Source organism: Chenopodium album, chromosome 27 (assembly GCF_948465745.1).
Source record: "Chenopodium album chromosome 27, dcCheAlbu1.1, whole genome shotgun sequence".
Taxonomy (NCBI): domain Eukaryota; kingdom Viridiplantae; phylum Streptophyta; class Magnoliopsida; order Caryophyllales; family Amaranthaceae; genus Chenopodium; species Chenopodium album.
This window is the reverse complement of record NC_137860.1, coordinates 5,025,458-5,168,926: the sequence shown is the minus strand read 5'-3', so window position 1 is coordinate 5,168,926 and position 143,469 is coordinate 5,025,458. Positions and strand designations below refer to the sequence as shown.

At 35.0% G+C, this 143,469-nt stretch overlaps 13 protein-coding genes and 1 pseudogene across 18 annotated transcripts; 8 read left to right on the top strand and 6 right to left on the bottom strand.

Annotated features, from left to right (window-relative positions):
• Positions 1-7,302: 7,302 nt before the first annotated feature.
• On the bottom strand, positions 7,303-18,400 carry LOC145619383 (protein ENHANCED DISEASE RESISTANCE 2-like). 2 transcript variants are annotated; one of them, XM_081674064.1, is made up of 21 exons: positions 17,955-18,400; positions 17,373-17,447; positions 17,206-17,259; positions 17,053-17,118; positions 16,896-16,957; positions 16,362-16,492; positions 16,230-16,276; positions 16,056-16,156; positions 15,419-15,514; positions 15,253-15,317; positions 15,075-15,146; positions 13,903-14,049; positions 13,522-13,811; positions 12,847-12,910; positions 12,550-12,725; positions 11,602-11,703; positions 11,437-11,487; positions 11,187-11,327; positions 8,548-8,643; positions 8,012-8,113; positions 7,303-7,747 (listed from the first exon to the last, which is right to left on the bottom strand). In XM_081674064.1, the coding sequence occupies exons 1-21, from the start codon at positions 18,108-18,110 to the stop codon at positions 7,658-7,660; spliced, it is 2,184 nt and encodes a 727-aa protein (XP_081530190.1). In that variant the 5' UTR covers positions 18,111-18,400; the 3' UTR covers positions 7,303-7,657. The 2 variants fall into 2 exon arrangements, with proteins under 2 accessions (XP_081530190.1, XP_081530191.1); XM_081674065.1 differs by having other exon boundaries at positions 7,305-7,747; positions 12,847-12,907.
• A 9,765-nt stretch (positions 18,401-28,165) lies between these two features.
• LOC145619592 (uncharacterized) lies at positions 28,166-32,310 on the top strand. The gene is made up of 3 exons (XM_081674305.1): positions 28,166-29,292; positions 30,145-30,815; positions 31,017-32,310. Exons 1-3 carry the CDS (start codon positions 28,166-28,168, stop codon positions 32,033-32,035), a joined length of 2,817 nt encoding a protein of 938 aa, XP_081530431.1. The 3' UTR covers positions 32,036-32,310.
• A 189-nt stretch (positions 32,311-32,499) lies between these two features.
• LOC145619203 (F-box/FBD/LRR-repeat protein At1g13780-like) lies at positions 32,500-37,154 on the bottom strand. Of its 2 annotated transcripts, XM_081673843.1 has the most exons (5): positions 36,921-37,154; positions 34,630-34,800; positions 33,578-34,418; positions 33,285-33,437; positions 32,500-33,050 (listed from the first exon to the last, which is right to left on the bottom strand). In XM_081673843.1, exons 2-3 carry the CDS (start codon positions 34,699-34,701, stop codon positions 33,600-33,602), a joined length of 891 nt encoding a protein of 296 aa, XP_081529969.1. In that variant the 5' UTR covers positions 34,702-34,800; positions 36,921-37,154; the 3' UTR covers positions 32,500-33,050; positions 33,285-33,437; positions 33,578-33,599. The 2 variants fall into 2 exon arrangements, with proteins under 2 accessions (XP_081529969.1, XP_081529970.1); XM_081673844.1 differs by lacking the exon at positions 36,921-37,154 and having other exon boundaries at positions 34,630-35,484.
• An 8,658-nt stretch (positions 37,155-45,812) lies between these two features.
• LOC145621203 (uncharacterized) lies at positions 45,813-53,667 on the top strand. Of its 3 annotated transcripts, none has more exons than XM_081675941.1 (5): positions 45,813-46,088; positions 48,338-48,376; positions 48,799-48,840; positions 48,945-49,019; positions 53,626-53,667. In XM_081675941.1, exons 1-4 carry the CDS (start codon positions 45,843-45,845, stop codon positions 48,966-48,968), a joined length of 351 nt encoding a protein of 116 aa, XP_081532067.1. In that variant the 5' UTR covers positions 45,813-45,842; the 3' UTR covers positions 48,969-49,019; positions 53,626-53,667. The 3 variants fall into 3 exon arrangements, with proteins under 3 accessions (XP_081532067.1, XP_081532066.1, XP_081532068.1); XM_081675940.1 differs by lacking the exon at positions 53,626-53,667 and adding an exon at positions 51,065-51,510; XM_081675942.1 differs by lacking the exon at positions 53,626-53,667 and adding an exon at positions 50,777-50,883.
• Positions 53,668-57,404: 3,737 nt separating this feature from the next.
• Positions 57,405-64,855, top strand: LOC145621617 (uncharacterized). The gene is made up of 14 exons (XM_081676342.1): positions 57,405-57,808; positions 57,897-58,005; positions 58,193-58,288; positions 59,390-59,494; positions 60,144-60,227; positions 60,318-60,433; positions 61,185-61,286; positions 61,369-61,482; positions 61,564-61,620; positions 62,132-62,198; positions 62,430-62,483; positions 62,905-62,979; positions 63,974-64,009; positions 64,212-64,855. Exons 1-14 carry the CDS (start codon positions 57,777-57,779, stop codon positions 64,302-64,304), a joined length of 1,140 nt encoding a protein of 379 aa, XP_081532468.1. The 5' UTR covers positions 57,405-57,776; the 3' UTR covers positions 64,305-64,855.
• Positions 64,856-74,920: 10,065 nt separating this feature from the next.
• On the top strand, positions 74,921-79,127 carry LOC145619202 (glucan endo-1,3-beta-glucosidase 12-like). The gene is made up of 3 exons (XM_081673842.1): positions 74,921-75,067; positions 75,168-76,484; positions 78,740-79,127. The coding sequence occupies exons 1-3, from the start codon at positions 75,010-75,012 to the stop codon at positions 78,772-78,774; spliced, it is 1,410 nt and encodes a 469-aa protein (XP_081529968.1). The 5' UTR covers positions 74,921-75,009; the 3' UTR covers positions 78,775-79,127.
• Positions 79,128-80,220: 1,093 nt separating this feature from the next.
• LOC145619591 (uncharacterized) lies at positions 80,221-80,973 on the bottom strand. The gene has a single exon (XM_081674304.1). The coding sequence runs from the start codon at positions 80,971-80,973 to the stop codon at positions 80,221-80,223; it is 753 nt and encodes a 250-aa protein (XP_081530430.1).
• An 8-nt stretch (positions 80,974-80,981) lies between these two features.
• LOC145619590 (uncharacterized) lies at positions 80,982-81,563 on the bottom strand. Its single transcript, XM_081674302.1, has one exon. The coding sequence runs from the start codon at positions 81,561-81,563 to the stop codon at positions 80,982-80,984; it is 582 nt and encodes a 193-aa protein (XP_081530428.1).
• A 6,767-nt stretch (positions 81,564-88,330) lies between these two features.
• On the top strand, positions 88,331-89,467 carry LOC145619589 (proline-rich protein 1-like). The gene is made up of 2 exons (XM_081674301.1): positions 88,331-88,520; positions 89,124-89,467. The coding sequence occupies exons 1-2, from the start codon at positions 88,331-88,333 to the stop codon at positions 89,465-89,467; spliced, it is 534 nt and encodes a 177-aa protein (XP_081530427.1).
• A 2,773-nt stretch (positions 89,468-92,240) lies between these two features.
• On the top strand, positions 92,241-97,912 carry LOC145620853 (UDP-xylose transporter 1-like). The gene is made up of 7 exons (XM_081675575.1): positions 92,241-92,483; positions 93,843-93,994; positions 94,854-95,106; positions 95,324-95,456; positions 95,605-95,766; positions 96,376-96,651; positions 97,553-97,912. Exons 2-7 carry the CDS (start codon positions 93,874-93,876, stop codon positions 97,655-97,657), a joined length of 1,050 nt encoding a protein of 349 aa, XP_081531701.1. The 5' UTR covers positions 92,241-92,483; positions 93,843-93,873; the 3' UTR covers positions 97,658-97,912.
• A 1,764-nt stretch (positions 97,913-99,676) lies between these two features.
• LOC145620235 (E3 ubiquitin-protein ligase WAV3-like) lies at positions 99,677-106,133 on the bottom strand. Its single transcript, XM_081674872.1, has 2 exons — positions 105,676-106,133; positions 99,677-101,973 (listed from the first exon to the last, which is right to left on the bottom strand). The coding sequence occupies exons 1-2, from the start codon at positions 105,955-105,957 to the stop codon at positions 100,066-100,068; spliced, it is 2,190 nt and encodes a 729-aa protein (XP_081530998.1). The 5' UTR covers positions 105,958-106,133; the 3' UTR covers positions 99,677-100,065.
• A 14,172-nt stretch (positions 106,134-120,305) lies between these two features.
• On the top strand, positions 120,306-124,870 carry LOC145620620 (nifU-like protein 2, chloroplastic). The gene is made up of 5 exons (XM_081675319.1): positions 120,306-120,511; positions 120,786-120,923; positions 121,012-121,114; positions 123,389-123,699; positions 124,504-124,870. The coding sequence occupies exons 2-5, from the start codon at positions 120,831-120,833 to the stop codon at positions 124,693-124,695; spliced, it is 699 nt and encodes a 232-aa protein (XP_081531445.1). The 5' UTR covers positions 120,306-120,511; positions 120,786-120,830; the 3' UTR covers positions 124,696-124,870.
• A 556-nt stretch (positions 124,871-125,426) lies between these two features.
• LOC145620619 (receptor-like serine/threonine-protein kinase NCRK) lies at positions 125,427-134,163 on the top strand. The gene is made up of 11 exons (XM_081675318.1): positions 125,427-125,660; positions 127,930-127,996; positions 128,312-128,387; positions 129,072-129,185; positions 129,449-129,565; positions 130,581-130,838; positions 130,980-131,215; positions 131,379-131,669; positions 132,195-132,431; positions 132,678-132,905; positions 133,459-134,163. Exons 3-11 carry the CDS (start codon positions 128,318-128,320, stop codon positions 133,780-133,782), a joined length of 1,875 nt encoding a protein of 624 aa, XP_081531444.1. The 5' UTR covers positions 125,427-125,660; positions 127,930-127,996; positions 128,312-128,317; the 3' UTR covers positions 133,783-134,163.
• Positions 134,164-134,676: 513 nt separating this feature from the next.
• Positions 134,677-137,669, bottom strand: LOC145621279 (F-box protein At5g39250 pseudogene; annotated as a pseudogene). Its single transcript, XR_014108371.1, has 2 exons — positions 137,641-137,669; positions 134,677-135,722 (listed from the first exon to the last, which is right to left on the bottom strand). The product of XR_014108371.1 is annotated as an F-box protein At5g39250 pseudogene (transcript).
• Positions 137,670-143,469: the final 5,800 nt, after the last annotated feature.

Here is a 143,469-nt window from a genome sequence, read left to right as displayed (position 1 = left end):
CTCCGATACCGCTGTTGGGGTTTGATGAGTTCGACTCACCGGGGAAGAAAACCCGAGCCAAGACCACACTCACAATAATTATAACCATAAAGCATAATTAACTCACACAACAAGATTAAGAAAGAGGTTAATATCTTTGTCCTGTGCTTCGCACACTAAAAGAGCTCTTACTTCGAAAGCTATAAGTCTCGCTCGCACGAGGACCTCCAACGAAGTCCACCCACAAACCGAGCACCGAAAATGGTCCAATGCTTAGGAGTTAGCTAAGCCCGACCTAAACCCGAGTAATTAATTGTGTTCAAAGGTTTTCACAATGGTGATGCCTTTTTCAACACTTACTCAAGTACTTTTCCCAATACCCCAACTTGGGTATTTATAGGGAAAAGCAAGAGTGAGAAAAGCTCTTCCATCAATGTGGGAGAATTGATTTTTCCATTTTATTTTAAATCAAAAATAAAATTAATAATCAAGCTACTAATGAATCAACAAGTGGCGTGCTCATAAGAGAGGTTAGGTGAGGACCATTTAAAGAAAAGGGGGGGGGGGGACCAAACTTGCTCCCCACTTCTCTCCCACAGCCGGCCAACACACCACACAACACCCAATTAATGCGCGCCACGTGGCACCCCCCACACTTGGGCACCAAGGCACCCAAGGTCAGCTGCCAGTCGCTGCTATGCCCTTCGGCCCAGCAGGCCACGCACCAAGTGTATGGACTGCTTGGCCGAGGCTTGCTGCTAGCATGCCACACACCTTGTGCGGGCTGCTAGCTACAACCTGCTAGCATGCCACACACTTGGTGCGGGCTACTAGCTACAGCTTGCTAGCAGGCCTCGCACTTGATGCGGACTGCTAGCCTCGGCTTGCTAGCATGCCACGCACTTGGTGCGAGCTGCTAGCCTCGGCCAGCTGCTAGCATGCCTTGCACATGGTGCGGGCTGCTTAGTTGGCCTTGCTAGCCAAGGTGCGCTAGCACACATTGCTAGCCACCTTGCTAGGCCATATGCCCCTAGCACTCGGTTTGCTCGGGGCATTCCGATGCTAGGGTATTTTGGTATTTTTGTTGATTTATTAGTAATTTTCTCGTCTCGTCTTTCATTATTTTTGACTTGACTTCCGACACTCGATTTCGACACTCCAAGCTTGAATTTCCGGCGTCTAAATATTAATTACTCGGGCGACTCATTAATTCCTTATGAATTAATTCGTCACGTCGGTTCGTTAGTTGCTTGGGTGTGACCCGAAGGGTCCAGTCAAGATTAAGCGGTAATATTAATTTTACATTAATATTACTGAAGAGCATCCACCCAGGCATTCCGAACTTCCAATTACTTGACCTCACTAAATAATTAGCTTTCTAATAATTCTTAACCTTCTATCAGAATAATATAATTGTTCGAAGGACACCATTCCTTTCGACCACCACATGACCAATAGCACCACCACAACTACCACTTGCGCGAGCAATCCCTTTCCCTAAAGGGTTAGTATGGACCCACTTTACCCAATTTGCGTCCGACCGGCCGGTTTAGAGTCGCGGAGGTGGTCAATTGTGGCCATGGCCATGGGAGGGAAGGAGATAGAAGGAAATAGTGGCTATGGGAGTGGAGGAGGTAAAAGGAAGTTATGTTCATCAGAGGGGGGGAAAGAAAAAATTTGGTGATTTAAAGTTATAAACAAGTTTTGTTAATATAAAATATTAAGTGGGTTTTACTCAATCTTACTAGATAAGCCACCAAAAGCACCACCACCGTTGCCACCCACATACCCAATACCCATCACCTCTAACCCAAATCACCCTATACCCACTTTAAAACATGCAATCCTATTCTCCCTCAAACCCAAACCCAACCTTGCTTCGAATTCACTCCCAAAACCACCCCACTTACCCCAAAACCACCCAACCCACTTACCCACCCCAAAAACACCTAACCCACCTCGAACCCATCCCAATTCAAAATCACCCACCCCAACCCCCATTCAAGTATTTTCAGGGGGGTGGTTTCGAATAGGGTTGGGTAGTTCTTAGGTGAGTAGGTTGTTTCAAATTGAGAAGGTAGTTTCGGGCCTTCGGGTTGTGGATGGGTGGGTTTGAGGTGGAGTTGGGTGTTTTTGGGGGTAGGTAGCTGGGGTTGGGTGGTTTTGTGTTGGAGGTGGTGGGCCTAGTGGCAATTAGGTGGTGGTTGGGTCGATGACTCAAGGATAGAGTGAAACAAGTTAAATGATTTAAACGTATGTATGTAATTAATAAAATTAAAGCTATTAAGGTTGATTAATAAAACATAAAAGCATGGGGTTAGCACTTTTAAGGATAATTCATGCACGCATTAGACTTAATTAAATTAGGAGGTTATTGTAAAATGTGGTTAAATTTTTTCTTTCCACAAAATAGAAACTGCAAAAACTAGAGGCCACCATGTAGATCTTAATGAGCTTTCAAAAAAAAAAAAATGTGGATCTTATCTTAATGAATTAAATGGCACCAGATATACTTGTATTAAGGCTTTGTTTTGCAAAATTAGCGTTATTGAGTACTTTGTAGCTTTTACATGAATAGCGAATTGCTTTAACTAAAATTAAGTTGTTAAAGTAACGATTAAGGGTCTGTTCATATTTACTGAATTAAGCTGAACTGAACTGAACTGAACTGATTGGAGCTGAACTGAACTGAACTGAACTGATTGGAACTGAACTGAACTGAACTGAACTGAACTGAATTGAGTTGAAATGAATATTTTATGTGAGAGGGAAATTAAGAGCTGAACTGAACTGAACTGATTGGAACTGAATTGAACTGAACTGAACTGATTGGAGCTGAACTGAACTGAACTGAACTGAAATTAAGTAAATATGAACAGGCCCTAAAATTAACTATCAAAGTAATTGATACTATTAGTGTTTTGTAAAAGTAGTAGTTGGACTTTTAAACGAAATACAAAGAATAACCTTTTTATTTTACGAAGATTATTTTTTACTCGCAAAACTACTTCATAAATAATAGACAAATAAATAAAAACTAAAACCTTGAACCTTAAAAAAAAAAAAAAAAAAAAAAAAATCTATATACCAACACATGATGTACAACAAGATTAGAGGGTTTTTTTTTTTTTTTTTTTTTTTTTTTTTTTTTTTTTGAAAATATTTGGATGTAACTTAGTGTGCTGTGTGCCCATTTACAAGACCTATCATAAGACACTTTCTTGTGTAAATAGTAAGGGGCCGTTTGGTTAGTAGAGGGGAAATGGAAACTCGTCTCTTTCCTCTCATTCCCTCTTCCATTTATTATTCCCATATCAAAGGATATCCTCTTGATATATTTTATATTATAAGTATGGCCCCATCATCAAATTTAATCTTTGTGAAAGATTATTTGTTATTGATTTCTGTAATGATAAGGTCTAATTATAAATACACAAATTTTTAAAAAAGGCCGGTGTACAATATTTAGTGTATGGCGCGCGGCCCAATTTGAGGAATTATTGTCCTCTTCTAATCTTCTCATGTGCCAGGGATTTTTTTTACTCGTACTTTTTTATTTATCTCTTTGATTTTGTCCTCTCCTCCAAAAACACTTTCTGATTTTTTTTCTCTCTCCTCTTTTCATTTCTATATTTTGGTCTTTATATAATTATAATCTCCTTATCCCCTCTCTCTCCCCTCTTCATTTTTGCCTTTTCATCTTACCTCTTCTCCTTGTTTTTGTTCTTTCTAATGTTACAATAATTTTTTTAAGTAGAATCAACTAAATTGGTGGATAAAAAAATCTTTGAAGAAGAAAAAAGTTATGAAGATGTGTCCTATTGAAGATTGTAATGATGTTCAGCGTTTTGTAATGAAGGTTTGATAACTTTTTTTTTTGGAAATTTGTCAAAAATAACACGACCTTTCACCGGTCTTCCTAAAATAAAACGACCTTTGGATTATCTCAATATAACACGACCTTTGACACATATCTTCCATAAATGAAACGTGACCGGTTGGTAATCTATTTAATAGGTTACCTATGACACGTGTCAAAGTATCATTGGTCAATTTATATATTACTTTCCTTTTTTTTAAAAAAAAACCTTAAAACTAAAAAATTAAAAAACTTAAAACATAAAAAAAAAAAACTTATTAATAAAAAGAAAACCACCCAACCCCATCGACGCCAGACCTCCCTTTTCCGGCGCCCTTTAATTCCCATCCCCGATTCCGTACTCCCACTCCCATCCTTGTCCTCAAATTTGGCCCCCAATTCCTACCCTGTTCCCGATTTCGTCGCCCCTCTCTACCACATTTCGATCAGATGCTATCACCTATTCACCTCCCTTTCCTTCACGCAAGCTCTCTCTACTCTCTTTTCCCATCGGTTAAGGTGTTTGTTGGGTTTCAAGGGTGGAGCGGCAATTTCACGGTGGTGGCGGTGGTTTGAAGGTGATAGATGAGGATATGTACGTGGGTTTGTTTTGAGTATGGGCTGGGAAGGGGCGGACTTAGGGAATGGGTCGCGATGTGGCTGGCTGGGTTGGGGTGGTTTTTAGGGAGTGTGTGGTGGAGATGGAGTAGAGGCGGGGAGGGGATCCCGGGGAAGAAGGTGGTGTTTGGTTAATTTCAATTTTTTTTTTAAATTAAGATCATTAGTATAAAAAAAAAATCTTAACAAATTACAACAAGACACGTGTCAAATGTAACCTGTAAAACAAGTTACTGGTTTTTTTGTTCTATTTATGGAAGATATGTGTCAAAGGTCGTGTTATGTTGAGATAATCCAAAAGTCGTTTCATTTTGGGAAGACCGGTGAAATGTCGTGTTATTTTTGACAAATTTTCCTTTTTTTTTTTGGTTGTATTATAATGGATTAACTTGTGTATGTTTAAGGGTAACTTATGCTTCGTATGTGTTTGTTTAAGGATAACTTTTTTTAGATTGAGCGAGGGTGACTTTTGTGAGTTTAAGGGTAACTTTTTGTAAATAAAAGGGTAACTTATATGTATTTAAGGGTAGTTTATGTGTGTTTAAGGATAACTTTTTTTAGATTGAGGGTGACTTTTATGGGTTTAAGGGTAACTTTTTGTAAATAAAAGGGTAACTTGTGTGTGTTTAAGGGTAGTTTATGTGTGTTTAAGGATAACTTTTTTTAGATAGAGGGTGACTTTTATGAGTTTAAGGATAACTTTTTGTATATAAAAGGGTAACTTTTGAGTGTTATTGTGTTTTTATTTTATTTTTTAAATAAAAAATTTAATATAAACAAAAGTTAAATATAAGCAGGAAATTAACAATTAGTTTAAAGCGACGAAAACCTCAGTCAATTGGAGCGAAAATGTGAAAGATGAATGATGATAAACTACTCTTGAATTATAACGTATTGTGATTTGATTTAAATTTGTAACAAATCCACCAGACTTTCGCTAAGATTTGGCTCAATTATTAGTTGAAATAGCAGCTTTGAGGTTGGATTAAATCATAATTTTTGGGAAAATCTCAACAAATTTCTGGTTGGAGATAGAAAGCTAAGATAAAAAAAATTAATCAAAAAGAAAAGTAAATTTGTTTTCTCTTTATTTTGGGCAATGCAGAGTGCAGAGTCTGCAGACACTATGGCTACAAATGGCACGTGATAATTATTGATGGACAGTATTTTTATTGTGCACCGGGAGTATGCAAAAGGAATTGTTATAAATATGGCCCTACCATCAAATTATGATTATTTTCATCCATTACAAAAGAAAACTATAAAAAGAGAGGAAAAAGAGGAAGGAGTGGAAAAAGGTATAAATGGCCAAAATTGGGTTCATTTTATAGAAAAAAAAATAAAGCCGTTGGTGAAATGAGTTTTTTAAGATAAGTTACCGTTTTTGATTAATTACTATTATAATTTTTTTGAGCTAGTAAAATTATGTTTAAAAAAAAGGTTGACACTTGTCAACCAATATCAGGCCAATTTAAAAATCTAGCCATTACACTTTGCTTTTGCTATTTTGATGTTTTTGCGTAAGTCGATAACTTTTAATTTTTTTTTTTTAGCAAAATGTTGCCGTTTGTTGTACAAAATTGCTCAAGCGGTGGGATTTGGATGTTTTGCTACATCCTCTTAGAACAAAGGACGAGGTGAACAATCCTTCACCAGATGAAGATTGTTGAGATTTCTCTTCCCCTTGAGGATCCTCTACATTACCTAACATCAAAGAAGATTACTCCAAATCAGCAAAAAATACCATACAAGAGGACATATATCCTCTTTGATATTCATGCTATGAGAGAGAAAGGAAAGCAACTCCCCCATTTATAATGTGTTGTTTGTTTTTTAAAAATGAATGGGAATCAAATATGAAGCACCAGCATTCTCCACCATTCTCCACCACCACCATTGTAATTGTTAGTCTTCAAGCCTCCAACACTGCCACCCCTCCCTCCTCTACTATCGCATCGTCCGACTCCGACACCCACCGCTTGCCGTACCCATGCCGTCCTTCTTCTCACTCTTTTTTTTTAATTTTTTTAAATTTTTTAGATCTGGTAGTTTGTTTTTTTTAAGGTGTTAAAGGTTGTTTATTTGGGTCATTGAGGTTGTTTATGGGGTGGTTTGGGTTGTTTATTGAGATGGTTAGGGTTTTTGGGTGGTTTTCATGGTGGTTTTTGAGGGTAATAAGCGGCGAACCGTGGTGAGTGTAAAGTTATTTCAGATAGGTTTGGGTGGTTTCGAGGAGGGCATGTTTTTTTTTCCGGTTGGATTTTGGGTGGTTTCGGTAGGGAAGGGTGGTTTTGGGTGTAGGTGGGTTTTTTTTCCTTGGTGGTTTTGGGTGGTTTCGATGGGGAAGGATGGTGGTTGTGCAGTGGTGAGTGTTCGGGCGATATTTTCGGTGGCTACGCGGTGATTCTGGTGGCAATTGGGAGGTGGTGTTGATGTCTAGCTGATGTTTTTGGTGGCTGGGCGGTGGTGTCGGTGGTCAGTTGGTGTTTTCAAGGGTGGTCAAGATAGTTAGAAAGTTGGTCAAGGTAGTTGGTTGAAGAAGAGTTTGGGGGTTTGGGTGATTCCCTTGGGGGGTTGGGGGGGGGGGGGGAGATGAAGATATAGGAAAATGGGTTAATGAAAAGGGGAAAGAGAATGATTGAATTTGTCTATCAAATATCAACAAAGAGATTCATGGTAGTTGATTACCATTCCCTTTATTGAATATCCCCAACCAAACGGCCCCTAAATATAAAGAACATAATGAATCTTTCATAAATAAAAAATTAAAAGAAAAACTAAAAAATTATGAAACTAAGGTAATAAAATATAACCAATAAAATTTTTTGAGGCGCAATTGAATAGCTTTCGGTAGAGAGAATGAGATCTCGGTTGATACAGGATGTCCAATATCAATCCACACCTTTTTTCACTAAGCTAGACCTTTTTCTTTTCTAAGATAGTAAGATCCTATACTACATAGTACACCCTATGAGACAACAAAGAATTGTCTATCCACTATAAATTAGTAAAACCCAACAAATCAGTTATGTACATCAAAGAACTAGGATATACATGTGAAAATTTTTGGTTTAAAAACAAATTTTCACTTTGTCATTGTAGCCTCATTGTAGACAATGATGAGCACCTAATGCTTCAATCTCAAGATAATAAGGCACCTCGTCGGAAAAGTAAATGAATATGACCCTGATTCTGATTTTTTTATGTTACTTGAACCGCTTTAGAAGCATCTACATGGTTGAGACGACATGTTCCAAGAAGTTGTTCAGGGAGTTCTTCATCTGTATCAGCCTACAAACAATAGTTTACAAAACATCAGCAAATTAAAACTGCTTCCAGTTCCAGTTTAGTGTTCCATAGATAATTAATTAATCCAGATACAACATTTTTCAATAAATGATAAATTCGTAAAGTCTGAACTCAGACTGTAAATGCAAGCCACATCCTAAATGTAATACTTCGTATATAATTTCCAATTAGTTTAATAATTTTAAAAAGTTGAGTTCCTTCTCCCCTAATGTTATGCAAAAGCATATACGTATAACCAAGTTGTACCTGAATCAAGAATGCCATTTCAATAACCAAGTTGTTAAGGTAGCCAAGAACAAGACTAACTACTCCTCTTGCCACTGATGATGAGCCAATATCAATCCCGAGCTGCAAGGATTGCAGAAAAAAACAGTCAGGGCTTCGCCTTAATAAACACAGCTCAAAAAAACTCCCACCAATGTGATCCAAATGACTGAAAGCAAAAATAGTCTAAAATGTTCACTCCCCATAATTGCAAAAGATATACTGATGTTAAGGAGTTTCTTTCCAATGACCAGCTTAAAGTCTGGTAATTGACAATAGGATGACACATTCCAAGTAACAAAGTCTAGGTATCAAGGGATTCAAGATTGACGAACATGCTCAGATGAAGTCAAAAACATAAATAGCACAATTTGCAGAGTTTTGATAGTGGATTTAAGAATTAAACCCCAAAATGTCTGCCAATTACCAAGGGTCACCACAAGAGAGCTCCAAAATAAACAAACAAGCCAGAATCCAACATGATAACAAAGACAATATTTTGTGTGCCAAGCACCTACCTCTATATAATTTGTCCCTTGAAAATAATTAATTTCCAATGCTTGGCCCACTAAGCATGCTTTCTTTCCAACACTTTGTTTGACTATCCATGAGCCCTGAAATAGATAGACTGGGTTAAACAGGTGGCATTCAAGAAGAATAATTTTAAAATTCACTGACAAGACAATGACATAAGATACCAGTAATACCACGTTTTCTAGTCTCTCTCCCCAAGAGGATTCTACACTTCCAGAGGCATAGAGCATAATAGTAAACATCTATGAGCTTAAAGTTTAGACACAAGCCGTAACATGTACAGGGCAAGATGGCTCACATGGACCATCTCTGCACACAGCAAGAACAGTACGCAATGGTTCTTTCTTTTTGTACAGGTTAAGACATTAATATGCATGCAATGTAATTGATTCAACATGTTAAAAGCAGCAAATAGGTCATTTCTGGAATAAAGTTTTGCCCAAATTATAAGGAAAACTTGAACATTTTCCAATCAAAGATTTGCACAAATTTGAACTTCTCCACAGGATTAAGCACACACAAAGAACATATAGATTTGTTAGATTCCTGAAAACATGCATTTTTTAGTCAGTCAACAAACATTTACTCTTTAGCAAATTACAGTATTACACTGTCTATTACAACATTACAAATCAAAGGGTAAAGGTTCACGGCAGGGAGAAATCAGCAAACACTGTGTATTACAAGTCTCTCGTTGCTCTGCAGGAATAATTTGCAGGGTATCAGTATTTGAAGGAATGACCCTGATATTTCTCACCTCCTCATTGCAGATGATATTCTCATATTTTGCTAGGAAAATACAAGAACTTTTGTTTCTGTCTTAAAGGTGTTGAAAACACGAAGCAGCAGGAGAAAAGACTAATATCTTCTCGTTGAAAGTTTTTAATGTATCAGCACTGGATAGGCAGAATATGGAGATTCCTCACGTGGTAGTGGTGAAATATAATTTCTTCAAGTACTTGGGAATGACAACAATCGCGGGGAGGTATAAATAGTATACTCGGACATTAGTAAAAGAATATAGAAAAGCTGCAATTAGTCTCATTGTTGGTAAAAATATCCTAACAAAGGTAGAGACCAGTTGGCCCCTGCCTATATAATAAGCCTATCAAACTTGCCATCTACAAATGAAATGAATTGCAACCTTTGGTCGCTCATTTTTGGTTGGGCAAAAGTGAAGATTATACATAAATGCACTTGGTTTTATGAAAAATTTATGTGAGACTGAGAGTAATGGTAAATTGGATTTCTGTCAGCAGAATCTTTCAATGAGGCTCTCCTTGCTGAAAATCCTGGCACAATTTGAAGCACCAAATTCCTTGGTTGTTCAACTGCTGATATCGCAATTCACAATACTTAATTGTGAGTAGCTTGATGGTGTTTTGGGCCCACTGAGCAACAAATGAAGTTGAATAGTTGGTTCCCGGAGATTATTCAAGGATGGTTGGGGACAGGTTGTTGAGGACTACACCAAAATCGGAATTTGAGATGCAAGACAAACAACCTGTTTCCTATTAGCATTTTTTTCCCCCAAAAGTGCAACTAGGTAGATTGGGCTTGTGGTGTCTTTAATTGAGCAATATGGCTGTTATTGGGGTGAGATTGTGAGAAACTAACTAAAGCGGCAATCCTTCTGTTTACGGCTGAAGATATTTTAAAAATTCTGCTTTGCTTTCCTTTAGTTATAGATGGGCTGGCTTGGCAGTTTACCAAAGATGGACACTATTCTGTAATGTCCGGAAAAAAAATCATCAGGTGGAGGAAAAGAACCAGAACTATGAATTCCAGTTCTGCCAATGATGAGTTTATTTGGCCAAGAAAAAAAAAAAAAAAATTCTGGAATTCAGAATTCCCCTTGAAGTTATTTAGCCTCACGATTGTGCACAAGGGCATTTCCTTCACATGGGAATAACTGAATAACAAAAGGATGGAGGTGAATAACAAATGCAGAGGCTTGTAGTGGGAGGATCCCCTGTACCTTTGCAAATGACCTCTATGCCATCCTAAGCTATCCATTTGCTGCTAGTATCAGGGAGTAAGCTGGGCACGGTAAAGATCTGTAAGTACTATGAAGGGTTCTGGTGAAAATGAGATAATACTAAGACTAACGTTTTTGAAAGTGTTGTCTCGAAGGTGCATTGGTAATACTATGAAACCTTTTGGTGTGATGCTTCAATAAATCCCTGTGGTAGTAATACAAAATCTTCTGGGTTTCTGGCAGTACTAAGCAGTACAACTGTGACACTAAGTAGTAAGTACCACCAGACATGTCACTCATTTGGAAGTTAACAGCATGCACCTGTGATTGTCTAATTTGGACACTTGCTATTAGTGATTGTCTGATTGACTACTTCTTACCTTTTAGAGCATCACAATAAGTTAGTGCGACATGGTCTCACCCAAGACTATGACATGGTCTCACCCAAGACTATCTACTGTAAGTATGAGAAGGCAGTCAGGTTGTCAGGATTATCAGGCAGGACATGCACCATAGAGTCCACGAAATTTTCAATGGATGGAATTATCAAAAATGCTCAAAACGAGTTTTAATTGCTAAAGATGGATAGGATTGAAAACTAATGCATTAACCCAGAGCAGAGACCACTTTTGTATACATACTGACCTTGGATATGTATGGAATAAGTTTAAATCTTGAATTTCTGTAAGCATCGTCTCTGTCAACAAAACTCTTCAGCAGAGGCGCGTCTTCTAGATTATTAATCATATAGTATAGTGCTAGATTGTACGTTTTTGATCCAGGGACCTGGGTAATATAGCCTAGAAACTTAGCAATGCAGTTCTGTAGATTTAGGATAGTAAAAAATTTCTCATAACTGCAACAATAATCAAGTAAACAAACTGACAAATAATACCTGTATATTCACTATAAAAAAGAATTCAGACCCGCCCTTCTCTGCATAATTCTGTGAGCCAGAGACAATAATCTTCTATTAATTCAAATTATCTACTTGCAGGTTAAGCTTTCATTGACATTAAATACAGTATCAGCACAAAAATAACAAAGTGATTGCAATCACCTGCACAATACTACCAGGGCGACCCCCGAGATCATCTTCTCTTTTGTCAGATGATAGCCAGTCGGCAGCAACCATTTTCATCAAGGTATGATTTGCTTTGATCTGCATACCATACATAACCACTTAAGTAATTGCATACAAATAGTGAACTCTGAAATAATCCAAAAAAGCATCAGCAATTGTGCAGGATAAGATTATCTTTTAGGCCTCAACAGAGGTTTCCTAGCTACTTAACATACAAATCCTACTCTTTCTAATTAAATTCACATGAAATTCTACATATAAAAGCTAGCACTATAAAATGGAAGAGCATGCGTCTCATAATATTGACACACTTATGAAAAACAACCATATTAAGCCGGGGATGCTGTCTTTTTCAGAGATGTCAAACTACTACATGATATAGTGTTCACAATTTATATAATGAGCCATGGTACCATGAAGAAAATGACATAATGACCAAATTTATCAGGCAATGAAATTGCTCAAACCAAGAAGTTACACTTTGTTTGGATACAAAGAAACAGAAGGAAAAGAAGAGAAGAGAAAGGGAAGGGGACACATTCTCTTGTTGGGATAAAGGATTGGGGGAAGAAAGGAGAAGGAGAGGGAGGGATCCATTTTCCCTTTCCCTCTTTCTTTAATAGGCATAATCCCTCCAAAATTGGAGAGATTTGGAGGAAAAATGGAGCTCACCTCCCCCTCCCTTTCTTTTCCCTTCTCTTCCTCCTTTTTCCCTCCCCTTTCTTTCCTTCCTTCTTTGCTATCCAAACAAAGCGTTGAATTTTTTTAAAAAGGGAGCATAACATTAGTAATCTATCTTATAAGCTGCATCTTGCATTCAACTTGCCACAGCTTTATCTCAAGACAAGAACCCTAGTCAACTTTAGTTTTTTTCAAAGACCAACATTAATAATCAATCATTATCAGCATTCTTTACCGACATACTTTTTTACTGTCTTTCAAATAAGTCTTTCCACGAATTAGAAATGTAGATGGTTCGGCTGTTGTCCAACTGGAAGCAATGGTACATGTTGGATCCTTATCAAGTGTTGCACCATAGCAGCAAGATGTTCCATCTTTGGCAGCCATCTCTACCAAATCGACATAGCCCTTCTTATGCACTGAATCAAAAGAAACCAGTTCAAGACTTCTAGTATATAGGAGCACTTCTTAAAGCCATTCGTGATAAACTTAGCTCGTAGTATGCCACAAATTCACAATTAATTCAAACATATAACTGACCTGCTAACTCATGCAATTTTTTTGCAAACACAGCAGCAGTTGATAGCTTTGGCCGTGAATCCTGCTAATTCATAGCTGAAGTAAGATGACATGATGAAGCCAGCAGATAGTATGAATAAAATCCAAAGTAAGCCTTACGGTTAAAATAAGGAGGGTGCTATACTGCTATGAAAATTATAAGCTTGATAAAGATTGTAATTCAGTTTTATCACATTTTCTTTTTGGAGGGAATCCAAATTGAAATATTCTGATCACAAATTTCCGATTCAGTTTTTGTGAAACCTATAGTTTATAATTCTGCCAATACCATTAAACTTTGGGTAGTTACAACATGATCCCACCAGAAGCAATTTTGCTAAAAAAAAATTATGAACTTCAATGGCAATAGTATGTAGCAATGGCATAGATAAGGAGTCAGGAATTGATTATTAATGAGGTATGATTCAGACCAACCAAGAGTAACTTTATTAATTGCTAGAAAAAGAAAGATTTCATAGTTCTTTTTTTTTATTTTTAATAAAAAAAAAAAATAGAGTTCTTAGAGTTAAGATGTGGAGAATACTTTTTATGCTGTCCCAAGGAGACCACTACTATAAGCTACATCAGATTGAAATTAGTTAAGTTCTCACTAACTCCCATACATATACTAGGTAAAATTTATAAAAGTTTTTATACCTGCAAAATTGTCTCTGGACTGCAATCAGAAGGCCAACCATGATCTGGTAGATCAAAATCTGATCCTTCTGGAGCATCAAAAAATTCGTCACTAACATCATTGAGTTCAGCAAGGCTACCAAGTTCAGCTGTTTCGTCTTTTTGCTCTTCCATATTTTCTACCCCGTTTATAGATGGTGGGTAAATTTCAGTCTTATTCTCATTCTGTGTGTTATGGCAAAAAGCCAAATCACCAGATATTATATTAGAGAAGCAATCTCCTGCCCTTGCTTTAAAAAGTTCCCTTAATGCTGCAAACAAAACTCTCTAAGGCAAGGATCCTGGACAATATTTGATAGGCACACTCAAAAATCAATATTGCATATTTAGAAAAAGCCATACCAGCAATTCTTCCAAGCATATGTATGGTTGTAGATCGGGCTAAAGAGGGTGCCAAATAAGCTGCCCACTGTTTCCAATCAATGGCAAGCATATGTTTCACAACAGACTGCTTCCCATGGCTGATAGGAGTTATTACATAACCTCCACCTGCAAAAAAGAGCATCCCCTAATCAAACTACAAATTACGCATGACATAAATTTGGACCTTTAAAAACACTATTTATTAGCAATGATTATATTGAAATATTGTGTAGTCACTATCAAATGGATGCTTCATCTGAATAACCAAAGAACCTAATACAAGAATTTATAAATATACAGGTATAAGCAATATACTTCCTTTGTTTCACTAAAATTGCAACAATTTAACATATGCACAATTCACTTATGATTTATATTTTCATAATATCAGATTTATATAATATCACTTATTGATGATTAAAGATATTAGTGGTCGACACAATTCATTAACAACTGTGAAATATGAAGTATTGCATTTTTCGTGAAACGGAGGAAGTGCAATAATAATTCCTTCAACAGTAATTTCTTAGCTATTCCTACTGTCATCAATCAAACTCGTAAGTCCTTGCCAAGTAATAAATGTTTCCTCATTTCAAGGTGTTACTCAATGAGAAACTTCATCACAATGGCACAAACCGCAACCAATACGAAAGATCAACTTCACTGCAAGGCATGTTAATTGAAATTTTGTATGAAATATGATCGCAGCATTAGAACAGTCCAATTAAAAGGAGTTTCATTTTTGTGCCCCAAATAGGCAAAGTTCTACTTTGGTGACTTTCCACAATAGTGACCTAAACTTAGATATTTCCCTTAGTAGACTTGATGCTAAAGACATAAGCTTCTTGATCATAGAATGAAGCAGAACAAATATTATACCTGGGATATTTTTCTAACCATGTCTAATGGCCAAACAACACCTCTTACACCACTGTTCTGTAAAATTTTAAAATGTTGCTTGAATTAATAAAAAGTTGGCCAAAATTAATGGGTCAGGAAATAGAGCAGAATCAGCAGGCATGTGCATTCTACAGAAAACTAGTAAATAGCCAGCTCGGAATTATAAAATTTATATTGTAGAATGAACATAGGCACATAGCAGTAAATAAGGTAAATACTAGATATAAATGTATAGGTCAAAAGTAATTTACTTTTAAGGCACGCACGAACAAAGCCTTTCTGTGGAGGGCACTTTTTGTGATATACCGAATGATAAAGGATCACTGTGAAACCAAAACAGAGAAACTATGAGCTATGCAGCTATCAGTATGGAGATCATAAAACTCAGCTTTTAATGAAGGTTAAGCACTAAAGCATATATATATGCACCATATGTTCCATCATCATCCCTTCTCCAATACCGTCTCAGCAAGAGGTCTCTTTGTTTCATGCCCCTGGAAAGCATGAAAATCTATTTAGTTAGTATCAAAAACAAAATAACCTCTGAATAATTTAATAGATAAAACCATCATGTAACATTCAAGAAATTTCTCACCAAGGTAGCCAAGAAGCACATAGCTCCTTGTGAACGATATCTGTATGGCCATCAAGGTTCTCAACAACATCCCCTCTATAAAAAGAGTAATCCCATCTAAAAAAAAAAATTCAAATTAGTTGCTGAAACAATACAAAGAGAAAGAGCATGACAAGTCCTATGCTCAAAAGATTTTAATAATTCAAAATAAAATTGTAAAATGTCTCTCTTCAGGACCAGACATTCAAGTTTCTAATAAAAAAGTTTAACAGATTGCATTTCACTGCCTTGTAACATAGTATACATTATTATTCATCTTGTTGTTTGCTTTCTAAATTTCCTGCATTTAGGGTCACATATAACTACGTTGTTGATCCACTATGCCCCTCAGACAGTTCATTTCTTTATTAAGTTTTTATTGCTATGCTTAAAACATATGAGAGACAATTATGTTTCATTACATTATCATCTCTCCTATTCACCATATGAAGTTCTAACATTTACAGAAGCAATAAAAATCCATAGGGAAAGAAGCCAACCAGAAAGGTAATACTCATATTATGACGTATCTGTACAATCATGATGAAACATGCAAAGTGCAAGCACGGAAAAGCACTATCATAAAAAAATGTTACTGAACAAAATTCACCAAGCTTACTGTGATCTTAAGGAACCGAGAGACATGACAGCCCGGAATATGTTCTCTGACGTTCCATCCACAACACCAACAGCCATAATTGCAGGATGGTCATCCCATCGCTGAATAAAAAAGATGAATCAGCTAAATATTTCAGGTTAGAAAGTAGATTTGGAGTTTCAGAAGGCTACCCACCTTTCCATGAATATCCCTGTCTTTGGCTTCTTTAAATAGCCGTAATCCTGTGACAAGAAAGTCAATTAAACTATTTTCCTTGTTTCCTATGTGTGTGTTTTTTCAAACTTTACAGAAAATACCAAGTCGTACCATTCTGACATCCAAAAATTGTCCATGCAGAAGGTGCAACAACATCAGTATTTATAAGATCCATTTGAGAAGATGAGCCAGTAGGCCAATTTGTTGAACTGGAATGATGTATCCTCTTAGAACTGTTCAATCTGTTTCACAGAAGGTTTTACACTTACGTCAATTTTTTGGCTCATAAAATTTTAAAACACACAATCTCAGCTACAAGCGCTAAACTAAGGCAAGGGTCTGGGTCTTAGGTTAGACTAAAATTGCCCACCAAGAATCAATTGTCAAGTTACTTAAGTATCCTTATCAATGTGGAAGTGGTCAATGTTCTGCATGGAGATTTGAGATCTAATAAGCATAGCAAATCTATTCACTATAAGATAGCACCAGCTACTACAAATATCCTTTAACTCTTTCGGAAAATGTTTAAGGAAGGCTACCTAATGTATGAAACCAACTGCCAAACTGATATGATCAGAACAGCGTAGTATATACTTAAAGATATTGATCAAGTAAATAAGACATACTGGATGAAAACCAGGTTACCTGTAAGACTGCCATGTGTTCTTGGGACAACCCAAACCACTAATCTCATCAATGGGACACACCTACATAGAGGAAAGCCTGTTTACTTTAAAAGGGCCTCAAAATCTCAATTGATATAAGGGAAAAAAGACATAAAAAAAAAAAACCGACTTTAAACCTTGGATACTGCTTCCTGAAAGAAATGGATCCATCTGGCTGCTACTTCAGGACTACTTGCGCCCAACTATAATTTTATCTTTCAACATTAGAATATGTTACTATGATAATATTAATAATAGCAACAACAAACTCTGATAGAAACTCGGTATACCTTAAGCTGATCATTGTGATTAGAACTATTATAAAGTGTGAAAATAAAGAATACCTGCAAGCCAAACATAGATTTGGATAAAAGGCATTAGAAAGGCGGCAACATAGATCATCTCAAACCCCCATACTAAAGAATCTTAATAAGGTCCAAATCCTAATCATCCTTACTTTTCTGTGAATACTCTCTCTGCCATTATCTGCAACACGAATGCAGGAGTCTACGATCGTGCTTTTGACAGGATGCTGAAACAAACCAAATCACAAGCAGAGGGTTTATGCAATTTAGAAAATTATGGCTCCTCCTACAAAGACAAAATCAAATTCCAAAATAACATTTTGAGAACATGACTAAAATGCAGAGTCTGCAGCAAACTTCAGACAGCAATTTGTTCAATGTTATACTAGAAATAAGCATATAATGGTCTCATCATAGGTAGAACAACTATGACTCAATTGAGACCTTACAACATTTTAACATACAATGTGCATCATAAATAAATTGTTTATTACCGTTATGAACCCAACATTCGTCCAACAAAGTGTATGCATGCAACATATAGAATAGATTGGTTCAAGACACATCAAATATTAATTTTTTTAGTAGGCACAATTCTATATTATCATTAAACCTTAATCACAGCAAAATTAAGTAAGAATACCCCAAAACCACAATAAATTATCAGTTATGCAGTTATGCACAATCAGTATAGTAAAGACAAATCTAATAAAACAGTTTAAAAATTTGATTACCAACTCATTTTGGGAATTAGGGATTGATTTGTAGCATTTGAAATGATGATTCTCAAGAACAAAGTAGCGTTTTCGCGAATTCTTCAACCCCAGACGATTGGAACTAATCAAATACAACCAACCCTCAATTTTTTCTCCAGTTTCAGACATACCCATTTGATTAATTACTGCAAATCTGCAATACCCACTTCTTCAATCGTGTTAATCTTCCAGAAAATTTCAGTTATAATTAATGGGTTGTTTTTTTTTTTTTTGAAAGTGCACTTTAAATCTTGCTAATATTAAAAGATTTTTTGGAATAATTTTGGACCCAATTTTAGGAGGGAATCAGAGAATTATTAAGATAAACTAGATTAAAAATTGTTAATTTATGATTAATGCGAATCTAATTGAGAGTCTTGTTGAAGAAGGGGAGTTGAAGGGAGTCTCTTTCTTTCTCTTTACAAGTTTAGTCTGTCAATGGCAGTGATTGATTGGCTGACTGTGTAAGACAAAAGATTGACAGATTACCAGTGATGGGCCTACCATAAATTAGTGGCTGCAACTTCATTACCAAGTCTACTTGTTTTTTTATACACTTTTTCTTTTGCAAGTCAAGTTGGTTATGTGGATGGGGTAGGAGGTACTAATAAGTACTTCATAAGGGAGTAGTTATGTAATTAAGAACGATCCGATTTGATTCGATTCGATTCGACCCGAATTATAATTATCATTTATAGATAGGGTCCCAAACGGCGTAAAAATTTGAAAATAATTGATATTTTGAGTGATTCAAACATGTTTAGAGTCTAAGGCTTGATAATATGAAGGGAGGTGATACGCAGAGACAGTCTATGTGTTTCCCTACATAGACAACCATTAAAATGATGACAACACATCATTCATGAAAAATGAAGAGTGGGATTTTTTGGCGATAAAAATTGATTTTGAAGCCCCGTCTTTGTAGAGTAGAGAGGAAAAATTTAGCATTCAATTGTAGTGAAAAACTTTGGGGTTGAAAATTCATGAAAATAATTATTGATTTTCAGGGTAAGAGAGTTCTTGCGGCTGTTCATTTAATAACTCGAACTCCTTCTCCCTTGCTACAAAATAAAACCCCATACAAAATTTTGATTAACACTTGTCCCTCGTATGATTCTATTCGTACTTTTAGTTGTCTTTGTTTTGCTCATAATCAAAAAGCAAAGGGGGATAAGTTTGCAAGTAGAAGTCGTAAATGCATTTTCTTGGGGTATCCATTTGGTATGAAAGGGTAGAATCTCTTTGATCTTGATGTGAAATTTATTGAGGATGTGTTTTCATTTCTTGATCGGGCTTCTTCAAATATAGTTCCGGAAAAGATTCTGCATTTGAATGATGTTGACTATGATTTTGTGGAGTATATTGCTAAAAATGATGAAACTCGACTTGTTCGTGAAATGGTCAAGGGTAATAGCAACAATGTAGGGTGGGAGTAAGTGATGTTTCACACACCACTACTCAGCCCGCGGGGGAGGCTGAACCTGTAGGAGAGTAGTAGGTTGTAGAGCAGCATACCCATGACTTGGCAGTGGGCTCTGCATGCACCCCACAACGAATGGCTGCTGGACACAGGGGAATGTGAACCACACTGCCACGCCATCCTCTTCTACTACAACAGCTAGTGAGCAGCTTGCATCTCCTTCCACATCACATTGTGAGCAAATTGTTTCTCTTGAGCAGCCAATAATTATAATGCTACATAATTATTGGGTCGTGGAATGAGGGAGAAAATACCCTCAGTCAAGTTACAGGATTATGTGATACATATACTATTCTTGCTCAAAGTCCATCTCATCATTTCCTATTACATCGTCTCCAAAGCGTCCCTTAGGTACTCCGTATCCTATAGCACATGCACTATATTCATTGTGACAGTTTTTCTATTCATCACCGAAAGTTTGTTGCAGCTATTAATAAGGAGCCCCGGTCTTTTAAAGAAGCAATGAGAGATGAAGGTTGGAGAAAATCAATGAAAAATGAAATAGAGGCATTAGCAAATAATGGCATGTGGACAATAGAAGATCTTTTGCCTAAAAAACGAGCTCTTAGTAGTCAGTGGGTATATAAAATTAAATCTAATTCTGATAGGACTATTGAACGTCTAAAGTCGAGATTAGTAATCTTTAGAAATCATTAGCAGGAGGGCATTGACTACACCGAAACGTTTGCCCCTGTGGCTAAAATGGTCATTGTTCGAGCTTTTCTTTTAATAACAGCTTCTAAAAAATGGGAGCTACGTACATGAGATGGATGTTCATAATGCCTTTCTCCATGGTGATCTCGATGAGGAAGTGTACTCTGGGTTACAAATCCTCTCATCCAAATAAGGTATGTCACCTCTAAAATTTTTTGTATGACCTGAAACAAGCACCAAGATGTTGGTTTGCTAAACTTGTGTCCGCTTTGTAAAAGTACGGTTTCTTGTAATCACACTCCGGTTACTCTTAAATCACGTACTCAATCAGTGGCACCATATAGATTAATGCACTTGTTTATGTTGGTGATTTGATAATTTTTGGGCCGGGAATGATTCCGCGAATTGAACTCTTGAAGGGCATTCAAATCATATCTTATTGACTACTTCCATATGAATGATCTTGGCTCTTTGAAATATTTTTTAGGCATCGAGGTTGCTCGTAGTTCTGTAGGCCAAGCCTCTTCCTTTGCCAAAGGAAGTATACCCTTGATATCATTTCTGAAGTTGGCTTGTTAGGATCCAAACCAGTCAGCTTTCCAATTGAACAAAACCACAAGCTGGGTATAGCTAGTGAAGTAGTTTTAGATCCTGAAATTGAATTTATTATTACAATGATGTTTGCGGGTATGGGCAAGTATTGGTGGATAGAAGATATATATCAATTTGGGTGGTGATGAAGCGGGTGTTAACTTAGATTTATACCCATTTGGGGGATATGATACTTGTACCTGTTTGCCCAAATACCATCCTTCTGTGGGAGAATGGATATGATGCAGGTGGGTTAGACAAATATGGGGGTTATATTTTAAATCTACTACCTTGACTAGTATGACCTTTGAATTGATATCTATATCCGTCCATTACCCATAAAAGTCATGCTTATAGCCACTCTAATTGTACCCACTTTCATACCGATTTTTATTATCATCTCAATCTAGCTACTTAATAATGGTTTTTGTCCAATTCCAAATAAATGGAGGTTAGCACGAAAAGTCTCTTTCAGCCTCTTAGGCGCAAGTCTCCGTTGCTAGAGACAAAGACCTTAAGTCATAAAGCAAGTTTCGACATATATTTACTTGGAAATTTTGTTAATTACTACCTCAAAAATAGAGGCTTTGTAAATTACTACCCCTAAAAAAAAGTTGTTAATTACTACCCTTAAAACTGACTAATTCAAGTGGTTGCTACCCTTTTCCCTAATTAGCCCCTAATTAGGTGATTTAAGCTCTTAATGACATCATTATCTAGCAAAATTGTAATTATTTGTTTTTAAGCCATGATTAATTAAATAAACCCTACACCACCTCTAAACCACCACTACACCACCCTCGGCGGCCCCCTTATCCCATCTCCACCATCTCCGGCAGCCCCCTTACCTCATCATCCCCTTGCCGGCGAGCTGATAAGCATTATACCCCCCGCCCGGGCATTCGCCCCACCTTTAAATCACCCATTGCACCACCTCTAAACCACCAACCATCCCTCACACCCTCGAAAAATCCCCCTTCCCCACCCACCGGTGGCCCTAACCCCCCCTCGCGCGTAGAACCCTACTGGGCCCTCTCTAAGCCTCCTCCACCCCCTTCAATTCCCCCTTAATCACCACCCTAAAGTCCAAAAACTAAAACCCTAGGGTTTCAATTTTATGGCTTTAAGGTGGTGATTAGGGGGGAAAGAGGGTGGAGGCGGATTAGGGAAAGCCGAGCAAGGTTTTCCAGCAAGGAAAAGGGGGTCAAGGCCGCCGAGCGGGGTGGTGGGGGGGGATGTTCGTGAAAGGGACGGAGGTGGTTTAAGGGTGGGCGGATGGTGGTTTTAGGGCAGGTAGTCAGAGGAGGTAGGTTCGGTTGTGGGTGGAGGGTGGTTGGTGGTGGTGCAATGGTGGTGATGAGATGGTTCTAGGGTTTGATTAGTAAATTAAGGTTTAAAAGTAATTAATTACAAATTAACCGAATAATGATATCATTAAGAGCTTAAACCGCCTTATTTGGAAAAAGGGTAGCAATAACTTGAATTAATCAATTTTAGAGTAGTAATTAACAACTTTTTTTTAGGGGTAATAATGTACAAAGGCTCTGTTTTTTTATGTAGTTTTAACAAAATATCCTATCAATCAATCAATCAATCAATCAATAACTATATACTAAAAGACACACCAGCAATGACACATGTCATTTTCTGGTGTATCCTTAGTATTTTATTTTTTCTAAAAAATAAATTAGAATTAGAAGTTATTCAAAAAAGGTTCGTATTTGTCAACCATATAAATTATCAATGATTTTTACCTTTAATTTCCTATACAGACACACAATTAACAATAGAATAATAAGGAAGTAAATAATATTTTTTTAGAGGATGTAATTTTGGTGGAATATTTTGTATGAATATAATCTTAATTAAATATCAATAAACATTTTAAAAAATTTCCATGTATTTTTATTTTTATTTTTTAGAAATCATTGTACTATATGAATGGAGAAATTTATCAAAAATATAATCCATTTACTTAAATGGACTGCACTCTTATTATTCAAATTGTTTCTTTTTTAAAAGTTTAAAATAGTACTATTTTTATTTTCTCTTCATTTTAGTAACCGAATAGTAATGTAATGAATCAATCCTTCTACATCAACTAATTTCGTATGACTATTTATGTAGAGTATAAGTTAATTAAGATTATGATTTTTATTTTTTTTATTATTATTTTTTTTTCATAAAACATAATTTAGAGGGATAATAAACCTTTTATATATCTTATTATTGTACAAGATCATTACTTGCCTCTTTAATTGAGCGTTTCCAATAGCACATACTAAGCAAATTTTAATTTTTATTACATAAATTATTAATTTATCTAAAGAAAATATGGAGTAATTAAAATAACCGTGCGCGGCACGGGACCTAACCTAGTTTACTTCATAAGAAAACCATGTTCCCATGTATGACCTAACTCAATTTAATTTGATCGGAATTTGCAATAAACCTAAACAAGGGCTGCCTGTTCATATTTACTGAATTGAGCTGAACTGAACTGATTGGAGCTGAACTGAACTGAACTGAACTGAACTGAACTGATTGGAGCTGAACTGAACTGAATTAAGCTGAAATGAATATTTTATGAGAGAGGAAAATTAAGAGCTGAACTGAACTGAACTGAACTGATTGGAGCTGAACTGAACTTAGCTGAACTGAACTGAACTGATTGGAGCTGAACTGAACTGAACTAAACTGAAATTAAGTAAATATGAACAGGTCCCAAGTCTTACCCGAAAATGACTCAACTTCAAGTATTATTCCAATTCAAGCCAACGCGAATACCCAAATTGGACCAACCTGACTTAAAGTCAAAACCACACCCGACCTGACCCGAAATCGACCCGAACTGAACTGAACTTAGCTGAACTGAACTGAACTGATTGGAGCTGAACTGAACTGAACTAAACTGAAATTAAGTAAATATGAACAGGTCCCAAGTCTTACCCGAAAATGACTTAACTTCAAGTATTATTCCAATTCAAGCCAACGCGAATGCCCAAATTGGACCAACCTGACTTAAAGTCAAAACCACACCCGACCGGACCCGAAATCGACCCGAAAAATATCCGATTCAAATTTGGACTCACGTGGACATAATAATTTAACATAACTTAACTTTAAACTTTAACTAAACCTGACCCAACCCGACCTCATCAAACCCGATCCGATCATCCGAATGATACTTCTATTTCTACTATTCAACAAACAAACGGGAAAACTACCCTAATTGGACCCTAAAAATTGAATTCCAATTATTTTAAGGCAGGAAGTATTTCAATTCTTAAATGAAAGCACGATACAAAGAGATCACACTATTATAATTTATTAGTTAGCAGTCAATGTGAAATGCCGCAAGATAATCTACTACTACGAATTATTAGGTTGCACTCCACTTGTAAGTAAAATTAAAATGAGTACTTAAAAAACTAATTTGACAGATGAATTGGTTTCATATACATTAACTTAATTGGGTGTTGGCCAGTTGGGTAGGTACAAAGTACAGTCATGGTCGTATTTTAGGCACATAGAAGGTCTTATTAGGCTTCAAATATTCAGCTTGTAGATAAATATTGAGCTATTGGATGATGTGGATGCCAATAGTCTTTGATTGTGTTCTAACCAAAGGTATATCAACGTATTGTTGGAATATTTCCAATAATTATGTTATGTGTGGGAGGTTATCCCACATGGAAAGAATAAGAAGGTTATGTATTGTTTATATTGTAAACAATTGGATATGAGTTATGAAATGGGCTAAGTGGTGTTTTGAACCTGTGGGCTAAGTGGCTTATATATATTTATAATCAAAGACTTAGCACTTAGCACGGACACGCTCTTGAGTGTTTCGTACACGCCTAGATCCATTGTTTGTTTTTGTTGTTCCAACTACTTTAAACCAACACGTATATGCATATGCAATGTTCTTGCTATGTCTGGAGACGATACCTGAAAAAGAGTTGAAATGGATTAGTTATCTGATACTCCGTATTAAGAAGATAGAAGCTAAATTTGATAAGGTGATGAAATTGTTAAGGTGCAAATTAAAATTATGTATTAGGTCCAATCGAACATTAGCTAAACAAAAATAAGTACAATTTTATTATACGAAATATGTTACATTATTCTTTCTTGAACTTGATGAAAATACTTGCTTATACAATAACTTTTTTTTATGTATTTTGCTTAAATTTAGATGTTGTTTGTGTAACTAAGGGCCTGTTCATATTTACTAAACTGAGCTGAACTGAACTGATTGGAGCTGATTGGAAGTGAACTGAACTGATTGGAAGTGAACTGAACTGAATTGAATTGAGCTGAAATGAATATTTTATGTGAGAGGGAAATTAAGAGCTGAACTGAACTGAACTGAACTGATTGGAACTGAACTGAACTGAACTGAACTGATTGGAGCTGAACTGAACTGAAATTAAGTAAATGTGAACAAGCCCTAACACTTTTTCCAACCAAAATGATTTCGGCTGTACCCTCTCACTTTTTCATACAATGCATTCTGTAATATATTACATCAAGTTTTACAAACTTATTCATAATATCAAATTTCGAGTCATAATTTTGTGTTCGAAACTCAATTTTATCGGGTTGATCTTTGTGTCACTTTGGGTGGGATAATCTTTTGCAAAGTTTAGTTGCATGCTATTGTACATTTGTAGGACCAAGCTTAAGTATATAATATGTACAATACAATTGTAGGACCAATATTGCCTAATTAGGATAATTCCGTTTAAGAATTGATATGAAGTAAAACAATCCTAAGAAAATCCATTAAATCTCAGTACCATTCCACTATGAATGTTATTGTTTCCACACGTTATTTAGACCTTACAATAAAATCCATTTAATAACAAAAAAAAAATCCATTTCAATTCACAAAACTCATTTTAGTTCATACCATATTCGTTTTGTAAAATGCATATATAATGCCATTTCCCCTGAAAAATGTGCACTTTTTTCAAGAAAATTCGTTATTTTTTTTCACAAGCAACCAAACCCCATTTGTTAATTTTCTAACTCCTAAAATTATAAAATAAAATTAAAGCAATTTAAGTAATTTGGGTTCATGGGTTTCTTGCACATTCATGGTTGACCAAATTTTAGTTGGGTAAAATACCATTAACAATAATTTTTTTCATAATTTATAACTTTAAAATTTCCAAAACAAAAAGAAAAGTCAACTATACCGCCCTTAATATTGTACATGTATATATAATTTTGAATCAATCTTCCTTTTTCATACAATTTTTGCAAAATTACGCTTCCTAATTTGTAAGTTAATAATAGTCATACTTTGATTTTGGTGGTGTAAGTTTGAGGTTATTCTTTGGCTTCCTTTAGTGAAGAACAAGGAAACCCAAATCCTCGTGTTCCAACGTAGTTTGATTAATTCATTTATTTAATTTTTTCTTAATTTCTAAGGTACTATACTACTTTGACTTGTCTACTGTTGGTTTATTTTTAATTTGCTTAATTATTGGTTTTATTCTTTGTATTTTATCGACATGATCACATAGATCTTGGTCTTGGGAATTAGAGGTTTGACATATTTGATTTTGGAAGATTTTTATTAGGATTAATTTTGTGGTTCGAATTTCAATTTTGTTTTTCTTTTTTACTCCCTCCGTCCTTGCAATAATAATAATAGGCTCGATAGTCTAAATTTGTTAATAGTAAGACTAGTAACATTTGTTTTCCCCGTCTTTCTCTTTTTATTTCGTACATTGTAAGTCTTTAATGTGGAATAATTTATCTAATATATTTTAATTTGGTATCTTACTATTATTGAAAAATTGTCTATGATATTAGGCAAATTAAATGTATATATTGTTTGATACAATTTCTTTTGTATATATAATATGACGTTTTATTAATGAATTAATTTTACATTAAAAAAAATATAATTACGTGACATATTATTTGTGACATATTATTTGGAACGTAGGAGTGATTTTGTAGCCGATGGGGCGGTTGTGGTTTATTACGGGGGGCTGTAGCTGGTGGGGGAGAGTGGTGCTTTTGATCCTTATAGATATGACAGTCCATTTTTTGCTGCATGAAGCTTGCTTAATCCATTGGAAAAATACGCGTTATTTTTGCACTAGAAACAGATTGGCTACACTTTTTTTATTTTTATTTTTTTAAAAAAACGAAGCATTTTTTTTGTTACAAAGGATAAGCAAAAAAACAAGTATTCTGTGTGCTATTAGTTAATGCAGTAATAAAAAATTTAACTAGATGTAATAAACTGGAACTGTAAGGAAGACAATTAATAATAAAACTAGAGTCTATGCGAAAATCGCAGGATTAGCCCAGTTTTAAGGCAACAAAACTGGCTTTATTTTAGTTAGATTGAGTGGGATAATGGATGAGATGATGTGAATTTAAAGCATAGTTTTTTTCATACAAAAAATAGTTTTGTTTAATCATTAGACATGAATTTGTGGTGTTTAGGCCCATGTGATCTAGGATGCATTTCTCATGTATGCTTCATATTGCTTGTAGAAGCAATTTATACTGTTATATATAAACTTGTTTGCACACTTTCTGTTGTAATTCGAATGAAAAAATCACACCCCTGATACATACCTTTTTTGTTAACTAACTCCTTTTCGTGTTATCAGTAACCATTCTTTCTTTCTTGCTGCAACGCGAGATCAAACTTGGTTGGATCCTTCACGTACTCAAGGCTTGTTCTGGTGTTGCTGATCCGTCTGCTTTGTAAATGACTACGTTGCAGCTGTAACAAGAGTAACAGCGATATCTACAGCATAACGATATCAGTACAGCTGACAGTAAGGTATGAACTATGAAGGATGATCTATTCTTGTGTTTTTAATTGTTAAGAATTAGTATGTACCTATTGTTAAATGCATGTTCCGAAACAATGAAAATACGTAGATTGTGAATCCTAGTTTGTTGCAGATTTTATGAAACGGAGGTAGTATAATTTATTAGATAAAGTGTTGCATTCTCTGTTTAAGCCTTTAAGGTCAATTTATTTTTCATTCCTTCTATTCCTAATAGTGGTCAATTTTACATGATGGAGCTTTATATGTACATCTTGCACCATTGCTTCAAATTTTTCGCACCTAAATTCTCCTAAACATTGTGTAAAAAAAAAAAAAAACAGACGAAAACAGTTTACTTCATCAAACATCAAGTTCATCTCTAGGACATTCTTTCTTTTTATATTCACTTCCTGGTTAATGCTTGAAAATTTACATCAGACATATACTTGCAATTTGTGCTCTCTTTGGACCTTTTTCGCCCTCTTTTTCATTATTATGAGCTGCTAGAATAAGAATATTGTGTATACGTATTATTCTTTCCTTTTAATAGAATAGCAATGAAAACATGGTTTGATAGATCTTGAATGTGATCAATGTTAATTTATTTTTGTTTTTGGCTAGCAGGTGTATAGTAGTTCTTTGAACAAATCTGATAAATGGGTATTTACAACAATTACAAGAACGCGAGTACAAATGCCAAAAGTGGCGATTATCTGGAAGGAGTGTTAAATGATTATGTAGGAGGAAAGGGGAAGCTAAAAGGGCATAAGAGTAGCTCCACTAGGCTGGTAACAACACTCACTTGTGTACAATTCGCGTTTGCAATATATGCTACGTTTCTTCTGTATTACATGAGCCCTTCAGTTGATCTAAGGACTAAACCGGACTTCACGTGGGCTACACAATTTGCAAAGCAATGGAAGGACTATATTATTCAACCCAACATTGTGAGCCACTACCAAGAAGTATCTAATTTGGTTGCAACGGATATGCAAGCAATGCAAACAATTGTTCCGACTGAGGTCTGTGAGCACGAAAAGATCGATTTTATGCAGAAGAAGTCCAATGATGTTCAAATGATCAAGTTGAAGACTGAGCTTTATAATGAGGTGTTGCAGTTTCAAAGCAAGAATTTTGGCATTGAGACTCTTAGGCAACTAATGGCAATGCCATCAAAGTGGGATTTGAAGGGGTCTAATAAACCAAAAGTTACAGTTATTTTAAACCATTTCAAAAGAAAAACTCTTTGTGCTCAGCTAGATTCTTTGCTGCACCAAACTCTCCCTTTTCATCATGTTTGGGTTCTTGCCTTTGGAAGTCCGAATGAGCTGTCACTGCGAAGAATCGTGCAGAGTTACAATGATAGCAGGATTAGTTTTGTGGGTTCAAATTATGATTTTAAGTACTATGGAAGGTTTCAGATGGCTCTGCAGACAGAAGCAGATCTTGTATATATCGTTGATGATGACATGATACCGGGAAAGAAGATGCTTCAGATACTGTCCCATGTTGCAGGTACAGAGAAGTACAAGAATTCTGTTCTAGGTAGCATAGGGAGGATTTTACCTTTCAGACAGAAGGATTTCACCTTTCCTAGCTACAGAAAGTTTCGTTCGAAGGAGGCAGGACTCTATCTACCTGATCCTGCTTATGATATCCTTGTTGAAAAGGTGGTGCAGGTGGATTTTCTCTCGAGCTCGTGGTTTTTATCTGCAGAGCTTGTCAAGACTCTTTTCATTGAGAATCCCATGACCTTTATGACTGGTGAAGATCTGCACCTAAGGTAAGCCAATGTTTAATTTAAATGCAATTTGCTTTGCTTAGCATTATTTTTTACTTTTTTAGTGAATAGGATATCCTCCTGAAGTCCTGATTCATCTCTCATGCTTAGTATGTTTTTACTGCAATTAAGGAATTTGCTATATTAATATTTAAGAAACCTGCTTTGCTTTCTACATGGGATCTTTTCCTGATCTACTTTTGTGCTTAATATGTTTTTGATGCAACTTAGTTTATTGGTTTATTGATTTAATATGAGATGCTTCTAGTTTTATTGTACTTGATATTGAATTATGTTTATACGGAGTACTATGTAATTTTTATTGCAGTCGATGAACACTAATGTATGCTGGAGCATTTAAGCTATGTTTCAATGCATAGCCTACAAATCTTGCACTAGATTAAAGTTGTAATTCATAACCTACAGTGAGAAGCTGCCTTCATTACTTGTTTCACCTTTTTTTCTTGCGTATTTTGTTGTTAACATTCGATACAATTTTACTTTATGTATCACCTTAAACGTAGTTTTCCCTGAAACACTTTATTTCTGCATCTATTCATCCAATACGCCTTTCATTCATGCAGCCTTCTAATTGATCTGCCCATTTTTAGTCCATGTCTTGATCTACCAATTGTGTTGTTTTGATATTGTGAACCATACTACTTATCCTTTAATATACTTATACACCTTTCATTTTGAATATTCACTATTACATAATCCACATGTAACATAGTATTTCACACAGATGTAATGAGAAAAAAAAATTACATTCTTTTCGTGCTGTCAACTCTCTCTGTTTCCTTCTCTACTTAGTTGTGTCAAATGGTCTAATGTCATTGTGTTGATGGCATGCAGCTATCAACTTCAAAAATACCGAAATGCTGGCTCATTTGTGCTTCCAGTTGATCCGAAAGACAAGGAAACATGGGGAGATAGTGAACATCGGCTTGCTTATGTGTCTGAAACTACTGTTATATTCAAAGATGTTGTTCAAGTAAGAGATGATCAGTGGTGGAGGGCCCTTTCGAGTGGTTATGTGACTCAATGGGCAGCAATGCATCCTCAAAAGATTGATGCACTGTTTTATGCTCACTCCATCAATGAAGTGAAGGCCCTTGCTCCTCTTCTTGAGAAATTTAGGTCCACTTTTGGTAAGAAGGCCTACATTGTGGTATCAGGGGGCCAGTACTGTCCTTGTGAAGATGCTGCAACCGCTTTGAACTGGCCAAAATCGGTTTGTAAAGAGAGAAGGTTTAAAATATTTGATCTCGGAGTTGGGGCACTTTCAGGTGTATCTAACTCTGAAGTGCCTATAGTGCAAAGTGTGTATGCCAGCATGAAAGGGCTCATTAAAATTCACAACCCGAGTGTGGTTATTGCTGTTAATGATATTGATTCTGATGTGAGAAAGGCATTGACAATGGCAACCGAGACCAATAAAAATGGCTCTACGTTTGTTCTTCTACCTAGAGTATCCGTGCCTAAGGTCCTTTGGATGGCAGATTTAAGATCTACTGCTTTACCAAGTAAGTACTCTCCTTTCTCTTTTTTCAAGTCCTACCTCTTGTATAATGTAAATCAGGCTAAAATGATAGAAATGTGTCGCGTTTAAGGCTAGCTTAGACTTGTGTAGAGCTTTTCATTTCAATTGTGTCTTAAAACATTTAGCACTTGTCAAAGTTCTGAATTAATGAAACATCTTCTGACCAAACATACACTTTATACAGATTGGAACAAGATGAGAATCTCCATCAACATTATCACCCAAAACCGTGTGCGTTCTCTCATGAGGCTTCTCAAGTCTCTCACTAATGCATTTTACTTGGGCGACGACATTCCAATTTCCTTCAATGTAGATAGCAGAGTAGACGAGGCAACAATAAAGCTATTGAGCACATTCGAGTGGCCTCATGGAACAAAGACTTTAAAGAGGAGAATCATTCAAGGAGGACTAATTCGCGCTGTTAGTGAGAGTTGGTATCCGTCTTCAGATGATGACTTCGGTCTATTGCTTGAAGATGATATTGAAGTATCTCCTTATTACTATCTATGGATCAAGTATGCTCTCTTAGCCTACCACTATGACCCTCAAATATCATTCCCCGAGCTCTCTTCAATCTCTCTTTACACTCCTCGAATTGTTGAAGTTGTGAAAGAAAGACCTAAATGGAATGCAACAGAATTCTTCCAACGCATTCATCCAAACACCCCTTACCTACACCAGCTCCCCTGCAGTTGGGGTGCTGTTTTCTTCCCTAAGCACTGGAGAGAATTTTACGTGTACATGAACATGCGCTTTACTGAGGATCCTAAGAAAAACCCGGTCCAAATTCCCAAGTCTAGAACCAATGGATGGCAAGCCTCATGGAAGAAGTTCCTCATTGACATGATGTATTTACGAGGCTATGTGAGTCTGTATCCAAACTTTCCGAACCAAGCTAGCTTTTCAACCAATCATATGGAACCCGGAGCTCACATTAGTGCTAAAGACAATGTTGTCAAGCATGATAAGACTGACTTTGAGGTGCCCCTCTTGGCAGATGATTTTCGAAACTATTTGCCTAATGGTAAGTTGCCTTCAGCTTCAAAATTGCCCTCGCTTAACCTCTTCAACCAGGCCGTGTCTCTTAAGGGCTTGAAGTCAGCTGGCGCGAAGCTGAGAATGGATGTGCTCAACTGCACTGCACTGGAAGTTGTGACTGTGCATCATGTTACAGGACTGCCTAACCAGTGTGCCAAGTTCTGAAAACTGAATTTGGCTGCTCAATTTATATTCTTTTTTTTTTTTTTTTTTTTTTTTGGTTTCTTTTGTAGGATGTATCAAAAGCTATGTCCAACCTTAGCTTAAAGGTGGGATCAACACTTGATTTTGACTGCTAGCAGGTAAACCATGTAAACACTATTGAAAAGATTATTCACAAAGACCATTTCAAAATTTGTTTCATTGCTTTGTACATTTGTAATCAAAGCCAAAGTGGCTTCCTTTACTACATTAAAACAAAGAGATATATATTATTGAACTTTGTCATCTCCATTTGTAATTATTTTAGTTACCTTATACCGCCTTATAGAATTATTTTTGGTGATTAAATAAAAATGAGGTTGATGTAAGTGAGGAAATGAGGAAAAGTGTTTATGTAACAAACATATGTTGAATTTTCATACAATGCATAAAAAGCAGGACCAAAATCTTGTTTGTAATAGGCCACATTGAAATATGTACATATCATTTTATTTATAATTAAAATCAATATCTCTCATATCGAACTTGAAATACAGACAAAACCCGTGCACCGCACGGGTTGAAACCCTAGTAATTAATAACACACTTAAAAGTTTACAAGAACACAAAGGTTTAACATCAAATCCACAGCATTATAAGTGTTGGTGATAACATAGTTCACTTTGGGTGGAATAAAACTTTGAAGCTTTGTTGCACGGCTTCTAGATTCATGAGCCGTATCCTCTGTAATAACCCCGACTAAGGGCTTTAAAGGGTGACATATGAAGCTATGGAGTTGGACGGCCATATCAAATATGGTTAGTATCAAATTCAAATCATCGTCACCTCCAACAAACCCAACAAGTTGGAACACCCTCAGACATGGTAAAGCTTTGTATTCTATCTTGTCCTCTTCCAAACTATGATCATAAATATAACTGTTGCGATTATTGCCCTCTCGCGGGTTCATCAATGATAAGGGCTCCAATCCCTGCAACACTCGAGCCTCCTCCGGCATACATGCACTATTCCGACAAACCTGCAACATGATGAACATCAAACCCATTAAGAAAAAATTAGGTATTTTAACCATTAATCCATTATAATAACAAATTTCATGTCCAAGCACAGATCTAGCAACGGAAACTAGGCTATGGAAAGAGTTTGGTAAAAGAATTATTGGTTTTGGAATTGTAAATGAAATGGAACAATGCACAGTAGCAGTAAAGTAAAGCACTTAAAATTCTAAAATTTGAAGGTTAAACTAATTTACCTGCAGCTTGAATTCACACAACACCGGGCATGCCCCTAATAATCTTATGATACTAGGAAGGTCAACTATCGAATCAAGCCAATAAGTCAGCACCAAAAATTTCAAGTTGCTGAAGCATGGAAGACTTTTAGCAGGAATATTACAAATGACACCCTGTGTCATGAATATAGTCAAGGGTTAGGAGCTTGAATTCACATAATTACCAACCCAAAAAGAAAAGAACAAAAAAAAAAAAAAAAAAAAAAAACAAATAATTTTCTGTAAAAATAAAACTGTAGCATCCTTGCACTAACCGGTAGTAAATATATCATGAAGCTAACAGAAAAATTTGGATAGTTGCATGGCAAAAAAAGCAATTTGCTGACATATTGGAGTTGTGGCACGACAACATTCTCCATCAAAAGCTGCTTCAGCAAGTGATAATGGCAAACTTTTGAACTCAATAATCGGCTTGCCAACATAATCCAAATAACTAAGATTCACAGCATCAATTTCAAGTTTATTCAATGAATCACAATAGCGTATTGACAATTGTTTCAATTTGAAAGACGCAACCTTCGAGCTCACAAGTGTGTCAGAGCCGTCTACAACAAGCTGTTCTAAATGGTGGCATTCTGTCAAAAAAAATTCAAGCAACTCTCCACTAACATCAACACCAATCAAACGCAAGCAAGTAAGAAAACTGATGCCGCTTTCAAACAATGAAGGCTTCAGAGTGTAAGTATCACATGGACAGTCATACAATGGCAAATTCAGGTTCTCCAGCTCCAGGTTCGTCACTTTCTTTGCCAAAGCAAGTTTAACCCATCTGTCAATATGATGCACCGGCCTTTCATAAAAGCCAAATTGGACCCTAAACTTATTGATAGACTGGCCTCTATGCAGCCTTATTACCTGATTAACCCAATTAATATATTTAACTGCTTCAATCCGCTTTGGAACATCATTATACTTACATTCTGGGAATATCTCTAAACAGTCAAAGTCAAAATCAGTCCAGTTGGTCCAAATGTACCTCCATCTTTTTGACAGGATACTAGTTTTGGCTGCCTCTTTCATCTCTAGTCGAAAAAGTATGGTCAGCATGATATCTTCTGGCAACTCACTGATTCGATCCACGCCTTCCAAATTGTCCTAAAATACAGTATAAGAAATGTGTTATTCAACTATGGCCTGACAGATATCAGAAATGACTAAATCACCAAGTTAACAAAGATTCATCTATCTGGCTACCAAACAAGTATAGCATTTAACGCATAACAAATTTGCCATCAATCTGCATGCTAATCGACAAACCCTCAATTTATATACATGGATGTCTGTAATGACTATAAACAAAACTTACCATGTCTTCCAAAGGTAAGATTTTCTTCATGTTGGCATTGCAAGTCATGTTCGAAGGATCTACACAAGCCATTCTTGAGAGCACCTATGAAATAAGCAAGCCCGTCCCTGACACAGGGCAGGAGGGGCGACCACACTTGGCCTATGAAGAACGAACAAATATGTTTACAACCTTCGAAAAGCAGAGCCGACTAAAAAATTCGCTTTCCGGGCAGCTAAGTTGGTATGGAAGAACTGCTGCGCCGCGAAGGCAATCGCTCGGATGTTCCCCTAACCCAACCCGGGAACGGACCGGAGGGAACAATTAAACAGCGGTGTTACTTATCTTGCATTTGACTCCAATGGACAATGCAAAATGACAATACTTATACAGTTATACTAAGTAATAAACTTCCAAGGGCTAAGGTAGACCTTCCAGGATCTTTTTTTTTTTTTTTAATTTTTTTTTTTGATAACTTACATTTCCTAGAAAGTAATTTTCCTTTGTTTGATTGTTAGAGATAATTTTTCCAAAGGTGAAAAATAGCTTTCTGAGGGTTGAAAACAATTCATTTCTCGAGGGAGGAATGCTACATTTTCCTTTATACTCTTTGCTTCTCTTCTTCTTTCCTCCCATCCATTTTCTTCATTCCCATTTCCATTTCCTTCTTTCTCCGTAACTTTTCTTGCAAGGGAACAAACAAAAGAAAACCAATTCTCTCCTTGAACATAGTAAACCATGGTTGATGATTTTCCATGAATGATATTCTCTTTCAAACAAACGGAGCTTGCATGTAGATTCAAGTACAAACTTCATTGTTCCCTTACAGAATTATCTCATGCTAAACAATGTAAGCATAACTATCCAAGTAGAATAATCCAAACTAAAATGGGCGTGGATACCTAGACTTACATGTATTTCAAGTTAAGAGAGATTACAATGCATCATGCTATCCACTATGTTAAAGCTATCCTTCATTCATTAAACATAAACAAAAATGTCTCTGTTTGTCAAAAAAACCAGGCGACCTAGAAACCATGAGATAGGCAAAACTCCTACTTCAGTAGATCCCATAAAATAGGCAAAACTTTGTTAGATCCTATGAGATAGGTGACGCTTCTATGTTGTTAGATCCTATGAAAACTTCTACTTTGTAGGTCCTATGAAACTTCTACTTTGTAGGTCCTATGAAAACTTATACTTTGTAGGTCCTATGAGTTGGACAAAACTTCAACTTACTGATTTTTTTATTTATTTTTACTTTCACAAAACAAGTTCGTCACACTACGTGTAAACTTAATATGACACCTTGACAATATAATCAGTAATTCAACATTCATTCATCTATACATTACTAAGTATTAACAATGAGAACAAAAACAAAGGAAAGCTACAACATAACTCCTAATTGAAGCATATCTTTACAAACCAAGAAAACTTTTTTCAGTGTTTAAGCTCATCAAAGTATGAAAATCCGAAAGACCGTGACAAAGTGAGGAAATTAGCCTTCAATATGCTCTGGTACCATCTCTTCATATTTAAGAGGTAAATGCCATAACTTCTCTTAGAAATATTTGAGGGGTTTGGAACATGAGTATAGGCACAATTTTGCATATGTAAAAAAGGGCATGACAAAAGGGAATATAATATAGCCATTAGTTCTACAAGTAATTCTGTCTCAAAAAATTAATTAGTCAATTAATTCTAAAAAAACAATCAAGCCGCAAGCATATGACAATAGGAAAACCAAAGCCACTCTCTTGTTCTTGCTTAATACAGTTTTCTATTGAAGAATTTAGGTATGAAACTCATCCTTAAATTACAAGTAACTTTTTCACCAGATTGCAACACTTACGAATTTAGGAAGATCCTACAATCATCAACAAACAATAAAGCTCAAACCTTTCCTTATAATACAAGCAACATTCCAGTACGTAAATCAGAAATTATCATAGTAAGCGAATAACAACCCCCCTAATTACATAAAACCTAAAAATGATTCCAGTCACCTCAAAATTGTCACTTCACTAATCTAAACAAAGATACAAGTATACAACTTAATCGCAGAATTCGGCACAATCAATCAACTTCAAATTCTAAGCTAGTAATGTTGTTATTAAAATGCAACAATTAGGAACTTAGGAAGATCACCAATCATCAAAAACAACAACAGAATTCGAATTGTCATTACACCAACAAATCAACGCCCAAATTATTATAAAAAAAAAAAAAAAAAAAAAAGGATGATATATGAATCAAACCAAAAGGGTGTAAAATTGAAGGTTAGATGAAAAGGAAAGGAAAGAAATTACCTTTATTGGAGGTAGAAAAATCCTCGGAAAATATGAATATAAACCAAGATAATTGTATGAATACAATATAATGATGATGATTTGATACAATAATTAAATTTACAACAGTGATTAAGTTGATTGGTTGTTTTGTTCAGTGGGCGTAAATTAAAGGGCGGATGATTTGGTGTTGAGAGAGGAATACTCCATAGTCGATAATGGTGGTGGAAGCCTGGAAGGGGAGATAGGGTTGAATGTATTTGGGTGGGGGCCTTGGGGGGTGCGTAGAAAATTAAAAGAGAGAGAGAAAGGTGGTCTCTTTGAATTTGTCAGTGTAACTGTCAGCGCTCTCTTTTCTTGCTGTGGGCTAAGAACTAATAAGGACGCAAAGGGACCTGTCTTATTAAAAGGCGGTCTCTTTGAAATTATTTTTCTGCAGACTAAACCTTGTGAATTAATAAGGACGAAAAGAGACCACTGTTATTGTCAGAGGCGGTCTCTTTTTTAAAGCCGCTAATGTTAACAGCACTTTTAAACTACAATCGCTATTACCATTAGCAGTTTTAAGTTGAACCAAAAGCAAAAAAAAACGATCCTATGTGGATACTATGTAGGGAATTTATTTTTAAATCAATGTATGATGGGAGTTGATTTTTATTTTAACAATATTATGGGAAATCGTTCAGCCCTGTTATGTTATTATTATTCAATACGAAGTAATAAATGCTAAAAAATAATAAAAAAAAATAAAAAAAATAAAAAAAAAAGTAAATGTTTATAGTTCCAGCAATTCCAGTAGTTCAAATAAACAGTAGTATCTATAAGCTCTGTTCAATGGGTCAAAAAAAAAAAGCGCTCTGTTCAAATGAATAGTGCAATGATGTTATTACCCCTGCCTTTAAATAAAAAATACGTAGTAAAAAAAAATACTATAAATGTAAATAAACCTTTTGATGTGAATCAAGAGGCTAACTCTTTTGAAGGGCCCAAGACACTTTTAGAAGGTCCAAATAGCTTCGTTATAGGCTGCCCAAACAATGAAATAAACAAGGAAAGGTCCACTAAATCAATAGAGAAAGAAGAAAGCTTGATCGCCAAGGAAGGAGGTGTGCAACAGTTCGATTCCGACGAGGTTGACGAAGGCCATGCGCCGAGATGGGGCCCACACGCCACCTTCCCGGAACCACCTTGAAGCCAGCTACAACCTGAGCCGGCGCGTGTGTAATACCCCGTATTTTTAAGTCCATCTATCCTATTTCATAATTGGGCTAATAATTCTTTCATCACATTACTATTTCATGGGGCCCAAAACTTACCCTAACCTACTCTACTCTATAAATACTCTTTCAATCCCCAAAATTTTCCCACACAAAAAGTCAATTGGTCAAGGTAATTATTTCTCCTCTTATTTCTCTTTTCTTATTCTTTTTCCTTTTTCCTTTTCTCTTCTTTCTTTTCTTATTTTTTTTCCCCTTTCTTTTGCTTGTTCTTTCACGTGGGATTTCATGAACTCCAAGTTGCTACAACTCCCAACCACCGGCTGCCACTGCTGCCGTCAACCCCACCGCCGGTCTGCCGCCGCCCAGTTGGCCGGCCACCACCCACGGTGGTTCTCCCCTTCCCTCTCTCCTCTTTTATTTTGTTTTAATAATTATTCCTATAATATATATACTTTGGGGTTTTGATTTTAATTGTTTAAACATGATTAGTATGTTCTACAATTGTGTTTTGATGATTAAAGATTGTAAATTTTAAATAACAAAGTGTTTTATTTTCAGATTTCATAAAATTATAAGTTAGGGTTTTAAAACTATTAAAGACTTGATTTTTAGGGTTTTTATGAACAATTGATTTAGGGCTTTTATAGTAATGATATTTTGGAAATTTTGGTGAACATAACTACTAATTAGTTTGACTTAATTTCAGATTATTTTGAACACATAAATTCGTGTTTTAATTTTTAGATTGTCGTTCGTTAATATTTAATCCCGTTTTAATCCCGACTAGGTTCTAAACTCATCCGATTTTGACAAAAAAGTAGTGTTTTCCATGTGGAAACAACATTTTAAGAAAGACTCACTACCGAGCACCACCCTCTCGTGGCCAAATTCAGCCTCTAAGTATGATTTTCGGGCAGTTTTTGATTTTTAACGAAGTTTTTTTTAATTTTTATCCTTGAGTTTAAAGGGTAAGAGATAATTTAATTTTTCTATGGATAATTTAAGTATGAAAATATATTTTGATGAAGTTTTAAAGTGGTTTTTGATTAGTTTAAAATGCTGGAATTTTATTTAAAGTAGTATAATTGTGATTTTAATAAAAGGGTGTGATTACCTATTAAAAAGGAGTTTAATTAGGGGTTTTTAAATAATTTTCATATTATTTTAAGTAGTCTAAAGTAATTTTAAGTTGATGGAAATTGTGTATACAAGAGTAATTAATTTAGTATTATTGTCCCTTATTGTAGGAGACTTGATTCGGGAATTGTTGTAGTATTTTCGGCCACTTTATGGGCTTAATTGAGGTACGTTCGCGTACTTAGCATATTTTGATGATGTAGAATCAAGCTAGGTTTGGTTTCAATCAATTACAAGTAGTATCATGCTAAGGTTTATGTATTAAATTGTGAATTATTGGTGTTGGTGATTGAATTGTGAAGCATGAATTATTTGTGAGAATTTATGGATTGGAAATTATATTTTGGCATGAGTATATGGACTACATATTTATTTATGGCATGATAGAGAGCATGTTTAATTAAACTAATTGTTTAATTATGTTTAGAATATTGAAAAGGAATTTTATTATAGTCCATGTAATTTTTATTGATGCATTAAGCATGAGGAAGGAGCTATATAAGTGTCTATGTACACAAGGAATAAATAGTATGTTGGTGCCTTTGTGCACTTAAGGTGTTTGTAACACCGAGGGATAGGATTATTGGCGCTTTATGCGTTTAAGGTGTCTTTGACACTGAGGTAGTTTTAAAAGGGTTCAACATTAAATTATATGTGGTCACTAATTATTCAAGAATTAAATTGGTATGTTTGTTTGATTGAATAATTATTGTTGATTGAATTATTATGCTTTGGGAGTCATCACCAAGTTTAATAATCTGTAAATAACGTAAAGTGAAAGAGATTACGCACCAAAACTCTTGGAACGTATGTACCTTGAGTATGAACAATGGGGGGAGTTATGGGGTTTTATATTTAACCATAACTTCTAATGGAGTACAGGACGCTGTATATTCCCTTTTATTATTATGCGCTGGAATTCCGCCACCAATGTGTGGCATAGTGATGCTGGCACGGTTAGCTCCCGTGTCAGTGAACCTCAATTTATTGAGGTAGGTTTAGTTGGAAACCCGTTCGATGCGTAATCAACGCTAAATGAATTATTTAGTGTCCGGTTAAAGAGTCTTGTTGTTTATTGTGTGTGCTTGTAAACAGGTGCAATGAGGTAAGTATGTGTGATGCTAGGAGTTGCATGTTAGTGTGTTTAAATACGCTTGTGTACTCAGCTTTGCTGATTGTGTGTGTTGTTTGTGTCTGGCTATGTCTTTATCTTGGCCCTACGATGATCCATTTTAATGGAGAGTAGTGGGGGCAAGTAGAGATACTCTTTTCAGGTATTGAGGCATGTTCATGATGGGGCATGAGTGAAGAGAGAATTATGCTAGTTTCCACTGGGATGTGTAATAATTATGCTTTGGATGTTTTGTTTTATTATTTGTTGGACTAACACTATTATTTGATTGATTGGTTTTTGAATAAGGGCCCTAGGTGGTTCCAAGTTGTAGTGGATTTTATTTAACTTGGTTTTGTTGATTTTCAACTTTACTTTCGTTAGTTCGGTTTTTAAATTGTGTCATTACTTAGTTTTGACTTTCAAGTCTTCCGCTGTGTATCTTTGATTGTTGCCTTAGTCGTTTTCACGGTGGCGGTAATGTCTTAGATATTCCTAAAACGTATTTTCAAGAGGGGAAAGTGTATTTTAAAGGAAAGGAATTTCTAGGGTGTTACAGCGTGAGGCAAGGGGCGGCGCGTGTGGTGGTGGAACGGCGGGAAGGTGGCGTGTGGGCCCCTTCTCGGCGCGTGGCCTTCGTCAACCTCGTCAGAATCGAACTGTTGCACACCTCCTTCCTTGGCGATCAAGCTTTCTTCTTTCTCTATTGATCTAGTGGACCTTTCCTTGTTTACTTCATTGTTTGGGCAGCCTATAACGAAGCTATTTGGACCTTCTAAAAGTGTCTTGGGCCCTTCAAAAGAGTTAGCCTCTTGATTCACATCACCTTTCATTTTAGTTTTGAAGAATCTCATTCAATCTCTCTCTTCACTCTTCTTCTCCCATCTTTTCCACTCTCATCTCCTTCTCCATATTTTGCACGAGTTGTTCTTCAAGTGCAACCAAGAGGTAATCTTTCTTTTTGGCCTTTTCATTGATTGTTTTTGCTTACAATTTCATCAATATTCAATTTTGTGTTTAGTTTTGGTTGAGATGTTATTCTTGGATTAATTTAATCATTGTGATTTTGTCGTGTTATGTTGCGATTTTAATTCTGGAGTAAGTATTAATTAATCTGCCTCAATTAAAGTAAGCTTTATTAATTGACATTTGTTTTGGGTTTAGCTTAGTGGGTAATAGACATATTTGTGGATTAGCTGACTTTAATTTGAATTATTTCTCCTTCTGTTGCTTCTACTCAATAGTCAGATTAACATGAATTACCCTATATGATGACTGTAACAATGAAGTAGTTCTTGGCATTGCCATGATAGCTATGGGCGATGAAAAGGGTCTTGACACAACGATGACTACTTACTGAATTAATTGACATATAGAAACCAAAACATCCAAAAATATAGGGAACAACACTAATAATGTTGTCTCTTTGAGGGTGTTTGATTATGCTAAAGTAATACAAATCATTATAATGTTTTCTTGATAAAACTCTAATAATGCGTGTTATTTCTTAGGTTATTCCTCTCTTTTAGATGAAGCTGTTAGACCATTAATTTTAATGAATTTGCAGTGGATAAAACTTGTGAATTCTGCACCCAACCTCAATAAAATTTTGGCTCTTAATTAAGTTCTTCCGTGGCTTGCACATGCTTGAAGTATAGTACAGGTTTTGTCGGATGGAAAACAACACATTTTCCCTTTGTTGATTTAATTTGTAGTTTAGCAATTTGTGATACTATTGAGTTCCTATTTTTATGCATGGTTAGTTTTTTTAAAAGTGGTGGAATGGATAGGAGATGAAATAGAATAAAAGTGTGTTTCGCTGTATATTCGGCCCTCCTTTATATTATGGTATAGCTTCTTACAAAAGGCTTAGAAAAGGGACTTCGTGAAGTTAGCTTATTTGTATCGCTTTTAGTCACCTTTTCAGAAGGTTTAATCAATAGCACAGTCATGAGATGAAGTTAGATAGGGGTAAGGGAGTAGGTGTGTCAGTGCTAGGCAAGACAATATGCAGAGTATTTGAAAAACCATTCAAATGTCAATTTCTGGCGTGTCTTTAGTATTTTTTTTAATAAAAATAAATAATTAGAGAATTTTATTTAAGGAAGTTATTTATAAAAAAATTGATTTAATCAACCATATAATTGAGCAATAATATTTACCTTTCTTATATTAATATGCAATTAACTATGGAGAATAAGGAAACAAATAATCTTATTTAAGAAGACATAGTTTTGGTGGAATATTTTTTAAGAATATTATTTTTTTTTACGGCAACAATATTATCTTGATTAAATATACAGTAAACATTTGAAAAAAATTTCAATTCATATTTTTTTTTCTAGAAATCACTATTACTATATAAATTGAGCACAAATATAACTCAAATACATAAATCAACTACAATTCTTCAATTAATAAAAATGAACTACATTCTTCATAATCAATTTTTTTTATATAAAAAAATTAGTCCAATAGATATGCTCTTTTCATTTGAGTAAATTGTAGAGTAATGTAATGAATCTATTCGTCTACATAAAACTGATTTTTTATGGACCACATAGTGAGAGTATAAATTAATTAAGAGTGTATTTTTTTTGGTTTCTTATATTTTAAGTTTATACATGGCAAATCATGTTTTATTTGATGACATCCAAAAGAATAGCTTACTATTTGATAATTATTGTGCTTTTTGTCATGCTAGGTGGACATGTAAACCATATATCACTTAGTTGCTTCTACTTGCTATGAGAGATATGATTAATTACTCGGAATATGTTTATATTGGACCCTTTCCACAAAACATTGAAACTGTGGCAAAACATGATTTACATTAATATTAATAAAATGCTTGTGCTATCTTTCCTTGAAATAAAAAAATTTAACGTAATATTTCATTATGTTTCAATGAATATATATACAGTAATAATTAAAACAACCGTGCATGGCACGGGACCTAACCTAGTTGGATAAATAATGAACCACCAATTTTATTAATTTGTCGAATACACATACATAACAATCTATGTTTGCTTGAGTTGATTGAGATTCGAGTTCATGTTTACGTTATTACTACCTGCACTAGGATTAGAAAACAATTTTCCTGAAAACAAGTATTACATATTACTTAACACATGATTACGTTTTTATTACCCAGGTTTAGAAAATATTTTTCCCGAAAAATAGTATTACATATTACTTAACACATGTTTACGTATTTATTACCCAAGATTAGAAAACATTTTTCCCGAAAACATGTATTACATATTACTTAAAACATGTTTACGTTTCTACTTAAAATTAGATCAACTTGATTCCAATTTTTAACCAAAATTTAACCCAAATGATACAAATCACCATCAATACATAATCCTGCCCAAGTTGTTCAATCCCAAATTCATATTACTAATAAGTTTAAGATTAAGAAATCCACCATAACATTACAGTCATCCAGACATTAAAACGTTTTTAACAGCAACATAAATCAAGACATAAACTTAATTAACTGCCACGAGTGTTGTCCAACACAGCACACTCGATACTTCAGCAACATCATCGACGCCACCCCTCCTCAGTCATCTCCAGGCTCAGATTCCCCCAATCGTCCCTCAGCGGAAGCAACCTGCAACAGAACAAGCATAATGATCAGTGTTTTCACTAAGTAAATGGCACAAATTGAAAATAGAGACAATCAAAATAGTATATTAAACAATAGATTAAGACAAACATGATTAAAAAACATTGGTTAAAAATTAGAATACTTGCCTTAATGGATCCAACAATGCGGAGGGGGCATGTCTTTGAATCAGAAATCAGCAGCTCATCAACCATGGATCCAACAATGCGGAGGGGGCATGTCCTTGATCCCATATTATGATAATTCCTTCTTTCAGCCCAACACTCTCATCAATTCGGCCCTTGAATCTGCTCCCTAAAGAGCTAAGTACCCTTTTGAAATGCTTGTTTTTAACACAAACCTCAGTAACAATAACTAGGACTAGGTTATGAACTCTCACTAGCTCTTTGAAGTTGCTCTCAAAAGAGGGTCTGGTGAACCCCCGAGCATTCCAAAGGACAAAGGTGGAGCCTAGACTAAAACTTTGTTCGTTTGGTTTACACTCTGGACCAAGGGTAACTTGTGTGTACCTATGACAAGGACTTTCTTCATAACTACCCCTATTGGTAACAAAATCTAAAGCAATTATAGGTTTGAACAAGTAAAAAATCTGGAGTGCATCTGTGTAACACCCGATCTCTGTTGGTTCTGAACCGCTTGCCATTTAAAAGGCTAATGGCAAGCCCCCCAACAGCATGCGGTTCAAAACCGCTTGCCATTAGGGGGTTTGAACCGCTTGCCATTTAGTATTTTCTACTAGTGTAAAAATCATCTTTAATACTCCCTTCGTTTTTAAATACTTGCTCCATTTCTCTTGGGCACGTATGCCGATGCTAATCTTTGATCAATTATATCTTTAATTATCAATAAGTATAAATTCTAACAACTAAAAATTAATAATCTATTTATTGAGACGATTCCAACAAGTACCCACAAGACTATATTTTTTCTTATGTATAAGTCACAAACATTAGTCAAAGTAGGATAAATGAATAGTGTAAAAAATAGAAACGGAGCAAGTATTTAAAAACAGAGGGAGTATATACTAATCTATTAAAAGGCGTATCTAAGAACGTCTATGCGCCCTGTAGATCCCTTTATTTCGCCACGTCACTTAGGGTCTGTACACATTTACTGAATTGAGCTGAAATGAATATTTTATGAGAGATGAAAATTAGGAGCTGAACTTAAATTAAGCTGATTGTATAGTTTTAAGCAAAACCCGGACTACTCACTAGTTAATTAATTAAAAGTACATTAGCTGGAGAGAATAGGCCTTTACTCAACTCCTCAATTTTCCGCATCATTATTTAATTGCTGACTGTATAGTTTTAAGCAAAATCCGGGCTACTCACTAGTTAATTAATTAAAAATACATTAAGAAGCACATACACTTTTCCTTCAAAAAAAAAAGCAGCACATACACTTATTAATTGCTGATTGTATAATTTTAAACATCCAAAAAAAATTCACACGCACCTTCTTAAAAAGAAATTTTGCTTTGCCCCATCAGATAATTGAGATTGCCCTCCTTTGCTGGATAGAGCAAATGCTCCTCCTTCCACAGGCCTTGATCCCTCAAACTTTTAGCAGCCTGTAATCCTTCTTTTGTATACACGATCAAATCAGTAATTTGTTCTTGATCCCCCATTATTGATTTCAGAAGCTCTTTTTTCTTAGATTCAAAAGTTGTGGTTAAAGTTAGGAGGAACAGTGAGAGATTGTCTCTGTCAAAACCTCTCTCAAGCACAACAATGGCGAAAACCCTTTCCGATTCTGAAAAAATGAAGTTGTTTCAATCTTATGCAACTTTAACCACAACTTTTGAATCTAAGAAAAAAGAGCTTCTGAAATCTATAATGGGGGATCAAGAACAAATTACTGATTTAATCGTGTATACAAAAGAAGGATTACAGGCTGCTAAAAGTTTGAGGGATCAAGGCCTGTGGAAGGAGGAGAATTTGCTCTATCCAGCAAAGGAGGGCAATCTCAATTATCTGATGGGGCAAAGGAGGAAATTAGGCCTGTTGAGGTTGAGGTTTATGCCGATATACTTGCCTGAGGATGAACCAATTCTTTCCGACAAGGTTGCTGAACTGACTGAGGTATGTTTGATTCTCGAATTCCATTATTGATTTATGGATTTTATATTAATTATTGATTCAAGAATTCCATTATTGTCAGCAAATTTAGGGTTTTGTGTATCCCATTTCTTTTTTTTTTTCTTTCATCTTCATTACTTCCTTTTTTAAGTTCTTGCTATATGTTGTCCTAATTTAATTATGTTTACTCAAAGTCAGTTAATCTCTGTCTTCTACTGCATAGTCTTGGTGTTTGTTTGAGGAATTTCTTGGCTTTCTTATGCTGGGTTTAGCTGTGATGTCCGACTTGCGGCTGGGTTTAGCTGTGATTTCCGACTTGCGGTCTCGGTTATTAGTGCTCAGTTTGTGTTCGAGTCATGGGTAAGGGTTGCAGGGGATGTTGATTTAGGATTTAGGTGTCTAAGTCTAGGATCGAAGGGGGTGTTTGTGAGTAACTCTTGGGCGAATGCAACCTGTTTCTTGACTGTTCATGGGAAGGTTTTATCTATATCTAGCTTTAAATCTTACCAAGATGCTAGAGATGGTTCTGTTGACTCCAGTTTGTCTAAGGTTCTGGAATTGATCAGTTATTGTGTAGGGGGCCTTGAGGTTTTTGCCTTTCTGTTTTACCTTACCTTGGGACCTTTAAGAATGGAAGAGACAAGAGGGAATCGAAAGGTCAAGGATTCCCCCATCTCTTTGTCCGTTAAGGTTTAGGGTGTGTGGTAAGTGAAGTTATAAGTTCTTTTGGTTGAAGATTGCTTTGTCTATTTTTGTTAAATTGAGAGTTGGCGAAGACTTAACTTTGCTCAAGTCTCGTTTTAGTTTAGCAATGATGATAATTTTCATTGTTTTGAAAATTATATATCCGAAGGAGGCTGTCCATAGCACTCCAACACTTTCAAGCCTCTTCTTTCTCAAGAAGAGACTTTGGATACCCATTCATGTGTGGGTAAGTTTTCAGGCGTACCTGGTAGTTTCATTGTGGAACGTGCTTAAGTGGTATATTTCATAATGTGCCAGGTCATATTTTTCCCGAAAATTGAATAATAATAAAATTGCAATCAGTTTACAGATTTGGGGCTTAAATAAAAACCATTAAAAATAAAAACCATTAAAAATAGCTGAGCAAACAATTTGGGGTAAACATAAACACAATTCCATTTTCCTCTTTTATTGTTTATCTAATTACAATAGTTTTGTCTATGTAAACCATTAACTAAGTTCATGACAGCAAACCTACAAGTAATTTACTTTAGACAATTGAGACATCACTTTAGACTAAAAGCATGCAAAATTTTCATAAAAGTAGTTTAATCCCACACCTGGGACACTTACTCATCATGTGCCACTCTAGTAGCCATGTCTAATTTATACAGGTGGAAATAATTACCCTTGCTAAGTACCATGACTGACTCCAATAATAATAATAATACACATCTTTAGCCAAAATTGTGTCCTGCTACATATCTTAAAATTGTCCTCTAAATTTCATTTTTGCTTTCATTAACGAACAAGCATATTAACATGAACAAGCAGTCATACTTATAGCTCTAGTTTGAGGCCTAGCCAGTCAAGAGAAATTAAATTATGGATCAGTTCAAACACTACAAAGAGACAAACTCTACAAGGCGCTTAAACTAAAAGATTGGAGCTGAAATTTAATAACCATGATAGCATTAGCACTTGGTAGTTAAATTACCAAGAATTCTTGGTGTAATTGAAATTTCATAACCCTCCAATATGATGTAAGTGACTCGGATTGGAAGAAAATCGATATATTGAGAAATGATGAGAGCAACACATCATGAGAAAAACAAAAGTAGAGGAACGGTGTAGAATTTGGGAGAATTGGGGAAGAAACCTAATCTATATAAGTTTGAAAACAGAATAGTAGTGAGAACCAGGAAGACTCTTTTTCTTTTCTATTTTTTTTGTTTAATTGTTCATTTTTTTTACACAATTAATTGTTCATTTACGAGACCCATTTATTCTTAACCATTGTTGTATGTTTGTTTAAATCAGTAAAAATTATAAGAACCCCTTAAAACAACGGATGGAGAAGGAACCATTGTAGTAATGTAATGAAAACTGTGCATAGTTAGTGAAAAAGTTGCACACAATTCCATCTCATCAGAAAGAGTGACAGAGATATGTCAAATTGAAATTTGTTTCTGATTGTTTTATACTCCATATTTTGGTTGCTAAATTATTTCATTCAAGTTTCTAAAGAGTTAATTTGCACTAATAAAATGATCTTTCTCTTATTGCAGATGCAAAGGTTACTACAGAAAAGCATCGAGCTTGAAAGGGTAATTAACTTGTATAATTAGTTAGATAGTTTTTAATTTTAAAAATTGCACAATCATATTGATGTGTTAATTGTACGTTTATTACAGTTAATTGCACAATCATATTGATGTGATAATTGTACGTAGTTAATTGTACGTAGTTAATTTTAATTAATTGTATAATTTTACGTAGTTAATTGTACGTAAATTTTACGTAGTTAATTTTACGTAGTTAATTTTAATTGTACGTATAATTTTACGTAGATAATTGTATAATTTTAATTTTACGTAGTTAATTGTACGTATAATTAATTTTACGTAATTAATTGTACGTAGTTAATTTTAATTTTAATTTTTAAAATTGTATGTATAATTAGTTAGATACTTTTTTATTTTAAAAATTGCACAATCAAATTGATGTGTTAATTGTACGTTTATTGCAGTTAATAGAGCTGAAGAATATGAATGCAACTCTCCTGAAAAGAGTAAATTTTCTATTTCTGAACAATTAAATTATTTTATATATTTTAACAATTTAAAAGAATAATATGCAACTCTAAGTATTAATTTTTTTTTTAATATATTTAAGCTAAGTGAATCTCTTAGAGTTTAAGACACTTTGGCCGACGAGATTGGCATCCGTGATGCTGAGCTGGACAAGCTGGTAAGTAAAAACCTATATCCTTTTGACTATTTATTTATGTTTAGGGGAAGAGTAAGTAACGACTCACTGCGTATAAAATTAGTTGCATCTTATGTAATGTTATGAACTGACTTTGGGGCTGTGATTAATATGATTAAGCTGGACCAAATAAGGAAAAATGGACTAGTATTGATAATGATATGGAATAATACAAGAGAAGAAGATAATACCACTCTAATAATACACAACATAACATCAAACTTTCATCATTCATCATCCTATGTGATCTTCTATTCCTTAGGTCTATATATAAGGATAACCTAGTTAACAACTCTGGAACCTTTTAGTATCTAAATATTAAAACTTCCTAAAATACCCTTAGTCTACTAATATTGATGCATAACAATACCCGTTGCCCAAACTTCCCCCGTGTCCTCAAGGTGGGTAGTAATTGGCACTACATTCACAGCCGGGCCAAGAATGGGATTTGATGTCCATGAAAGGCCTCCACAATTTCACTTCCTCTTGTATTGTAGCTATGGGGAAGTAAACTTGCAACAATTGCAAGTAAAAAGAGGTTGTCATGGTGTGTTCTGGTTGGATGAAGAAGTTGTAAGTGCAATTTGACTTTGAAAGTGGGTTGGGGTGATGGTACAATAAGGTGTTCAGTTGATTAATGGGGAGAGTGCTTTGTAAAATTGGGTTTGTGAAGTGTGTATCGAATGGGAAAAAGTAGACATGGGTTTGGAACAATGGGTTAGAGCATTGGATTGTAAATTTTGTGGGATGCCTGGTTGAATTGGAATATTGGGTGTTGAAAATGGATGGGTGACAAGATGAAAGGGTGAAAATGGAAATTAAAGGATATTGGATGGGGCTGATTTATGAGATATGTTGAAAATTTTACCCCACACCCTAGTGTAGGATGTTCTACCTACACCCCCCTCAAAACTACATCATTTTGTAGCTAGTATGGGTAGTACTCACGAACAGCTTTGATTTTTTTTTTTTTAATTCTTTCCTTTCTTATCATTCAAGCTATGTATATATATGATTTTAAACCATATATTTTCTTTCTCCTCAATTGATTGTAGTATCTTCATTCTCTCTGCTCAATTCATCTTCTTCATTTGATTTTTATACTAATTTTCCAATTTATTTTTTACGATTTTGATAATCGTTGTTGATCATCAATGTCTAATTCTTCCTCTGCCGATTTCGATCGTTATTGCAAAAGTGTGTTTTCATCTGAAGTTCGATTAACTGATTCGTTTGTTCAACAATGTATGATCATAATTTTGTACTTTTTGATTATAATACTGTGTTATGTGGATGCTCTGTTTATTTCTACATAATTTTGTACTCGATTCTGTTGCTTCAATGTATGTGTTATATGTTTTCATTGCTTCAATTTTGATATTTTGATTATGATGATGATGAACATTTTTGGATTGTTAATACTCTGTGGTGATGACGATGAACATTTTATGTTCATTTTCAATGTCATATTGATCATTTGTTTTTACAATGTTTTTCATGAGAATATTATGTGTTTAAAATTTTCAATTTGAACATGTGCAGTTTCGTTATTGAACATTATATGCATTAACTATTGATCATTTTTGAAACCCTATATGTTCACCTATAATTGTATATTAATAATGTGTGCAATAGAAAAAAAAAAGGGTGATATTGTTGATGAAGAAGCAGCTAAATCTGAATTAACAGTTTAAATCTGAAGAAGAAGCTTTTAAAATGTATAACGAATATGCTTTTAGGAACGGTTTTGGAATTCGGATTGGGAAGAGTAAGAGGAGAAAAGACAATTCATTTTTTATTATTTGTGTTGTTGTAGTGAGAGTTATAAAGATGATAGGTGTAGGAATAATAGTGTTATGATAAGTGTAGGCTTATATTGAAAGCACTCTTCAATCCAGCATGTCTGATGATTTAGATATTTCATCTCTTGCTAAGGTTTTGTTTTCTAATCTGTTTATATAAGTATTTGTAATTGAACATTTATTGATTTAATATTGATCATCATTAACTTTTTTTTGCAAGCGAAGGATTTAAATGTTGTTGAAGGTGTTTCTGTTGTTCAAGCTCGTTCTAACGTTTCTACAAATATAAAGGTGTTGTTGGTGTTAAAACTAATGCTCAAATTAATCTTAGAGTTCCAATTCATACTAGTGCATCTACAAAATCTCAAACTGGTTATTTTGTTCCACCCATAGTTCTTGGCATTGTTCAAACTTCAACTCAGGTTTGTTCAAACTTCAACCCAGAAATGTTCAAACCCCATTCCAGAAATGTTCAATCAACAAATATTTAAGTTATTCTTCCCACGGTTCCAATAAATGATCAAGGTGCTCTTGTTCAAAGTTCTTCAAGTGTTAAAGACATACAAATTATTTGTTTCTATATAGTACCTTTTTTAGTATTTTATATTGTTTTTTTAAAATTCAACATATGTAAACGATTATTTATCGATTTGAAAATGAACAAAAGTAAAGAACCAACAACCAATTTACAAAACCTAAAAAATATATATTTTTTTTCATACAAATAAAGATTAAAATGAAATATCAATTACAATAATTTTTTTAACAAATAAAATCTATAAGTCTATTTTCCTCTAAAAAAAAACATCTATAAAACTATATATAAGATATGATCATATACACATTCATAAATGAACATATACACATTCATAAATGAACATATAACATGTACTATTCCTTTGCAAACTTTCTTGCTTATCTTCTATTTAACCTAGATTTAGTGTTTTTCTTCAAATAGCATAAGTTCCACATCCTTGCTTCCTAATTTGGTCCACCTGTTGAATAAAATGAATCAACAAATGTTAATTATTATATACACTGCTTTATAAATGAACAATATATTTTACATTATTGAACATTTATTACTTTTACACTGTTTGGTTTCAAATCACAAATCTAACTCTCAATAAGTTTAGTAGTGAAGGTTTCTACATGCTTCATAATGTATACTCCGCAGTTTGTATAATCAGCGTTGCTAAGCCATTTTATATTCTCCAAAACAACTACATATTCTTCAATTCCATGTGCAAATTTATATTATATGTGTAACTTTGGACATCACTACAATATAGCTAGATTGGTTGTAAGATATTAGTTTTAATGCATACAAATGAATATTATCAATATTACACATGTGCATAATGTATAAAAGAAATGAACATTCGTCATTTAGGCATATAAATATATATGTAAACTGAAATGAACTAATATTAACATATATTTTAAAATGAACATTACTTTATATGTAAATGGACATTATGAATTTTATAAATGATCAAAAGATTTCATAGAATGAATAAGTCAGTTTCTCAACTCAAATGAATGAATATTTATGCATTTCATAAATGTGCAAAACGTATCATTAAAATGAACATTTTTTTATTTAGGCATATATGTTAAATATAAACTCAAATAAATTCAAATATACAAATAAATATTTATAATTCAGTATATGTTCATATATTACCTCGGAATCGTAGAAATGTTAACATCTATACCATAAGACTTTTTAATATCTTTTAAAAGTTCTAGATTTACAACTTGAGACTTTTGTTCGCTGTTTTTTTTTTTTTTTTAATTTTTCTACTCTAATTTAAATAGGTTTTTGAAATAATACTTACGTTCCTTCAGAATCTGCCTTGTTGTGTTCAACGAACAGGATTCTTCTCTGAATCATCATTCTCTTTATCTCTTTACTTCGAAACATATTTTTCGGTTCTACAAAAAAGCACAAAACATAGTAGATTTTAATGATTTTTGCATAAAATAGTTCTAATCAAGTTAGATTATGATTCTGAACATATAATTTCAAAATAAAATAGAAAAACTAGGGTTCGTACAAAAAATTGTAGTAAAATTACTTACTCTTTCTGTGAATGTTTTTGCGATTGTTGAATTTCTTCGCAAATGTAGACATTTGAAGCAATTTAGCAGTATTTTGAAGCAATTTCGAAGTATTTTGAAGCAATTTCGTAGTATTTTGAAGCAATTTTGGTTTAGATTTTTTTGTTTTGATGAGAGAGAAAGTCTAGAGAAATGAAGAAGAAAGTTTTAGAGAGAAAAATGATTTGGTGGGTAGTTACTGTAGGTTAGTGGGTTATGGGATGTAGGTAACATGATAAGTTTAGAGGGGGGTGTAGGTAACCCTACCTACACTATAATTGTGAGATAGTTTTTAATTTTAAAAATTGTATGTATAATTAGTTAGATAATTAGTTAATTTTAATTTTAATTTTAATTTTAATTGTACGTGTAATTAATTTCACGTAGTTAATTGTACGTAGTTAATTTTAATTAATTGTATAATTTCACGTAGTTAATTGTACGTAAATTTTACGTAGTTAATTTTACGTAGTTAATTTTAATTGTACGTATAATTTTACGTAGATAATTGTATAATTTTAATTTTACGTAGTTAATTGTACGTATAATTAATTTTACGTAATTAATTGTACGTAGTTAATTTTAATTTTAATTTTTAAAATTGTATGTATAATTAGTTAGATACTTTTTTATTTTAAAAATTGCACAATCAAATTGATGTGTTAATTGTACGTTTATTGCAGTTAATAGAGCTGAAGAATCTGAATGCAACTCTCTTGAAACGAGTAAATTTTCTATTCTGAACAATTAAATTATTTTATATATTTTAACAATTTAAAAGAATAATATGCAACTCTAAGTATTAATTTTTTTTTTTTTAAATATATTTAAGCTAAGTGAATCTCTTAGAGTTTAAGACACTTTGGCCGACGAGATTGGCATCCGTGATGCTGAGCTGGACAAGCTGGTAAGTAAAAACCTATATCCTTTTGACTATTTATTTCTGTTTAGGGGAAGAGTACGTAACGACTCACTGCGTATAAAATTAGTTGCATCTTATGTAATGTTATGAACTGACTTTGGGGCTGTGATTAATATGATTATGCTGGACTAAATAAGGAAAAATGGACTAGTATTGATAATGATATGGAATAATACAAGAGAAGAAGATAATACCACTCTAATAATACACAACATAACATCAAACTTTCATCATTCATCATCCTATGTGATCTTCTATTCCTTAGGTCTATATATAAGGATAACTTAGTTAACAACTCTAGAACCTTCTAGTATCTAAATATTAAAACTTCCTACAATACCCTTAGTCTACTAATATTGATGCATAACAATACCCGTTGCCCAAACTTCCCCCGTGTCCTCAAGGTGGGTAGTAATTGGCACTACATTCACAGCCGGGCCAAAAATGGGATTTGATGTCCATGAAAGGCCTCCACAATTTCACTTCCTCTTGTAGTGTAGCTATGGGGAAGTAAACTTGCAACAATTGCAAGTAACAAGAGGTTGTCATGGTGTGTTCTGGTTGGATGAAGAAGTTGTAAGTGCAATTTGACTTTGAAAGTGGGTTGGGGTGATGGTACAATAAGCTGTTCAGTTGATTAATGGGGAGAGTGCTTTGTAAAATTGGGTTTGTGAAGTGTGTATCGAATGGGAAAAAGTAGACATGGGTTTGGAACAATGGGTTAGAGCATTGGATTGTAAATCAATGAAAGAGAAAAAAAATCAGGTTCATAACATAATTTGTGATATACATAGTGACTAGGGATGGATCCCGGTTTGGCGGGTGGCGGGCAGGGATGGGGATAAAACCATACCCGCCATGGGTGATGGGGCAGGGGTGTTTTAGGTTGTACCCTCCCCATCCCCGCTCCACCCCACCCGCCCCGCTTCATACTTGCCCCATCCCCGTCCCGTACCTATCTATATATTTTTTAAAAGATAATTATATACTTTTATGCAATTTCATATAAATAATTAATAATAATGTAAAATAAAGTAATAAATGCAATACATTATAATATATATATAACTAGATGAAGCCCGTGCGATGCACGGATTGTTTGAATTTTTTTTTTTTTTTTTTTTTTTTTTTTTTTTTTTTTTTGTATTTATGAGCTAAAATAGAAGGGTTCAGATTACTGTATGCATAGAATGTGTACATGTTTGTTTGACTTGCTGGTAGGGCGATCCAGAGTAAGGGGCTTGTAAATAGAAGGGTTCAGATTACTGTATGCATAAAATGTGTACATGTTTGTTTGACTTGCTGGTAGGGCGATCCAGAGTAAGGGGCTTGTAATTGAAGCTGAGACCTCAACGATATCATGGAGGTTTGGATGCTCAAGGGGACAAGGGCCAAGTTCCACGTGTTGTAGTTCTTACAGACATTAGGATTTGTGATTGTAATCTCCTTTATTAGTTTTATAGTCTCCTTTATTAGTTTTGTAAAAGTCTAATTTAGATTATACGATCCAAGTGTAAAAGTGTCATTTGGAGTGAATACCAACTTCCCTATTAGGCTATTAGCTTATATATAGAGATTATTCATAATGTTTAGAATAAGGGCTTCTTTGGTGCATTTTATTTTTGCTTATCTTAACTTATATGATCTGATCTGAATGTCAAATTTGACCAAACTTTAACCTTATATATACGATAATCTATGCGGAAAAAATATATCAAGTGGGGTCTTGTTAGATTCGTGATAATGTGTACTTTATTAATATATGATTTTCATTACGAAATTAAAGATATTTAGCGATAAAAAACTGCACATAGAACGATGATCTGATTTGTACTTATATTTTCTGTTCTAAACTTATTTTTTCTGAAATAAGTAAAACTAAGGTGAACTAAACATGGCCTATTTCATATGTATGTATGTGTACAGATAAGGCATAAGGATGTCATCGAAGATTATCAACGCACCCCACGTCCCCACCTAAATAAGTCTCGAGATAGGAAATAGAAAGGACACAACTAATACAAAGGGTGTTAGCGCCTGTTCTCCCCAACTTCTTTTAGTACAATTCAGTTGAGTTCAGTTCAATTCAGTTCCTAAGTTCCTTCTCTTATTAAATATTTTTTTTAACTCAATTCAATTCAATCCTAATTTCCTTCTCTAATAAAATATTCTTTTCAGCTTAATTCAATTCAATTCAGTTTGGTTTGGTTCAATTCAATTCAGCTTAGTTGTTTTCATCCGAAGCAAACATGCCCTTAATTACTCTATAAATCATTCCAAATCATGATGAATTTTAATTACTAACAAGGTCTAGTTTAGTAATGTTAAAACCCGTGCAAATGTGTGATGCAACACCATACTTATAAATCAATATTTGACTATAATAATTTAATTTCTTACACTTATAATCTAATATCTGATAATTATAATCTAATTTCTGACAATTACAATCTATTATATGATAAATATAATCTAATATCTAATAATTATAATCTAATTTTTGAAAATTAAAACCTAATACCTTGACACTTATAATCTAATATCTGATAACTATAATCTACTCGTAATATCTAACCATTATTATCAAAATTCTGTTACTTTTAATCTAATATCTTATATTTATATCTTAATATCTGACCATTATTATGAATATTATCTAATTTATGACAATTAAAATTTTTTATTTTTTTTTTCTGTTTGTATGACCGGACTCACGTGAGTCCGTTCTACACAATACTTTCACTTTAATGTCAATCATCACAAAATGAAGAGTATTTGCAATTAATGGTTATAATCTAGTATCCTCAAACCAAACATAAACATTGTTTCAGCTAATTTTTCTCAAACTTAAGAATTTAAAATTTCAAATCTCTACTACATCTATATGGTTATGTAACACTTTCTTGTTTTCATGAAACTTTAACTACACTTATATACTTATAACCCGAAACGCTCGAATCAAATCTCGTACGATTTGCATCACTTTATTGTTTTCATTACTAACTTTATTTTGGTGTTTCACCCGTTTCACCCTTTACACTAATTTGGATTCGAGGTTCTTCCACCAAGTGCAGCCTTATTACCACTTCACCAACAGTCAATTCAATTGATTCTATTACTAACTTTAATTGTACATAAACCCAAATATCTCGAATCAAATCTCGTCTACATCATTATTAACCGCGACCCCATCTATCCATCTTGTACGGACTATAATTGTTTTCATACTTGTATTTTTAAAAAAGGAGGGCACAATAAAGAAAGGAAGAAAGAGAAAAAGGGTGCAAAGACCCAAAAGTCCGACAGGTCAATAAAATGTTGCACTCATGTGGGTGGGGGTTAGTTCAACAACGTAGTGCCACGTACGTGGTTCCCACCTTCACATGCCTTCTTATGTGCCATATCTTGGTTGGCCGACACCAATCATAATAAAATTCCTAATTTCATTTTTAATTTTCACAAATTTTAAAAAAAAAAAAAATTAAAACACAAAATTAAAAAAATAATAATAACCCAGAAATTTACAACTTTTTTTTGTATTTATTTTTTTCACCCAAAAACCTTAGTTAAATCATATCAGATTCTCAACACTGTTAATATTTTTCAATTTTTTTTTTTGACAAGATCTAGGTTGATATAACCTATTTCATCAACACTAATCTTTTCCACTTCGATTAATTTTCATTGATTTTCCCCAATTCAATTTCAATTTCAATTTCATTTTAATTTTTCTCAATTGGAAAGATTTAGGGTTTTTGCCGCTTTTTCAATTTGAAATTTTGTCAATTGATCGCCTTGAGTTTGAGTACTAGATCGCCGATTACAGCGATTTGGTACTCCGGCGAACGGCGGACGTCTTGATTTTCTTGTTGAATGTGCTCGAATTTTAGTTCTTGATTCTGGGGAAGATTAATGCATAATAAGATGGGCCCACCTCTTCGCAGGTTTGCAATTTTTCTGGGAGATTTCTGGGTTTTTGGTGGTAATTAATCAGCTTTTTTGTTGATTTTATTCGTTTGATTATGTTTTCAGTGGGGTTTCGAAACGATCGAATGATAGCGCAAGGCTTGTAATGACTACTATTCTAGGTGTTGTTTTTGGGTTTTTCATTGGAGTTTCATTTCCTTCAGTTTCTGATAAGGTACATTGATTTATTTTGTATTTAATTTTTCAATTTCCCATGATTTGGGTTCTAGAGTAAATTTAAAATGTTACTACTAGTATTTACAGTAGTTTAATTTAATCATTTCGATCGGAATTTTGAATTATGCTGATAATTATTATTAAATTTTTAAAAATTTATGATTGTGCTATGATTTGGGTTTCAGATTAAATTATCTTCAAGACTTATTTCCTCTTTTGATGGAATGTCTAAAAGTTCCGCGAAGTCTCTTGAAGATCTTGCATCATTGACAATCCCTAAGGTATGTCATTAATCGTTTTTCGTGTTTCGAATCACATGTTTTTTTCATTGCTATCTTAGAAACTTGAATGAATTTTATTGATGGTTTTTTACCAGTTGCCACTATTTAAGTGTTTTTGAGATATTTTACATTGCTATAAATGAACTTCCTATTTTGCCTTTGACCTTATGTTGTGTTGAAATAAGGGCTTCAGTTGATTATAATCTGAAATTCAGAAAAGGGGCAATGAGGTCAGATAAGGGTCAATGAGTTTTAATGAGTTCAGACTTCACAAGAGAAATTCAGTGAAAATTTATTAATATGATAATGTTTTTATATTGTTGTGTGCCTTAAATTTGAGTTCCTTGTGTGTTTGTTAAGTTATCATAGTTTCAAACATATACTCTAGGCTGGCATTGTTTATTCTGCATCATCGTATGATTTACATGAAATACTCGACTAGAAGCCTTTGTTGTCCAATCATATGTTGCATCATGATTGCATAACTACGTGAAACTACTGATATCTTTACTCTACAAGAAGAATGTAGATAGTCTGCATTTAAGGTTAATCAACGAAAGAAAATTGAGGGAGTACTTTTCCAAGTATATAAATAGAATCAAATTTTTGATAACAAAAACAATCAGGGACTTATGTGTCGATTTTTATTGCATTTTTTTTTTTTTTTGTTTTGCTTTATTCGTACTGCAGTGCTATTGTATCTGGAGACCATGACAGTTGATCAACATATCATCTTCATTGTTCTGCCCTTTATTGTAGCTTTGCCTATGTCATAGACATAGGTATTTGCAATGACTTGATGGAAAAAAAAGTTGTAGAGTTGTTTTTTTTTTTATTTTTTTTTATATATATATATATAATAAGAGCTTTTATTGAAGGAGTTCCAGATCTGTTGTAAACTTGTAGCCTCATCGAACATTATATCTTGCCTGAATTAAAATACGATTTTCATTGTTTTGAAACGTGCTTTAATATTGACTCTCTTCCTGACCCCCTTGTAAATGCAGTATTATTGTATTAATGTGGTTTGTGGCTATTTTGTTGCTTGATGGATATTCCATTTATTCTTTGGCTGGTAACATGTTACTGGTATTCTTTCAGATATATGTACCGACCAACCCGCGTGGTGCTGAGATGTTACCTCCAGGAATTGTAGTAGGAGAAAGTGATTTTTTTCTACGAAGACTGTGGGGTGAACCGAGTGAGGTATACTTCTGTTGATTCGACCAATACTTATTTTAGTGCTGCTGAGTGTTTCTGTCTAAGTATCTGACTGATGCTCCCTCAATTCTGATGTGGAAACATTGCTTAAGTTCATAATAAAGGAACCTTGCTAAACTCCCATATATTTCCCATTGGATCAAATTTCTCTATCTGAGGGCAAAGCTGCAGAAATCCTTGAGACAGAATTACAGAAAAGCAACTGAAATTTAAATAAGTTGATCCAACTTCTCAGGATCCCAATTTTTTTTCAAATAGTTCTCATAGTCAGTTATCTACTTATTCTGCATAAATGATCTAGTCTCATTGATGTAATGTATACTTTATCTAAATGAAAATAGGAAGACTGTAGGTTGAAGGATGTTCTTGCAATTTCTGTGTGCATTTTTTGCTCAAATAATTTCTTAGTGTCTGGACTTTCATTTTTCTTTGCTGTTTACTAATAGCAAACAAACTTATGCATTAGGAATTGTTGTTATGTCTCTATTTGATACCCCCCCCCCCCCCCCCCAATTCTCTTTTTTGAGATATGTTGATTGATTTTGAAGAAAATATTGAAACTACCCTTTCGTTTCCCCTCTTTTTTGCTCAAAAATCTTCTCTTTTTTCATTACCGTATCACTTTTACCTGCAGGATTTGAAGAAGAAGCCAAAATACTTGGTAACTTTCACTGTTGGATTAGCTCAGAGGGACAACATTAATAAAGCTGTAAAGAAGGTATTGATAGGTTATAGCTTCTTCTAGAATACCACTGAAAGTCTAAAATTATATTCAAGGACATGACATGAGTTTGACACCGTGTTGCAGTTCTCTGACGATTTCCAAATTTTGCTCTTCCACTATGATGGCAAAGTTACTGAATGGGATGAGTTTGAATGGTCCAAAAAAGCTATCCATGTCAGTGCTCCAAAGCAAACAAAATGGTTTGAATCCTTCTTACAACTCTTGCTATGCATAGCTAATAACCTAGTTCTGTATAAACAAGTAATGTTGAATGTAGTTCCTATAACACAATCCATGGAGTGATAGAAATATAAATGATGCTTATATACTAGTTTTGTCATTTTTTTGTGAACACAACAGCCCATCTATTATCCTTTTAGTCAATCTGATTTCTCTTACAAATTGTTGAGCTGTATGAAAATTATTGGAAGCAATGCTGAAAGTTGATAACAGTTGATACTCTTATATTCATGCATGGTTAAGTTAAATTGACTACGTAGTCCTGAATTTTGATTGCCTTAAGTGCACACTTTGTAACATAATTAGAACAATGAAGTAAGTTTTCTCCCCATTATATATTCTGTTTTATCTAGGTTTTGTGCTCCTGTTTGTATCATCTTTCCATCTTGCTTGATCTTAAATTGTTTTCTGTTCCATAAAAAGCCAGCTTTGTTGAGCTTGTGACATGCAAGGCATGAAAAGACTTTGGGGTCAATTGTTCTCATCCATCTAATTTGTCTAGACTTGTCTCCAAATTGGCAGGCATTTCTGACCTCTTTCTCTTTCCAATGGTTTTCGGGAATATCTGTTAGCATTAGGTGCAAAGAATGTGTAAATTTTGTTGTATGCTTGTAACATAATGATGTGAACATGATTTAGACTTACAGCTTATTGTGCTGCTTATATTTGACATGGTCACCTAGTTCTGTCTCTCACTTAGATAATCTGCAGGTGGTATGCGAAGAGATTTCTCCACCCTGATGTTGTTGCTGCTTATGACTATATCTTTATCTGGGATGAAGATCTTGGTGTTGAACATTTCAATGCTGAGAAGTAAGTTGAAAATTTCAAATGATTTGGTTCAGTTTTGATTTTAATTTCTAAGACAACTTTCTCTTGTTTAAATTTTTAATAGGTATATTCAGTTGGTGAAGAAGTATGGCCTGGAAATTTCTCAACCTGGTCTTGAGCCTAATAATGGTTTGACATGGGAAATGACTAAGAGGAGAGGGGATAGAGAAGTACACAAGTATGCCTCTATTTTAAGTTATGCAGTCGACATCAGCAATCCTTTTCCTCTCATGTGACCAAATTGTTTTTTGTGCACCAGGGATACTGAAGAGAAACCAGGCTGGTGCTCCAATCCACACTTGCCTCCTTGTGCAGCGTATGTTTTTTTGCTCCTCGTGCGCTTATGACATTTGCATTACCAACGAAAAAAGTAGTAGGAAAAGGAGGCTGAATTAAAATAGATAGAAAAAAATAAGAAATGAATCCTTATATCATGTTATGGGTTGGATTTTAAGACCTTAATAGCTTGATTTTATGCTGGTTCACATTCTGGAGCAAAACCCCTGTCACCCTACTTTTGTTAACATGCACATACTTCTATAATCAGTGCATGTTTAATAGCTGCTTGATTGATATCTAATGCAAATGAATCTCTGTTTTGCTGATTAATTACAGTTACTTTTCATGATAGGGTAATGTTATGGATCTCTGAAATTTGAATATTGTGTATTTGTGTGAATAATACAATAATCCGAAGCATGTCTAGTTAAAGAAATCACTCAAAGTCTATTGCTGAATCTCATGAAAGATTAAAGGGATTAGTAACCCATTTACACACATCCTTTATCTTCCTACTTAACTGTATTTTTGCTCTGGGGTTGCTGCAGATTTGTGGAAATCATGGCCCCTGTTTTTTCTCGGGACGCTTGGCGCTGTGTGTGGCATATGATTCAGGTATTTGGCTAACAATTTACACTATTGTTTTTTATATTTTATTATTGCAAATTGTTATCTATGGTTTTGATGTGCATAAACTTGTATGATTATTTATGCTACGAAACTAAGTTTTTGTGTTATGTATCATAGTTGAAGTTCGGTGTTGGAGTATAAACTAATTTTTTGTGTTATGTATCACAGTTGATGTGCATAAATTATTATCTAATTTGATGTTCTTATTATTTTCAGAATGATTTGGTACATGGGTGGGGACTGGATTTTGCTCTGAGAAGATGTGTTGAAGTAAGTCTTTTGTTTCTAATTGTCATTTCATTTTCATTTTTACTACCAATTCAGACTGACTCACTGTCAAGGTAATTCCTTGCTTGTGCTTTGATTTGGACAGCTTAGTTAGCATTAATTCTTTCTATAGCTGAATTTAAAAATTAAAAAGCGCTGCCAATTCTGATCATATTTATAAATTTTTATTTTTCATTGGTGATTCTTGACAAAATTGCCCAATGATTTTTTATTTAAACAGGCCCTCTTAGTTTGAGCTCTTTAAATGACATTTGTCTCTGATTATTATATGATATAATTTTCTTTTTTGGGAATTGGCCGAATGGCCCTATCACTATTCTGGCTAAAAGTTGTTATTATTTGCATCTTTCATTGCAAATAATGTACTTCATCCTTAACTTTTATTTTGTTGCTTATTCTGTAGCCTGCGCATGAGAAAATTGGTGTTGTTGATCAACAGTGGATAGTTCATCAAGTAATTCCTTCTCTTGGGAACCAGGTAAATAAATCCTTTAAATATCATATTTAAACTCTAAAGTGCCACCCCTCTCTCTTTTCTCTCTCTCGCTTTCATTTTCCAACACTCAATTGCGAGGGAATAAATGAGGTTTCTAGGGTAGAGGCAAAGTTATCTACTAGTAATAAGTATTCAAGGATAACTTTGGGACCTGAGGTGGTTCTAAGTCCTTATAGAATGTAGATAAAATTATATCCCTTGACTTGGAGTTTATCAGTTTTGAAGTCTATACTCTTATATTATCAGTTTGTAGAGATAGGGTGTCCTATAATGGTTCAAGATAATGTCTTGGGCCTGAGTATTTTTTGTGTGTATGGAAATCATCATGCCCTGCAGAAAGAATCTTGACAGCTTTTAAAGATTATCAGATGGTTTTGCATTATTTTTTTTAAGTTAGAAATGTCAACGCATTGTCATTTTCAACAATGAACTGCTAGCAGAGATGCCTAATACCGGCAGACGTTTTGTGAATTGCAAAATCAACTTGCTTCAGTGTTTGTGAAGGAGGTGAAGATGCACTTATTTTGAGCCCTCTTAGTGTTGGTCACATAGATTACAATCATTACATTGCTTAATTTACTTATTTGATGAAATGGCTGTACATAATTATGAGATTTAACTTTATTTTTACATTTTCAAAACTTGGACAAGTAATGGTGAATTTGTAGTGGCTTTGGACATGTAAAGTCTTCATAGGTTTTTGAGGACCTAAAAGTGAAACTTCATCTAAAAGTGTTTTTTTTTCCAAGAGTATAATAATAATAATAAGAAAGCATGAGTGGCTTTAAGATCTTTGGAGACAGTGCTTCCCTATTAAATTGTTAACGATCTCCCCTCATTTGCAGTGTGATCATAATATCTCACAAACTCATAGATGTACTTTCATCCCAGACATGCTATTCAGCAGCTTTCTTTGTATTCACTGTTATATCATTTTGTGATTCTTTTATTACCTAATGCATCTATCTATTTTCAGGGTCAGGCTGAAAATGGCAAGGCTCCATGGCAAGGGGTAGGGTTTAATATCTTTAAACTGCTTGTTAAATTCTCTGCTCTTCTGTTTCTTTTTGCTCACGTTGATCATGTAGTCATGTTTGCTTGCATATGGAATGTAATTAATCTTTTAACTACTACTGTTATGCTATACTTACTGCTTCTTTTTCTCTAGAAGTTCCGAACTAATTTCTTTTGTTCATCTATGATCTTATATCAAGGTCCGTGAGAGATGCAAGAAAGAGTGGTCTCTGTTCCAAAATCGACTTGCAAATGCTGACAAGGAATACCTCGCACAACTAGGGAAGGGCTAATGACTATTCTATGTGTAGCCGCATGCTAATGCTGATCACTTTTGATCCCCTCTTCTGTACCAGCATCGTGTTGGAGGATTAGTTCAGTTCTTACTAATGACGTGCTTTCTGGTTTGGTAATGAGTATTCCTTTGGCCTCTAAGGATATAGGGAAGAAATGACTACACATTGTGCATAGAATACTACATTAATGCTAGGTAACCTGTGTAGATTATAATTCTTCCCCACACTTTGCGTCCAATATTGCTGTTATATTGGATCTACCCTAGTAATTGTGTTGCAGATATGCGTAGATTTTAGAGGTCATCCTTGTATTAAATTGTTGTACAAATTTTGAACAGCTGAGGCAAACTGTTAGATGAGACTTAGTCCCCATTCCTTTGTTTTTGCGGAGGCGAGGGATTGTTCATCCTTTATGGGTTTCTTTTGGTAGCTTTGTGTTAGAAACATGGTTGATGAATTCTTTCCCCCACATCAACCGATTTTTCTATCTCAATTCCAGTACCTTTTCTAATTGCACTGTCTCTATATATATGATCCAGTTTTTTATCCATACTTTTACAGATTTTCGTAATCTTTGTTTTATTTTGTTGTGAGGATTTACTTGTAAGTTTAAATTCTCTAACATTGTTGCGTATGGACTTAACAATTAACATGTGCGACCCTTTTTACATCATTATTACTTATTAGTTAATATGAGTATCTACAACTTATTAGGGAGTAGCTACAAGCCTACAACTGTACTGATTCTACTAATCTTCAAATTTTGGCTATGTCCACATCATCTTGTTTGATATGATTTGAATATTTCTAGTTAGTTTAATTTAATTTTACAATTTAACTAAACTGTAACGTTATTTGCATACCATTTCTTTATATGAAAATAAAAATAAAATTAAAATTTAAGGGTTCGTTTGGCATTGCTGTGGTTTTCTGTTTTTTGGTCTTTTGTTTTTTAAAAGTATGTGATATATGTCCCATAATGAATCAAAAATTATTTAAACTTATTAAAATCGTGACAATTTTAAAAACTGACAACAGAAAAGTGAAAACACCTTTTTCTTGTTTCCTGTTTTTGATTTTTGGTTTTCAAAAAAACTAGAAACTGAAAACCAAAAATGATGCCAAACAAGCCCTAAAGGGTTTGTTTGGCATCGTTTTTTTTTTTTAGTTTTCTCTCTTTTTTTTTTTTGAAAATCAAAAACAGGAAACATGAAAAAGGTGTTTCCACTTTTCTGTTGTCAGTTTTTAAAATTGTCACGATTTTAATAAGTTTGACTAATAATTCATTACTAGTTTTGTGCCCTTACGATGCCTGGGTTGTTTATTAAATTTTAAGATATATTTTTTTTATCTATATGTCAAATTTTAAAACATATCATTGATACAAAATTAGTTAGGAATTGATGTGTTTTTGTGACGATTTACACTATGTATTAGACATGTAATGACTAATAATAATATTGGTGAAAAACACATCTTACCCGTACCCTCAAATAATGACCCTATCTGAAATGACTCCTGACCCGACCCGATTGACAAAATGACAGGTCTACACACAGTAATAAAATTATATGAAGTATTAGATTGTGAAGTATATTATTTTAATGGATTAGATTATATTATAGATAATGGATGTGGTGGTACATTTTTAACTAATTCCTTCGCTCCAAAAAAATATTATGATACAAAAAATAAATTTATATGATAATTTATGAGAGTTATAATCTAATTAATTTTTGAATAAAACTATAATTCAATTTGTAAATATGAAATATTGATACTTTATCAAAAATAAAACTCTAAATTAACAATTTTATCTTAACATTCTATCCAAATTTGATTGAAAATAAAATTCTAAACTAACTTTTTTATCCTACAAATTGAATTCTATATAAGTCTATCCTACGTGGCGGGACACTTGGCGAAAAGATGGAATGCCGAGTGTCGTTGTCTCGTCGCCTGGCTAAAAGTTTAGCTTTATATATTAGTTATATGATTTGTATAGAAAAATTATGAACACCAAGTAAAATAAAAGAATATATTTGCTTGTCATAAAGGAAATACAAATTAAATATTTGGAATGATATTATTACAGAATCAAAATCAAATATTAACAATAAAAAATAAAAAAAAAATAAAAAAATTGTCATACAGATAACATAAAATATTTGGAATTATATTATTATAGAATCAAATGTTAAACCCCCCCCCCCCCCCAAAAAAAAAAAAAAAAAAAAAAGTTAAAAAGAGGAGGAGTTTTGGAGGGGAAAAACAACACTAGAATGTAACATGTGTTACTCCTGGTGTCTGTTTTAGTATTAAGTTATTGATTTATATGACACACTTCCTCTGTTTTTTTTTTAAAAAAATTGACACCTTTTTATTATCACGCTTGCCAGCGCATGTTTTTAAAGCTTAATAACTTCAATTATCAACATTGTAAAATTATAAAAAGTGGATATTAATAGAATATACATATAGATGATTCAAACAAGACCCCACATCATTAAATTTTATTGCGTCTATAAATCACAAAAACGAGTCAAAGTGTAGTGTGTGAATAGTGTAAAAGTCAAACAGTGTCAAGTAAAAAAAACGGAGGAAGTATACAATATGATTTTAAAAAACAAAAAAACCAAAAGCAAAAAACCACAGCGATGTTAAACAAAACCTTAGCACAGTCTCATCTTAAGACTTTAATCCATTACCACATCAGTTTTTTAGATTAATTTTAATTATTTTTCTAATTTATAATTATGTTAAGATATTAGATTTGTGTTCATGAGTAATTTTTAAATATGAAATATTATTATCTATTTCAATGGTAAAGATATTTAGCAATGATTTTCAGGTTTCCTATAAGATTCAAATTCATTTAAAAACTAGTTTTGAACTAGACCGATAAGCTGTTTAAAATTACGTATATAATTCCTGAAAATAATTAATTATCTTATTTTATCTCCATTAATATATTAGAAAGATGTGGTAATATATTAACATGAATTATTTTATATGATGTATTAGTTCAGGTCTTAAAAAAAGGGCATTAAACAATTATGCCATGTTCTTTTGGACTTGTTTTTAAGTTCAAAAAAAAAAAAAAAAAAAAAAAAACTTAGTTTAGCTTAGTTCATTTTTCTACTGCGTTTCAATATAATTCAGCTCAAAAGAACACGGCGTTAGTCTTCTTTTGCTTTTTTCCATCTTATTTTAAAAAAAAATTAAATATAGAAACAGATATTTTAAAATCGGTTTAAATGGCCTGTTTCATGTTTAGACCGACACTATATGTATGGGGCCCTACATATAAGCGATCCAATCTCTTGATCTCCATTTTCGAAGTTCAGTTGTCACTTAGGTCCCGGACCGATAAACATGTGTATATAGTGGGAATCATAAAGGTGCCTTATTGCTAATAAGTCTTTTATTAAACTCAAGAATATTGTGGAGAAAACGACTTAACCTTTTTATTGATCAAACTCACATATATATACACAATACATAACTTGCCTAAAACTCCTAACAAGATAAACTTAACATAAATACAATACTCCCTCCGTTTTTTTTTATATGCATCACTTGGTGATGCACGGAGTTTTAGGAGGGTAATTTAATATTGTGAGTGGATGAATAATTTATTATAGCATTAGTAAGATGGGGACCATGAAAGAGAAAGAAAGTGAGGGAGAGTAGATATTTTTATTATATAAGTGGGGACCATAGAGGAGAGCGAAATGATAAAATAATTTAAGTGGGGTTTAAAGTAAGAGAGAATTAATAAAACATAGTATAAAGTTTCCAAATAAGGAAGTGATGCATTTAAAAAAACACCCATAAAAGGGAAGTGATGCATATTAAAAAAAAAACAGAGGGAGTATTAACAAATATAACCAAACCGACTCTAATGCTCCCCCACAAGTTGGAGCATGCAAATCGTGAATGCCCAACTTGCGTAAGAGAAAACCACTGACGTCTAAGAGCCTTGGTTAGAATATCTGCCAATTGATGACCTGTCGAAACATAGGAGGTAGAAATATTACCGTTGATCAACTCATCACGAACAAAATGACAATTTGACCTCTATATGCTTCGTACGTTCATGAAATACCAGATTCTTAGCTATATGCAAAGCCGATTGATTATTACAAACAACTTCATAGGCTTTGAATGTTTAACACCAAGAACAAACAACAACATTTTCAACCATTTCAACTCACGAGAAGTGAGAGCCATAGACCTGTATTCGGCTTCAGATAAGGATGTGGCTACAGTATAGCTAGGCTGTTTCTTAGTCTTCCAAGAAACAGGGGAACGACCTAAGAAAACAAAATTGCCTAACAAGGAACGCTGACTCAACAGGCATGCCGCCCAATCACAATCACAAAACGCCGTTTAGCGTAAATCCGTCGTAGGTCGCAACAAAATACCTTGTCCCGGACTAACCTTAAGATAGCGCAAGACACGAATGGCTGCATCCCAATGAGAAACCTGTGGAACACTAAAAAAACTGTGCCAAAACATGCACTGAATAACTCAACTTCGATCGAGTGACCGACAAGTAAACCAAACGACGATACTGTTCCGGATGAGCGAATGGCTCACCGGAAGCATTCATGTGCAAGACGATGATTCTGCTCCATCAAAGTATCAATGGGTTTACAACCCAACATTCCTGCCTTAGTCAAAATATCAAGAGCATACTTTCGTTGAGAAAGAAAGATGCCCTCGGGACTCCGAGCAACCTCAATGCCTAAGAAATAGTTAAGCAAACCCAAATCCTTCATATAGAAGCATTTGCTCAAATAGGCTTTAAATCGAACAATGACATCATGAGAGGAGCCTGCAATTATCAAGTCATCGACATATACAAGAACATGCAAATAGACATTGTCTTGTACATAACAAAATAGAGAGTAATCAGCATATGAGTTTTTAAACCCAAAACCTGGCAGAGCACTTGACAGTTTTGAAGACCACTGTCTCAAGCTTGTTTCAAGCCATATAAAGATTTCTACAACCTGCAAACTTTGCCAGGTGTCTGAATATGTACTGTACCCTGGAGGAAACTGCATATATACTTCTTCATCCAAATCACCATGAAGAAATGCATTATAAACATCCATCTGATGTAACTCCCAATTCAAAGACACAGCAACAGCTAATAAGATACGTACCGTAGTCATCTTTGCAACTGGAGCGAACGTCTCATTATAATCAACACCTTCAACCTGAGGGTTGCCATAAACAACCAAACGAGTCTTGAGACGTTCCACTTTTGATTTGTCGGTGTAATTGATTTTATACACCCAACCACTACCAATAGCCCTCTTGCCTGGAGGAAGATCCACAACAGTCCATGTGCGTGTCATTGCGTTCTAGAGCATCAATCTCATCTTGCATAGCCTTACGCCAACCGACGTCTTTAATCACCTCTTTGAATGAAGACGGTTCATTTCCCTTGGTAACCGTCTTCATTCAAAGAGGCGCTTAGAGCCGTGTTTGGGGTCTTGTTAGGTTATTTTAACCCGAATTTATGTAGTCTTTTATGTTAAAAGTTATTCCTATTTATAATGGTCAATATATACGGGGAAGGATATAGTGCACTTGAAATTTAGTCTCCTCAACTCAATTTATTCAACTTATTTTACCCTAGGTGTATGATCTAACGTTTAAAATGCCCTCACGAAGTAAATTCAACATATAGCCACAATAAATGCAAAAGTTATATAACAAAGCAATACACAACTACACAAGTAGCTTAGATAGGAGGATCTTATAAATAATAATAATAATAAAAAAAAAAAAAAAAAAAAGGCAGCTTAGATAGATCTAATCAAAAGTACGTAAAACACATTTAAAATTGTTCATGGCATAATTAAGATCAGTCTCATCGTTATATTATTAGACACGTCGTGCCTAGCTACTCTTAAAAAATTCAACAATCATTAATACACACATTTGTAGAAGTGAACTACTCCGTATTTTGATAAACTCCGTAAAATAAGGGTTTGTTTGGTTCACCTTATTTTTGTTTATCTGAACTTATTTGATCTGATCTGAACCGGACTGGTCTAATCTGATCTGACTAAATTTTTGACCTTATATATACGATAATCTACACGGAAAAAATATATCATGTGGTCTTGTTAGATTCGTATTAATGTGTATTTTATTAATATGTGTTTTTCATAATTTTTCATTACGAAAATAAAAATATTTCACGATAAAAAAACTAAACATAAAAACGATAATCTGATCTAAACTTTTTTTTTTTCTAATCTGATCAGATTTGAACTTGTTTTTTCTAAAATAAGTAAAAATAAGATAAACTGAACTAAGATAGAAAAACAAGGAACAAGTGAATAAATGTCAGAAATAATGAAGTATAAGAATAAAATGACATAATGGAAACCAACGTGGAGAGAGAAAACGAAGAAATAATTGACCAAGTAATAATCACCCTATAATAAATCCCTTAATAATACGAGTAGTGTTAATACAAACAAATTCTCACACTCATCTTTTTAACTGCTTCCTTTCGTCCATATTTTGGGCACTAGCACAGCATACTAGCATACTCTACTCACTTTCACTGTCTCTAACCCCACTCTTTGATTCTCTCTCCTCACATTGGGTCCCACCTTACCACCTCGATCTCCCCACTCTGCCTTCACCACTCACCACCACCTGTCGCCGGTCCACCGTAACAATAAAATACCGAATTCTCATATGTTCGCTAATAATCACAGCATTATGGCCATGTTTGGTAAATAGCTTTTCATTGGCTTTTGGCTTTTTTATTTGGTCAAACATTCAAAATTTGTATTTGATAAATGGCATTTTCGGCCAGTTGAAAAGCTGGCTTTTAAGCCAAAATGAAAAAGCTACTTGGAGTAGCTTTTGGCTACTTAAGTTACTAATAACATTCAACAGTCAATTTTACCAAACATGTTTTTAGACTAATAAAAAGTCAAACAGCCAATAAAAAAGCCAATACAAACAGCCAGTCAAACCAGCCAATCAAACCAGCCGACAGCCAGCAGCCAGCAGCCAATTGCCAAACAAGGCCTATGTGTTTTAGGGTCTGTTTTGATTGACTGAATTACATTGAACTGAACTACTCCCTCCGTGTTTTTTTAAGTGATACATATTGACCGGCACATAGTTTTAGGCAATTTAATTGACTTAGATAAAATAAGAGGTAAGTGGGGTAGTGGAGTATTAAAAAATTGTTAAAGAAAGATAGTGGGGTTAATAGTTTATTGAAAAGTAATATATGTAAGAGGAAAGATATAATAAAAAAGTAGTAGTGAGTTTGGGTGGGGACCATGAGAGGAGAGAGATATAATATTTTAATGTATTGTTTTGCCAAAAAGGGAAATGTATCACTTAAAAAAACACGGCCGGAAATGGAAAATGTATCACTTAAAAAACATGGAGGGAGTAAAATTATTAAGGGTCTGTTCACATTTACTGAACTAAGCTGAACTGAACTGATTAGAGCTGAACTGAACTGAACTGAACTGATTGAAGCTGAACTGAACTGAGCTGAAATGAATATTTTATGAGAGAGGGAAATTAAGAGCTGAACTGATTGGAGCTGAACTGAACTGAACTGAAATTAAGTAAATGTGAATAGGCCCTAAAGCTAAACTGAACTGAATTGAATATTCTATGAGAGAAGGAAATTAAGATAAGAATTGAATTAAACTGGAAATAATCTGAAGAGAACAGACCCTTAATGCTTGTTTGATTGGAAAACATTTCCCTTAAAAATGAAAATTCTTAATCAATATAGCTAAAATAGGTCATTCTTTATTAGAATTTTCGTAGGAAATATAATTTTCAAGGGGAATGTAAATTTCCACATAGGAAATAATTCACCGAGTCCCCGGGAGTGAGTTCCTAAAATGCATAGAAAGAGGTGGTCAAAAGCTCGGGCCGGGCTGAGCCTTTGGACCTTAACATCATATATCGTGCCCAAATTCGCAAACAAGTAGTGGGTTTTTTTGGGCCTTTAGGCTTGCCTAAGCTTGTCCTATTTTTGAACTGTGCTAATGGGTTGGGCACTCGAGCCGATGTTGATCACCTCTAATAGACAATTATTTACTAATTTCCATTATATTAACCAAACACTTTTGCACAATTTTAATACAATTAGCAGGGGAAAAACTTCTCATGCTATGTAATTAATTTCATGTAATAATTTAGGGCATGTTTTCATTGACTGAACTCAGCTGATCTAAACTGAACTGAACTTACTAGAGCTGAACTGAACTGAACTGAAATGAATATTTTATAAGAGAAGGAAATTAGGAGCTGAATTGAACTGAACTGAACTTATTAGAGCTGAACTGAAGTGAATTGTATTGATTAGAGTTGAACTGAACTGAACTGAAAATAAACGTATTATAACAAGCCCTTATTCTCGTGTTGAACCAAACAAACACTATGTATTGTACAAAGTTAAGGAAAATCATAAGATGGGAAAACTGGAGACCAAATGGAAAATTTTATTATACTCCGTTTCTTAAAAATTTTTGCAACATTTTGCCCAAAAAACTTTTCAGTCAAAGTGTTACAATTTTATAAAAACGGAGGAAATATGAAATATAGTTAATGTGATATAATTAAATTTTATTGCGTATTTTGGGTACGGTTGGTCATACCATGCGACTGGTCAAAGTAACCGTAATAACACTAATCAAATATCTCCTACAAATACTGATAGAGTAATTCCTAACATTGATCGATTAACCTCTATAACACTGATAGAATAACCCCTGTAACACCGATCAAGTAATTCATATAACACTAACAAACTAACCCATATGATGACTGGTCAAATGTGTGATTAGCCATATATAAAAATTTGTGCTAAATTTTGTGGAAGGAAATTAATAGATTATTACTAAATGGGTACTGTATAAGTATTGTATATAAAACTGATGAAAAATCGGACTCGTAATTTTATTAGTTTTGTTTTCCTCCCGTTAAAAAAAATGATATTGTCACCAGCCGTTATACAGTTATACTGTACACACTGTAACAATTTTTTTAATTTTTTTTTTTTATTTTTGAATCTCATAAAAAAATTCCAAACTTGGTTAAAAAAATTCCCAATCTCTGTTATTTTGACTTTTATTTTAAAATCTTATCATTTAGAAATTTCCAGTTCACCTATAGAGATTAGAGATAGACGTTATTAGCTAGAGCTGTACACTTGTACTCCATAACTCATGCTTACTCTAATCTCTTTTAAATGAAACATTTTTCATTACATGTATGCATAATTTCATTAACTAGTGAATGGTCCCGTGTGTTGTCCCGATTTGTTACTTTTGTCATCGTGTAAATGTTAATTTTTCAAAGGCATTTAATAGTGGAGTATGTGTTTTCAATACTTTGGTAGTGATATTAGTTTATTTGTGTACAAGATTAGAGCATAAGTGACATTTAGCCTAGATGGTTAAACAATAATATTGCAACACTGACCAAACAATCCATACACTATTGACCGAGTAACCCTTATACACTGATTGGGTAACCCTTATAACACTAACTAATTAACCATCAAAATGGGTGACCACACGATTTGACCTGCCATTTATAAAGTTGGTTAACCGAAACACACAGTTTAATATGTGACTGGCCACACCGTGTGGCCGAGGTTACTTATTTAGAGATAACCCTTTACTAACCAAGTAACTCCTGATCAAATAACCCTAACTAACCAAATAATCCTAAAATAAAAAACCCTTAACCGAGCTACCTCTGACTAATAGAGTAAGTCTTGAATAAGTAATCTTGGCCACAGAAAAAACTAACCATATCTAGCCCTGGCAAATGGGTTATTCGGTTTGGGTCATTTCTGGTCAGCTAACATCCGGGTCGGGTCAATTCGGGTTTCAAGTATGACTCGGGTCAAGTATTGGTCGAGTTCGGGTCGGGTCAATTTTGGGTTAAGTATGTTTGGGTCATATTCGAATCGAGTCATATTCAGGTTGTTTCATTTATGAACAAGCTCAAATCAATAATTTTACATGGTGTACATATTTTGTTATTGTTATAATAAAAACTATCAATTCAGTTTATGAGCCCAACTATGGTTGAATATGAACAATTTGAATTATTTTTTGCACAAGACATTTTTAGTTCAATTATAAAGTAATTTATTCGGAACATTTCGGGTATTGGGTTTGTTCGGGTCAATTTCGAGTCGTCGGGTCTATTTGGTTCAAATACTTTGGGTCAATATCGAGTTGGGTCAGTTTGGGTGTCGGGTCAACTCCATTTTCTGGTTGAATACGGGTCGGGTTGGGTCAATTTTGGATTTCAGGTCATTTTCGGGTTGATGCATCCGAGTCAATTTTGAATCATAAGTCTGGTCATTCGAGTTGGATCATCGAGTCTGGGTTAGGATTGCTATGTCTAACCACAACAAAAACGCGCTAAAAACCGAAAACACCTTAAAATTTTCCAACATATTTCCGTAATTAAAAAAAAAACCCTGTAAATGCCCCCACATTCTCCTGTATTCCTAGAGTGTAGCACAGTGCACAGTAAAAGAATCTTATTTTAATCCACTTCCCCCCACTTGTGTAGTCACTCTCACCTCCATTTAACTCAACTCTCTCTCTACTCCCCCACTTCCCCTCACTCTCTCCTTCCTCCCTCTGAAAAAAAAAACAGAGCATCACCAATGAACCTCTTCACCATCTTCTCTCTCCTCCTCCTCCTTCCATTCTTCTCTCTTTCAGGTACATTCTTCTTCTTCTTCTTCTTCTTCTTAAGTTTCCCCCCATTTTCACTAATTTTTAGATCTAATTTACTTACATTATTTGTTTGTTTGTGCAACAGAAGGTGGAACAATTGGAGTAAACTACGGCAGAATAGCAAACGACTTACCTTCCGCTTCAAAAGTCGTCAACCTTCTCAAATCCAACAACATTGATCGTATCAAAGTCTACGACTCCGACCCTGCCGTCCTCCGCGCACTCGCCAACTCTAACATTAAGGTCACAATTGACCTCCCCAACGAGCAGCTCCGCTCTGCTGCTACTCGTACCTCATACGCCAGCGTGTGGGTTCTTCGCAACGTAGTTGCGTACTACCCGCGTACCCTCATTGAGGGTATCGCGGTAGGCAATGAGGTCTTCGTCGACCCACAAAACACCACCACTTACCTCGTACCCGCCATGAAAAACATCCATTCAGCGCTTGTCAAATACGGGTTGGACTCCAAAATCAAGGTCTCTTCCCCCATTGCGTTGAGCGCATTGGGGAATTCTTACCCTTCTTCAGCCGGGTCGTTCCGGCCCGAGTTGGTTGACCCGGTTTTTAAGCCCATGTTGGAGTTTCTTCGGAAAAGTGGGTCTGCTTTAATGGTGAATGCTTACCCCATTTTTGCTTATCAAGGGAACAGTGACGTCATCTCGTTGGATTACGCGCTTTTTAGGGAGAACCCAGGTGTGGTGGATGCCGGAAACGGGTTTCGGTACTTCAACCTTTTCGACGCTCAGATTGACGCTGTTTTCGCCGCAATGTCGGCGCTTAAATACGACGATATCCCAATTATTGTGACGGAAACTGGTTGGCCGTCGAAAGGTGATCCGATGGAAATCGGCGCTTCTGTCGAGAACGCCGCCGCGTATAACGGTAACTTAGTCCGCCGGATTTTGACCGGCGGCGGGACTCCGTTACGACCCAAGGCGGACCTCACGGTGTTCTTGTTTGCTCTGTTTAACGAGAATAAGAAACCCGGGCCGACATCGGAGAGGAACTACGGGCTGTTCTACCCTTCCCAGATGAAGGTTTATAACATTCCGCTGACGGTTGAGGAGGTGAAGAGCTGGAAAGACGTGAAGGGGAGTTCGCCAGCGGTGAGTCCAGCGACGGGGAATGGTGGTGGGGGGACAGGGAAGGTGACGGTGAAGGAGACGTGGTGCGTTGCGAACGGTGAGATGAGTGAAGCGAAGTTGCAGGCGGCATTGGATTATGCTTGTGGTGAAGGGCAAGCTGATTGTCATCCGATTCAACCTGGTTCATCTTGTTTTGACCCTAATACGCTTGAGGCTCATGCTTCTTATGCGTTTAATAGTTTTTATCAGAAGAATGGTCGGAAATTTGGCTCTTGTGACTTTGAAGGGGCTGCCTTTGTTGTTTCTAAGCCACCAAGTACGTTTTCTCCCTACTCAACTCTGTCTTTGTTTTATGTTTTTATGGTTTTGGTTAAGATTTGAGATTAAATCCCGTTTACACGTAGAGTTAACAAGTCTCTTGGGTCGCCCTAGATATGTATGCCTAACACACTTATGAGATTGAATTCCGTTTATATTGTTGTTTGAGTTGCTCAAGTTGTTTTTTCATAGATGGAGAAGGCGAATATATCTAGCATTGTTAGTTGTAAGATTTGAGATTGAATTCCGTCTACATTATCTTGTTGGTATATTTCATAGAGATGGACCAGTTAACAGTATATATTCAACCAATTAACAGTTAAATTGAACTAATTTAAGTGTAGTGAGCCTAAAATCAAGCTTAAAGTGGGAAAACGGACACTAATGTTGACTGTTGTCTCATCTAATGTTAAAGATGAACGTCTTTTTAGAGTATAAAGACGTAAAGTTGATGTTATTTGATTTTTTTTTTTGTAAACAAAGTCTGGCTAAATCAAGTTGGCATTTGTTTAATTTGATGAGAAAACATTAATCTCAATTGTTCTGTAATGATAAAATGATTGAGTACTTAATACTCCGTACTTAGGACGATAGTTATTTATTGGGGATCGGAAGATACTTTGTATTTGATGATTTAGTGTGTAATTTACTCCATCTAAACCTAGATGATTTTGTGTGTAATTTTTTAAAGTTTTCTTTGCTTTCGAGTTAGAAAATATAAGATAATGATAGCTTAAAAACACATTCAGTTGTATGATAGCTTAAAAACACATTCAGTTGTTCAATGCATAGATTTTGCAACTTTAAATTGTGAATTGTCCCTTAATTGTGCTAGGTCACTAAAAAACACAAATTTTATTTGGAGCATAGAATTAGACAAGAGAACAAATTATCACAAAATTCAATCAAAACTAAACTTAAACCCGATTTAAAGTTGCCCCGATTCAACCCTACCCTATCAGCCTATCCCGAACTGAACAACTCATCACCACTGAATATGACCAATGACCCAAATTATATCAACTCAATCCGGAACGACCCCAACACATGAATAGTCCATACTCGTGAAAAATTAGTTACAATAACACAAACTTGCTAAGAGAAGTGGTCCTATAGAGTTGTCATGTTTTGACGTCCATTATTATTGCTGACACTATTTTGAACTAAACTAAGGCTAAAAACTAAAAAAAATGAAGGGTGATGATGTTAGTATAATGGTGACCTCGTGCTCTGTCAATCTGCATTTGTGACCGTAGATTTTGCTATTTTCTTGGTTGTATTGTGAATGCAAATGCGTGCAAATGTGCGGCATTGGACCCAGTTAGCCATGTGGTAGATGTTGTATAAAAAAGGTTTTCATAGCTGCTGGAATTTTGTCAGTGAGAATCGACAATTTAGTCAAATTTTCTGCAGTTATTAACACTAACGATCAAATTTTAGTGCCACATTATTACTTTTTTCATAAAAGTGTTGATTTTTTTATGTTTATTTCTTTTTGTTTTTATTTTGGTATCATGTGATTAACATATTGTAATGTTTGTTCTAACATATTCTCGACCAATGTTGGAAGCATTGAAATTTGAGTCTGCTTTATTCAAAGTGTCTTGCTATGTTAGATACTTTTGGAACTTTGGATCTCATACTTGTTTTGTCTTAGTAAACTTGATTATTTTATAATCACTATAGAAAATCTTTTCCCTCTTCCATCATGAGAGTTTGGTTAAAAATCATGAGAGTTTGTATAAAAAACAGCTGTGGTGACTAGTGTATATAACGGTGATATCTTTCGTAATTGTAGGTAGAGTTTGGTATTCTAGGGAGAAAACGGGGTAAAATGGAGATTAAAACTCAATAGTTAGAGATGTCAAAACCTGATCTGACTGACCCGACTTGCATGAGCACAATAATTTAGCATGATTTAAGTTTGGTATATACTCAACCCGGACTCAGCCTCACCAAACCCAACCTGAATACCTGAATTGAAACTTCTATACCCCTCTTTACTTTTTTGATAGAGCTATTTTATTCAGTCGGTAACACTAACCTGACTGCTGAAACCAACCGAATAAAATAATCCCGTACTCAAAGTTATGAGAATCCTACACGACCCTACTAATCTCTAGGAAACGAAGGGAGTACCAAAATTCAATTCTTGTGTAACAGACTAACATAGTACACTTACTCCTTCCTTTAATGAATACCTAGTATACAGTATACTGATGAAACCAACTTGTACAAATGTTGTGAATGCAGGATATGGAAAATGCGACTTTCCAACGGGATATTGATATGAAAGGGTGACGTTATGAAGCGTGTGAGAATGAATAGTAGTTGAGTTATAATTATGTAAGCTATAGTACAATTATTATTATTATTATTATTATTATTATTATAGTGGTTTAGTTAAATTTGGGGGGTGTTGTTTATGTATTTACTTGAATAGTTGGGAGGGGGGCAGTTGATTAACATTAATTGGGGAACTACTAGTAGTAGTAGTAGAAAGCGGGTTAAAGTAGTTTTGTATAATTGCTATGTAATTAACTACGAATTAACTCTAACTTGCTTTTTTCTCTCTTACGGATTGTTATATAACATTGATGCATCTATTTATTACGAGTACTATTCAATTGGTGGTTGGTTTTTAAAGAGCCCTTTGATTTTAGGCTTCATCTCTATTTTTTTATTTTTATTTTTATTTTTTTTTGACAACAGCTCATCTCTAGTTTTGTTACTTCAGTTTTACTGTAATTCAAGATTCATATAGAATATTTATTGTTGCACAAAATGGAAAGCCAATTCTCCATCACAAACAAGAATATCAATCTTGAATTTTTGATTAAATCCAACTCAAAATCTTAAGTTAATTATCAAATGCAAAGTATTTCCCTATTTTATCTATTTTTTTAACACGTTTTTTTGGAATAGAGACAAGGCTCCAAATCTAATAGGGTAAGCCCAAATGTTTGGAAGGTCTTGGACTCTTGTGTTTAGAAAAGTAAACATGTTAATGTCATGTAAATGAAGCTCTAGTGGAGGATACTAATGAACCCTTGAAACCAATAGCTTAATCTAATAAAAAGTATTTGAGAGACAATAAAGATACTCAATTCCTTATGGATCAATTGACATGTTTTAGCTTTAGCAATATTCATACATGTTATTATAACTAATCCAAATCTGCCAGGAAGGTAGAAGCTTTTGATAGCCTTTAATAATTTATTCAGGAAAGACCACTCTACCCGATCACAGGCTTTACTCATGTCAAGTTTTACAACTATTGTACCCTTTCTCCCTTTACTTATCTTTTTCATAGAATGGAAAAGTTCCAAATCCATGAGAGCATTCCTATGGTTAAATATACGTACATCATTTAAATGATCTAAAGAAACTCAATATTCCTATGGTTTTTGTAAGAAATCACAAAAGGGCTTGATTATGATCTTTTTTTCTTGTTCTACTTTGATTTTATTTCATGGCCTCATGTTAAGCCACAGGGGAATTTGTTGCTCACCATTTGGCTCGTCTTTTGCTGTTTGGGGTGGAACAAATATGGTCTAGCTGTTGTCCTAGTGACATTATGCCTTAATGCCTTATGTACTAATGGGCAATTTGTCCCCTAATTATTTAAGGCTCCCTCCCTTTTCTTCAACAAAAAAAAAAAAAAATCCCACTATTTATATAAAGTTACTCTTTTTTTTTTTTTTTTTTTGACAATAACAAAGTAGGAAACTACACTAAACAATAAAGCTAGTTAAGTGAACCCTACAACTATTAGCAATAACATGAGCCATAGCCACCTGTTCTCTTCCTACTTTCCAAATCAGACATGTAGCAAACCTTACTCCTGTACATAGGAGTTCTCGAATCGTCCACATTAGCCTCATTTCTCGCCTTTTTGGTTGTTGCAGTAAATTGACCAAAGCCAAGGAGTCGGTGTACAGAATTATATGTTGATACCCTTTCGCCTCTGCCCACTTTAGTGCATCTACACATGCCATTATCTCCGCATGTAAAGAGGAGTGTGCTTTGCCATAACTGCCACCCCTTGGCACAAAAATTAACTGGTCTTCCGAGAACGCCCATCCCATTCCTGCATTCCTAGTCCGCTTTTGCCAAGAGCCATCAACCACAATAGTCACCTCCAATCTAAAATCTGTTAGGTGATTAATGTTTTCTTGTCCCCTCCCAATGTTAACTCTTTCAAAGCCTGGAGGCGCCCCATTGTTACTCCTCTGCATCAAATTGTCACTTTCCCATTCATCTCTCTTCCTCCAAACTGACAAATTATGCATTGCCTCATCATAGTTTCGAAACAAGTCTGCAAGATATCCCCCCTGGTTATTAAAGACCCTCTTATTTCTAGTCACCCAAAGACTCCATAGGACCCCTATAAACACTCCTATACGTTCACCATTCTTTCCATCCTCGCTATGAAAAAGCAGGATATAATTCTGAATCCAGTGTCCTAACGGAGTAGATTCATCCATTTCAGACACTATATGCAAAGAACAGGCGTTCCAAGCATACCGTGCAAAAGAGCACATTCTAAAACATGCTGTAGGTCCTCTGTTTCCACACCACAAGAGTCACAAAAATCCTCAATACCTATCCCTCTTTTAACAAGGTTTGACTTTACAGCCAAACCATTCATCACCAGTTTCCATAGAAACAGGCTCCATTTCGGTGGGATATTAAGCTTCCAGATTACCCTAAAAAAAGCAGTATCATGTGTTACCTCCTGCGGCAAAGAAAGATTTCTCATTAGAAAAGCATATCCAGTTTTCACAGTGTAATTCCCCGAGGGATGGCCACCCCAATAAAACACATCATCCTCCTCAGTCATAGGCAACTCCATTTCTAAAATTGCCCTTTCAGTACTCCACTCAAACCTCTCCCTAATAATAGTCACATTCCAAAACCGCTTGTCCGTGGAAAACAAGTCTTTCACTCTCCCCGAGCCAACCCCTCTTAACACTTGATCTGACTTAAAAACCGGTGGAGAGCCCTGTACCCATCTCATGTTTGCGACCTTCACACGTTCACCATTACCAATCTTCCAATGGTATCCTTTAACCATCTTATTCCCCACATTGAATAAACCCCTCCGCCCCCAAGAAGCATTACCACGCAGACTAGAACATACCCCTCCTATGCATAGGGGGCATTTATGAGTCGGGTCCATCGAACGAGCCACTAACAACTGGGGATTACAATGTACCCGACTCACCTGTTTAAATAAGAGTGCATCATTGAGGCATTCCATCGATCTTATACCAAGACCACCCATTCCCTTCGGCTTCTGAATTAATCCCCTTTTTACCCAATGTATGCCCTTTTCCCCACACGAACCCCACTAAAACCTGGCAATCAAGGAGTCAATCCTATTAGTAATCGATGCTGGCAGCTTGAAGCATTTCATCACATGTGAAGAAATACTTATTAGAACGGTATTAATTAAGATAAGTTTCACAGATTGTGACAACTTTAGGGTGGCCCAAGAGAGGATCCTTGCCGCAACCTTATCCACCAAAAATTTAAAAGCATCCACCTTCTGTGAAGTAAAGTCAATTGGTGCACCTAAGTGCTTATCCAAGACTTGCACCCTTCCTATGTTCAGAATCGCCTTTAGATCCTCCACCTTTTCCTCCTGAGCTAGTTTACTAAATTTTACAAAAGATTTGTTAAAATTTAGTTGCTGTCCCGAGATCTCCCCGAATCTTTTAAAAATGTCCCCCACTACCTTGCAGGATTCCCTGTCCGCATGAAAGAACACCATTGCATCATCTGCAAAAAATAAATGTGATATCGAAGGTGATCGTCGTGTCACCCGAAGCCCTCTGAACAAGTTTATCTCTTCTGCCATCGAAAGCATACGCGACAAAACATCCATACAGAATAAGAACAGATGTGGGGACAAGGGGTCCCCCTGTCTCAGCCCACACTCAGGCTTAAACATCTCCGAAACCTGACCATTAATGAGAGTCTTATAGGAAATCGTTGAAATGCATTATGAAACCCACTGTATCCAAATATCTGGAAAACCATAAGCCCTAAGGACTCTTAAGAGGAAAACCCAATTTACTCGATCGTAAGCCTTAGACATATCCAGCTTAATCACTGCTTTAGTTGACTTTCCATTGCTGGTATTGATCAAGTGCAGCAATTCATGACTCAGCATTACATTATCCTCAATATATCTCCCCGGCACAAAAGCATGCTGATACTCCGAAATCAAATTCGGCAAAAGAGTCTTCATTCTGTTAACCATGCATTTAGCAATGCACTTATAAATGGTGTTGCATAAGCTAATTGGCCGAAACTGTGAGGCCAACTCCGGGTAGTCCACCTTTGGAATCATAACAAGAAGCGAAGCATTAAACTCTTTTAGCAGATAACCCGTGGAGAAGAAGGTTTGGACTGACTCCACTACCGATTGTCCCACCTCCTCCCAATGTTGATGGAAGAATTCTGCTATATAGCCATCCGGCCCTGGTGCCTTCAAGTTATGAATAGAAAATATCGCCTTCTATATTTCTTGATATGTAAACGGTCGAACCAAAGAAGAAGCATCCTCCGGTGCCAAATTAGGTAAATCGAGTTCCCGAAGCACTAAATCCACCTTTTCATTCATAATATCTCTCGACTCCATTTGAGGATTATAGACCTCCCTCAAGGTATCTCTAATCAACATTTCCAAGTTTTCCTGCCCATGGACCCAATTTTCCTCGTCTATCCTTAAGGTGACAATCTCCCTCCGTTGTCTTCGCTGCTTCACTCTACCATACATCATTTTAGTCGGAACATCTCCCTCTTTGATCCACCTATCCTTCATGCGTTGCTTCCAATATTTAAACTCCAAACTACTCTTATTGATAGTGTCATTAATTGCAGTGACATAAACATTACCCTCCTCCAAATTAGTAACTCTTCCTCCCTGATCAAGAAGCTCATTAGAGTATTTTTTTCCAATTAATTCCCCACATTCTTTTGTTATCCAAACACCACTTTTTGATCTTGTTTCGTAACCATTTCGAACGCTGTTGAAACTTGTACATCACCGATCCCGTGCACTGAATCTCCCAAACTTCCTTAATAAAAGTTTTTATTTCCGGAAAAGCCAAGCACCACGCCTCAATTTGGTACGGTCTATTAGACTTTGAAACCTTAGGATCCGCATCATAAATAATCGTCGCATGGTCCGACACTAAAATGGGTTCATGAATCACTCTTCCATCCGGGAAATCATCAAACCACTGGGGCGAAGAGTAAGCCCTATCCAATCTCTCCATAATTAACTCCTCACCCAATCTTTTATTTGACCAAGTGAATCTTGGCCCCGTAAAAGGAACCTCTAAGAGATTAGTTTGAAATCTCCAATCCAAAAACACATCCAAACCTCTTATCAAAGATGATCCCCCTAATTTGTCCCCATAATACTCTAATTGGTTAATATCATCCATAATCAACACATTAGGAGTAGCCAAAATAAGTGATGCAATTTCCTCCCACACTCGACGCTCCGTACAAAAACAAAAGGTGCCTACTACTTCCATTAATGTCCACAACATTACAAAAGATATAATTTGGGGAAGAAGCAATACAAAAGACTTGCCCCAAATACCAACTAAACAAAGCCAAGCCCCCCCTACTACCAACCGAATCTACTCCATAAGAAAAACTTGGAGTAAACTTAGAAACTAAACTACTAACATCACTAAACAACATTTTAGTTTCAGAGATAAAAATAAAAGTAGGCAACTTAGAAGCTAATAACCATACTAAATAAGGGTGAGTAGGGGATAGAGTCTTGTTTAATCCCCTACAATTCCAAGTAATAACTCTCATTGATCCCTTGGGGGCTGTTCCGGTGCATCCACTTCACCAACTTCTTCATCAAACATCTCAGCATTCCCACTTTCCTCATTGTTCATGTCCATCTCCATGTCACTATCAAAAGGTTGGAAATTAGAATTGACCTCTTCACTTCTCTGTTTTTTGGTTGGACTCGAATCTGCCGAAGTCGAAACCTGCTGTCTCTTCTTCCCCAAATTACCAAAGAGTGATTTCTTGATGCGCACCTCCCACTGCCGCGCCATGTCAACATCACTAATCGCCTTCGATTTAAATTCAAACTTCCCATTCTTATCACGCTGCCAGACATTAAAACCACCCTTATCCGCCCAACGATTAAGTGTTTTCAAGCGCTTCCTTTCCACCCAGCCCATGTCATATGAAGCACCTCGCACCGAGTCATCATCACATGACTTCGATGGTGTTCTCTCAGTGGCGCGCACTCTTTTGTGAGAAACCCTTTGTTCAGCCTCCCTTATCACCAAAGGCTGGTTAGCTTGTTGAATCGGATGAATTGGCAAATTCGGAGGCTGTTCAGCTTGTTGAATTGGTGAAATTAGCGAATTCGGAGGATCATACTCCGTCATTGGTAAGTGCACAAGGTTTGTTGGAAAAGTATTTGGCGAATCTGGGAGATATGGCGACCTTGCTGTTGCTGGATAGATTCGCCTTGTCGTGGCCCTGTACACCGACATAGCACGCAAGAATGCTCTCTTTGCCTCCACAAAATTAAGATGGTTATTATCCAAGAAATCTTCATAAGTTAAAGAATTTACCCCATCATCCTCACTTTCGTGAGTATTTAATTGAGGTTGAACAAATTGTTGCTGCTGCACTTTAATTGCCTCAATTATCGGATCTGGACTCATGCTTATCTGCGCTAGTAGTTGCTGGTGTAAATTTGGATCGTAGCCCACAGGGTAGGTATCAAGAGCAGCCGTAGATTCACCAAATTGAACAGGTTCAGGTGGGGGAAACGCCCAATCACCTATACCCAGAGTCTGAAACAGGGTACGGGTATTAGCAGCACCCCTCTCCCTGTTCCCTGCAGCAGATGAGGATTCCCCCAATTCGAAGCTCGAATTCAACCCTGTAGTCGCAGCTGAAACCCGTCTACTCATGGTTGTTGAATGCGATATTCCTCGACCCAGACCACCTTCTCTACTTGGCATTGGAATAATCGTTCCAATTGGACCCTCAGACACCCTTTCCACCTGGTTAATAGGCCCAGGTGATATCCTCGTGCTGCTCTCAAGCCCCCTAAAGTTACCAGTTTGTGACTGCCTCTGCTGCATAGGAGTGCTATTCAAATTTGGTGGTGTGAACTCTGCATATGGATCTCGTCCCACACCCAATCGCCTTCCCGGAGACAATTGAACCTGTTCCAGTTCAATTCTAGCCTCCATACCATTATCATGCGCCACCTCCGAATCACTAGAACTTCCAGACCCCGAGAAGTAAACCGTATCATTACTATCATCTGAGTTAAAATCCAAATCAGAGTTCACATTAAATAGTGCTCTGTTTCCTAGTGGAACATCCTCTGGTGCCTGCAACCGAGTAAGATTCAAGCCCCAATTCCTATACCTGTAAACATCAGGCAAACCTCGAGCATAATTAGTGTAGTAGGGATAGTCTAGAGGGCCATGCAACACCCTTAGACCATCCCTTTCAACCGCCCCCAAACGCCTTAATAAACGCCTAGCTGCTACATCACTTCTCAAATTGCAATTGCTAGTACTATGTCCAACACAACCACAAGACTTACAAAAACGAAACACACCCTCATACCTGAAATAAACCCAGACAACTCGTTCTCCTTGGACTGGAATAAAACAGCCTGGGATCAGTGGCTGAGTGAGATCAATCACCATGCATGCCCTCAATTCTGCTCTATCTGGTAAACGACATTTTGTGATTGGTTCAAGAGTATCCAAGTAACCAATGTGAACGAAGATCCTCCTAGCCCAAGCTTCCGTGAGAAACTGCAAGGGCAGTCCATATACCCGAACCCACAGCCTTGCAGTTGAGAAATTCACTTGCTACGGGATGAGTGTTGCATGATGCCTTCTTAGATTAATAATACGCCCATCAAAAACTTTAGAGTATTGCCTTAGCAACCCCTCCAAATCACCTTGGACCAGACATTCAAACAAGAAAAAATCCCCTGTTCGATGTACACGAATATGACCCCTTGTCACCCACCTCTGATTGATGATGTGTTGCACATATGTAGCAGATGGTGGATTTGTGCCTACAAAGACTCCTATTGCTGAATTATTGAAATTAATATTGTTTAAGGCATTATAGTGAGGTGGTGGGGTAACCAGGATTCCCATTCTATGGGACCTTGGTCGATTGTTATTTGGTGGAGGGTCGTTTTCATTGTTATTATTAGGATCAGCTGGATTTTGGATTGCCAGACCACTTCAATTAAGTAGTACAGACAAGAAAAGAGTATAGAAGAGAATAGAAGAAGTGAAAGGGATATATGTTGTTTGTTGAGTAAATGAATCCTTCTTATAGTGAAGGAATTTGAAGAGGCAAGGTAAAAGGGAGTTATTGCATGTCTAACAAATGGCAAACACCAATTTCAGAACTAATACTTCTGCTCTTCACCAAATGATGTTAGGGTGATGGGCTCAAGAAGAAAGCTTGCAATTACTCCTTTACTCCGATTGGTTCTAGCAGAAAAGGAAGATATGGAATAAAAGGAGTGTTTAAAATCTCCTACACGATTGGTGAGAAAAGAAAAGGTAGATATTGAGTGTAAATACTCCCCACCACTGATTGGGTAGCTATACTTGGGAATCCGAATGGTTTTTTTGCTTAGATTTGTTGAAAGAAATCTTTGTGTAAGGCAGAAAGATAAAAATGCATGTAACAGTAACCAAGAACAAAAGGCCAAATCCTTTTGAGTAGGGAGAAAGAAACTCACAATTCTAGTGAGATAAACTCTCGTTTTAGAGAGATTTATGGATTTATATATAAAGTTACTCAAAAAGAGTTAAAACTTACCCCAAATTGCCTAAAAATTACCATAATACAGTTTGATACACAATAATATTAATGTAAATCGGATGTACACAATTTTTTTTTTTGTTTTTTAAATATGAGTGGGGTCAATTACCCAATCGCCTTAAACTTTGATCCGCCCCTGATAATTAATTGTTTGTTATTGATATATGGAGAATGCTCAAGGAAGACAGATGTAACTTTTTAAATTATTTGGTGTTGTAAATGTCTATGCTAGGCTTAGATAAGTCTTCTGGTTTATTTTATTTAAGTCAATTAAATTGTCTAAAATTATATGCCGACCTAAATATAACACCTATTAAAACAAGAAGAGGTACACAACATGAATTTGCTCCAAATAAAAAAAAAAAAAAACATTCTATTTGGGGGTTCAAATAAGCCTATTTGGGCCGATCCATTTAATGGATAAACACCCATTAAAGCAGCAATAAGAGGAAGCTAACATCATGGCATCCCAATAGCCATTAAATCCCAACCAAAAAAAAAAAGAATAAATATTGTAAATTTCTTTGTTTATACTTCAAGAACTTCAACACAAACACCTTAGTATCTCTTTAAAACTGCCTTAGTGTAGGCTATATATCTCACAAGTCACAACTCTATACATGATTGACTATTGTGGGAGCTTCTAGTATCAAAACTAAACCAACAAATTAAATGATACAAAATTCAATTCACATCAATATAAAAAATGTAATAAAGTCAAAGCCATCAACAAATGTTTCAAGCCAATAATATATAGAAGAATAAAAAATCCAAATAAATCATCAAATGGAATAATAGACGTGCATGCATGCAATGGTTGACAATAATGTTTTGAAGATAGTAATAGAGTTATGGGAAGCACGTCTACCCTTCCACTAACATTCTATAAAACTTGTAATGACAATTAGGCTCGTATGACACTTGATTAACCATCTTTATTTAGTCAACATATAAAAAAAAGTCAAGGGAGAGATGGCGGCGAGTGTGTCAATGATGGGCGTTGTAGGGTGGATGATGGTGGTTATAATGTTGGGATGCAACCTCAAAGCATTAGAAGCAACAAAGGATGAAACTGAGAAATTTCATGTAGGTGGCATAGTTAAATGCCAAGATTGTTCTGGTGATTGGAATGAATGGGCTGAAGGTGGAAGACCTATCAAAGGTACGTCTCATACATTTTTATGTTCGTGCTATATATTAACATGTACTCGTACTTCATTTTTACTTACTTTGTACGTCATGTAATGTGTCCTATGTCGACCAGTGTCATTACTCTTGCTCAAATTTAAAATAAAATTAAGGCGAAATTTAAGTATGTTATGAAGTATAATACAGTTATTGTACGAAATATGTTATTTTATATCCATCCCCTCTAGTCCATAACAATTCATAATAAGAAAGGTTAGGAGTATTATTTTGAGATTTACGGAACTTATATATCAATAAATGTGATTAGTGGTGGGTTAATAATATACTACGAGTATATATATTTTGAATATCCAAGAGAATCTTGATTTTGAAGTTTGAACATGATATATGTAGATAGTTGTTTCAAAAGTCAACATACATGTTGATTTCATAATGTGTTAGTATTGGTAGAATTTATATGTTCTTATTATCTTCTCAAATTAAGGACACGGTCTTGCAAGAAGACGTTCCTAATCTACTCTATAAATTAATCGGTGACATTCAATCAATAAATATATAAATAAACAAAATTCATCCGTTGTATGATTAACATGAATTAAGTCCAATCTTCTAACAGGTGCTAGAGTATCAATAACATGTTTAGATGAGGGCAAGGGACTAGCAATTTACGACAGCGACGTGACAGACGATGATGGTGAGTTCAACATGGTGGTAGACAAGGTAAAACATGGCAAGAATTTGAACCCAAAAGATTGTATAGTGAGATTAGTATCATGCCCGGATAAATCATGCAATATACCAACAGATTTTGGGCAAGGAAATACAGGGGTGAAACTAAGACAGCCTTCAGTTATGTTTAGGGGTATGACCAAATATGTTGTTGGTCCTTTTTTTTATACCACACCTACTTGTGATGTTGAACTTGATGATGATGCTAAGTCCTACCAAGGCTCAAAATGAGTATCTTATGTAATTACATATTAACTTTTTATTTTTGATGATTTGTTGTAAATTGAAAACAAATCCTTATGGCAAAATTTAGTGTTTAATTTGTGAATTATAATGATCGAGTTGGTCATATGTGGGAGAACAAGCAAATTTAAATTTTGGTAGTTATTGGATGATAATTGACTGAGTAACATAAATGCTTGTTAGTTGACTAAGTTTATAAAAAAAAAAAGGTAGGTAATGGCAAATATTTCTATCTTTTATTTAATACAAGTATTGCACAATTATGAGTTATGACAGTTGAGCTGGCAATAGCTGACATGACACATCAACACACACAAATTGAACATGAAAAGTTTAAAAGGGCTTACGACATGATTAATTAAACATGTCAATATGACATGACACATTTAATTATACAAGTTGGGTTAGTGTCGAGATCCCAATACAAAATTAACATGACTTAACCAACCTGAAAAAAAAGAAAAAAAAAAATAAATAAAACAATTTATGGATTTATCGATATATATTTTGTACAAGGTTAACACTTATTTTATACTTCGTACGAGTATAATACAACAACATGTCACAAACTGGATATGAAAATAGCGGGTTAGTGTTAAGGGTTTTCGACCCGTTTAATTAAACATGTCCATATGACATAACATGTTTATTAATTAATTGGCGTCGGTTCGTGTTGAGTTTCCCAATCCAGGCCATTTAACTTTGAAACACGAGCACAACACGACACGATATGTTCACCAGCTCTACATGTAACATGTTGTTGGTGGGAAAATACCAATTTAGTGATAAAAAAAATCATATGACATTTACAAAGAGATTTAAATCTAATACAAAAATAACAATTGAATCAAATAGAAACCTCCTTTTAGCTAAGGTACAAGCTTCGTATTATATTGAACACTCTTCTATTTAATTAAATGGTTGTTATTGACTAACTCAGTGCTAGTAGCAATGGCTTCCCAAATTCTCAAATGTGAGGAAATTTTCTCATTCAATTGCTTCAAATATTGATACCTTAATGGCTCATTTTTTTTATAGGGACCCAAAGGTAACAAATTAAAGGTATGCATTGTGTTAGCAAAGGTAACAAAGGTATTCAATTGCCAAAAGGGTCAGGGGGTGGTCTAGGCGTCCGAGCTAGCTATTGGTAATCTTAACAAGGCCTTATATATCTACTAATGAAATTAAACAAGCTTGATTAAAATCTCAGGATCACCAAGAACTGGAAGGGAAGCTAGCTCTAACCACGTACTTGAGCTATCCCTCACTCTCATGTCACTTTCACAATGTGCTATAGTTGCAAACATATTTATTCCTTCTATTAATAACTTAAGCAAGATATCAGCTACGTAGATGAAATTTTATAAAATTATAAAACTCTTAAAACCCCCCTAAGACATTCGATAAGTATTATTGAGAAGAATAAATAAAGTAATTAAATGACTAAATATAATTGAAAGTGTATGTGTAGCAAAATCAACAAGTAAAAAACACATGGTGACTAATTAATAGTTTGGAGTGAAACTGAAGGTGAACATTCCACCAAAACTAAACAATTAATTGAAATTAGTTTGTTGCCTACTATTTATGTTGGTTGCTTATTTTAGCAGATACATACAACAACAATATTGGATGGCATTAGAAATGGTCATCTTACCTTCTCGAGCTTGTGTTTCAAGCATCTTTATAGGAATTAGGAGGACTACATGTTTAATCTTTCTTACTATAATGTCTTTAATTAATTAACATGCCAACTAACAATTGACTTTAATTCTCGCACTTTCAATAGGCTGATAGAGGTTAATATTTCAATAGGCTGATAATTCCATATATATGAAGTATTTTATGAATTCCTCAACCTTCAATTACGTATGTTACGCCTTTTGCAAGTGCTTGACCTGTAAATATTGGACCAAAAAAGTGAAGATTAAGGTCTTATTAGGAGTCTACTCATTATTAAAATAAAGTGTATATAGTATACACCTCAATTGTTTGAACCCGTAATATTTGTGTCAAATTAAATCTAATATATATCTATCATACTAAAGCACCAACTCAACTATAAATTTAAGTTGATAATTAAAACTCAAGATCGATTAATATACTCTATCAAATAACTCTAATAAATATACATTAGGAAATGAGAATTATATGTGTTTGTTTCGATATTTTTTTTTTTTTTTTTTTTTTGAAGAATTGTTTCGATATTTTATTAATCATAATAAATAAATAAAAATATATATAAAAAAATTACGGGGTACGAAGTACTTAGACATGCTAGATAATTAAATAGTTTTAGTCAGATAATTTGGTAGCATATACAATGCTAGAATACTACATGATCTAAAAATATTTTAAAAAAAAAATAAATAAATAACTTTTATAGCATATAAAACACATTCCATGCACCATAATAAAACATGGACGTAGTGACGTACGAGTACTTGCTTGGGTTCAAAGTCAATACAGTATTTCTCTAATCAATCGCCGCACAATTTAATTTGTCCACTTATTTTAATCAATTTGGTGCAGCTCATATTCTATTTCTAGATGTTAATTAACAAGAATTATATATTAATAATGTATTATACTAGTAAATTAGTTATATATACTACATAACAACAAGAGAAATACACTTGAAAACGATGTGTTTTAGAAGGACTAACAACCCACCTTTCCTTCAACCCCAAGATAAATCATGTATATGATCTTCCTAACACTTCTTTCTCATTATTATTCATTCTTCTCTTTCTCTCTCATTTCAAAGCATTATCACACACACACAAACTTGAAGAGAAGGTTTTTAGCTAGAGAGAGTTTAATTAAGAAAATCTCTTCATTTGATTTGATCTACATTCAAATTTTAGCTTATTGGTCACGTTCAAGATATCATTGGTGGAGGTCATTTGGATGACTACGGTGAAAAATAAAGGAAACTGTAAATAAATCTTCTTAAATTAAAGCGTTTTTTCAGTCTTTGTTACGCCTGCACACCTTTTGACAAGTACGTATTAACTCATCTTTTCCTCTATTCTCCTTTTCTCTATTAAAAAAAAGAATTAAAAATGTTTATATTTATATCAACTTTATTACTACATGATTCTTTTTTTTTTTTAGTGAAAATTACTACATGATTCTTATTGTTCGATACCCACATATTTAGTCTAGGGATAACTTTACAATAGTTACAATACTTTGATAATCATTATTACATTCTACACACCCATAGTTCAAGTAGTACACAAAAAATCATAAATTTTCATTGTTTGAGTCGAATTGTTATTTTTTAGGCTTTAAAATAAGATTGGTTGCTATTGGTTTCATTTTATTAGAAAAAAATAGCAGGTTGTACAATCCTAATTGATCATGTTCTGATTCTATATGATTTCATACAATCCTACAACAATTATGTGTGATCCTACATGATCTTGGTACATACGATTCTATGCGATTTTGCTATGATTCTTTCTGAACTGTGATTTTACCTTTAATTAACTAATTTTAACGTTAACTCAATACCATCCTAACCAAAAAAAAAATCAAATAGATGGTCGATTCTTCAAGTATAAGAATTTCATAGCTAGTCAAGTTTTAGAGAGGATTGGTCACAAAATTCGAAGGTTTTGATTTATATTATAACTACCATGATTATATTATTTTATTCGTTGCTATTTAAAAGTCTTTCGTAATCAAAGAAATTTACGAAATATTATTACTTTACATCATTTTTTCTGAAGAAATATATATTACTTAACAATTTTACATGATGATGATATGATATGTGACACACGTAGGTGCATGTACACTGCACACAACATGCGCTGCACGATTATGAGTACAATGTATTCACTGACAATTCGATAAAAGAAGGGGGCTCATCATGTAGCTAGGTGTACACAGTACATAGTACCTGTTTTGGCATCATTTTAGCCATGTTTTTGTACCTTGCATTGGTAGGTAGAGTATATGGAAATGATTTTGGCACATTCTTATGCGAGATCACAATTTTCTATGCTTTTTTCACATAGGGGTGTGCCAAAATCAATTAAAGGTGTGCCAAAATCAATTTCCGTACACAAAGTGCCTATTTTTGTAAATTCACTACATTACTTTGTTTTTTTTTTTATTTTAAAAAAAAAAAAAAAAAAAAACTTATCTCTAGCTTAGTCTGCTTTCATTTTCGGATTTTCTTTATTTTCTACTATGTACGAAGTACTACATATGTCATCTTCATTATACAAAATTTTATGTCAATGTATTTACATTTTTATATTTTTCATACATAAAATTTCCCTAGTGAAGAGGGGTTCATCATCGTGATTACTTTACTAAATTGAATTTGGTGGTTTTACTTAATTAACAGGTAATTAAGGACTAAAGAAAGAGTGTAAAAAATGGGAGAGAAATGGGAGTTCCAAGTAGGAGTGGTAGGAGCATTGTTTCTATCAGTAGCATCATCAGTTTCTATTGTTATTTGCAACAAAGCCTTGATGAGTAATCTTGGCTTCCACTTTGGTACGTCTTTTTTTCTCTTCTTTTTTTAACCTTAAGCTTTTTCTCTTTTTTTAAAAAGAAGATTATGCTTTATCCGTTGACTTACATTTTTATTTCTTTTGCTTTTTATTACTGTACTTTTTATATATATTACCCTCTCTTTGTTTTATTGATTTTATCAAAGTTAAAGTTAAATTGTTAAAGTAATAAGTCAAATACGAAGTAAAGATCAATAGTCATAATAAAGAGCAATAATATGACATGCGAAGTTGGGTTAACTTAATTTGTGAGAGGTGTCAATTCAGTAGGGCCATTTATGTAACATCACTTTTTAATGTTAGTTTTTAAGGAAATTTGATTTTTCAAACCTATGTTAATTCATTGGATTGACCCAATGATACTAATAAATTGACCTTACTAAAGGAAACATAATTGTCCCTACTTCTATAGCAATGAATCTTTGCTTTCAAACAAATCATTGTTTGGTTTGCACATTAAATTTTTTATAAGCATGGCTGACCTTTGAATAATAGGCTTCACCAGCTATATGGTGGTTGAGCATGGCAACAGTTCAACCAACAACAACAATCATTAGCCAACAATAGAAAAACATTTCAAACTTTCAATCTAAGAAATACAATATAATCTTAGGATTAGCGTTAAAAATGTAGTCTTTTATTTAGGAACTTAAATTTTAGTTTTATAATTACGTTTTTTTTATGTGATGGTTTGAAGTATTCAGCAACTAGAAAATAATTGACACGTAAAGACTTTCTTCGTATAAAGAATGACATTGAATTTTACTGATCAAAACTGAATTTTACTCGAGTTAGATGATTTAATAACATGTGTATATGTGAACGTATGTTCGTATTTGCAGCGACAACACTCACAAGTTGGCACTTGATGGTAACATATTGTACCCTTCATTTGGCACAACGCCTCAATTTTTTCGAGACGAAATCAGTGGACATGAAGACTGTAGTCATGTTTGGCATCCTAAATGGAGTTTCCATTGGACTTCTTAACTTGAGCCTTGGCTTCAACTCCATTGGATTCTACCAAATGACGAAACTCGCCATCATACCTTTTACTGTCCTACTGGAAACCATTTTCCTTAACAAACATTTCAGGTTTTACATTCATACTCTACTGCATATGAGAATTTACTTCAGAAATTAGTCAGAATACTCTGTTTATAACTTTTGATTAGTAAGAATTAGTTTTAATATTTGTAAAAAATACGTTCACTTCAGTAAAAATTTCAGGACAAGGCCTAAAACATGCTAGAAAATCTATTTTTACTGCTGGTTTTATTAATGAAACACGCGTTATCTTCAAATTTAACAGTCGAAAGATCAAGTTTTCTCTGTTCGTGTTGCTGGTGGGAGTCGGGATTGCTTCTATCACCGACCTGCAGCTCAATTTTGTTGGCACAGTTCTTTCTGCTCTAGCCATTATCACAACGTGTGTTGGTCAGATTGTATCCTTGATTCTCTATTTAGCCTCGGTTCCTTTCATTAGTACTTATAATATAATGTTTGTCCAAGAAATCAGCAATCAGAAAATTTACTTACTGTATGTAGTTTGATGACATAATTCATGAATTCCTTAACCAAACTATTTTTTAGCTGACTAACACCATACAGAAAAGACTTAATGTTTCGTCAACACAACTGCTGTATCAATCAGCACCATTCCAAGCAGCTGTCCTATTCGTCTTTGGTCCTATGGTTGATAAGTTCCTCACCAAGCAAAGTGTCTTTGCCTTCAAGTACTCTCCTCTTGTCGTGGTAAGTTAAAAATAAAATTACCACTTATTCTCTTAATAGAGTTTCATCCGTGCCATTTATCGTGTATGCATTACTTACATACAGCTATATTTGTACAGACTGAAGTAATACAGTCTGTACAAAAAATCAGAACACAGAAATCCGCAAAACACAATTAATCCAACAGTACAAACCTTAGTCCATACTGCTAATACAGAGTTGTTTGCATTACTAAAATATGGCTATAAGTGTGTAATACAACACAGAGTTGTATTTGTATCTATAAATTGAAGTATTAGCAGTATGTGCAAAATAATCTGATCACAGAAAATCGCGACCAGCAATTAATCTACCAGTACAAACTTTAGCACATACTGCTAATACAGAATTGTATGCATTACTTAAATAGGGCTATAAGTTAATACAACACGGAGTTGTATCCACAGACTGATGTATTAGCAGTATTTGCAAAAAAAATCTGAACACAGAAAATCGCGACCAGCAGTTAATCTAACAGTACAAACTTTAGCACATACTACTAAATACTAATACAGATCATATCTATCCATTCTTCTTATGATCTTATCTAATATCTATATTTGACCGTATAAAATGTACTTAAATGAGCAGGGATTCATCGTGTTATCATGCCTAATCGCGGTGTCAGTGAACTTCAGCACATTCCTGGTGATAGGAAAGACATCACCAGTAACATACCAAGTACTAGGACATTTGAAGACATGCTTAGTTCTTGGATTTGGTTACACATTATTACATGATCCATTTACAGAGAGAAATATAATTGGAATAACAATAGCTGTATTTGGGATGGGACTCTACTCATATTTTTGTACCAATGAGAGTAAAAAGAAAGTTCCTGTTGGAGATTTATCTACAGCTTCCCAGGTAAATTTATCAACCTTTTTCCATCTTTATTTTATGTTGTTGCTTTATTTCAACTTTACTAACAAAGTAACTCCTCTTTAAATTCATACTACTTTCACAATTATAAAAGTATAACTTTTGTATTTGAATTTTTTGAAAATTTGATTCTCCCTTTTAATTGTGATTAGTATTACTTTTCAGTTTTCACCTTTTTTTTTTTTCCTACTTTTTCAAGTGTCATTTATAATTATTCCCTTTGAGTTGGGCAGGATTTTTTAGCTCTTCCATTTTTCTCTTTTCCTTCTACTTACTAAATAACATAGTCTGTTTGTTTCAAAAAAAAAAAAAAATAACATAGTCTGTTAATACATGCAAAAATAATACAAGTACTTATTTGGATAGAATTTTTATTAACTAAGGTCGTGTAGGGTTGTTCATGGTCCAGTTTGGCCGGCCTAGACCACATTTTGAACAGCCCTAAGGCCGCGTTCTTTTCTATTTGAAAAAATTACTTCCTCCGTTAGTAAATAGTCTTCATGTATTTCTTTTTAGGATGTCCACAAAAACTATATCTGGTTGTAGTAAATTTATTTATAAAAAATCTAACCAAAACATATGAAGTGGACCTTTTTCCTGAATCTCTTTTTCACCTACTTTACTAAAATTCTTAATATGCGTGTCAAAACCTAACAGGATGATTCTTCACGATGGGTGGAGAGAATACCACACATACAAGTATTCTATTGTAAAATCATTTGTTGTAAAGTAAATGTCATAGTTAAAAAAATTATTTTATTCTATATTTCATGTATTCAATTTTTGTATTATTATTATTATTTGGAAAAAAATGGCAATACATTTTAAGTTCTAAGACATAATGAGAGGAAGGAATACTAAAGGCATTGTAAATGGCATGTTGCAGATAAAAGATAAAGAAAACTTGCCACTATCAACAGTGAAGAATGTGGGTGTACAAGATAATGAAGGCCATGAAAAGGTCAAAGCAGCCAAGGATTCTCTTGTCTAATGATCAACTTTTTTTTAACCTTTCTTTTATTTGAATTTCACCTTTTATTTTTATTTTTATTTTATAAAAGGGGGTTGGGAGGATTTTTGTAAGGGATTGGTTTTATACCAATATTCTTTAAGGTTCATTTCAATTATATTCTAAAACAGTAAATTGAAGATAATACTCATCTTTTTTGCATTATGCTCCACAAAGCCACTTTTTACCAACAATTTGAAAAGTGTCTTATACACATGTTTTTATATTCTCCCTATGTCCATTAGTCATTTGACAACTAGCAAATGCTACGTTACTCGCACGTATGCTTCAATTCGTCATAATTATTTGTGTTGATACGGAGTATAATAAACACTTGTCGCTTTCTTTTGAACTAAAAACATGAAAATTTGCATACGAGTACAGGGTATAATAACTGATTATTGTATTTAGACACGTATCCATGTCAAAAATGATACCTAGTTAAGTCCTAATGTTTTATAAGTCTGCCATGAGTTGTCTTTAGATGTTACTATGTTAGGCTTGCAATTGACGATTGTGAGCATGAAAAGTCCAATTACAGCATATTTTTTGCTAATCATAACTAGATTAGGTTGAATTTGGTAAAGGGTGTTGGTGCCATTCCTCCAAAAGGGACACACATAAAATTAACTTGCTTCCAAACCCTAATCATATTTTTAAAAATTAATAATAAATAAATGGGATAAATAAATAAATAAATAAAGGTTAGCTGATTGAAGAGCATAAAATTAAGATTGTAAAACGACCCCTAATTACCACTACGTACTAGTAAGGCACTATGACACTTAGGGTCTGTTCTCTTACGTTGAAATTCAGTTTAGTTCAGTTGAGTTCAGTTCAGCTGAGTTCAGCTGAATTTAGTCAATGAGAACAGACCCTTAGTTATACTTCCTATGTTTTTTATTAATTGCAACACATCTTTTCGCATACTAATTGAGGGACAAAGGTAAAAGAACAAAGTGTTAAATTTAAACACTAACAACTTAACCCTTTCATCACATCAGTGCTTAACATGTTTTAAGTAAATAGAAACGGAAGAATTACTTTTTTAGGATACATGTCTTTTTATGATGGTGGCTTTTATGAGGCTGGCCGCAAAGGATTCTTGATTAAGGGGAGACATGATAATTTTTACCTAAAATGCGTATGTGCTGGTGCGAGGCAAGAGGAATATTGTGGTGTTGTTTTTAAGAGGGAATCCTAATAGAATTTCATAAGTGCACCACTATTTTTATTACTCCATAAAATCATTATGAGGTAGGTTTAGGCTCAAAAGTGCGAATCATCGAGGTAGGTCATTATATCCCTCGCCTTAGTACAAGGTCACTCTTTGGTGTTCTACTAAAACTAGTTCAGCACAAGAACTGGAGCTGGTTGTAGAGTGCGTAGAGCTGCAATGGTGGTGGTGAGCTATAACGTCAATAATAGAAAACATGGGAGATGTAGCCATGTAGATAGTTGAAGGAGAAGATCAGACATTTTATACCTGAAATGGGGCAATTGTGAAATTGTCTTCCGGCAACATCATATCAACACCACTGTTATTAGTGGCGCTCTCATGGTGATTTTTGGGCGATAGCCACTCAGGCTGCAAGTCATGACGTGAAATTACAGGGCAAATGTTGAAGATCTTAGGTCATGGCCATATACAGCAGTATACAAGTATCGTACATGATTTTGCAATGATCATGACAGTGATATTTTTAGACCAGTTACCTAGACCTATATACGCAATTTTTACTAATTTGTGCAAATTCTTATACACACCTGGGTGTACCAATAAATATTGATCGAAGTTGTGTTATTCCTTCATGTTTTACAGAGATCAGTAAGCATTAAGAAATTGGCATCCCATACACTCGTCAATGTTCTAAATAGATCTAAAAGCAGATTTATGCCAGATATAACACACTACTACTCCATAATAGACAAGTCAAGGTGGTCGAGCAAAATATGAGCAATAAGAAAAATACGGAAAGAATCAAGAGTGAATAATTTCACTTGCCAAGAATTAAAAGTCTCCAATATTAAAAAAGCAAATTACACTTGCAAGGCTATACCCCTTCTTCCCATAGAGAAACACATTGCTTTCTCTTTTATCACTTATGTACAAAAAACACCCAACAAAAATTTACCCGATTAAAGAACAAAAAAACCAAAATAAAAAAAGTCCAATTACCACCTATACCCTTCCCACCCAAAATTTTCTCCAAAACTATCTTTATCCCATTATTATTAGTCATTTACAAAATTACCTTCCTCTCCCTATCCTCGCCCCGGCTTTCTAAACAAAAGCTAAAATCTAGAGGATAAAAATTTTAAAAAATAAGGTAGAATATGTAGATTATTTTTTGAAATGAGCAATCTCAAAATTTTACTAAGATTGCAAATTACCTAGGACTTGGACGCCCAGAGAGTGATCGAGGAGGCCTCACAGGAGGAGAAGGCGGCATGTTAGGAATCACCATTGTCTGGGAGCGAGTGATCATATCAGCCATGAATGAGGTTTGGTAAGCTTGAGAAAGATTGGTGCTGCTTGTGGAATCGACTCTTACAGTTGCCCTCTGCCACGAATGTGAACTCAGTCCAGACAAAACATATGCCCTTCCAGATGCCTCGTACACCTGGCGGGTAGACATCCTCTCCTTCATCTCCTTTAGTTCATTTAGAAGTCCCACACACAAGGGGTCTTTTGCTGATACACTTTCTGACAATGCTTGCCGATAGCCCTCGAGGATAGACACTGCACCGGCCAAATCATTATTTTCAGCAGCAGATCTAGCCTCTGACATAGCATCTGCTGCTTTTAGCCTGTTACGCTGCTTATCCACCTCCATGGAAACCTCTACATGCTCTGCTCTCTCTGGCCTATTGATCTTGACACCTTCAACTTCATCTAAATGTGTCATCTCTTTTGTGATTGGGTCCTTATAAGTGCAGCTAACTTTCAGCAATGGCATCTCACTTACAGATGCCTGAGGAATATTCATAGTCACAAGAAAATCCCTTTCTTCTTCAGCATACAAATCTCCAACATTTATGTAACCTGTTCTTGCACCATCCAACAGTCGAGTGTGGTAGCTTCCAGCTTTGATTGACCCAAGCTTCAAATTAGGGTATACACAGTTAAGTTTTAATTCTAGCTCTTGTACCAGCACACTCAGCAAACCTCCCATGCACTGGGCAAAAGCATCTTGAATCACACACTCAGTCTCTATAAAGGAGAATGTGCCTCCAGAACCCTCGGAGATGGAATGCATTGAAACAGAATCATGATCTGAACCAAACCCAAACGTATGCACTGGTATCTGAAAGCTGGTTCCTGAATTCTGTTGGATAAAATTTGGAAGGAGCGACTTGTAGTCTGTCCTAGATTGTGCACCAGCAGGAGCATTAACCGTATATGTATCCTGCCCATCAGATAAAAGTATCATACTGCTAACCGGGTTTTTACACTTCCGTTCTAACATAACCTTAGCACCCTTCTTGAGACCTTCAGCAATATTAGTTCCACCATTCGAAGAAAGGGAATTTACTGCTTGGAGAGCCTGATTTCTACCACCGTCAGTCATCCTTTTAAGGGGAAAAAGACGGCGGGCTGAAGAGGAAAATACTATAACTGAGAGCCTATCATGAGGACCAAGGTGATGTATCACAAATCCCATGGCACGTTTAAGTAATGCAAGCTTGGTACCTGCCATGCTGCCGCTCACATCCAGTACAGTAACCAGATCAACTGGAGCACGAGAATTTTGAGATGGCGAGCTGGCACCATAATAGCTTATTTCAGCAACAGGAGCCTTCAGGTGTATCAGAACTGAGAAATTATCATAAGATGCTAACTTAGCAATGGAAGAAACTTCAGGACATGTCTTTATCTCTACCCTTCTCATAGAGCTGTCATCAGAAGCACTATGAGCAAATTGTTCCCTAAATGTATGTTGTTCATCTATGTCGTCATCATCATCAAACATAGCAGGTTCAGCAACCCGGTAAGTGGGGGAGATGTTCTGATTAAAATCTGGTTGAGGAAGGTGAAGCTGCTGCAGAGCAGCTACCACTGGATAGTCTCTGTTCCCATTGATTGAGTTAGCTCTCAGCTTTCCATGGAGAGCTTCAGAACTCTGACCTTGGGAAGGAATTTCTGTCCACTTTGCTCTGCAGATTGGGCAAATGTGATTGCCATGCTTCACATTAGACGTAATGCAGTTAAAGTGAAATGAGTGTGAGCACTCAGCGGTAAAAATAGCATGGCCCTGGCCTGGGATCACAGTGCTCAAGCATATTGCACAGGTCTTCTGCAGTAATGAAACAAAAAAATTTTAAGAAGAAAACTTCTACATAGAAGCTTTAATAATCTTGGGCAAAGATTCCAAAATAAAATAAATAATTTCAGTAAAGGGAGGAGATAAATCTATAAAAATGATAAAACCAATAAATCATTGTGAGTACTATATTTCCACCCAGCTTATGTCTTTTCAGTATGATTAATTGAATTCAATCATTTTTGTTGATTGATATGGGAAGACATGTAAAAAAAATTTAAAAAACAAAAACGGTGCTTACATCACTGATATCCTCATTCAATATTACCCAAGAATTCCCAATGGAGTATCTATGCAATCTAAATGTAATCTAGAAGACTTGCGTCATCACTTCAACCCCACGAATTTTAACCAGAATATTAAAAAAATCTCTTACAGTCTTACTAACACAGCTGAAGCCAGACATCATTGTTTCACCTTTTCAAATTCTCTTCATAGCAAAAGCATTGGAAAAATTATCAATTATTAGCAACAAGTTTCAATACAGAGGCCTAAGAACACGAAACATGCACTTAACTAATTCCTGCAAGCTTTAAATAATTTTGACACCCAAGTATTAAAATTTAAAAGCATAAAGGCCACTGATTACTTCATAAGCATGTTCCAGTCATCTAATACTCCCAGTTTCAGAACGTAATGTCAAGATTACCCATGACTATAAGTCTATAATAATTGGAGCCATGAACATTCATTTGAGATTTAACATCAGTTCTTCAGCTTCTTCCCAGTTTGGCCTCAGCATCATTTAGTCAATTATTTCTAGCTATACAATGAAAAATAATCTATTCCACTTAAGAGTAACTCTGAAGCAGAAAAATGAAAGACATAATTGCATAGAATCCAGGAATGGAAAATACAAATATATGACAGCCAGGTGACATTTGGGGTCGGTATATCCCACAAAAATTAGAGCTTACAGACCCATGAAAACAATATCATTCTGTTTACAAGTAAACAGGCATGCAAAATTAGACAAGATACTAACATCACATTTTACTAATTAACTCTGGCAAAAATATTGCTAATAGGGTACATTGGTACAATGGATTTCTTGAGTATATAATTATCATTTAACCATTAACTTCATGAATTAATAAAATAAAAAAACAATCTTGTTGGATTAATCGTTAAAATATTAAACAGAATTTTACAATAACATAGAAGAGAGACACATAATTTTAGTTTGAGAACAAAAGTCATATGAAGTCAACTAATATGAAAAGGATGGGTGTATCCTTTCTACTATGTAGTAACGCGGTGGGTATAAAGATCTCACAAATATCACTTGATGGCTTAGTGGCCCAAACCAAAATGCATATTAATACCCAAACAGATAAATTGTTATGTGAAGACATTTCCCTTCCAATATGCAATGTAAGTGAGATACAGATTAATATGACTACAAAAATAATCAATCCCACCGCCTTATCCTAAAGGGCACAACATTTAATGGGGTACACAACTTCGTACAATATTTGTAGGTGTTGGACAACGACCCAAAAATCAATTAATGCAAACAAGCAAAATTCCAAATCTTGGAAACCTATTTGAGCCCGTTAACTTTGAAAAGGAGACAAGCCAACAAATCATTAAGAAGGAATTGAAATTTTCAACATAGCCCAACAACATATACCATTGGTTACAAGTCATAATGAGATTTACACAGAAAAGGACCTCTAAATAAGTTAGAAAACTGAAAATGATGTAAAAAAATATTTTTAAAAAAAAAAGATGCTTCAAATAATCTGAAATACGAATAAGACTTTCATATTCTAATAATCAATGCATGTAATAAAGATAATACTACGTAATAAACCTTTAGCAACTGAACCAAAATACATTTGAATCTGACCGCAAAGATTTCAAAAGGGGGTAGACCGATAGATTCAAGTTTTTTGTTTTAACTGTTTTTTTTTTCTTATTTTCTTTCATTTCTAACTGAAATACCAGGTAATAAATTTACAGAATTTCCATTCTCAATCAAATCAAAAGTAAAATGCAAATAAATAAATAAATAAAATAAAATAGATATTATTCAATAGTTAAAAGTTTAGGGCAGTGCCAAATAACTTCAAGTAAATAAATTGATTTTAATAAAAAAAAATCTTGGGTCATATTATAAATCAGCCCATCAATATATATATATTGCAAAATATCTTATGAAAATACGAGCCACATACATCTGCTTCCCCTAATAATAATTATCTCTTCAAATCAAGAAAAGGGGAGAATAAACAACAAAAAAGGTTGGTCAAGAACCAACAACCAGTCAGATAAAAATGTCAAAGTAGAACTCTGCAAGGAAGAATCAAATAAATACCTTCATATTGAATCTAATTATCAAACCAAGAAAAAAGAAAACCATATAATAAAAAGTCAATGTTAGGCTGCCAAAAGGATGAAGGATATAATTAAAACTAAAGAACAATGCCAAGTGGGGAAGACTTTTATTTTTATTTTTTGCAAAAGCAAAAGTGATCAAGCAACTCTCTCACCAGTCATAATTATGAAGCTTTCAAGGCAAACATTAGGGAGATGATGAGCCCCACCCATCAAAAGAAGTGGAAAATCATGAAGAAAGAGAAAACTACTGTTTTCTTCTTTACCTCCATTAATTTTTTTATCAAAAATAAACTTAAGTACCCCATTTGACAACTTTGAGGAGTTTTAGGCTCATACCCATTGAAAGAAACCTCACAATCAACGGTCAACAGGCTTTTTATCTAAATAAGCAATTCATCAAAAGGAGGGAGAAAAAAAAAAGAGTGAAGAAATGGGGTGAAAATGGCCACAGCTGCTGACCATGCAAAGCACTTTCCCTTGAAGGAAAAAAAGTTGAATAATTTACTCCCTCCGTTCTTTTATTAGCTGTTCCACTTCTTAGACGTATTTTCGATCTTGTTAGACGTGTTTCAACGTATAATTTGAAACATATACTACATAAATTTTTGTTGAATGCACAAAAGAAAGAAACTACTCCGTGTAATTCTAAATAAATGCATCACTTGCTTTATTCAGTCGTCGATATAATACTACTATAATATAATACTATTTTTTATAATGTTACTATCCTACCCCACTTGCCCACACCCAAAAAATCTCGTCAAACTAAACTACGCGTAAATACAAGTGATAGCATTTATATAAAAACGGAGGGAGTAATGGGTATAGTCATGTAAGCCCATCGCATTGCATTAGACCGTGAAAAGGCAAATGGAGCACCACGACGGAGCTAGTATTGGTTTCCCTTTTACAAATGAACCAAAGGGGAGTAGTGATGGTCCCTAAAGTTGTACAATCTCACCCACTCTACTTTATTTTCCCCACAATCCACTTACCACTTGATAACAACAACAACAACAGCAACGACAATAAAGCCCCATCTTTCCCCCACTATTCAGATTCCTTCACAGTATATCCCATTATTACCCTTTTCTATTAAATTCAATTGCATTTTACAAATTACATTAATATAACAATAAACACCCATAAAAATTAACTAAATTAAAAATAAAAAACACATTAATTTCAAAAGAAAATTAACCATTATAGCAGAAACCCAGATGAACAATTTCACATAAAATAAACAAACACCAACAAAATCAATTCAACCCAAATATACAATCAATCAAAATAACAATTACGATAACAATTATTTACGAATAAAATTCAAACCTTAGAAGATTTCGAAGATTTGGAGGAGCTGCGAGAGAAGCGGAGTCCGGAAGACGAAGGAGTAGGAGTGATAGGAGAAGAAGGGCGGCAATCGGCAGCAACAGAGGCGGTGGAAGAGGAGAGAGAAACGACGGCGTCGGAGAATTGCCGGCGATGACCGCCGTTAACGGCGGCGGAGAGAACGGCGGCGGAAGAAGAAGATGAATTCTCGTCATCAAGGGTGCGAGGAAGTTGAACGCAACCCAACGCTAATTTAGCCTTCCTCCATTTGCTTCCCACCATTTTTGAAAGCGACGAAAAAACCCAGAAAAACGACGAGAAGAGGAGAGAGAAAGAATGCAGATCAGGTGAAATAGAGAGACGCCATGAGAAGAGATTGAAGGGTTTTTAGAGAGAGAAAGAGAGGATGGAGTTTGGCGGCCATGAAAGGGAGATAGAGAGAGAAAGAGGAGAAGGTTAATAATATTAATAATAATATATTTATAAATAAATAATATTTGGAGTTTTGACTTTAATAAGAGAAGGAGTATTCGTATAAATATTTTTTATAATATAAAGTATGAAATACGATGTGATGTGATGGGATTTATATCATTTGGTTGAATAGTTAAAGGAAAGGAAAGCAAATACATTGGGTTTGGAGAATAATTGAAGTGGCCCAAACCCCAACGCAACTAATACTTGTTTATTTAGGGTAATCTTTGATTTGATTAATTAATACAGTGATTTTCTTTTTCTATGACTAATTATATAGTTATTTTTAGTATATGCTGACTATGTGTTTTGGATTCTTATGTATGTTGGACTATGGATAAAACGGGCTATTTTACGAAATGTCACTGAGCATTTTAAAGATTCACCAAATGTCATCGGACTTTTTAAAATTCACCAAATGCCATCAGACTTTTCAAAATTTACCAAATGCCTCTCAGTTTTTTAAAAATTCACCGAGTGCCATTAATGACCAACGGCCGTTAACTCCATTAGTTATTAGAGGTTAATCTTGACACATGTCATGATATAATTGGTCCATTTATCTTAATTCATAAATTTTTTTTAAAAAAAACAGAAAATTAAAATAAAAAAAAGACAGAGAATTAGAAAAAAAAACCCCCAAAATTTTCGCAGCCACCCCCACCACCGCCAAACCCTAGCCCCTCCCCTTATCTCGCCGGAAAACGACCGGCCACCACCTTAACCACCGAAATTCGACCGACCAGCCCTTTAGCGCCCCACTTGACCCACCGTCGACCCAAAAAACCACCCACACAAACTGCCCTGACCCTATAAAACCACAAACACGAGCATCAGCCACCTCTAAAACGACCCACACAGCCGTCCCGACCCCAAAAACCACCAATAAAATACCCCTCCTCCCTTCTCCCACCATCGAAACATTCGATTTCGAGGGTGGGGAAAGGGAAGAGGGGCGTTTTTACAGATGGTTTTTCGGGTCAGGGCGAATGTGTGGGTGGTTTTTGGGGTCGGGACGGGCAGCGTGGGTGGTTTTGGGGGTCGGCGGTAGGTCAAGTGGGGCGCTAAAGGGCCGCCGGCCGGACAATTTTTGGTGGTTAAGGTGGTGGCCGGGCGTTTTCCAATGAGATAAGGGGAGAGGCTAGGGTTTGGCGGTGGTGGGGGTGGCTGGGAAAATTTTGGGGTTTTTTTTTTTAAATTTTCTTTTTTTTTTTGTTTTTTTTTTTAAATTTTTTATGAATTAAGATAAATGGACCAATTATATCATGACATGTGTCATGATTAACCCCTAATGACTAACGGAGTTAACGGCCGTTGGTCATTAATGGCACTCGGTGAATTTTTTAAAAATTGAGTGGTATTTGGTGAATTTTGAAAAGTCTTTGGCATTTGGTGAATTTTTAAAGTGCTCAGTGGCATTTCGTGAAATAGCCGATAAAACTCGGGAGCCGGGCAATTAGCAAATACTCGTGTTTAGGGATGTCAGTGGGGCAGGTCAAGTTGGAGTCTCGCCCCATCCCCGCCCCACGGGGATGGGTCTTGATTTGGTGGGTGGTGGGGTGGAGATGGGGATAAAAATCATACTCGCCATGGATGATGGGGCGGGGGTGGATTTTACATTGTACCCGCCCCATCTCCGCCCCGCTCCACCCGCCCCACTTCGTACCCGTGTCATCCCCAACCGTCCCCATTTGTACCCACCTTATCCCCACCTCACACCCACATTTGTATACGGGGTATTTTATAAAACAAAGTTATATACTTTTATACTATTTTATATATAAAAAATATGTAAAATAAAATATTAGATATAATAATTTGTAATACACTAATTTATAAATAAAAAAAAGTGTGTAATATTAATAATAATTTTATTTGTTGTAATTTATACGTAGTGTTAAATATGTTGGATTGTGTATTGGGAGGTGGGTCTTAGATGGGGATTAGGCGGGTCTTAGGTGGGGATTAAGTAAGGATGGATATCCAAGTGGGGGGTGGGGCGGGGATGGTTTTGGAATTGTACCCGCCGGGGCGGGGATGGTGTTGAATTTTGCACCTGCCACGGGGATGGGGATGGGGATAGGGATGAAAATTTTAGGTGGGGATAGGGATGGGGATGGGGTGTAGGATTTTATAGGTACTACGCAGCGGAAATAACATATATGAATCATATTCAATAAAGTACCTAATCCAAGGATTGCATGCATAACACACAAGACACATAATCATACCTTTGAAGCGTGAATTCCACGAAGCTATTCGACAGGCAAATCAGGGAGAGAATAGAGCCCCAAGTGTTGCTCCTCTACTTAGTCCACGAGATTCGAACGAGCCGTCCACCAATACTAGATTGGTCGAGTGATTGAGGAAAACCGCGATCACCACCTTTTCGGACAACCGACCACCGCACGAACCACCACCACCACGAGACACCACCGTGCGCCGGGAGGAGGAGAGTGACGTGAGAGAGGGAGTATGAGAGGGGGTTGGTTTCGTGTTTGCTAATTAGGGTTTGATCTAAAATGATCAATAAATTCCTTACATGCAAACCTAGGCACCTAGTCTATTTATAATCTTATTATAATTAGACTAGGGCACGAAGCCCAATAGCCTCTCAAAGCCCCATATGGCCGGCCACCTAGAGTGATGAGGCCCATGATGGGCCTCGTCCTCTAATGCTCGATCTAGCCCCTTTGTGTGACCTTATAGGATCCGTCCAATTGGGCTTGGCCTATTTTACTAGTCCAAAGATCGTAAGTACCTCTAGCTATGGCAAAACGACGACCCAAATGTCCGGACTTAATTATCTCCATAATTTGATCCAATTATATATCTAGTAATTGCACACGACGAAGACATAACTCCTTCAATCTCCCACTTGTCTGAGACAAGGGTGCAATATTCAAATTCCTTAAGTCAATGTATATGTCGATTTGATAATATGATTGCATCACATGTCGAGATCATATTAATCTACAAATCGTTTCTTGAAATCTGAGTTAGAATTACAAAACCAAATGATTACCGAGAAATGCATTTGAACGCGGCCACATATTTTTTGAATTCTCCCTCTTCAAGCGGCCATGACACATTTCCTAATTTAATAGGTAGACTCTATCCAATCTTGTGGCAACAAGCCTCCCACTCAACTTCTGAAATGACCGGGAAACACCCTTTATAATCTCCAGTTACGGGCAGACGTTTGAGTGTACCACAGTCATAACATCCATTGAATGAAATCAATGTTCCACTCATGTCAAAGGAATCCACTAATATATACGGAAGCTCTATACTTGAACTTCAAAGTAGGTCAATAGTTCGATCATGCATCATTCATGCATATCCAAGTGATTGACCGAGCATCACTATGCCCCTATAGCCCATGAAACTGCGCTATCCAATCAATCTTACATGCTAGTTCATTCATTGAAATCATTTATGTCCATTTTAATGATCTCGAACTAGGAACTTAAATAATATATGAATTTTGTTCACCTGTGGGGTTTCATTCAAAAGGTCATCAACCTAGTGAGCCCATCAATTCATAATTATTTTGGACATTTTATTTAATTTTAAAACCATAATTAAATAAGAGAAATAACAATTTCTATTTTAAACATAATTCTGCAAATTGATGTATTTTCTTATGTAATATGTTTTTCTCAAACATACACAATTTAAATTACATAATTTGCTTCAATCTAGGACTTTAATATGACTTTCATATCTTTGTCTATGGAAGGGGTTTAGTGATTTCTCACTCATAATAAAACTTTGCAGAATGTGACTTCCCGCTGGTCAATGATCTCATAACTGAGGCAATATCTCATATTCATTTGTTTGGATTTGTGATGTGACCCTGGCTCCTTTGTGCTTGGGAAAAGGTGACCCTTTAGTCACATGACATTTTAATCCGAACATCCTCTAAAACTATCCGACTATAGCTTAATATACATATTCTGACGTTGAGCATGCAATAGTGCTCTGCTTTGAACTTTTCAAGCTCACTATACTTCTCCATACTAACAAAACTGTGCATCTAGATCAACTTCTAGAATCATCTTGCTTGTTTGGAAAAACTTGCATTCGTAAAACTTTTGACAACTTGTTTACCTTTAATACCATAAACTAGAAAAATTCCTTTAGCGCTTCTCAAGTACTCAAGGATTTGTTCTTGGTAACTTTCCGTATGCTTATTCTGTATTTGCATGAAACTTGCTACACATGCACAAGTCATATGTAACAACTTGCTTTGTACATGTAATGGACCCTTTTGCAAAAGCATAAGGTACATTACCTTTACAACTCAACTCTACTAGTTTTTAAGGCACTGAGTTTTACTGAGTGTAAAACCATGAGACATGGGAAAAGATCCTCTCTTAGAATCTTGCATCTTGAACTTGTCAAGAACCTTATCAACATAAGTCTCTTGATTAGGTCCAGTCATCCTTCAAGATTCACTTTGTGGATTCTGATTCCCAATATGTACTCAACATCTCCTAAGTCTCCTATATAGAAATAATCTTTCTAACCATTGCTTGATTTATTCAAGCATTGATATATCATTTTATATGAACTGTATGTCAACTACATATTAGACTAAGAAGACCAATTGCTCCCACTAAACTTCTTGTCTCTACAAGATTTATTTTCCATTCTTCTAAGGTAATCAAACCGTTTGATTTCCTAATGAATGTTCCAACTCCCTGATGCTTACTTCAATCCATAAATGAATTTCTGAAGTTTGCAAAACATTCTAGGAATTCCTGGATTTCAAAAATCTTATGTTGTATCATATACATTCCCATCCATCAAGAACATTTCATGAAGGTGATTTTGATTTCCATAACTAGAATAATCCGAATAGGCTTACATGACTAATAGGTTTGACCCTATTTGTAATACTATCATGGACTAGCACATCTTTACAGACATGGAGTCCATTCTGGATTTCTTGGCTTTAAGCCACTTCCTGAGTTGACACTTGTCCAAAGCTTGCTTGTAGGCATGGATTCCAACCATTCCAATAGGAAAATTTTAGAATCCACCTTTTACTAGAATTCCAACAAACTGTTTGTTTTAATCCTAAGTAACCTACGATAGGTATGAGCGACAATAGAATTATTCTCTTCAACTCTTTGAAGCATTTCATTCTAGTAGGACGATAGAAGTCTCGCTACTTGAATTAGCTTGCTTCGACACATGTTTTATCAAATTAGTTGATTTCATGCGCATTCGTCTCTAATGTAGTGTTATCTACATCCATTTGTTGCTCGTCTCGAATCTCATCGAGATCTAACTTTACTCCCACTTGGCTTTGTAGGAAGACACTTCTTTCTATAAAGACACTATCGCGAGCAACACACATTTTGTTTTTACGCGATTGTAGAAATAATACCTGATTTAGGGTTTATTATGTCATCTTTGTAAACATTTTACATAGATTTCATACTCCTTCAATCCTGTTTAGAAAAGATTATTTTGGAACATTTCCATCCTTTCTATTGCTTTGGTTAAGTTTCTGTTTAGTATATTCGCAAATGTTGTTGTTCTAATGCATATCCTCAAAACGATATTTGTAAATCATTAAATCTTGGATCGAACCATGGCAAGCAAAGTTTGATTCCTACTTTATACATACACCTTAATTGTAATGTTCCTGGATTGTGAACTAATTCAACAATTCCTTTAGATGATCATTTGTTTTGAGTTAAAAGTTTATCACAACAATCATATTGTGGTGCTAAATTGTTTATCTCAAACTTGATTTTACATTTCATTTTGGAATTTTGAACATTTCAATGATTCCAGCTATTATTTCATTAAGTAATTATTGTTATATTTACTTAAATCGTTAATAAGAGCAATGAAATAGTTAAATCCTTTTGCTAAATCTTGAATTTATGGTACACTCACATCATATGTTTGTGTTCCAAAAAGGTCATTTTAGCTCTTTTACCCTTTCAACTAAAAGGTAACTTGGTCATTATACCTTATCAAGCATGACTTCAAATTCTCCAGTGATTCATAATCATATAAGAGTAAGAGTCCATCCATAACTTTGGATGTGCAAATGGTTTATGTGACCTAATCTTACTTTATTTTAATAAGTTTGCTTTGAATCATCTAAATTTACTTTTGTGATCTACATATATCAATGTCAAAAAACCAAAATTAACTCATATCTAGCAAAATGAAAACAATTTATTACCTTGGTCATGGATCAACATTTGTCCAAGCCAAGTAAAACCAAATCAGTATTCAAAACAAGAAAACCGAAATATTGTCTCATCAAAAACTGGAAATAGTTCTAAATGTCATGATAAACTAATCAGAAAATAAAACTATGAAGCTATCTCTGGCCACTCAAAACTTCTAGTGCACCTTCAAGCTCCATCTCCATGCTAGCTTCACTTGTTTGCAGTTCCTGCGCAATATCATAATGTTAAGCACTGCAACTTGGTATCACATACCTTAGTGAAAGTTAAAAAAAGTTCATATAGTATTAGGTAACTCTTACCTTATTACTTATCGTAGTGGGAACATCCTTGTTCAAGCACTGGCTTATTCTTCTTTCAGGTAATCCTCTGCATGATTCTTGAGTAAATCAACTAGTTTGACTGCAGATTCTTCATCATCTTGACAAAGTTTCTCGAGGTTAAAACCATCATGTAGAGAATGCAGAATTATATCATGAACATGTTGATCTTTATATGGTCTCCCTAACATACTCATGCGGTCAAATAGATCAACCATCGTATCCACATGAATCTGTACTGACTGGCCTGGCAAGAGTTTTCTTGAAATTATCTCACCATTGAGCCTGTAGGTTTCAAACCTAATACTTCCAGTCCAGGAGTCGTCATTCTTGGGAACCATATCAATGATTTCCATGACGTTTCCATCCATTTCTCCATCAACATGGGAATTCATAATTCCATAGCAAACATTACGTAAGCACTTGAATAAGAGATAAGGTTCATAGTCCATGAATCTTCTAGCCCAATCCTCTGGGATAGAGGACAACATCACATGCGCGACTCTCTTAGAATCTGAAACATTTCTCAAATGCTTCTCAAGAGTCATGCTTGGACTAGATCTACCCTCGATTGGTAAGTCTAAATGAGAATCAAGATTTTCGTTCCTTAGAACACTTCTAAGTTCGCTTTCTCAATCGTTGAAGTTAAGAAAATTAAGCCTTGTTGTCATCGTTGGTGGTAAAGAATTATAGTCATTATTGTTACGGCTACCCATCTATGTCAAAATAAGGCAAAGTTTAATAATTATGTTTAATAAAATTAAAGTACCATAAAAACATTCATTTGGTAACTTTTAAACACTTTATTCAATAATTAAATGATCCCAATTGAATGTTAAGTGATTCCAAGATCCTTTATTTGTGCAATAATTGACCGGACTGAGGCCCTGCCATCAACCATTACATTTTCAAGGTGAGTAAACTCTTTACTGATTACAACTCTTGTAATTCTTGGTTGAATAATTAATCATCACATGTTTAATTATTACCCTTAGTTTCAAGGTTCTAAACTGATCTTTAGGTAACCTTGTTGAATTTAACCAATTAAAAGTGTAGAACGTGATCTACCCCCACTTCCCCAAGATATATTATGATGCTCTGCTGAGGCCGACCCATCATAAACGATCGAAGGTTTTGTCGAGTTTTTAATTGGAAAAGCTGCATCAATATTACTGGGATCTAGATTCATTATCTTGTGATTATTTAGTGAACTCTAGCGCATCATCAAACAACATAAATAAACCTAAACATGCATAATTTACTAATGCAATAAAATAAACATGACGTAGTATGGCCTCTTAGTCCTAAGAAAACTAGAAATGAAAATGCTCCCACTTGAATCATCATGGATCTTCATCCACCTTGCTCCTTTGGGCCTTCACTTCATGGGCTTCTTTTGGGCTAACACCATTTAAATAACTATTCTATTTACATTAAATAAAAGTTATGAAAACACTCAACGGTACGCAGACCGTATTTAGGTTACAAAAATACATCACGATACGCAGATCGTATTTAAGAATCTATGGGCCATACTAGTCTATATATAGCAACATGATATCATATATTAGAAAAGTGCCATATAATAAATCACTCAACATGCTTGTCTAAACTACAACATCGAATGTTCATAATAAAGTCAACGCATTTCCTAAAATATCTTATATTTTAATCATAATTAGATAATATCATATATTATTCATGACGGTTCATAAAGTATCATATATTTAATTTAGTCATGAGATAGAATCAAATCATATTTTATTCTAGAAAGATAAAATCATATTTAATCTTCCATGATTATCCTAACTAATTTAGGAGATTCTATCCTAATTACTAGCCAATCAAATAATTTTAAAATCAATTACATCCTAATCTAATTATGGGATAATCACATTATTTAAATCAATTATTATCCTTGTGGAATATGCTCAGAATATCCTTATCAATCTTATCCATAATTAACCACTTTAATTTAGGATAATTACCAAAATAACAAACTAAATATGGATAATATCAAATATAACAACTTTTGAATATTTGATTTTATCCTAAAATAAAAGATTTTATCCAAATAAAACAAACTTTATAAAAGATCATATTTTGAAAATATTTTAACTTATCCAAAATAAAACCGATTTTATCCCAAAATAATTCATAATTATCTTGAAATAAATTTTTCAAAACAGAATTTTTTTTTTTTGAAATTACCGCAACCACCAACGCCGGCCACCGTGGTTGGCTAGCCGAAGCTAGCCACGGTGGCTGGCTGCCGTGATAGCAGCCACTGCTGTGACAGCAGCCACTGCCGCAAGGGCAGCAGCGTGGCAGCTGCTACTGCTGGGGTGCAGGCCACCGTGCGTGGCCAGCCGAGGCTAGCCACGGTGGCTGGCTGCCTTGCAGCAACCACTGCCGCGCAAGGCAGCAGCACCCCGAGCTGGCAGCCGCGGCAGCAGCGTGCAACTGTTGCACGCTGCTGCCCACAGCCACCATGGACCACCGCCCTCCCTCCCCTCCCTCTTGGACCGCCACCTGGTCGGCAGCCGCCGTGGCTGCGCCACCCAGCCGCGGTTGCCGGCCTTAAATAATTTTTTTTATTATTTTCAATATAATTATAATAACATTATTAAATTAAATTAGTCCATAAGATTAAAATTAAATCACATTCAACTTTAAAATTAGGGTTCATCATAAAATTAATCCCAATTTAATTCTAACTTTTAAAATTAAATTTATGATCATACATAAAACATTTTTATGCATAATTCAACCCAATTAAAATTATGATACATAAAACAAATCGAATTAAATCAAAATCAAGCACAAAATCATATTTTAGGGCTTGGAATTTTCGAAATTAGGGTTAGGGTTTTTGAAATTTTCGAACATACTAGGGCATAATTCGGTCCTCTTTATGGCTATATGAGCATAATTAAATCACATTTAATCGATTCCAAAAGTTTAATCACATTAAAATAATAATTGAACCATAATTAAATTAATTTCTCCCTCTTAATTGATTATAAAATTAACGTGGGCATCAAATAATCGTATTATTATGATCTAGCGCGTTAATGCAAGAGGCTAACTGATACCACTATAGGAGTTTATAGGTACTACGCAGCGGAAATAACATATATGAATCATATTCAATAAAGTACCTAATCCAAGGATCGCATGCATAACACACAAGACACATAATCATACCTTTGAAGCGTGAATTCCACGAAGCTATTCGACAGGCAAATCAGGGAGAGAATAGAGCCCCAAGTGTTGCTCCTCTACTTAGTCCACGAGATTCGAACGAGCCGTCCACCAATACTAGATTGGTCGAGTGATTGAGGAAAACCGCGATCACCACCTTTTCGGACAACCGACCACCGCACGAACCACCACCACCACGAGACACCACCGTGCGCCGGGAGGAGGAGAGTGACGTGAGAGAGGGAGTATGAGAGGGGGTTGGTTTCGTGTTTGCTAATTAGGGTTTGATCTAAAATGATCAATAAATTCCTTACATGCAAACCTAGGCACCTAGTCTATTTATAATCTTATTATAATTAGACTAGGGCACGAAGCCCAATAGCCTCTCAAAGCCCCATATGGCCGGCCACCTAGAGTGATGAGGCCCATGATGGGCCTCGTCCTCTAATGCTCGATCTAGCCCCTTTGTGTGACCTTATAGGATCCGTCCAATTGGGCTTGGCCTATTTTACTAGTCCAAAGATCGTAAGTACCTCTAGCTATGGCAAAACGACGACCCAAATGTCCGGACTTAATTATCTCCATAATTTGATCCAATTATATATCTAGTAATTGCACACGACGAAGACATAACTCCTTCATGGGGATGGCAAGGCTAACATCCGCCCCGACCCGCCCCATTGACATCCCTACTCGTGTTGTGTCATCGTGTTTGTGTTTAATCTCATTTTATTTTACTCATAAATCTATCAAAAGTAGTGTACATAGGATGATTGTATAATTTGACCAATTTATAAATCAGGTTGTGTTCGGATTGATTTGTAAAGTGTCAACTTCGTATTTTTTTATATAAATCTAGAAGTTAAAACACATGAACTAAAATAAAAGCGTTTATAAAATGTGGAGAGTATCAAGTGATACATAAGGTTGTTAATGCACACATCATAGATAGCAATGTCCATAAATCTCTTTCAGTTTGGCCTTAAGTCACAAATTTAATTAGTTGTCAACACATTAATGAGGGAAACTATGAAAATAAATATGTTTAGGGGTACTAAAGTCCGCACACTATTCTTGAGAGTTAAAACAAAGGGAAATTGTTCGGTGTACCCCTGAGGTTTAAGAAAATGCACTGTGTACCCCTAAAAACTTTCTAATGCATCGTGTACCCTTAAGGTTTGTAAAAAAATTGCACCAAAAAATACCCCAGCTAGACTCATAACAAATGTTAATTTCGTGAAATTCAGACCCCTTATGCATCAAATCCTATTAAATTATTACAATGCAATGATACTAAATGCTAAACCATTTAAATTGTCAATTAAACTTAATTAATAAATCAAATTTTAACACCCAAAAGTTTAGGATTTAGAATGATCAATAGAGTTCAAATTTTGATGTTATTTATGCTTTTAGGCGGTTTTATTGCATAAATATAAAAAACTAAAAGTAAGTCAGTGTGTGGGCATGATTTTGGTTTGATAAGTCAATGATATGTACATTTATTAGACGTATTAGGTGCATCTTTTAAACCTCATGGGCACATGATCCATTTTTTAAAACATCAAGAGTACACGGAACAATTTCCCCTTAAATAGAAGTAATAAACATTAATATGGTTCATAAGTAAATAAAACATTTTAGAAAGTATGATTGTCTAAACACTATTTATATAGGTAGGGGTTATATAAGACTATGAGTATAGAATAGATATAAATCTAGCTCAAAAATTCAAAGGCAAAAATTGAAATATCATCGATGGCTTAATCTATTGGCCTCCCCCAAACCAAAAACAATGTGTTTGATGACCCAAACATGCTTAAAACCCTATGCAAAAATTCCATCATAACCTAAAAGACCCTATCTAATTTTGCGTGTTTGCATGTATATCGAAAAGTTGAACACCAATTTTTCACTCCCTCAGCTTATGGCCTGTTCTCTTCAGCTTAATTTCAGTTTAGCTTAGTTCAGTTCACTTCAGCTCCAATAAGTTCAGTTCTTATCTTAATTTACTTCTCTCATAAAATATTCAGTTTAGTTCAGCTCAATTTAGTCAATCAAAACAAACGATTAGATTATATAGATCCATACCCTGAATTCTAAACTGTAAAAAAGCAATAATCACCTTATTAGATAAAATATCATCTAACTTTATTTATAGTTTATAATTTTACAAAAAAAAATTATGTTCATTTTTAATCGATGTAATTAGTTGATATCAATAAATCTCAATTTTTTTTGAGGGGATCAATCATCACTATACATAATAATGAGTTTCATGTTTCAAAAAATACATCAATGAGTTTCAATTCAAAACTACTCCCTTCATTTTTTTTCAACTCACTTTCTATTTTAAATATGACAAATTTGACTATGTCTGACGCATAGATTAGGTATGACATTGGTCGAAAAATTAAAAGGACAAATCGAGGGGACAAAGTAGCGATTGACCAACAAGTTTTAAGAACTTAATTAAATAGTTAATGAATTCCATGAATCGAATAAAGGACAAATTTCATGCAACTATGAAAATGACATTAATCATCAATATATATATTTTATAATACTAAAATAGACACTAGGAATGATACGTGTCATTTCCTAGTGTTGTTTTTTCCCTCCAAAATCCCCTTCCCTATTTATCCTTTAATTTTTTTAGCCAATAATATTAATTACCTACAATAAGTTATACACAAAATATTCACCAAATCATATAATATATTTGTGATTATATTTGATTCATATACTTTCCATTTATGTAATTAATATTTCCATTCTATGTAATTTTAGACTACATATTTTATGTAATATTAAATAAATATAGAATTTTCGAATTTTTACTATACAAACCTAACGTAAAATTAAATTAATGTAGGTAAAAAAAGATTGTACATGTAAAACTTGAAAAATATTTTTTCCAAGGAAAATTTATGCTAAATTTATTGTAGTAATAATTATAATTAATTTTTTTGTGAATACGACATGTAAAACATGTACTTTGTATTAGCATGTAGTTAAGGCCTGTTCTGATTTACTAAACTGAGTTGAACTGAATTGAATTGAACTGAACCGAACTAATTGGAGCTGAACTGAATTGAACTGAATATTTTATGGAAGAAGGAAATTAGGAGCAGAACTAAACTGATTGGAGCCGAACTAAACTGAATTGATTGGAGCTGAACTAATCTGAATTGAAATCAAGCTAAAGAGGATAGGCCCTTACTGAAGCGGAAGGTATGACAAGAAAATTTTAGTTTTTTTCTCTACGGGAGATAGGAATTGAATGAGTCAACTTCTCTTACATGGAGCAATATTCATTTGTTTTTCAATAAATAAAATGAATTTATAAAAAAAATACAAATAACTTAAATTACTATCCAAATTACGTTCCTTAAGGTGCAAATGCTTTCCATTAATAAACAGATAAATCAAGGCTACAATTATATTACAAGAGGAGAAAATTACCTCCAAATTCACACAACCGGAATGATCGAACGATTTTCAAAACATGCTAAGTAAATCCTAAAATATCGCTTGGCTAGTAAGTAGAGGTGATCAATGGGCGGGCCGGGCCGAGAGCAAAAAAAAAGTTCATTCCTCGGGTCGGGCCAAGCTTTAGGCCGAGATATATGTGTCCAAACCTCCCAAACTACCCGGGCCATGTGGGCCAATTTTGGGTCGGGCAAAAAAAAAAAAACTAAAAATGCATAAAATTGATTTTCCAAGCCCACCCAAGTTTTTAATTTTTTCGGATTTTGGGTCGGGTCGGGCCTGAACCGATTATGGGCCAGAAAACTACCCAAAACCCGCCCAATATCAGGTCAGGCTAGCCGAACCAGGCTCAACTTGATTAGGTCTACTAGTAAGCCAAGGGAAAACTAAAAAAGTGCTAAAGAAAGTGTAAAAAAAAATGCTTTTGTTGGTTGATTTCATTGATGTCTTTTTCTCCGTAATATTATCATTTATAGTCTAATTCTAGCGTTAGTAAATTAGACTACCCTAACAAGTCAAAGTTAACAAAATTTTGATTTGAGTGTAACAATCATGCACATACAATATTATGCCCTAAAATTACACTATGTTTTATTTAATCATATAAATAGTCTAAATTTGATGACCACTTTGAATTACTCCATAGATAACAAGTATATATTTTCCCCCATTAATATTACTCGTAGTTGTTAATGATTAAATTTGTGGCATAAGAACAAGCCGAAAGAGCTTCCCACACATGACTAATTTCGCTCGTTAGCCACCTCAGTTTTATAAAAAAATCAATCCAAATAAAGGTCTGGATTGAATTGGATCTGGACCAATTTTTCTAACCCAATGGATACAGGATACCCTCTATGAAAAACCCAAAACAAAAAAAAATTCTTGGATGTAGTATGTAGTGCAACAACTCCAGGACAAATGACAAAAGCAGAGCATTTTACGACTCAATACTTCTGATTGAATTCCTCCTCCTCTCTAATTCAGCTGCTTTTCAAACCCCATAATATATCAGAAATTTCTGAATACAAAAAATACAAACCATTTCGATTTTTAATATTTGTAAGTTAATTCAAGGTGAAGAACAGTATCCCCAATTGAATTTATAGGAAGTTCAACAAAGCATAGGTATTTCTTTGATTTGCTAATTTTTTCGAATTGTATAATACCTTTTGTTTTCAAGTTCAAATTTTTACTTGGTTAACTTGTTATTTCATGGTGTTATTGTTTAATTCGAAGCTATTGCTTCATACCCATGAATTGAATTGCTGGAAAAAACAATTAATTTAGATATAATTCTTGATTAGGGTATTATTTGATGTCTATGTTTCTGTAATTATATTGGGTTTTGATTAGTTTATGCAATTTATTGAGCTATGAATTCATCAATACCAATTCCCAGGTTGAAAAACAGTCATTATAAATTACCCAACAATCAAACTTCATTATGTTGAGCCAATCTTGTTGCTACAAGGTTCAACAAACCCTTGAACCTTCATGTTCTCGACCGGGGGTTCCGTGCCTTCCTCTTCAATTCAAGGTTTATATTTTTCCTCCCTGTGATTTTATTGTGATATAGGTTGATAACTGCAACTGAGTTATGACATGGGTTATTGAAATTTTAACAGAATTCGAACTTTTTTGGATCCCAAATTAAAGGTTTTAGTCGTGCAAGACGAGGTTTTGCTCATTCGAGTTGTATCCATTCGCTCTCTTCGACTAGAGCTCGAGGTGGGTATTTCTCAATTTGTTGCTAATTTTGTGGTTTCTTATTAGTCTTTGTGGTAGTGTTATCACATTGAGTTTATCACATATGCTAATATGACCTCAGAAAGAGTGAAGTTTTGGGGCCTAAAATAATAAGTCTGAATGTCTGATAAGGTTAGGTGCTTAATGAAGTATATTTCCGTTTAAAGCTTAACTTACTACATATTTTTCTGAATCTTAAATTATCTACTATATGCAACAATGTTGACGTAATGTTGTTCACGTTTCCTGTAAAGTTCCATTGTCATCTGTTAACTATTTAAAAAAACTGCAAGTATTATGTTATAGTATGTGCCGTGTAAGTCTATTGTCCCTTTTGTGTACTACTAACATTGTTGAAAGATTGTTGATGCTTGTGCAAAAAGTAAGCTGCATTGCCTGCATATACAATTTTTACGTTCCAGCCATTTTTCCTTAAAGAGTGAGGTTTTACTTGTAGACGACAGATGTATTTAAGTTCAGTAATTTAAGTTCCTATTCTAATGAGGTCTATCTCTGTACAGTGTACTTTTAATAAGGATTTGTTTTCAGTTATTTGTTTCCTATTCTTTTTAGGATTCTATGTTGTTTGATTTAGTTAGGATTTTGATTGTTTCCAAAATGTTTAAAAAAAAGTCCCATGTTTTTTTATTCTCCTCTGACACTTTAGATTTTATAAAATTTCATGTAGATTATAGACCACTATCTATTTGGTTGTTGTATCGTGTCAACGTGTTAAGAGGATCTGACACGAGACACCTGATGTACAACAAGGTGTCCAAGTAACATGGTGAGTAGTAGCTAAGGAGAAAATACAAGTTTATATCCTATATTAATATAACTTGTTAATATCAAGGGTTTTTTTGGTAAATTCTTAAGCAAATACCCCCCTCTCTCTCTCCTCTATCACCATCGGACCACCCACTGGCACCACCTTCTACTGCCGCACCACCACTAACACCATCATCCGACCATCGCACAACCACTAGCACACATTCGACCACCATACGACCTTTAATCGTCCACTACCACCACCAATCAACCACTTCCACCACCAATCGACCACTACCACCACCATTAGTACCACTAGACGACTATCACACCTCCACGAGCACCACCCTTTCCCTAAGGGGTTAGTATGGGCCCACTTTACATATGTCCTACCAGGGTGTCTTATGTTTGGCTAGGGGTTGAGACTTGCGATGGTGGTCGGATGGTCAACAAGGCCATGGGAGGGGAGGAGAGAGAAGGAATAGTGGCCATGGAAGGGGAGGAGAGACCAGTGTTTGAAAAAGCGCGCCTAAGGCGCGCCGAGGTGCAAGGCGTTAGAGGTCATGCGCTTTTTATGGTCTAGGCGAGGCAACTTCAATGAGGCGCAGCTAAGGCGCGCCTAGGCGCAGCCTGAGGCGCATAATGAGTTTTTTTCAAGATTTTTTTTGTTTCTTATTATATGCGCCTCACTTCAATAAGGCGCACTGAGGCGCGCCTTAGGCGCAAGGTACTCCAAAACGCCTTGGTGCGCCTTGAGCCTTTTTATACATTGGGAGAGACCAAATTGAGTGGCCATGGGAGGGGAAAGCCATGGGAGTGAGGGGAGAGAGAAGTACTATTATTTACGAGAATGCCACTATATTAACAAACAATATAGGATATTAATGGGGACAGCCTCGTAGCTAAGGGCCTTTAGGCCGATTTGTTTTCATCAAGTTTAGGAGTCCTAGGTTGTCTTTGTTTGCTTTGTACCCTATAAAAGGCAACTCCTATATGCATTATCTTACAGATGTGAGTTTATGAAATTGATGATGACTTCAAGAAAACGTCAGTAACTTAGAATTTTGAGTTCTGCCCCTATTAGTTTAATTCCCTAACCATAATTATATTTTTTAAGTAAAATTCGTCAGTGGCCTAAAATCCGTATCAAGCAGTTTCTAGATTTTTTCTACAGGTCAATTGCCTAGTTGTTTGACCATCTTGTGAATGGGTGAAAGGGGGGAGGGATGTTGTCTGAACGTGTCATTTTGTCTGAGATATGTGTTGGCATCATATGTCATCGTCGATGGGGTGTCTTAGTCCTTAGATTATTTTGCCTTCACTTTGAAGTTGTTTTTAATTATTAATAGTACAATCTGTATAGCAATAATCCAGTGTCTTGATAATTATATGTTTTACTTTTTTTCTTTTTTTAATAATTTCTTTGTGTTCTCTATCATGATGAAGTTCTCGTCCTATGACTCACTTTTGCTTTTCTCTTTATTTCAGTGATTAAAGCTGTTACCACTCCTAATTCAGCTCTGGAGCTTCCTTTAACTGAAGAAAATGTTGAAAGTGTACTAGATGAAGTGCGGCCATATCTAATGGCTGATGGTGGTAATGTTGCTGTGCATGAAATTGACGGAAATATAGTTCGATTGAAATTGCAAGGAGCATGTGGATCCTGCCCCAGTTCTGTAACAACCATGAAATTGGGTATTGAGCGCCGCCTTATGGAAAAAATTCCTGAGATAGTTGCAGTGGAAGCAGTTCCTGATGAAGAAACTGGTCTTGAGCTAAATGAAGACAACATAGAAAAGGTGTGTTACATTTTTAGTCATTATTTCAAGGAAGTAAATCATGTTAAGTCATTATTTTCTCTGGTGTTATAATCTAGGGACGAAAGACTAAAGGAAATTACCAATGGTGATAAGTAATATTCTATGGAAACTAGCTAGAAAAAGAGGAATGCATGCAAAGTTTGATGAAGAACACCTGTGTGCAATTGTAAACGTATTCTATTCCTTTGGGTATCAGTGATAGCACCTGTGGTCTGTCGAGTGTGTTATGCACTAAGAAGGTTAAAATTAACCTCTATGCAATTCAATGCGTTGCCTGTGAGTGGTTGATAATGTTTTTTTTTTATTTTTTTTTTATAGTCCTTTTGAAGAGAATGACTTTGCACCATATTATGGCATTTGATCAGTTGGGAAGAATTATTTGATTGTATGATTGTGGCATAAAGGAGACAGTTTATCAAACAGACCTCTCTTTATGTCTGTCATGAGTTTACTGGATGCATCAGACACTTAGAAATACTAGGGGTCTAGAGCGCGCTACGCGCGCTTTTAGTTTGTAAATCGATTTGTTTGACGTATTTAGAAATGTGGCAATTTTGGGGGTTTTTAAAATTTAGTATTTAAGTATGTCATGAGTTTGAATAGAAATGCAAAATGTACAATTTAGTTTACATTGTGTATTGTAATGTTATTATTGAGTTCTCGTGTTAAGTTCTTGAAGAAAATCATCTGATTTATAATTTCTAATTAGTAGGTTTGACAGTGCTGGCTACACTTGATATATGCAATATGCATTGGTGAAATTCACATAAGTTATCATTGCAGGTCCTTGAAGAAATAAGGCCGTACCTTATAGGAGCTGCTGGCGGAACTTTGGAGCTTGTAGGGATTGAAGAGCCAATCGTAAAAGTCAAAATCACAGGTCCAGCTGCTGGAGTGATGACTGTTCGAGTGGCTGTGACCCAGAAATTACGCGAAAAAATCCCTTCCATTGCAGCCGTTCAACTTTTATCTTAATTTTTGATTTGCATAATATTACAGGCTTTACAGCTATACCAAAATAGTTTTTGGTGCAAAGCTACACGCCAGATAGTGTTTGCAAGTTGTATTAGTCTTCAGTCTTGACTCTTGAAGGATATGTATAATTGTACAGGTTAATTCAATTTGGTCGATCACTTAATTTATTACAATATATTTCAGTTTAATAAATAGATAAAATAAAAATTCAAAATTGTATCGGACTCGAAGCTTCATGGAGTTTTAGGATCCATAATGCAATAATGTGCTGTTATGCAAGTTCTCTACACGATATATAAGGGACGGATGGGGAGTTCTTTTCCCTAATTATTTCTTTATACCTAAATTTGTGTACTCTGTATTAAGTCGACTATAAACTGAGCTGAGCTCGAGTTGGTACTAACGTTTTCAAAAATGTCGAGTTTCAAATTTCCAAACTGGTATCTCAAACTCGTGCACATCTCATGTCACCAGCTAGCATGAGTATTACCCATGGTCTAGCCCGATTCAGTGTCATCTTTAACACGAGCGCATCGGGTATCTAAGAATGACAAGAATGTCACATGTGTTATAAATTCTGTTGTCAAAATAAAAGCGTGGACTGATACCCTGAAAATGGCGAAAACAATAGCATTAAATTCAATTTTCAATGCAAATCCAGGGGTCCCCCTCGAGTGAAGCGTTGTGTAGCAACGTAGTGTGTGTCCTATCTTTAACGCCGTATAATTTCTCACCACTTTTGCACTCTTCTCACATCACACACTTGGAGACTCGCACCATTTTCTGCATTAACACACAAACAACAATGCTATTAGAGAGAGAAAATCAGAAAATTCGATGTTTCTCTCTCCTCCTACTCAAGTTTTAAGCTCATTTTAATGGCGTTTATACTAAGCTCAACTTTCGTTATTACTTTGGTCTGCTAAATGTGGTTCATTCTCTCAGGTGAAGAACTACTAGCTCAGGTATTCTATAATTTTTTGATTTCAAATTTTCAATTTTTTATTTACAAAATTCGAAATATTAAGGTTATGTTGTGATTGATTGTTGCAACCGAGTGTAAATGTGTAATTAATTTGCATAATAATCTATATCCAAGATTACTCCGTGTTTTTATTAGGTACACCCGAGTGTATAATGATTGAAAAATGTGATACACTTGAGATTGTGATCACTGATCAGTGATTGTAATACAGAACAAAATTTTGAATAGAATAGTGGAAAAGTAGTACTGTAGTTTGAAGTAGCTCATATAGTACTTATATTCTTGTATTTTGTACTTCATATCACATATGATTTCGTTGACTTAATTGAAAAGATTTAAAGTATGCCCTGAAAATGCACTAATACCTTTTTTTTTTTAATTAATTAATTTTATTTTTTTAAATATTTTTATTTTACTAAAAATTTAAAATTTGAATAATTTGTGTCGGTAATTCAGACACTGAGCTGGTGGAACAGGCTCAAAATGGTGATTCATTAAATAAGATGATAAATTATTGATTAATTGAATAAGATGTTGAGGAATCATTATCATACACACGTCTATGTTTCATGACTTTAGCGCCTGTAGATTTTGTCTTTGAACTTCAAAGCCAAGTTGTACTACTTTAATTCTTCAAAGCAAATACTCATCAACAACCATGCACCATTTTTCGCTTCGAAAAATTTAGGGTTTTGCTAAACATAACCCTTAATCGTATTAAGTTCGGAATCTATAACAAATTGGTGAAATCACGTGTCTATTTTGACTTTCACAGTACGTTTAATGTTGGCCTAGTGCAGTGGTTAAGATCGAGGGCCTGTTCGATCATGACATCTTTTAGGAATCGAGATAATAACAATGGATGTGTAATTTTGTGTTAAAAATCTTTAAGACAAAATTACACATCCATTGTTATTAATATTAATTCAGTGCTTAATGTTTTTTTAAAATAATTATATTAGCTTCTTAATTAATCAATGCACAAGATTTTCCCAATTTAAATACTGTATGAAAAATTAATTAATGAAAGTTGACGATCTGTTTGATGTGGGTACATAATTTAAGCATATAGTAGTATAATATATATTATATTATATCATTATATGGTGTACAGAAGTTTTGGAGAGTTAGCTCGAATCATGGGGAGCACAATAATAACATATACTTTAATATTAATTAATTATATTTAATTGATTACCTTGAAATGGTTGAGTGGTCGCTTTCTACTGTGTAAAAGATTAGCTTTGGCAATATCTGAAATGATTGGTTTGGTTTTATTATTGTTAATCCACATTGTTTAGTTTTCTTCTACATATATGCTTTGCCTTAGCTTGGCCATGTCTTCTGCTTCTGCTGTGCTGGTAATGGCATTGTTGATTCGGGTTTCTAGTTTTGGCATGCACCTTGTAATCTGCTAATAAGTCGTTTCGTGGAAGTTCCATTTCTATCGCTTTGTTTTGGAAGACCAAATTGGCTTGTTCTGTCCCAAGCATCTTCAGATTATGCTGAGTAGTAGTCAACTATAAATGGGTTTCAGTTAGTGTTGTTGCCTGAAGAAAATGATACATTGCTACTAGACGCCTAGTTACGATTCTGTATTCAAAAATAGCTTGCACAAAAGTGTAAAGAAATCTCTGAAGGTTTTATATTCAGGTATTATGGACGACATCAGTCAGTTTCCTTCGTATGCTTGAAATCTGTTTCTGAAATGGATGAGTAGAATGTGAAGAGAAATATTCATTCTTTTTCAGTTTCAGATATCTTGGTATTAAACCAATTGAGATAGGTCAGATAGTTGGCCATATGCTATAGATTAATAAAAGTACATAAATTTGTACTATATTTTTTTTGAAAAAAATTTATCGGTTTTGGAGTTTAAAGGGTATAGCGTACTCTTGTGAGTCTTCTAAATAGTGAAATCATTTATTTTTTTGGATGGCAGTTCCTTGAAAAAATTGAGTTTCTAGAGGGGATTGTTGGCCAAACATGAATTTGGTTGAATTTTGTTTGACCATATATACACTTAGGAGTTCAGAATTTTTTATTTATTTGCACCTATGAATCTGATATGTTTATGAAACAGAGGTTAGAAGTAATTGATTTTGCTGAGTATACATGAATTTGATCAATCTTATTGGCTAAGATGAAAGCATTACAGCTGTGACCCAAGCTCCTCCATTGGGCCATTCTTTTGGCTGATTATTGTGTAAACAATCATATAGCTAATTCCTATAACATTTCTGTGACAGATTCGGTAGTTGGAGGATTTGATATTCAACATATAGACATGAAATTTCAGCCATACTGTATGTGAAGGTATGCACAAGGCCTCACTCTACGATTTAAGCATGTAAAATGGTGTTTATGGGTTCTCATTGTTTAGAGCGAATCATACTGAACCTTTTCATGTTCTGTACATGTTCAATTTGTATAATCTACTTGTAAGTTATTGCATACATATTTTGTTTTTATTGTCTCAAAAACTTGATAAAAAGCAAAGTAAATCTTCTGTTATATTTGATGCTTTACTTGTTTGCTGTCTGCTAGGGACATTGCTACTGTTTGTATTAAAGTAACATTCTAATGTACATTATTTATTTTTTCTTCTTCTGATGTTCAACTCTATTATAGGAGTCGATGAAGATCCAGCTGCAAGCCGCTATTACATCTGTTTTGTTCTTAATTTGCATTCAGCAGACACAATGTGGTTAGTGCCTTATAAACTAAACAGTCTTGAGTTTATCTGTTATAAATGAGAATTTTCTTATTACAATGTCATGTAACTATGATATACATCTTCGGCGCATTTGATATTATATTTGAGCTTGATGCTCTGAAATATTTCTGCTGTGCTTTTTAATGGTAATGTATGAGCAGTCCCTGACTCAACCTTTTTACCTCACTGAACCCAAATATTCTTTTATATCTAATGACCTACGAGTATATGTACTTATATGTTACGTAATGATTAATTGTTCTGATCGCATTGTTTGCCCTTTTTTCGAGGGTGGCGCTTCATAATTGAAATGTGCTGCCTATTTGTTTGATATGTCAAGATAATCCATCTTTTTTGATGAGTAAATTATCTGGTTATTTTACCAATTGGCATATGCAATAGGATTATGGCCTTGTGGGTGTTGCATGGCCTAAGTCATTATTAAGCACATAAACAACGGGCTTCGTAGTGTTGTTTGTGCCCATATGCCTGAGGCAATTTCTGAAAATTTACTGAATTGATCTCTTTTTGCACTATTTAGAGTCTTCCTATGATTCCCTTCTGGTCCAGCTGTTGTTCTGGCAGCTTTCGATCAAACTTGTCGGTAAGGGTGAACCAGGTGCAGAATATGAGCAGATGAAGCGAGCCTGATTTATCTTTTCTATCTGGGTGCAGAACAGGTGTCAAATTCATCTGGAACTAGGTGGACCTGCACATGTTCTGCTTTTCAAGAAACCCAAAAGTCCATTAATGCAGTTAATTGCTCCACATCGTGTGATTGCCTTCCTGGTAGGTTACCAACTTACGCTATTGCTGGTTGTATATTTTATTTTTGAAGACTATGGCTGGTTGTATAGGAAGAGAAGATAAATCAACATTTCACAAATGATCTTTTTTAAAAATATATTATTGTATACAAAGCTTATATTTTTGTTGTCTAAGAAACTCTGTTTCCTTAGCCACCAGATTTTGTATTTCTATCAGTACAAATGAATTATTAGATCTATTGCTCATCCTTGTATTTGTTATTTTTGTTTTTCTTCTTGGCGTAGTGAATGTTGGATCAACTGGAAACACTTGGACTTGTGTCTGTAATAGTGGTGAATTGCCTACTTTGGCAGCAGATGGTCAGAACAATAACTGCTTTACAGGATGTGATTGCACCTCTGGTAATTTTTTAACCTTTTGAATATATTTTAAGAAGCCACATCAGCTTGGTATTTGGACTGTATGTTGAAAGCTTATCAAATGTAAACAATAATACATTGAAAGTTCAAGCTCTTGTCACATGGCTTGCATACTTCAAAAATGATCAAGAATATGCCCTATCACTGAACCAACTAAAGATATAACCCACTGCATTAAGATTCCACTCTCTAGTTTGTGAAAGAAGTAAAAGCCACTTTATTGAGTATATAATCAAGGTCATTATAATGCAAAATCATATATGCCACACCACTGAGTCTTTTTAGCTTTGTATTGAGGTCACTATTTTTCCCCCCTCATTGTTTCCATCATCTGCGACAACCTACACATATATTCATAGTTACAGGGAGAAAGATCTTACATGCCTGTAATCCCTGCATGCATAACTCATTTGGCTTTATGTAAATGTAATATTATATCCTCTTTAACTTTAAAGATGGGAGAAAACTAGATGACCGAAAGCTACAAAATTGATATTAATTTCTAAATCTCTGATTGACGTTGTTGCCCTTGTTGTATACCTGACCTCCCCTAACTTCTACGAGCTCAGTTGGTGATAATTTTCAGACTATTCTACCTTTTCATGATTTTGCTTACTTGAAGGTATTGGGTATAGCATCTTTTGGAGTTTGTTGGAAAGCATTGTGCATGTGTTTATCTTTTGTCTGGTGATATCATGACAGTAATATCAAAGTACATATATCTGGAAGCGGTTTACATAGCATTAAGATGAGTCCTTATATGAATTTTAGAGATGCTTTATCCTTTATGCATGTTTCATATGAAAGAATGAGATTTTTAATTCTGATTTTAAAAAAAAAAAAATTATATTATTGAATTTTTAACTTGACACGTGTTTCTAAGCTCAGCCTGTATCATGCTTACTTGTATGCTTTGATATTTCAATGTGATGGCCAATGCCCAGGTAGCTATAAAAAGGTATCTTGTCTGAACTTATTCTTTTTCCTTTTTTGACAGGATCTTTTACAGCTTCTCAGGCTCCGAGCAAACACGTTTCTAACCGAGTAGTAATTTTCCTCTTTATATGCTTGGTGCTCATTACACTTGCATTAATTGTATCCCTCACCTGGTTTTTTTACCCAAGAGACAAGTGTGAGCAACAAAAAACCTTGTCTGACAGAGGATCTAGCCTCGAAAGCACTACTGACCTGATAAAACAGAAGTTTCAGTCTCCAGCCAGAAGCAATGTGGGTCTTATGGAAAGTCCATCTACAGGTACACAGTTTTGGCACAAAATGCTCTCAAGCAATTTCAAATGTGTGGAAAATTAGTTTTAGGAAATGCCCTTAAACTACCATTCCAATTTTAAAACTATTTATAAACCGTGATCACTTTGTTTTGTGCTCTTTTTCCCAGGTTGCATTGGTTCCCTTTTATTCAGAAGAAACATGAAAATAATTCATGGCACAGTCACCCAATTTACATATTCAGAGTTGGAACATGCAACAAACAAATTTTCTCCTGATAATCTGATTGGAGTTGGGGGGTGCAGCTATGTGTATCGTGGTCATCTTAAAGATGGTAGAACTATAGCTGTGAAACGACTTAAAGCTTCTAAGGGACTAGATTCTGATTCTGAATTCTTCAAGGAGGTATAAGCTTACCTGATTTTGCAGTCTTCTGAATGCCTGGTCCAATGGTGGAAGGCTATAACACACACACACACACACACACACACACACAAAGTAATTTTGGCCACATATTGGACTGCTTGTGCTGGTCTTGGAATCATCTAATTAGAATATTCTTTTGCAGGTTGAGATTATATCAAGACTGCACCATTGCCATATTGTTCCTCTACTAGGTTATTGCTCTATATCCTTGGGCAAACAGGTTGAGAGGCTACTAATATTTGAAAACTTGCCAAATGGTAACCTCAGAGATTGTCTGGATGGACAAAAGCATTTGGATTGGGATACCCGTGTTGCAATTGCCTTAGGAGCTGCCAGAGGACTGGAGTATCTTCATGATGCAGCTGCTCCAAGAATTTTGCATAGAGATGTCAAGTCCACTAATATTCTTCTGGATGAAAATTGGAAAGCAAAAGTAAGAATCTTACCAGTGTTTTTCATTTCCTCATGCCCCAGTAATGTTAAAATGTGTAGAGAAATCACCTATTAGCAATTTTGTGGCAGTTCTTTCTTCATAAAGGTTTTGTCAGAAATATATCTTTGGTCTTAGATGACTTGGCTAAAAATAATAAAACAAAGAGGAGAATGTTTACTGAGCAACAATTGTCAGAATTCTGTTATCAATCAATCAATCAAAACCTTAATCCCATAAGTGGGGTTGGCTACATGAACCAAATTTGATTATTCCATGTAATTATCAACAAAGATCCTCCTCCTCCATCCCTTACGATCCAATGCCTTACCCTCATGCACATCCATATAGGTCAACAAAATTTCCAATCAGACTAGACAACCATTTGATTAGACATTAGAGTAGTTTTTTGATTTTTGATCTTTGGATGACTTTTGTAGTTATTGATGAAGCAATGAACACAAGTCCTAAGTTTTCAGAGCATTGTGATGCTAGTATGTGACAAACATGCTAATTCTATATATGCAGGTGACTGATCTTGGTATGGCAAAATGCTTAAGCACTGATGGTTTCCTCAGTTGTTCTTCTTCTCCTGAAAGAATTCAAGGAACCTTTGGCTACTTTGCACCAGAATATGCTATTGTTGGAAAAGGTACATTGAAATCAGATGTATTCAGTTTTGGAGTTGTTCTTCTTGAGTTGATAACTGGCCGGACTCCAATTTTCAATGTATCTGATAGAGGAGATGAAAGCCTAGTCATATGGGTACGTAATCTTCTGTTCATTCCTGCATTATGGCCAGATAATGGTGAATGTGAATTGACCTTTGATTCAGCTGAAAACTTATTTTGTTCTTGCAAGAATAATGAGTTACGGAGTATAAGATTAAGGTCTAATTTGCCCTTGCTTGCTAGTTGGCACTTGATCCAAATTGAAAAAGTTTAAAGCTGAAAAATGCAATGTCTGATATTTAATTTGTGAGTAATGCCTCTGCGGTTGCTCTTGCTTTAGGCTGCTCCTCGACTACAAGATAGCAGGCGTGTAATATCAGAATTGCCTGACCCAAATCTAAACGGTAATTTTCCGGAAGAAGAGGTGCAAATAATGGCCTATTTAGCAAAGGAGTGCTTGCTTTTGGATCCTGAATGCCGACCAGGCATGAGTGAAGTTGTTCAGGTCCTCTCAACACTTGTTCCAAATGTGTCAAGGCGAAGAAGGTTTCCCACAAACCTTTTCCAGGTAGACTCTTTAACATCCTTAGTTTTTTAAGAGATCCACATGAATGTGTTAACAGGTTGAAGGTCAAGATTCATATAAGTCACTTTCTATCTTCCCACTTTTCCTTTCCTAACCACTACGATACCTATGAAGAGCTAGAACCAGTTGTTTAGACCCTTTCAGGCTTTAGTCCAAATAAGGATGTAGATTGTTATGGATGCCAACTAGCTTAGTTGGTGACATCCAATCTCGTTTACACCATTTGCCTTGTATGATTCTCTTTACAGTCCAAATAATTTAAAAAAAAAAACTGCAGATTGCTATAGGTTGATCAACTTCCTTTGTGTATTTTCACTGAATATTAAGCAAACTTTGTGTCGCATTTACAAATCTTTTGATGTAGCTGATCTATTTCCACTTTTCCACTTGTAATGGCTAGTTTATTTCATAATTTTATTCTTCAAGGTTGGTAGTTTAAGGATCCTTTTTATTTATATACATACGTCAAGTTCTTATACTGTATCATTATTTCAGGATCTCAGTTACTTAAAGTTGCTTCCCTCTTCTTTTGCAGAACTTGTCCTCTAACAGCATAAAAAGTGAAGAACCATGCATGGAAAAGTCTACCAGTCAAGTTGAGGTTCTTGTAGACTCTGAGGAGCTCAAACAAATGTGTCCAAGTCGATGGTCATCTCGATGCTCATTATCATCTGACATTGACCGCACCCTCTTGGCTGATAGCATTGGGAAGTCAGTAAATCTTTCTTCAGTTCAGTATGTCAATAGTCTGCTATATTTGACATCAAGTGGGAGTCATAGTACCAATGTCGATGATGATGAGATTGTGGATCTGACAGAGCCTCGACTAGAATCATTCTCTGTAGGAAACGATCAGTGATCTTCTACCAGCAACAACTGTATGCCAGCAATCTATGATGATGAAGAGCCATACAAGGTTTATATCTGGATGGTAATTTGACATGCATAACAGGAAATTACCGAAGAATCGTTAATATACATTGTGAAGCAAGCAAATATGCTTTTGATCTTTTTGTTTCTGTTCTCCTCCCCCCCCTTTTTTTTCTTTTTTTTTTTTTTTTTTTTTTTTTTTGAGGTTTCTGTGTTTTCTGAATGGCGAAAAATATGAGGATAGTCAAAATACAAATTTGTTGCTGGTTACTTCCTGAATCCTAGTTGTCGATTGGGACCTCACAATATATATAGGCATCCAATACAAACTCATCTTGTAAATCGAAAGAATCTCATCCTTATGTTGTTAGTTGATCATATTAATGGTTTTTTTTTTTTTTTTTTTTTTTTTTTTTTTTTTTTTTTTTTTTTTTTTTTTTTTTTCCACCAACGAAAGAGTTCAGTTGATCAGCAGTATCCGGCAGAGCATGCATCACTCTGCTGGTGAAAACTATAGTAAACATATACTGCAGGCATCCTTGGTGCTTCGAAAGCACACTAAATCTTTCCCAGCAAACTTTGAACATATCCTTCAAAGTCTTCAATTTACCTGGGCTATTATTTGCAGGGTTTTTGTACAATCTTTTAACATTAATAATTCAAAAATCATATGCATAAAATGTAAATGGAGTCATCTGATTTTAAATGCATTAGCGTATTACTCTTGCTGAGAAATGACATTTAAAATCAGATGAGTCTCACACAGCACTGCAGTGTACATCATGCTCCCGATAATGTGCCCATCTCCATTTTGCAAGAGCTACAATACAATGCTAGTTAGCTACCTGTCGCGATTTGAGTTCAAATAAAATCAACATTTACTAAACAAAGAATAAGATGAAATATTTATTCAATCCAAAAGAATCTTCATATAGAGTTCAAGAAACTTTACAATGAAAAAGCCATAGAGACAAGACAGCTAGCCTGCAAGCTCGATGATAACTGCACAACTATGGATGGAGACATTTAAGCTAAATGTGAAACAACTAGAAACAAACACTCTACAGAGATTGATACATTAGCTTTATACCATTACATAGGTAAACTACGAGCTGACATCAATCACTTCCAATCTAGCATGTCGAGTAACCAAAGGACTTCAGTCTCATTATTTGCAGCATCACAAAAGTCCATTTCAATCCCGAAAACATTTGCCACCGTATCATTCTCAGCATCGGCAAATAACAACGAAATCCATGCTCGAATACTAGATATGAAGGGGTGTATAGGTGAAAAGTCAAGATAATCAAATGCAAGGGCCCGAAAAGATTGCCAAGTAATATCATCAAACATTGCTTTATTAATTATACAAGCAAATTTGTTGGAATCCCTACGTCCAACCAACACAGAGACACTCACTTTCCGCCCCAAAGGCACAGAAAACCTGGGTTCCACAGGCAACATCATCTTGTAATTGGGGCCTTCTAGATGAAACCTAAGGATGTTAGAAATTCCAGTAGGCAGAGTTTTTATGCCTCCATGCAAAACTAGGCCTGAGACGACTTCTGAAAATATTGACTGGCCTTCGGCCCAGATGTCAATGTAGAAGTCCAAGTCATTGAATGACAATCTTGAAGGAGGAAGAGCCTGGTGGCGCCGGCGCTTGTAAAAGGTCCCATAGAGTTTATAGTACGTAACTGTTGATGGTGAAGGTCTTTTACATAGCGAAGGCCATCTCCTAGCACATAAGCATTTCCAAAGATAATCATCTTGCGCAATGTCTCTCCACTGCTTGCAAACTAACATACAAGAAGCAAGGTCTACACCATCAAGTAGAGGAAAGACTGCCTTTAAAATAACGCATGTCATCTTGTCACGTGATTAATGATTAGAAGGCTCTGGAGGGTTGTAGCAGAAGCCAGCTCCAAGCTGAACAATGCATAAACACCAGATTGGTCAACATTTTCAGCATCATAAACCAACCAGCGACTGCATAGCAGAAAATTCAATGACCAAATCCAAAATATAACCAGGGAGATGTATTAGCTGGCACTAAAACAACATAGTTATCAACAACAAATGCTTGATGAATTTCAAACAAAAGAATCAAAGGCAAGAAACACTAGACGACCTTTAGAATCATAAATCAATACTTCGTAAATCATTTTATAGCAAAGTGAAATTCCATGAACTTAGAGAGATGTATCTCACACTCATGAATAGTAGGACATACAGCACTCAATTAGGGCCCTTTTTAACAGCTTGGAAAAAAGGAACTATATCATGAGATATTTAATGGTTCTACTCTAATCTATAATACAGAGTACTACGAAGTAACATTCACAAAAGTAAAATGAATTTTGTAACAGTCCTGCTACCCCAGTTGAATAATGTTTCTAACAAAACAAATAGAATAAAGGGCAACATATGTTTGTAACTTTCCATTAGATTTACTTAATTCACCAATCTTCTGCAAACAAGAAAAAAGTAAATTAATAAATGGAAATGGTACATTTTTGTCATAAATTTTAAACTAGGTAGAGAGTTGCAATCCCATACCCAACCCACCATGATGTAAAGATTTATATAGCTCAATTATTACCACTGTCACACTAATACTATATACTAAATTGTTTAGCCATCATAATATATAGTGCTTGCATGTACTATACTAATTTTAATCTTCGTAAATGTTTCAAAACACTTACCTCTCAAAAAAAATCTCTATGTTTAGAGCTAAAGCTGTCAATATTCTAAATAAACTCCTCAAGGATCCATGTTATCGTTTGTAACATAGCTGGTACAGCAGAGTTGGGCAATCAAGGAAATATTTCTACCGAGTATATGTCATCTGAATGGGTTAGTGTTCTTAGTAATACCACTAATTGCCTAGAAACATTTGAAAGAAAGTCTTGCCTACAGATCTGCAACATGTAAAATACAGTACTAAGAACAAGATCAGGGGCGGTTACCTTAATAACCGGTAGGGCGGTAGGTGTGCTAACTGCTAAGTAATCACTTCCCTAACTTCATAGGTTTGCCTATTTTTTTTAATTAATGCAGTACGATCTTTTCACACTTCTTCTCAAAAGGGAAGTCTTCATGTACTAAAACCATCTAAGCCAGTAAGCCTTAGTTACAACAACATACATGCAATTGAGATAACCCTTTTTCATTTCCCTTTCACTTCTGTCCAATAATTCATTTCTTTCCAATACAGCTATCCTTTAGACCTTAACATGATTTCCTATATTCAATTGCTGCATCCAACCGCAAAGCCACAGCTTGGTAAAATTCGAGAAGCTTTGCATTTACCACGGAAAAACTCACATTCACATGTCAAATCAAGCTTACATTCACATGTATAAATTGAAAAGTTGCTAATCTAATGAGGAACTTCAATATCCCAAAGCTAAGATACACAAAAGTTACAACTCAAAATAGTTCGGTTGGACAAAGAAACCGATAATTAACGGAACAATTAAGGATAATTCCCAAACACAGCAAATAATCATATGAATTTCCCAATTGCAGTTCATGCAATCAATAAGTTCCAATTCATTGATCATGATATATACTTCGTATACATCAATAAGTTTTCGTTACTAATTCATAAGGTAACTACAATTCTCAGTCGCAATCCAAATTCAAAATCAAATTACAATTTGAGTTAAATCAGATATGAACTCCCCATTTAAAGTAATTACCAGCTTGATTTCTTATGAAAATCAAATAGAATCACAATCATATTGGCTAACAATCATAGAATATAATTTAATTCTTATATCATTTGCAAAATCAGAAATCTGGGAAAAGCTGAACAAATTAAAAGCAAAAAAATACATACCACAATCTAAGAGCAGAATTGCCAATTGCCACTACGAATCAATGGGCTCCTCGGATTAAAATCGCATAACAGAACCCAGAAAATCAAATGTGCAACCCGAATTGGAAGCTAGGGTTTATAGAAATTGCCTCTGAATTATATACTCGGGTCTTCTCAAAAAAGGGGATTTGATTAATTTGCAGGACAGTTTTTGGGTGTTGATCGATAAATGGCCAAATTTTGGTTAGAGGGTTCAAATTTCAAAATAATTAGTTAATGGCTACACTTTTTTGTGAGGGAATACGTCAGCCGGATTTAAGGTGAAGTGCACATAGTCTTATCATACTTATTTTGTAAGGATGTGGAGTTAGATTGATGGTAGCACTCCCATCTTGTAACTTTGCCCCCAGCATATGCTGGAATTTCCCCGGCCCCACCCCCCCCCCCCCCCCGGGTTGTATCCGCCCTTGTGGCTGATATGAATCAAAAAAATCATACTTATTTTGTAGGAAAATTTGTAAATTACCACCTATTAAAAGTTTTATTTTAAATAACCACCCATTAAATTAAAAAACATTTTAGATTACCACCTTTTTTGGAATTCCGGTGGAAAATCCGGTTGAGGGCCCCACCTTATCAACTTCCCTCCTTTTTTTTTCATTTCCCTCGACCTAACCTTTTGATTGAAACATTAAACACAAAAAAACATCTTCTCTCATCAATTTCTTCAATTAATTCATCCAAAAGCATCAATCTTTCCCCTTTTTCTTCCTTTAATTCTCTGTCAACTTTGCAAATACCCCTTAAAGATTGAATCAAAACCCTAACTTTTTTTTTCTGCAAATTGGGACCCTATTTGTACTTGCATTTGCTGTTGAAGTTGCCATCTTGGTGTGTTTTCTAGGGACCAAAAGCACGTAGGTGAAGCTCCTGTCAAATGGTGATGTCAATGGCGAGCTTGAGGTGAGCAATTGGGACCCTTTACAATTTCAAACATGTAGCCTAATTGCAAAAAAAAAACCCCCCAATTTTAAGCCCTAAGAACCCTAATTCCAAAATTGCAGAAAACCCCAATTTTATTGCCCCGGGAACCCTAATTCTAAAATTTCACAGCTGCAATTTGAGGAAATTTGGGGGCAAAAGTTGTGAATTGATGTTGGATAATTTATAAAGAAAAAAAATCGAGAAGGGAAACATTTAAAAGAGTCAAATTCGCCGTTTTTAGCCGTTATGTGGCCCGCAACCGGATTTTCCACCGGAATTCCAAAAAAGGTGGTAATCTGAAATGTTTTTTTAATTTAATGGGTGATTATTTAAAATAAAAGTTTTAATGTGTGGTAATTTCAAAACAGGACACCTTTTGGGTGGTAATTTACAAATTTTCCTATTTAGTAACCCTTAAATAACATAGTACTTCATCCGTCCCTTTTTTACATCCCTGCTTTCCTTTTTGGGTATTCCAAAATTATATTCCTCCTTTCCTTCTTAGTAAGTATTTTTTTCCAAATATCCCAAATTATCCCTCTATTTTTGTTTTTAATTAATGCTCACTCTTATTTTCTCGCTCTTACTTTCCTATTCCCACTCTTATTTTCTCACTCCTCCTTTAAAAAAAATTTAGAATCCTTGTGCAAAAATTTAGATGAATATAATTGGTTCTTAATTATCCAATAGAGCAGAGCATGTTATTGGTCCTTTTTTTTTTTGCAAAAGATTGATGACATGACATCATTAAATATTAATCTATCTTTGTTTTACTCAAAGACATCATTTAATGTTTTGTACTTCCCATAAATACACTTTAATAAACCCAATTATGAGCGATTAACCTACAATAATCCCAACTAACGTTTATTTTACAATAATCCCAACTATTTAGTCAGTTTTCCTGCAGCAGACCCAAAAACCGGTTACCTGCTGAAATGGTAAACTTTTTTTTTTGGTTTTTTAATTGCCACATATCAGAACATGATTGGCTTAATTTAAAAAAATTAAAAAAAAGGAAAAAAAAAAAATCAACTCAGCCTAGCCCGCCACCCTCTCCTCCCTTCAGCCACGACAACCACCCCTTCATTCCCAAATCTAACCACCGGGAGATCGACCATCCCAAACCCCAGCCCCGTAGCTAACATCCGACCACCGCCTGCGATCTCGCGAAGCAATTTCCGGCGAGGTGTCGCGGATTCAAGCTCCAATCAGTTCACGTGCAAGGGTTTCGGGGCGATTTGGGGCTGCTGGTGGTTTCACGGGCAAGGGTTTCGGGGGTGCGGCTGGTCGTGACGTGCAAGGGTTTCACGGGCAAGGGGGTCTTTGTGGTGCGATTTAGGTGTTTTGGGGGTGCGGTTGGTGGTGCGATTTAGGGGTTTCGAGGGTGTTAGCGGTGTAATTTAGGGGTTTCAGGGGTGTTGGTGCCCTTGGTGGTGCGATTTAGGTGGTCGGCAGGAGGTGGAGGTGGTGGTTAAGGCTGGAGGTGGTGCGATTTAGGTATTCAGCAGGAGGTGAAGGTGGTGGTTAGGGCTGGAGGTGGTGTTTGGGCGGCAGAAGGTGGAGGTGGCTGCCAGTTTTTTTTTTTTTTTTTTTAGTTTTTTTTTTGTATTTTTTTAGAACCACTCACAGTCTCACACGATGACACCTGTCAAACAACCTACAATAATAGGTTGTTGACTTTTGTTGACCGGTTTGGGACCGCTGGAGGAAAACTGACCTAATAGTTGAGATTATTGTAGAATAAACGGTAGTTGAGATTATTGTAGGTAAATCACCCATAGTTGGGATTATTAAAGTGTATTTGTCCTTTGTTTTAGGAAAAATTGATCCCATAAATCCCAACTTTGCCTCGTCCGCCCAAATTAATTCCTACTTTTGATTATTATCCATTGCACCCAACTTTAGGGGGTATTAATTTCTATTGCACCCAACAGGTCACCCAACCTGATGTAGCAGGTTACCTAGACACGTGTCAGCATATGATTCGCTTAAAAAAAATTAAAATTTTAATTAAAATTAAAATAAATAAAGTTTAAAAAATTAAAATAAAAAAAAAACACCTTCTCTCTCCTCCCTTCTCCCCCTTCCCTCTCTGCTTCCTCCCCACATCCCTTCCCTCACGGCCACCCGCAATCAGCCGGCGGTAGCACTACCTCCCCTTCCCCACCTCCGTATCGCCGCCTCCCAGCCCACCTCCCCGCTTCCCCTTTCCCTTACGCACTTCACACACGTACTCCACCAACCTCCTTGCTTCCCTTTCCCTGCAACTCCACCAACTTCCCGTTGCAACCACAACCACCAGCAACAACCTTGCAAACCACCTCCCCTTTCCTCTTCGATCACCTTGCAAACCACTCAAAATCCCCCAAATCCTAACCCTTAACCCTAACATTCGAAATACTACAAAAACGGCAACGAAATCAGCCACCAACGGCCGAAATCGGCCGATAAAGAGTTGAAATCAACCACTCAGGCCCATTATCGACTGATTTCAGCCATTTGTGGCCAATTTTGGTGGTAGATTTTGGGGAAGGGGGTTGTTTTATGGTGGGGAAACAGTCGTGCGGTGTGCGGTGGTGGTTGGCCATTTTCGGCCATTGTGGTGGTCGATTTGGTGAGGGGGCTGTGATGGGTTTTCGGTTGTGGTGGGTGAAGGGAGTGCGTGTGGTGGCTTGATGCTGGGCTGCGTGAGGGGAGAGTGTGCGCTGATGGTGGTGGTGCGGTGGTGGAGGTGGGGCAAGTGCTGTATTAGTTTTAGGAAATTAATTTTTTTTTTGTTTTCATTTTTTTTTATTTTCTTTTTTTTTTCCAACCAATTACATATTGACACGTGTGCAAAAAAAATTAATTCACAAATGTTAACCTGATTAACCGGTTTCAGGTAAATTGGGTGCAATAGAAATTAATACCCCCTAAAGTTGGGTGCAGTAGATAATAATCAAAAGTAGGGATTAATTTGGGCGGACGAGGCAAAGTTGGGATTTATGGGAGTAATTTTTCCTTTGTTTTATTGTTATTTGTTTTATTCTTAGTTTCTTAATTCCCGTGTAATTTTACAAACAGGAATGTAAAAAAAAGGATAGAGGGAGTACAACACTAATAAAGTAAAAACTATAACACTAACTGGGTAACTTCTATAACAGTAACCCTATCATGGTTGGCTACACACATATAAAATTAGTACCAAAATCTATAGTTTTTCTTATAGTTAGGGTGGTATATATACACTATATATGAATTATATTATTATTTTTTATATGCATTTATTTATATCTAGTACGCAAATTTATATACAACAGATAAATAAAATCATTTTTATGCACACTTAGTACTAATATAATTTAATTTATAAAATTTATTAGCTTCAATAAATGGTCAAGAATGCTTATAATTTTAGCTAATCATAATCTATTATTGACTAGATGTAGGAAAAAAAATATCACTTGTCAATCTTTTACCAAATTGTAAGAGATTTTAATACATAGATTTTATATAGAGAGAGGTAAAATATATAATTATCTTTTCTATAGATTATATGTATGACTCCATATTTTTTAGTAATATTCTACTTAATAATATATTACATTTTATGAAAAAGATAGAATATTAAATATTATAAAATATATATTTTAAGGAATAGTATACTTAGGGCCTGTTCTCTTACGTTGAAATTCAATTCAGTTCAGTTCAGCTGAGTTCAGTTCAGTTCAATTCAGTTCAGCTCAATTCAGTTCAATTCAGCTCCTAATTTCCTTCTCTTATAAAATATTCATTTCAGTTCAATTAAGTTAAGTTCAGTTCAGCTGAGTTCAGTTTAGTTCAGTTCAACTGAGTTCAGTTCAGTTCAGCTGAATTCAGTCAATGAGAACAGACCCTTAACTTGAGTGATAAATGAGAGATCTATATATTCAATACGTATATGTTATATTGAGTTCCATACAAGATAATAAACAAAAATTTTATTTCTTAATATTTGGGAAACTCATTATATCACTTAGCTTGATATATTGTATTGATTATATATCACATATATCAGATTATATGATAAAATTTGGGAAACTCAATATTCATGTATTTAATCTTAATAAAATACATGAATATTAAATATTTTAGTTAATCTATAAATAGTATAGTATATAGATATTACTTTGGGAAATTGATTTTAAATTGTTCAGACCTCGAAGTGTAAATTTGTTCCAAATTCGTTGGGATTTTTGTGACCCGGTATCACTTGTTGGGTTTGAGTCACACACCTTGTTGGGCCTCACGCACACTCCACTCCACATCAGTATGATAATGTCTACTTTGCGCAATTAGGCCTAATCGTAAGGATTTGTTTTTAAACACCTTTTTCAAACGGACTCATAATAATTAGAGTTTGCACTCACTTATAAGGAAAACTTCTCTTCCTTTTTACCATGTGGGACTTGCCAACTCCAACCCCAACATTATGTTCATATTAATTAATGAAGTATGGCCTATGTCTTTGTCAATATTTTACATGTAAGCCTTTTATTTTAGGTTAATATTAATATATAGGCTATTGCCAATTGTAACGTGGAGCTATATATATATATGTAAGATGTTGCTTAGGTGAATTCATTGGTGGAAGTTGTAATTAACTTGAACTGATGTAATTTGAGAATAATAATGCGGCAAGTTCAAGCTACAAGATTTGTAACTATCCATTGTAGATGCTCTAACGCCGAATATAATGTTAAAGTTATATATCGATCTCATTAGTAAATTCAATCCAAACTTACACACCCATAACATAAACGTCTTTCAATTCTTAATTGAGGCCCTCTTTTTTCTGAAAAAAAAAAAAAAAAAAAAAAATCTAGGGCCCTGTGCAATAGAGCT

Bases quoted from the DNA above. Each gene is read 5' to 3' on its own strand.
- LOC145621617 (XM_081676342.1), top strand. From the start codon at position 57,777: ATGCATAATAAGATGGGCCCACCTCTTCGCAG. The intron at 59,495-60,143 runs GTATACTTCTGT...TTTTACCTGCAG, and splicing joins TGTGGGGTGAACCGAGTGAG to GATTTGAAGAAGAAGCCAAA. The intron at 64,010-64,211 runs GTAGGGTTTAAT...TCTTATATCAAG, and splicing joins GCAAGGCTCCATGGCAAGGG to GTCCGTGAGAGATGCAAGAA.
- LOC145620619 (XM_081675318.1), top strand. From the start codon at position 128,318: ATGAAGATCCAGCTGCAAGCCGCTATTACATCTGTTTTGTTCTTAATT. The intron at 129,186-129,448 runs GTAGGTTACCAA...TTCTTGGCGTAG, and splicing joins ATCGTGTGATTGCCTTCCTG to TGAATGTTGGATCAACTGGA. The intron at 131,216-131,378 runs GTATAAGCTTAC...ATTCTTTTGCAG, and splicing joins ATTCTGAATTCTTCAAGGAG to GTTGAGATTATATCAAGACT.
- LOC145619589 (XM_081674301.1), top strand. From the start codon at position 88,331: ATGGCGGCGAGTGTGTCAATGATGGGCGTTGTAGGGTGGATGATGGTG. The intron at 88,521-89,123 runs GTACGTCTCATA...ATCTTCTAACAG, and splicing joins AGGTGGAAGACCTATCAAAG to GTGCTAGAGTATCAATAACA.
- LOC145620620 (XM_081675319.1), top strand. From the start codon at position 120,831: ATGTTGAGCCAATCTTGTTGCTACAAGGTTCAACAAACCCTTGAACCT. The intron at 120,924-121,011 runs GTTTATATTTTT...AAATTTTAACAG, and splicing joins GCCTTCCTCTTCAATTCAAG to AATTCGAACTTTTTTGGATC. The intron at 123,700-124,503 runs GTGTGTTACATT...TTATCATTGCAG, and splicing joins ATGAAGACAACATAGAAAAG to GTCCTTGAAGAAATAAGGCC.
- LOC145619592 (XM_081674305.1), top strand. From the start codon at position 28,166: ATGGGTATTTACAACAATTACAAGAACGCGAGTACAAATGCCAAAAGT. The intron at 29,293-30,144 runs GTAAGCCAATGT...GATGGCATGCAG, and splicing joins GGTGAAGATCTGCACCTAAG to CTATCAACTTCAAAAATACC. The intron at 30,816-31,016 runs GTAAGTACTCTC...CACTTTATACAG, and splicing joins AAGATCTACTGCTTTACCAA to ATTGGAACAAGATGAGAATC.
- LOC145619383 (XM_081674064.1), bottom strand. From the start codon at position 18,110: ATGGGTATGTCTGAAACTGGAGAAAAAATTGAGGGTTGGTTGTATTTG. The intron at 15,515-16,055 runs GTAAGCTTGGTG...TTTTTTTTTTAG, and splicing joins CTCGGTTCCTTAAGATCACA to ATGGGATTACTCTTTTTATA. The intron at 14,050-15,074 runs GTAAATTACTTT...TCTTTTTTGCAG, and splicing joins TGTTCGTGCGTGCCTTAAAA to GTGGAGGTTATGTAATAACT.
- LOC145619590 (XM_081674302.1), bottom strand. From the start codon at position 81,563: ATGGTTAAAGGATACCATTGGAAGATTGGTAATGGTGAACGTGTGAAG.
- LOC145620235 (XM_081674872.1), bottom strand. From the start codon at position 105,957: ATGGTGGGAAGCAAATGGAGGAAGGCTAAATTAGCGTTGGGTTGCGTT. The intron at 101,974-105,675 runs GTTTGAATTTTA...TCATTACTGCAG, and splicing joins AATCTTCGAAATCTTCTAAG to AAGACCTGTGCAATATGCTT.
- LOC145619591 (XM_081674304.1), bottom strand. From the start codon at position 80,973: ATGGATGAATCTACTCCGTTAGGACACTGGATTCAGAATTATATCCTG.
- LOC145621203 (XM_081675941.1), top strand. From the start codon at position 45,843: ATGGGGGATCAAGAACAAATTACTGATTTAATCGTGTATACAAAAGAA. The intron at 46,089-48,337 runs GTATGTTTGATT...CTCTTATTGCAG, and splicing joins AGGTTGCTGAACTGACTGAG to ATGCAAAGGTTACTACAGAA. The intron at 48,841-48,944 runs GTAAATTTTCTA...AATATATTTAAG, and splicing joins ATGCAACTCTCCTGAAAAGA to CTAAGTGAATCTCTTAGAGT.
- LOC145619202 (XM_081673842.1), top strand. From the start codon at position 75,010: ATGAACCTCTTCACCATCTTCTCTCTCCTCCTCCTCCTTCCATTCTTC. The intron at 75,068-75,167 runs GTACATTCTTCT...TTTGTGCAACAG, and splicing joins TCCATTCTTCTCTCTTTCAG to AAGGTGGAACAATTGGAGTA. The intron at 76,485-78,739 runs GTACGTTTTCTC...TTGTGAATGCAG, and splicing joins TGTTGTTTCTAAGCCACCAA to GATATGGAAAATGCGACTTT.
- LOC145620853 (XM_081675575.1), top strand. From the start codon at position 93,874: ATGGGAGAGAAATGGGAGTTCCAAGTAGGAGTGGTAGGAGCATTGTTT. The intron at 95,457-95,604 runs GTATCCTTGATT...ACTATTTTTTAG, and splicing joins CAACGTGTGTTGGTCAGATT to CTGACTAACACCATACAGAA. The intron at 96,652-97,552 runs GTAAATTTATCA...GGCATGTTGCAG, and splicing joins ATTTATCTACAGCTTCCCAG to ATAAAAGATAAAGAAAACTT.
- LOC145619203 (XM_081673843.1), bottom strand. From the start codon at position 34,701: ATGGCTTGTGTAGATCCTTCGAACATGACTTGCAATGCCAACATGAAG. The intron at 34,419-34,629 runs GTAAGTTTTGTT...ACTGTATTTTAG, and splicing joins TCTTACCTTTGGAAGACATG to GACAATTTGGAAGGCGTGGA.